We start from the raw sequence: 111,905 nt of genomic DNA, 5'->3' as shown, positions 1-111,905 counted from the left end.
TTGGAAGTATTCCTGAGTTCCAAGTTCTAGATCTGAGCCTTGTATGATTAAAATCTCAATCCCTTGGTCTGCCATTTTGGTGTAACATACCTAATTAGAAGTAGTTGGAGGAGTGATAACTGGAATTTTAATAGACAAAATAAATCTCATTTCTTTTTAGAAGAATAGGCCTGAAACCCAGTCTGGACCTGTCACTTTGGGGAGACTTGTAGCCAGGTAGCCAGTTGCCTAGTTTTATAAAAAGTAAGGTTGCAGTTACTAGCTTCAGCAGACATTGTTTTGAGAATGGGGGCATCCAAGCCTGAGACGACTCAGAAAACTCAAGTGTTTAGCAATACGAGGTCTAATCTGAAAGTACACCCATAACATCACCTAGTTATTTCCCAGGATATCTGAACCATAGCTACTCTATTTTGACTTTTAATTGTAAAATTTTCCTTAATAGCCAAAGCAGATGTCACCATTAATGACGTCAGTGTTTCTCTAGGTATGAGAAGATGCAAGAGTTGGGATTCATAAAATCTTCTCCTGAAAAGATCTAACTATCTGAAGACCTGTTCTGCCAGTTTTTCCCAGACCACAGAGTGCCTCATTCCTGATTTTCACCCTGAACTCCTTTCAGGGGAGCTGAAGTTCAGCTGTTGCAGTGGCCATGATTTAATCTTTGTGGATGTAGATGGCAAGTGTCAGTTTTCAGTTGGCAGAGCCCCTTTTCACTCATAAACTTGACCATGATTCTGTGGGGGGCATTTCATGACCATTTTATCCCATGGTGCTGAGAATGTCCATTCTCAGGTTTGGCAGAGATTTGTTGACAGGCCACTCAGTGTGCTGTTACTGGACTAGGCCATAAAACAGTATCCAAAATTCTCTGGACCACCTGTCTTACTAGCCTCTTGGTCCAAGAAAACATTCCCTCTTGTTGCTTCTTCCAATATCTAGAGTTACAGTGTTACCATCATCGATCTCACATGGAACTAAGTATTATTTTATCAGAGGCCTCAGTCACACATTTGGCAGTGTAAGAAACAGCAATTTTGTAAAACAGATGAAATACAAATAACATAGCCAGCAGCATTAGTAAAGTCATAGTAAGACTTAAGTTAAGAACTTCCATTAGATGTGGCCCAGTATATCCCAGGTCATCTGACTTAGTCTACTCTGTATGAATCTTTATCTTCCAGGGAAATTATATATTGGCACTGTCTAAAAGGCACATCGCCCAGTTATCTGTTGTTAAAAAAACAAAAATTCCACCAAGTAAATCTTAAGTTGTAATTGACTTTGTTCAGTCTTTGTGAATCAGGCAGTATCCCAGCTAGTAAAGAGAAAGGAGCCCGAAGACCTTGTGCAGAATGGATGGTTTTTACAAGTGGGCAAGGAAGCAATTAGCAAATGAAAGGAAAGGATTGTTTAGGCCAGATCACCTTATTTGGGGAAAGGGTGAGGTTGAATCATGCAGATTCCATCTTCTTCCTTTGTAGGGGTTGTGGAGGGTGGGATGGAGAGGGTCCAAATGACAGATTACCTTGTTGGTGCTCATCAGAAAATTCCAGGATGAATGACTGAGACTACATTCCCCAGGGAAAGTAAAAACTGCAATTAGATGAGGTATTAAATCTAAGTTTGTTATCATGGGCTTCAGCATAAATGATGCCATTTTGGGCCTGTGGTTTTCTTTTTAACACTACAAACTCACCTTTGTAACCAAAAAGTACGTACTGTATAGTACAGGGAACTCTGCTCAATATTCTATAATAATCTAAGTGGGAAAAGAATTTTAAAAAGAATAGATATATTTATATGTATAAATGAATCACTTTGTTGTACACCTGAAACTAACACAACATTGTAAATCAATTATAGTCCACTATAATATAAAAGTTAAAAAGTAAATGTTAGAAAAAAATAAAAATAAAGGGCAAGACCTTGATCTTGAAAAGTAAAACAACAGCAGCTTATCCTTTGTGACTTGCCAAAGAGATGTGAAGATCAGAATGGCTGTTATCAAAAAGATAACAAGATGTGGAGAGAAGGAAATCCTCATGCACTATTGGTGGGAATGGAAACTGGTGCAGCTACTATGAAAAGCAATTAAAAATAGAACCACTATTTGATTCAGCTTCTACTCTTGGGTATTTATCCAAAGAAAACAAGAACACTAATTAGAAAAGATGTATGCATTCCTATGTTCATTGCAGCATTAGTTGAAACAACCAGGTTATAGAAGCAACCTAAGTACCCAACAATAGATGAATGAATAAAGATGTAATGTATATATATACATTTAATATTCATATATGAATACTACTCAGCCATGAAAAAGAACAAAATCTTGCCATTTGCGACAACATGGATGAACCTAGAGGTCCATATTACGCTAAGTGAAGCTAGTCAGATGGAGAAAGCAAATGCCGTATGATTTCACTTACATGTGGAATCTAAAATAAATGTAAATGAACAAACATAAAACAGAAACAGAGTTATAGATACAGAGAACAAGTTGGTGGTTCCTAGAGGGGAGGCAGGTAAGAATGGTGGGGGAGAAAGGTAAGGGAGATTAAAAGTACAAGCTTCTAGTTACAAAATAAATGAGTCATAGGTCTGAAATGTACTGTGTGAAAAATATAGTCAATAACTACATAATATCTTTGTATGGTGACACTAGTAAACAGACTTACATCATTTTGAAATGTGGGCTTCTCTGGTGGCTCAGTGGTAAAGAACCCACCTGCAACGCAGGAGACACAGGAGACACAGGTTTGATCCCTGGTTTGGGAAGATCTCCTAGAGGAGGGCATGGCAACTCACTCCAGGATTCTTGCCTGGAGAATCCCATGGATAAAGGAGCCTGGCAGGCTACGGTCCATAGGGTCGCAAAGAGTCAGACGTGACTGAACACGCATGCACACACGCATTTTGAGATGTATAGAAATATTGAGACAGTATGTTGTAGAATAGGAACTAAAGTTGTAGATCAATTATACATCAAAAACAAATAAATGAACTCAACTTATAGAAAAGGGTATCAGATTTGTGACTACCAGAGCAGGGAGGGGAAGTTGAATGAAGGTGGTCAAAAGGTACAAACTTCCAGATTTAAATACTAGGAATGTAATGGACACTGTGATAGATATAATTAACACTGTTATATATATATGAATACTATATATGAAAGTGTCACGCGAGTGTATGCTCCTCGGTTCTTTGTCTCGGCACAACAAAAATTTGGAGTGACGGACATTGAAGCTCCCTCGGCGGGTCACAGCTCTTGGAGGACAGACCATGTTATAGCTCTTAAATAAATCAGTGTTACAGCTCAGTGTTACAGCTCTATTTATTTAGATAATAGCAGGAAAATCCATCTTCGAGGAGTGAGGGCACGTTGATCCAAAGACGCGAAGAGAAGAGCGCCCCATCGCGCGAGGGGGAGAGAGGAGGAGAGAAAGAGAGAGAGAGAGAGAAAGAGAGAGAGAGAGAGAGGGCTTTGGCTCCTCTTTTTATGTTTCTCTGTCCCTGGGCCTGTCTTATGTAAATTGGGCCTAGGCAGGAGCGTTGTTTGTTTTACCTAAGGTTCTCACTCCAGTCCTCGGACCTTCCTTTGTTCTATTTTCGTAGGCTTTCCCCTTCCAGGTGTTTTAGCCACCACCATTTTGGACTCTTTTTCCCTATTCTAACCACCTAACAAAAGTATACTATATATGAAAGTTTTGTTTCTTTTTAAAAAAAATTATCAAAAAAATTTATCTTATTTTGCAAGACAAGGGAGACTAACTTGACTTGGTCACTTCTTGCTTACGCCTCTGGAAATCATAGGCACAACTTAAACTCTTCACCAATATTTTTATGAGGTAACGACTAACCAATTCCCTATCATTTAAGAAAAGTCTAATACTGTAACCAATCACTGTGAAGAATAAGCAGTCACTGCCTCCTCAAGTATTCTTGCCTGGAGAATCCCAGGGATGGGGAAGCCTGGTGGGCTGCCGTCTATGGGGTCGCACAGTCGGACACGACTGAAGCGACTTAGCAGCAGCATCCTCCTCACTAAAGTTGTTATCGTTGAGTTGCTAAGCTGTGACTGACTCTTGAGATCCCATGGACTGTAGCCCTCCAGGCTCCTACGACCATGGGATTTCCCAGGCAAGAACACTGAAGTGGGTTGCTCTTTCCTTCTCCAGGGGATCTTCCCGACTCAGGGATTGAACTTGAGTCTCCTGCATTGCAGGTGGATTCTTTACCAGTAGATCCACAAGGGAAGCCCTAAAGTTTTGTTTCTTTGACTTTGTATTTATGTGAGATGATGGATGTTTACTAAGCTTATTGTCATAGTCATTTCATGAGATAGGTCAAATCATTATGTTGGACACCTTAAATTTATACAGTGCTGTCAATTATACCTCAATAATTACGGAAGAAGAAGAAGAAGAAACAAGAGTTGTGAGGATCACCTGAGATTAAGTTCTTGCATGTGGTTCGTAAACCGAAAAGTGCTATGCAAAAGTCTGGCATGTAACTAAGTCCTTAAGGATAGGGAGGACTTTAACAAAAGTCACTGAGGAAGAAGGGCCTCTGGTCGGGGGAATGAAAAGCAAAGTGGTTTTTGTGTGCTGAGACTAAAGGAAACTGGGCTTTGAAGTCTAGCAAGATGAAAGCAGTCAAGGAAAGCCTATGTTTTTAAGACCATTAAGGAAACAAAGCCTAGGACCCCAAGCTTGAAGGATTAAAACCTTAGGTTTTACACAGATACAGAAGAGCCTGGGGGCACCCTAATACCACAAAACAGTAACGAATGACTTGCACACGTGCTTCTTTCGCTGCCTAGATGGCCTCTATTGAAGGCAGGCAGGGGCATTGTCATCTTTGTTTCCAGGAGCCTGGTAGTTTCTGCTCAAGGGCACTGCGCTCCATTCTCAAGGAACCAGTGAGCGTCCAAGTCTTGGGTCCTCGCTAACCCAAAGGATGGGATAGACTCCGCAGCTGGCTAGCCTTGGAAAGCAGGTTCCATGCACACTGGGGTGCCCTCCCCGTATCCGGTATCAGATGTCCAAACATGTGAGAGCTCACCCCATCCAAGGCAGTGTATGCTAATCCTTACCTTAAGGCAGTGTAGATGCCGGCGGGGGGGCGGGGGGGGGGCGGGCGGAGGAAGGGCTCCGGGGGACCTATTTATGAAGGAAATCAAGAGTTGGTAGGGGACCATGACTACACAGGTGAAAAAACTTCATGGAACTACACAGATGGGCGCGAGTACGCTCTCACACGCAAAAATGAGTGCAAGCCCGAGTGGTTAAATCTGAGGTTTGTCATCTAGTTAATTGCATCGGTCTAGTCCATTGTACTCCGCCGATATTAATTTCCTGGTTTTGATAACGCAATGTAGTTATGTAAGATGCTGAGAGAAGCTGGGTGGGTGATGGGTAAAAGGGACCTTTTTGTACAAATTCTGTCACGTTGGGGGAGAGTTTATAATTATTTCAAAACGAAAAAAACAAACAAAAAAAAACCTAAAAGGACTCTCCCCGCGAGCCCAGCCCGGTCCCGCCCACCCCGAAAATGCCCCACCCCTCAGACTTCTGCGCTCAACCCGGCCTCTCCAGCCGGAATGGGGCGGGGCGGGGAGGGGCGGCGCATGCGCAGACCCGGAACCCGCGCCGCGGCTCCGGGAAGTCACGCTTGCGCAGTCCGGCGCCTTGGCCGCCGCGCCAGCCCGTCTCCGCCGTGGGGTACTGGGCAGCGTTGGCCCCTGCGCTTGCCGTCTTTTCCGGCAGTTGGGGCTCTTCCTGTCGTCTTCACACCCGCAACCGCCCCGCGGCCCCCTCCTTCAGAGTCCCTAACGCGTCCCCTCCCCTCCTCGGGTCGGCTGGCAGCTGCTGCGGGGGTTTCGCCTTTCCTCACGTCGAGACCGCTGGCCCCGCCGGCGTCTGCGGCTGTTCGCCGCCCCCAGCCCTGCCTCTCCCCTCAGCCCCGGGCTCCGGTGAGTGTCTTGCTGCCGTTGTCTTCCGTCCATCCCGGCCTTTCCCCTTCTCTCCTCTTTCCCTAACTCTTTTTTGGGGTTCTCCCTTTCCCGCCGGCGTCCTCTTTCCAGCCCTGCCCTTTCGACCCCTCCTGTCAGTGCTTTCCCTCCCGGCTTCCAGAGGCTCCTGGCCGGTCCTCCGCATGGTTTCCCAGGCTCCGCACCCCGTCCTTTCTCTGTCTTCGCGTGCGGTTGGGGCGGGGTGCCAGGCTCTCTTCTTTCCTTGTCGCCTGCTTTGTCTGCTCGCTGCCACCGCTCATTCCCCTCCAGGATGTCTGTCGGTCGTTACCAATTTTCACGTCCTTTTCTTTTTTTTCCCTGGAGTCTTAAGAATCTGAGAGGTGTTGTCTGAGGCAGTTGTCGAAAGCCACCCTCTCTCCCACCTTGGGGGGCGGCGGTACTTTTGCGTCTGCCCCCTTCCCTATGGTTAGTCTTAGGGTACCGGGCTTCATATAATCCAATTGAAAACCACAGGAAAATGTGGTGGAGCCTTTTTTAAAGAGAGAGTGGAGAAGGAAAGTAAGGACTTGGGGCAGAGTCTGTGCAGAAAGACTTTTAAGTGTGCAGAATGGCAGGTAGTGAGACCAGAGCTCTCACTAGACGAACAGACACAAAGATGATCTTGTTCTTTTTGAAGTGTACGGGGGAAGGCTGGAGTGGAGAGCACTGCGTTTCCTCTCCCTTTCAGCGCACTTTGGCTCCGAGTTAGAGTTAGCCAGGCAGTGGATGTGGTTTCCCTAAGCGTAGAACAACCACCACCTCAATAATAGGCTCCAGTCTCCCCCCAGGCGAGAGATGGCAGCTTCCTCTTAAGGGGATGAGGTCAACTCTATCGCGCTCGGTATAGAAAACCATTCCATGTCCTAACCCCACCCCCGTCATACATACATATTTTCGGCTCCTAATAATGGGCATAAGAAACCAGTTTTTCCTAGCAAATCTTTTATAAGATACTTAACTAAGCGCGTAGTATTGTTCGCGATATGGGGAAGAATATTAAAAGCATTATAGGACAGGGTGCTTGCTTTCCAGTGTCTTACAGTTCCAGGAGGAAAAATTAGATATGTGACTATTAAGGAATAGTCTCAGCTCCAGTGTTGAATTGTCCAAATGAAAGATACTGGGTTGTCAGTCACAAAGACAGAATTGGTGAGGAAAGGGGATATTTACAGAGTTCACAGGGTACCTTTGTAAAGTCAGTCAGTTAACCATGCATAACTCTCTAGACACGACAATTTTCATTTGATCTCCTTTTAATGTTTGCCCAGACTTGTGAAGAACACATTCTTCTGTTACATTTCTTTTTTAACTTTTAAGATTTCTTGCTTACCTATCATTTCTTAATTCTGAGTTGGAGAATGAAACAAATAGGGCAAGGGCCTCCAGTGGCCTGTAGGTCAGGGCAAGAAGGCTTGAGTTGTCAAAAGCTTGAGGGAAAGCCATCTTATGTAAAGTACTTGGTTGACCCAGAAAACCTATAAATTGCTGTAGGGCAATGGTAACTTTTGATGAAAGGTTATTAGAATTATCAATTATGAATTTATGAGCAGAGGAAAAGGATGGGGAGGAGGGTTTGAAGAAAGGCCAAAGGGAAGGACGGTGTAACCTTAGCCATTGCATTAGAGACTGAATGAAGGTTGAAAACCATTCTGTTAGAACATTGTTGGCCTTTTATAGGAGTATCTTTGAGTGTATTTAATCTCCCGTTGATCTTTTAAAAAGTTTAGGAAGTTATGCTAGCAACTTAAATAGGTCAAAATGTTTGTTCTCCAGTTTTTATATACCCATTAATATAAATGTAATTTTGTTCTTTACCTTTGTTGACAACTGAAAATCTTTTTTTTTTTTTCTGAAAATCATTAATTTGCTCAATCTATGTTTACTAACTGCCTGTTATATGGAGGGCATTGTTTTTCTTAGGCTTAAACACTCTCTAGTTGTGTTTTTACGTGGAAATAATTTCATTTGTTAAAATGTGTGTATATATATATATATAGAGAGAGAGACAGACAGAAACATTCTCCGGAAATTTTCAGACAAGGGAGGAGTACTAAGCACTCTCTTGCTTCAGACTTGTTTTTAAATCTGGTTTTAAAATTTCCTCACCAAACTTAGAGAGCATGTGGTTTTCATTGTGGGTGGAGGGGTACAGGCTGACAAATAAGGAACCACACCCAAGCTTCATAAACCAGACAGAGGTTTAAAAAGAATTCTGATATCCTAAAAACATTTGAGTTTGCTTTGATGTTAGGAGAAACTTCCCCATAAAAAATAACATTTTATAGTAAGATTGAGATGAATTCAGTGTCTTGAATTTGTGATTACTGATGATTTTAGCACATCATGAATGACTGACTTTGAAGTAGAGCCTTGATTTTGAATCTCTTCTCTGAAAAAATTATTCTTTATGTGATTCCCCCCCCCCAGTATCTTTTTGTAAAATTGCTTAATTTGAAAAAATTGCCTTTTTTCTTAGTAGTAATGTGTTTACACATATCTTAAAAGGCTACATTTAATTTCCAAAACAATTTTAAAAGTTGCAAAGTATCAAGAGGAGAACCTTAAGAAAACTTTTGAAATTAAAAGACGCTTGCTCCTTGGAAGGAAAGCTATGACAAACTTAGACAGTGTATTAAAAAGCAGAGACATCACTTTGCCAACAAAGGCCTATATAGCAAAGCTATGGTTTTTCTAGTAGTCATGTACTGATGTGAGAGTTGGACCATAAAGAAGGCTGAGTGCCAAAGAACTGATGCTTTTAAATTGTGCTGTTGGAAAAGACTCTTGAGAGTCCCTTGGACAGCAGGGAGATCAAGCCAGTCAATCCTAAAGGAAATCCACCCTGAATATTCATTGGAAGGACTGATGCTGAAGCTCAAATACTTTGGCTACCTGGTGTGAAGAGCCGAGTCATTGGAAAAGACCTTGATGCTGGGTTAGATTGAGGACAGGCGGAGGAGGGGTCGACAGAAGATGAGATGATTGGGTAGCAGCCTCGATTCAATGGGCATGAGTTTGAGCAAACTCTGGGAGATGGTGAAGGCAGGGAAGCCTGGCATGCTGCAGTCTATGGGGTCGCAAAGAGGCAGACACGACTGAGTGACTAAGCAACAACAAAGCTATTTAAACCTCATTGGTATCAGTTTTCAAATATGTAAAACTAGGAACTTAGGGCCTCTTGTTTTTAAGGTATCTTTCATCACTAAAGTTATGACGTAGGTTTTTTCTTTTGTAGTATTGTTTCCATCATAGTTCTTTGTTTTAACTTGTCAACTCAAATAGATAGCAGACATCTGTCGAATACCATAAGCCGTGTCACTTGTCATTTATACTTGTAGATGAAGATTTTAGTCATAGATTTTTTTAAACTATAGAAATTGTAAATTTAAAAGTTCTTGGTAACTTTATGGTAATTGTACACACTCATTGACAAAAACGTGGAAAAGCACAGACAAGAAGATGATCTATTGTATTCTCCCTGCCTAGAGTTAGACCACTAATATTTTTTCCCACTGGTAACATTTTGATATATGTTTCTAATAATTCTTTGCATATACAGTAAACACATAAAAGTGAAATGGTATATGTTCTGTTTTATAACCTATTATTTTCAATTAGATTGGAAATATTTTTCCTGAAAAATGTTTTTTGTTTTATTCTTTAAAGGCTTGCCTGACAAACATTTGAACATATTTTAATTGTCTGCATGTTATTTCATTGTAGGACTTTTCCATGATTTAATCAATTCTATTCTTGATTATTCAAGTTACTTGTAGTTTTTCTTTGTCATTACAATGCTGCATTGAATTCCTTTGTGTGTGAATCCTTGTGGGTCTTTGATTCCTTTAAGGTAGATTCCTGATGGCAAAGAATGGTACTGCCTGTGTTACATGTTCTTAATATATGTGTTTGGTATTGTGGTCTTGTTCCCTTCTTTCTGAAAAATGCAACGCTCTTCCTTAAGGATGTATTCATGTTGCTTTTGACTGCTATATGGTTATTTCTTTATATGTCTCCACAACATTTTACTTCTTGATTTGCTTACTGAATTGCTTCTAGTTTCTCTTGACACAGTTGATGGCATAAGGACCATCTTCTGTAGTGCACATCCTGTTCATGCTCCCTTAAAAGCCTGTGTGGAGTTGGGGGGAGTCCCCTGGCAGTCTGGTGGTTTCAACTCTGTGCTTCCACTGCAGGGGGCACGGGTTCCATTGGCGCAAGAAAAGTTAAAAAGGAACCTGTGTGATAGTTTCTCTAAGGCCTTATACCTAGCCATGGTATTTCTGTGTCAAAAAACATTAATGTATACTTGTTTTCACCAAGTATTCTGTTTGTCTGGGTTTTGTTTAATACTGTTTGTATTCCAGAAAACTTAGGTCAATTTACATTCCTATCAGTAGGGTAGGAGAGTGCAGAACTGGTGGATTCTGTCTCCAAAACTAATACCTCTTTTTTTTTCATTGTTTCTAGCAGCCATGGCAATGACAGGCTCAACACCTTGCTCGTCCATGAGTAGTCACACAAAGGAAAGGGTGACAATGACCAAAGTGACCCTGGAGAATTTTTATAGCAACCTTATTGCTCAACATGAAGAACGAGAAATGAGGTAAAGAATTTTGAGAAAATCGAGTTATGGTTTGGGGATCCTTCTCTTGTTTTATGAATTACATTTGTAATATGACTGAAAGGAGACGAGGAGCAGCAACCATGTTCTAACCAATTCCATTACAGTGGAGTAACAGTGTTGTTGATTTCCAAGGTCCTTGCTATTAACCTACTTATTTCTATTTCTGTTTACTGGTCAAGAACATAAAATTCCATGGTACTATAAGAAGTTAATTGGACCAAAACCTTGGAGTTCATCATTAAGACACTGTGATATAATGGAAAGAGCAGTATTATGGAGCCAGATCTGGCTTTAGAATCCTGCCTTTACCATCTGGTCAATGTATGAGGTTAGAACAGGTTTTTAGTCTTTCTGCACATCAGTTCTATCTGGAAAATGAGGAGAGTACTACTTGCCTTTCAGAATTGCTGTGGGTATTAGATGTAACACATATAAGTACCCACCAAAGTGCCTCACACCTAGTAATCACGTGAACGGTGGTGGTAGTGTTACAGAGTCCAAGCTCATACTGCTCGCTGCACTGACAGACCAGTAAATTGAGAGACGAGTTGTTGGGGCAAGAAATAGTGACTTTATTCTGAAAGTGAGAAAACTGAGAAGATGGTGGACTCATGCCTCTAAAGAACCGTCTTGCCTAAGGCTTTTCTTCCACTAACCGGAGAGGGAGTAAAGTCAGACATTTCCTGGTTCCAGTCAGCTTCCAGAGGGGCTGTTTTAATTTCTTCCTCCCTACAATCATTCACAGGTGGGCCTGGTCATGATTGTTCCTATGAGCTAAACAAAGGTCTTTTAGCTTAATGCTCGTTCCTTGAGAGACAGGGTTATCAGAGATGGGTCATTACGTATAATTTAAGCTTATAGGCAACATCCCTTTAGTGATTAACTTGTAATAGAATATAAAGAGTCTTCCCTATTAGAGTGGCAGGTATTGTTACTGATCTAGTGTGTACTATCCATGTAGTAAGTCATTATTTAAAATTTTTTCCCAGTATTTTATTATGAAAATATTTAGAAGCACAGAAAAGTTGAAAGAATTGTTTTCAATAAATACCCATACAGACATCATATAGATTCTACATTTATCATTTATCACATATTGATCTATTCATCCCTTAATGCATTTATTAATTCATCTTAATCTTTTTGCTTGTACCTCAAAGTATGTTGCAGATGTCTGTTTGTTTTACTTCTGAATATTTCTGCTTGTATAACGAGTTTGAGATATATATTTTTTAAGGGAGTTGCAAGTTTGCATACAATGAAATGCCCACCTTAAGGGTACATTTCGATGAGTTTTGACAAAAACATATACCTTTGTGACTTAAACCTCTCTCAAGACAGAATATTACCGTCACCCTAGAAAGGTCTTTCCTGGAGATTCTTCTTCAACCCCTGGCCACTGCTGTTGTGGTTTTGTTTCTACCATAGATTAATATTGTCTGTTCCATACAAAAGGAACATGTAAATGGATTCATTTGAATAAGGCACATCTTGCACTCAGCCTAATGTTTTAAAAGTTCATCCATTTTGCTGTTGTGTCCATAGTTTGTTCCTTTATATTGCTGAGTACCATTCTGTTTTCTGACTGTACCATAGTTTGCTTATATCTTCTTTTATTGGTAAAAATTTAGACTTTTTAAAGTTTTTGGCTATTTTGAGTAAGTTGCTCCGAACATTTATATGTAGATCTTTTTGCGAACATTTGTTTTCAGTTCTTAAGTAAATATTTAGGAATGGAATAGCAGGCTCTTGGCTCATAAATATGCATTAGTATATGTTTAGTTTTATAAGAAGTTGCTAGACATTTTTCTAAAATATTTCCAATGTGTATGAGAGTTCTAGTTGCTTTATATGTATATATTTTAAACATTGGTATTGTTAGTCTTTTAACCAGCTCTTTTTGTGGATGCTCAGTGGTATTTGATTGTTTTTTTAATTTGCATTTCCTTGATGATTAAATGATGTTCATAATTTTTATTTATATGCCTTTTGGCCATATTTTCCTTTGTGAAGTGTTTGTTCAAATTTTTTGACTATTGAGTTTTGGAGTTTCTTTAGATACTGAGCCTTTGTTGTAGATGTGTTTTGCAAAGTTTCTACCAGTCTGTGGCTTTCCTGTTCATCTAATTTGGCATTTTTTTTTTCTTTTGAGGTTATTGCCTTCTGTGACCTCTAAGAAACCTTTGCCTACTCCGCAGTCATGAAGATAATTCTCTTATGTTTTCTTCTGGAAGTTTTATAGGCTTAGTTTTTAAATTTATGTGATCAATCTTGAATTGATAAGTGTGTGGGGTATGAGGTGGGGTTTAAAATATATTTTCCATATGGATATCCAATTATTTTAGCACTCTTTGTTGCAAAGACTTTATTTTCTCCATTAAATTGCTTTTGAAAATCAAATGTCATATAATTGTAAATCTGTCTGGGCTGTTTGTTCTGTTTCATTTATCTATTTGTCTGTATGCCAGTATCAGATTGCCTTGATTATTGGAGCTTTGTAGTAAGTTTTGAAGTCAGTATAAGCCCTCAACTTGGTGGTGGTTCTTGTTTTTTTCAAGATTACTTTGAATATTCTAGGTTCTTTGAATTTACATATACATTTAAAAATTAGCTTAATCAGTTTCTGCAGAAAAGCCTGATGAAATTATGGTTGTAGTTGTATTGAATCTGTAGATCAGTTTGAGGGAGAGTTGACATCTTTACAATATTGAATCTTTTGATGCATGTCTCTCCATTTTTGTTCGGTCTTTAATTTTTCTTAGCAATATTTTCTAGTTTTAGGGTGGAGGCCTTTCATGTGTTTTGTTTGTCTATTACTAATATTTTGGGATTTTTTTTGATGCTGTTGTAAGTGGATATTTGAAATTTCATTTTCCACTTCTTTGTTGCTAGTATATAGAACTATAACTGAATTTTGCATATTGACCTTAAACCTTGCAACTTGGTAATTTACTTTCATAGTAGCCTTTTTGTAGATTGCTTAAAATTTTCTTTGTTAAGAATCATACCCAGATAGAGGTTTACATCTTCCTTTCCAGTCTGTACACATTTTCATTCTTTTTACCTTTTCACATTGACTAGGATTTCAGGTGCAGTGTGGAATGTAAGTGATGGGAGTAGACATCTTTTGTTCCCGATTTACAGGGGAAAGCACTGTTTCTCTGTTAGTTATGATGTTAAGGTAGGTTTTTCAAAGATGCTGTTCATTGATTGGGAGAGTTTCCTTATGTTCCTATTTGAGAATTTTTATCATGAGTGGGTGTTGAATTTTGTCAAATGCTTTTTCTACATCTTTGAGATGATCATCTTGTGTTTTCTTTATTCTTTCACTGTGGTAAATTACATGGACTGAGTTTTGAATGCTAAACTCACCTTCCATTCCTGAGGTAAAACCCTCTTGGTCAAAATGCATTGTTCTCTATATATTGATGGATTCTGTGTGGTAGGGGATGGATAAGGATTTTGCAATCATTTTTTATAGGAGGGTATAAATCATAATTTACATGGGATATATGATTTGATTTTAAATATGCAGCTCTGTATGCAGAATAGCAAGATACTTTATACGTGGTGGTGGCTAGCTTTGTTCACTGGGACAAAAAAGAGCACGGGGAATTAAAAAATAAATTTGCATGCTCTAGGCATGTGAAACCTGTTGGGGATGGTTATTTTAAAATACAACTGCTCGCTCGCTCTCTTTTTTTTTTTTTTACAACTGCTCTTTTGAAATCAGAGCTTCTGGTGTTGCAGTTACAAAGAAATGTTTATGAGTTCTGATTAACTTGTTTTATTTGATAATAGTTAGTTGGTACTTGTTATCTGTTTTATTTACAGTAATGTGTATATGTTAATCCCAATCTCCCAATTTATCACTTCCCTCCATGTTTCCCCTTTGGTAACTGTAAGTTTGATTTCAAGATCTGTGAATCTATTTTGTTTGTAAATAAGTTCATTTGTATCATTTTTTAATTAGATTCCACATATGTGAAAGTTAGTCAGTCGTGTCTGACTCTTTGTGACCCCATACAGTCCATGGAATTCTCCAGGCTAGAATACTGGAGTGGGGAGCCTTTTCTTTTTCCAGTGGATCTTCCCAACCTAGGGATCGAACCCAGGTCTCCCACATTGCAGATGGATTCTTTACCAGCTGAGCCACAAGAGAAGCAGATTCCACATATAAGTGTTACCATATGATTTGCCTTTCTCTAACTGATTTACATCACTTAGAAAGATAATCTCCAGGTCCATCCATGTTGCTACAAATGGCGTTATTTTCTGCTTTTTAACGGCTGAGTCATATTCCATTGCATATATGTACCACATCTTCTTTATCTGTTCCTCTGTTGATGGAGATTTCAGTTGCTTCCATGTCTTGGCTATTGTAAATACTGCTTCAGTGAACATTCGGGTGCATGTATCTTTTTGAATTATGATTTTCTCCAGGTACAAGCCCAGGAGTGAGATTGCTGGATCATATGGTAGTTCTGTTTTTAGTTTTTTAAGGAAGCTCCATGCTTTTCTCCATAATGGTTGTACCAGTTTACATTCCTACCAACAGTGTAGGAGGGTACTCTTTTCTCCGTAGCCTCTTCAGCATTTTTTGTTTGTAGACTTTTTGATGATGGCCATTTTGACCTGTGTGAGGTGATACCTTATTCTAGTTTTTGCATTTCCTTAGTGCCCTCTTTTTTGGACGTGAGTTGATATTTGGTCTTAAGTTTGTTGATACAGTTTGGTAAGACTGTCTTATTTGGGGTTTTATCACTCTAAGAAAATTAAAAAAGAAAAGCAGTATATAAATAACTTATATAGCTCAACATCAGAAAGTCAAACAATGCGATTGAAAACTGGGCAGAAGAGCTGAGTAGACATTTTCCCAAAGAGGAAACACAGATGGCCAGCAGCCACATGAAAAGATGCTCGACCTCACTAATCATCAGGGAAATGCAAATCAAAACCACCATATCACCTCACGCCTGTCAGAATGGCTATCACCAAAAAGAACACACATGACAATTGTTGGCAAGGATGTAGAGAAAAGAGAACCCTCCTACATGGTCAGTGTGATTGTAAATTGGTGTAGCTACTGAGGAAAACAGTATGGAGGTTTCTTAAGAAACTAAAAATAGTTACCATATGATCCAGCAATTCCATTCCTGGGTTTTTATTAGAAAAAACCAGAGTCACTAGTTCAGGAAGCTGTGTACCCCAATGTTTATAGTAGCATTATTTACAGTTGACAAGATATGGAAGCAACCTAAGTGTCCATCAACAGAGGATTGTGTAAAGAAGATGTGTGATGTATGTATACATACTCACACAATGGAATATTACTAAGCCATAAAAAGAATGAAATTTTTACCATTTCAGCAATGTGGATGGACTTACAGGGTGTTATTGCTAAATGAAGTAAGTTAGATAGAGAAAGACAAATACTGTGTGACATCATTTGTATGTAGAATTTAAAACATACCACAAACCAGTAAATATAACAAAGAAAGAAGCAGACTCACAGATAGAACAAACTAGTGGTTACCAGTAAGGGGGAGGGGTCATAAAGAGGTAGGGGAGTGGGAGGTACAAACTATTAGATGTAAGATAGGCTACAAGGGTGGATTGTACAACATAGGAAATATAGCCAGTATTTTGTGATATTTGTAAATAGATTGTAGCCTTTAAAAACTATGAAAATTTGAAAAATTTAAAGAACAGTGATTGGCAGGAGCTACTACAGTAGTCAGTAAACTTAGATTGGAACTGTCAGAGATAGATTTTTAAGAGTTTTGATGTCATGGGGGCAACATCACAGAACCTTGAAAAATAAGCAGAGTTTTAATGATATGAGACAATTGATGGTTAAGAAACATTTAATTTTGAATATGTGGCTAATATATGATGAGCAGTTTGAAATAAGTATTGGGCTGGTAAATTTGGGGGCTAGTAAAAGAGATCAGGTTGTAATACAAATTTTTGTTTGTATATGTCTTGTCTTTAAAATCTCTAGTTTTTCTCCCACTTACACGCAACTTTTTTTTAATTTTTACTTATATGGTTCTGCCAGGTCTTCCTTGGGCCATGTAGGATCTAGTTCCCTGATCAGGGATCAAACCCAGGTCCCCAGCATTGGGAGTGTGGTATCTTAACCACTGGACCACCAGGGAGGTCCCTATATGCAACTTTGTGCCATTCTGTTTATAGTAGAGCACTGAGTTATATTTGCAACTTTTTATTTATTTATGGCTGCACTGGGTCTCCATTGCTGCATGCGGGCTTTCTCTAGTTGCGGCAAGTGTGGGGCTTCTGACTGTGGTGGCTTCTCTTGTTGTAGAGCTAGGCATGTGGCCTCAGTAGTTGTGGTGCATGGGCTTAGTTGCTCCTCCACATGTAGGATCTTCCCAGACCAGGGATGGAACCTATGTTCCCTGCATTGACAGGTGAATTCTTAACCACTGGACCACCAGGGAAGTCCAACATTGGTTATTTTGAACAAAGGGTTTACTGCAGAGGGAAATGAGATCAAAGCTGAAAGGCAGAAGGAAAAATGAAAATCATTTGGAAATTGTCTCCTGTATAAAAGTAGAATAGGGAACATTGGGCTATTTCATAGAAATAGTACAGTGATCCTACATATTGGTTTAAACAATTAAATTTCCTGAGTCTAGTGTGGCAGAATGCTTATTGAAGCTCCTTATAGATGGCAAACTGAGTACATCGAGTAGTGCAAATCATTATTTTTTAATCTGTCTTTTGCCTTTCCTGGCCTCTGTGTTAAGCTTCTCTATCAATGGCAGTTCTCCTGTTCTCTCGTGTGATCCTGGGTATCCATAAAGAGAGATAGGTGTTAATAATCACCTAGTTGTTCATAGAAAATTAATGGTTTGGATAATTTGTAGCAGTTTGAAATGAAAACTGAGGCAACTGGCATTTTTTTTTACAAAATGATCTGTGTTGTTTCTGTTCTTTATGAATATTATTTTGGTGGATTAATTAAAGCCACAAAAGCCTAATTTATTTTTTTTCTAAAAGCCTAATTTAATAGGCAATAATTTTGTGCTTTTCCCTTTCTTCCCCCTAAATCATATAAGAATTCTTCTACATTTTACCCTCTGAGAACCAGCATCTGCTGCTACTTCTCTTCCATATTCTTACTCAGGTTTTTCTGTTTGCTTTTAGTCTGATCTGATACTGAGTTTTGCAATGTGTGGTTATTATAGTGAGCAAATGCAGTGTTTGATTATTACTAGTGAACAAGTGTCAGTTTTATTTGGGCCCCAGGAATGGGTGAGTCTAGACTTATATATTAAGAAGAGGTGGCAAGAATACACAGAACTATACAAAATAGATCTTCATGACTCAGATAACCACAATGGTGTGATCACTCACCTAGAGTCAGACATCTTGGAATGCGAAGTCAAGTGGGTCTTAGGAAGCATCACTATGAACAAAGCTAGTGGAGGTGATGGAATTCCAGTTGAGCTCTTTCAAGTCCTAGAAGATGGTGCTCTGAAAGTGCTGCACTCAATATGCCAGCAAATCTGGAAAACTCAGCAGTGGCCAGGGGACTGGAAAAGGTCAATTTTCATTCCCATCCCAAAGAAGGGCAATGCCAAAGAATGTTCAGACTACCTCACAATTGCACTCATCTCACATGCTAGCAAAGTAATACTCAAAATTCTCCAAGTCAGGCTTCAACAGTACATGAGCCGTGAACTTCCAGATGTTCAAGCTGGATTTAGAAAAGAAAGAGGAACCAGAGATCAAATTGTCAACATCTGTTGGATGTCACAGAAAAAGCCAGAGAATTCCAGAAAAACATCTGCTTTATTGACTACGCCAGAGCCTTTGACTGTGTAGATCACAACAGACTATGGAAAATTCTGAAAGAGATGAGAATACCAGACCACCTTCCCTGCCTCCTCAGAAATCTGTATGTAGGTCAAGAAGCAACAGTTAGAACCAGACATGAAACAACAGACTGGTTCCAAATTGGGAAAGGAGTACGTCAAGGCTGTGTATTGTCACCCTGCTTATTTAACTTCTGTGCAGAGTACATCATGTGAAATGCCAGGCTAGATGAATCACAAGCTGGAATTAAGATTGCTGGGAGAAATATCAATAACCTCAGATATGCAGATGACACCACCCTTATGGCAGAAAGTCAAGAACTAAAGAGCCTCTTGATGAAAGTGAAAGAGGAGAGTGAAAAAGCTGACTTAAAACCCAACATTCAAAAAACTAAGATCATGGCATCCAGTCCCATCAATCTATGGCAAGTAGATAGAGGAACAATAGAAACAGTGACAGAGTTTATTTTTTTGGGCTCCAAAATCACTGTAGATGGTGACTGCAGCCATGAAATTAAAAGACACTTTCTCCTTGAAGAAAAGCTGTGACCAACCTAGACAGCATATTAAAAAGCAGAGACATTATTTTGCCAACAAAGGTCTGTCTAGTTATAAAGCTACGGTTTTTCTGGTAATCATGTATGAATGTGAGAGTTGGACTGTAAAGAAAGCTGAGCGTTGAAGAATTGGTGCTTTTGAACTGTGGTTTTGGAGAAGACTCTTGAGAGTCCCTTGGACTGCAAGGAGGTCCAGCCAGTCCATCCTAAAGGAAAGCAGTCCTGAATATTCATTGGAAGGACTGATGTTGAAGCTGAAACTCCAATATTTTGGCCACCTGATGCAAAGAACTGATTCATGAAAAGACCCTGACACTGGGAAAGATTGAGGGCAGGAGGAAAAGAGGACAACAGAGGATGAGATGGTTGGATGGCATCACTGACTCGATGGACATGAGTTTGAGTAAACTCCAGGAGTTAGTGATGGACAGGGAAGCCTGGCGTGCTACAGTCCATGAGGTCTTAAAGAGTTGGACACGACTGAGTGACTGAATTGAACTGACTAGATATCAGTCAAACTAATTTGTTGAGATTTTTAAAGATTTGTGTAATATTCATTTTTAGGGTAATTCTGGAGAATTCTAAGTTCTGATCATGGAGATACCCACTGTTTATTTCTATACCATTTTCCTTGGTTTTAAGTGATTCATCTGCAGAAATTGGAAATATTGTCCACTCAACTTGCTTGTATAGTGGACTAGCCTTTCCTCCCATCCCTGTTGCCTTTGAATCAAGCTGTATTGGAGGCGAGTCTAAATTAGGTGTAGTAAGGGGGCTAATTACAAGAAGTAGTCATGAATGTGTGTGTATGTTGACACTTCTTTTTTTTTTTAATTTAGTAAATACATCTTGGGCTTTCCTGGTGGCTCAGAGTATAGAATCTGCCTACAATGACTCGAGTTCAATCCCTGGGTTGGGAAGATCCCTTGGAGAAGGAAATGGCAACCCACTCCTATATTCTTTCCTGGAAAACTTCATGGGCAGAGGCTCCTGGTGGACTACAGTCCATGGGGTCGCAAAGAGTTGGACACAACTAAGCGACTGACATACAACAGACGTCTTAAAAAAGTTGCTGTGTACAAAGCACTATTCTTGGTGGAGAAGGAGGATTCAGATGTGGTCCTTGTCTTCAAAAGAACTTACTGTCTCATGTGGGAAATGGTCTCACATGCTAATAAAGGGAGCTCAAGGAAGCCTTGCTGGATGGGGCTGGGTGTGGCCTCTATGTATGGAAGCGCCTCTCCCCCTCAGGGTCCTGGTTTGAAACTTGAGCTGAGCTGGAGTGACCTCACCAGAGGCTGCGGTGTTAAGCTACCTGGCCCTGCCACCAGAGACGTGCAGTGGAGGGAGCCCGCCTTTGTTCATCACTGTGGACACTTCTAAACACACGCGTAGAAAGACTAATAACAGTGACGCCCCATACAGTCAGCCCTTAGGTTCAGTGATTGTCAAGACTTTGCTAAATTTGTTTCATCTATTCCATTTTATTTTTTCTTGCTATTGTGTTTTAAAGCAAATTTGAAACATCTGTCTTCTGAGTCCTGTCTGCTTCAATATGCATCTCCAAAAGCCTGGCCATTTTCTTGTCATCACAGTGCCAACACGAGTCTGACAAGTCAGTAGCTCTGTGGTGTTGCTTCACAGAGGATGTGATTCACACGCCTTTTGTAAGATGTCACTGTGTTATGCCATTTTTGGTGTCTTCAAGATCTTTGACTTGGTCCCGGTGAATCATTACCATGGATCATTTTGCATGGTAGGTTTTTTCTGGAGTTTTTCTCTAATAAAAGAATCTGAGGGGAATTCCATGGCAGTCCAGTTTTAGGACTCCGAGCTCTCACTGCCTGAGGGCCCAAAAGTTTGATCCCTGGTCGGGGACCTAAGATTTCGTATTTCACAAATTGCACGCAGTGGCCAGAAAAGAAAAGAATCTGGTTGTGTTCAAGATGCTGCTGCTGCTGAATACTTTACTCTCAGGCAGATTATCTACTGAGACCAGTTTAATTACACTTGCAGCGGCAGTGTAGAATACTTTCCAGTTTGAATTTAGATTTAAAATTCAGAGGGAGCCATCTCTATAACACACATTGTGTGATAGCATGTTAGACTGCTGTCACAGTCTGGTGTGATCATTCAGAGAACATATAGTCAGGAAGTATGATGGTGTTTGATACTCAGAGCCCAGAAGTAGCTGACCAGGGTTGAGTTCTTATAGTTCTTACCATGCGTTTACTCTTCTTACTGTTCCCAACTTCAACTATTTAACCAAAAAAATGGAATTAATTTTCACTCCTGAAGTTACCAGTGGTACAGCCTTCTCTCTCTAGTTTGTGTGCACACATAGACGCATATCCCCAGACAATTCTGGGAACTAGGAGAAGAGGAGTGGGCAGACTGGGAGTCATGGAAATGCTTTCTTCTTCCTTCAGAGTTGGAGTGGATCCTTTCACTTCCTGGGAGTTTGGACACAAATTCTTGTTTATCATCCGAGCCTGTGGATTTGTACTGTAATATGATTTCTAATAGTAAATAAATATAATTAAATAAAAATACTCATTTTCACTAAATACTGGTATTGCAGCAAATATTCACTGACTAAAATAAAACTCTTATTGTCCCAGGTTCCTCTCTGTGTGTTCCCTGTCGTGGTTAGTGGCACCATTATCCTCCCACACAAGAAATTCCAGGACTGTTCGCTTGACTCCTTCTGTCAGCTGGTCATCTTTGCAGTGACTCTGGTCACATATTGAGTTTCCAGCCCTAGTTCCATCTTTATTATCCATCTGACTCATGATTACTTTTCTTGTTCCAGAGTCCCTTCCTACTTCTGTTTCCTGTCTCCTTTCTCTTCTGCCTGTTGCTTTTCCTGATAGTCCATCAGCTCATTACTACAGGTTGCCATTCTCAAAGAGAAACCTCATCACACCATTCCGTTGTGCGTAAGTCTCTAGTAGCTCCTAATTGTGTACAGACTGAGTCAACCATCCTTGTGTGGCGTTTGAAGTGCAGGGTGCCTCAACTGGGCTAGACCACATGACGGTGCTTGTGTACCCTATGTGTCTGTTCTTCTCTGCCCTGCTCAGCTGGCCTGTTATCTGGGATGCTGACAGGGATAGAGGAGATTCTAGCCCCTGTGCTTTCATTTATTATGCAGAATAAATAACAGATGTGTGGAACTAGTTATAAGGAAATTTTACTTGTTTCTCTTAGTTTTATCAAATCAGTATAAGAGTATAGGTCAAAAATATTCTTGGATGCAGTTTCTAAGGTATAGCACTCCAAGGATTTAGAATCTCAAGTTTTTTGTTTTTGGGTTTTTTTTCCTTGGTGCTTTTTTGGTATTGTTTTGTTGTTGTTTGTTGTTTTGGCTGGTCCATGTGGCTTTTAAGTTTTATCAGTGCTGCTAATCACCTTTTTCCAACATTCCCCCCACCCCCCCCCACCCCCCTTAAATCTTCAAATTCTGTGTTTACCTTTGTTATTACTGTGCTTGTGGCAGGGAGGAGGAGGAAGATGTGAAAATAAAGGAAGTAGATTTCAGTCTGGGGCAGGGAGAGAAACACCCTGATAGAAGAGGTTATCAGACACCAGCTGTTGGTGGTTTGTTAAGGAGGAACTACCACACACAGAGAGTGAGAACTTTACATTTCGAAATTAGGTTCTTTGTTGTATTAACATCTTAAACAATTTTTGTCAAAATGTAGAACTAACAAAGGATGAGAATCTTTCACTTGCCTTAGTAACTGTAATTTGTTGTTTTAATGAAGCATTTTGAGTTTTACCTGTTTCTATCAGTAAAAAAAAAAATTGTACATAGATTAACAGAAAGTTATCATTCAAATGTGAATTTCATATGTCTTTATTTTTAGACAAAAGAAGTTAGAAAAAGTGATGGAAGAAGAAGGCCTCAAGGATGAAGAGGTAATTAATATTGGAAGAATTTTCCTTGAAACCAAGCCTGACAGATCATGTCTTGTGTAGCAAGTTATTAGCATTGGTGCATGGAGGAAGGGTTTTGACTTGTAACAGGAAATTATGAGGGCGGGTGTGCTTCTGGATTTAGGTACTCATGCAGAGGGAGAAGTTGATCATTAAATACCAGGAAAGGATGGCTTCTAGGCTCTGTAGTAGTAAATTAATTAGCTTTAGAATTCCAAGAAAAGGAAGACATGAAATAAAATTTTAAAAAGCAAATCAGCATTTTTAATTCACTGAAAACGCTCCATAGAAGTGGAACAAATTTCTGAAATTTTTGTCAAGGTGAAATACCTCTCGAATCAGCCTTTTCCCCCCAATGCCCACAGATGTGGCAGAAAATATAATTAATAAGAAACTATGGAAAGAACTGAAATGGCTGTGGAGGTGTTCTCAAAAGGAGGAATGAATCATAGAACCCAGAAAAATGGTGAAAAAAACCCAAGACTTGTAAGAACAATAGGAAGTTAATGCATAGAATGAACCATAATGTGTAAAAATTCCAGAGAGAAATTTAAAAACCATACTTGTATATAAGAAAAAAATAAAAACCATACTTGTATATAAAAAAAGTTAAAGGGAAATGTTGATTGTTTATCCTTCCACTTTAGGAACATTAGAGTAGTGGGCTGTGAAGCAGGTTCATCCTCTGTTCAGGGTGGTTATTGTGTCTGAGAACGGGGAGGCAGGGCTGACCTCCTTAGGGTCCTTCTGCGGTGCTTTCCTGTGTGAACAGATGGTGTTTAGTCTGGCGGGGCCCTGCTTTCTGGGTGGGCTAAACCACAAATAAGACTTGTTGCAGAGTCCCTTCCCACCTCTCTCCCTCTCTGTTTAAACATTAGAAACGACTCCGGAGATCAGCGCATGCTCGGAAGGAAACAGAGTTTCTTCGCTTGAAGAGAACAAGACTTGGACTGGAAGATTTTGAGTCCTTAAAAGTAATAGGCAGAGGAGCCTTTGGTGAGGTAAAAACACCACAGCTACTTATCAAATACAGGAATGCCACAGCACATCGAAGCTTCTAACGTAACGTGAGCTTGTGCTGGCTGATAGAACTGTAGCAGGGCGTGGGTGGGCCCTGTTTTGAGCCCCACGTCTAACCTGCTCTCTGTCCTCTTTTTCTTGCCCTCTCACTGTCCCAGGGATCTGGTTGTTCTTCTCTGTTTTGCTAGAGATGATGTTGATGCTTTAAATATTCATCTAGAGGGAGAGTTGATAGGTAGAAATAAATCAATATTTATTACTTAGTGAGTGCTTCTTTCCTAGAATCATGACTAATATTTTATACATGATGTGGTTAAACCTGAGGGGATAGATAATGTTCCAGTGTCACACATCCATTGGGCAATGGTACCAAAGCAGGGCCTAGGTCTTCCTGATCTCAAAGCTGTTGCTTTTCCCATTACACTGCCTTTCCAAGAGCAAACTTCCAGCATATTTCCACCCTTTATTTCTTCCTGCCGGATTGGTACAGCTCTGAAAAGAGGCCCTGGGAAACAATTTATAGAAATAAGTTAATGTGGGTGGTGGTAGAGAATGAAAGTATTTGCAGCTTTGTCCCAGCTGGTTGTTCAAGTGCGTCCTGCTTGATCACAAGAGCAGTCTGCTGGGAAGGGTTTGAATGAGCCTGTGCAAGATCCTCCCCATTTGTGGAAAACACCCGAAGTGGACGACCTACTGATGCAATAGTTTCACTATCATTGTAAATACAAAAGGAGCAGCACATTATAAAAAACCAGCACCTAGGGGAAATGTGAGTACATATTCAAAGGCACAGGTGAAAGATTAAATTGATCCCTCAGTGTTCAGAATCCCTGTTGGCCTCTTGAGAGAGGAAAAGGTACAGGACCACATCTAAAAGAGCTTTATGTTCACTGAGGGGGGGACATGGGGACGAGGAAAATAAGAATGTTTCAGAGAGAAGAAAGCATACTTGTCTTGGGGGAGGAGGAGGGGATGTGCAGGGACTTGCCGAGTAGTTGTGTTTGGGTTGCAGACCATTTCTTTTTTTTTTTTATTAGTTGGAGGCTAATTACTTCACAACATTTCAGTGGGTTTTGTCATACATTGATATGAATCAGCCATAGATGTATACGTATTCCCCATCCCGATCCCCCCTCCCACCTCCCAGACCATTTCTTTTCATCACAAATTATCTGTTCTCTTTCTCTCAAAAAAAAAAAAAAAAAAAAAGGAAAGTAAAAAAGAGAAAGGAGAGCTGCAGAAAACTCTATTTCCCTAAGTATACATTTTAGTTCTTCCCCCACTTCCAGGCATTTTTTTCCTGTGCCTTAGCTTTTGCTATTGTTTTAGACATTGTCGTAAACATTTCCTTATATTTTTTTGAGCTGACTGGATGACATGTGTCATGGGTTTGATGAGTCCAAAGTGAGGATTTTGAATTAGCTTGATCTGTTCAACTTGGGAGCCAGAGCTGTTCAGAGGTGGAGATATCTGAGGATGTTTCGGCACTGACCTCACTGTGTATAATATATCCATTTTGAAACACTGAAAAGCATTTTCTTCTGCTTTGTTATTGCTTATATAAAAATTGCAGTACTTTTTCAGTTTAAATATGATTTCCTGTTACACATGAAACCATTAGTTTGGCATCATGAACTCTTGGCGTTTCTCTTACAATATTTAGGTGCGGCTTGTTCAGAAGAAAGATACGGGCCATGTGTATGCAATGAAAATACTTCGTAAAGCAGATATGCTTGAAAAAGAGCAGGTAAAGCACAATTGTAGCAGTGATTTTAGTCATCTTAATGAATTTTTGTCTTCTAAAACTGTTCTTATTGCTTAATTGAAGTGTATATTCCTCTTTTAGTTTTCTTTAGCCCTGTCATATAATATTACTTTGCTTTCTCGCACCCCCCCCCGACCCTATAGAAGCAGTTATATATATTTTAGGTACAAATAATACCTAAGACATTATGTGCAGTCTTTTTAAAGTTGAAAATCTACTAGAGAAACGTCTGATATTTGTGTTTTGCAGTTGATCACAAGCTGTCCTTGTCATTAGGAGCTGTTTTTTGAGGTTGTACTTACTATAGTAGCATGTTCCTTACAGAATGTTGAGGAAAGTTGTGTATTATACCTTGGAACTGAGACTTAGGAATTAGACTTTGGAGTTTGATCTAAAATAGGTCTTAATATGCTTCATTCTGTAAATTCACGCAAACCCAGTTTGGATCTTCTGAGTGGCTTGTCACTATGTGAGAGAGGCCATTCTTGTTTGGGAATGAATTTGAAAAAATATAATGAAGGTGGCACAGCAGTGCAGACTCTCATTTAATGATTAAGAATATTTTCTAAAACTTCAAATCTACTTTGCAAATAGATTTATAAGCTGCATTTAGTACTTTATGCAGAATAAGTAAGATTTTAAATATTAGTATATATTAAAAGTGAGAATGCAGATTTTCTATAAATCTGGTTTAATTAGCAAAACAGATTGCAGTGGGCGATGCCTGCAAATATCCTATAAAATACCAGTTATTACAGGAGGGCAGAGAGATGCCCCCTGGAAAGGAGAGCTCCAGATACAAAACCTCAGAGCCAGGATGGAGGCTGGCCCCATACCCAGTCCTTCCAGCCGCCTGAGAGGAGCTATAATCACTGAGGCTTTTCTGCCCTTCATCTAAGTGCTAGCTCAAAATTTGGGATTTTAATTTTCTCTTTAAAGCTTTCTCTTTAAAGCTTTAGACTCCCAGGAATTTTGGTCAGAAGTAGCATATACCCTGGCAGTAGATCTTCAGACATTATATGTTAACACCAACCTTATTCAAAATGCACACCAGCACTATTAATGTATCTAAAAATCAGTGCGATATGGGTATTGACACTGAAGGAGCTTCAGTTAATCTTGGAAAGGAGAATGTGAAGCTGTACTGATTAGTCCATAGTTTGTATGTCCATAGTTTGTATGTCACAAGTAAATTTTATTTTTACAAGATATATTTCCTGTAGTTTTAACTAAGACTCACAATATTTCTTTATCAAATGAATAGTAGAGTAAAATTGTAAAAAGAAGTACATGTCATAACTTCCGCTTATTAATCCTTCATAGAGGTAACAGGTGGTGACAGGATGATCCAAACATACTGTTTAAAGACATTCTCTCAAGTACTGTACCTTCTTCAAAATCAGGTTCTAAAGACTTCCTACGTGAAGATAAAGGAAGTGTCTGTTCGAATTAGGATTTTAAATGAATTAACTTAAATCGTTAGCTCCTCTTGCTGATGGACTCAGCTCCCTAGGTTTGATCTCAGCATGGTCCAGTTAAAGTTTCCGGCCACAGGCTTGACCTGGGGCAGCTGTCCTGAGGAAGCAGGTAGCAGCTTTGTGGGGCAAATCCATCACTTCTGAGTGGGGCTGACAAAGTACAGATTCAGAGTCTGACTTCTTGTAGGTATAGGTGCCCTCTCCAGAGGAAAACTTCTTATTTGCTTTTACAAAACTGAGCAGGAATTACAGCTACCCATTTAGAGTTCCGGTTGTTATTCCTCACAAGATGGAAGTTTCTGCTACCTGGAAAATGAATTTTAGAGGATAAGAGACCAGTGTTTAGCTAGTCTCTTCCCATTTCTCTTCCTGTGCAAAAGGACAGCCTCTGGTTGTGATGCCCGTGTAGGGTTAGGATGGGCCCAAAGACCGACTGTTCTCTGCTCTCCTAGTGCCCTGGCTCACAGCTGGCAGATAATCCCCACTCCCCTCAGTGTTTAAGGAGCAGGGGAAAGGGAATCCAGAGCCCACCCCTCCTGTAAAATCGCCTGACTCCTAGACCTTGAGTTCTTGACTTGCTGTCTCAGCCCCGGGAGAGAAGGGCGGGGTGTGGTCACTGTGCCTACAGCTTGCCCTGTGACAAACCGGGAATGTTGCAGTCACAGTCTGCCCTCTAAGGTGAGTGACAGGCAACAGTGGTCATGCCTGTCCTTTACTGTGTGTCCCTGCAGTAGGCAGAGGCCTTCACAGGAGCCAAGGGAAACAGGCGGGTGAAGTCAGCTCCGTGCAGTCTTTGTGTAGTAACTGACTGGGTCAGAGCCAGCAAGTGGCATGAGTGTTTCCTCAGATCTTTACTGGGCTTCATTCTAATTTTATAGCACCATTCCTTATCACCGTTACCTTCTTCCATTTTTCCCACCCTCATGCCATAAGTAGGGATGTAAAAATGTAAAATTTCTAAAACACTGAAGTTACTTAAAAATTTCCTTGAAAACAGTTTTAGTAGAAACTGAAAACTCAATAGGAGTTTTAGGCCCATAGGAGTGAGCATGGAAAGATGAGGCAGGTTAGGTTGTAAGACAGGAGAGAAGGCTTTGGGGTCTGTGTCCAAATGGAATAGAGAGCGCCTGGCTTTGCTGAAGACATTCCATTAAGACAAGCACGCAGAACATCCTATCAAACAAAACAACAACCAGGGGCCGAGTTTGCCAGTAGAAGTGCCAGTTTGTGAACTTGGTATATCTTCACCTCCAAACATTGTAGGAGGTCCCGGGCTGGAGCGCATGTTAAAATAAAAACCTCTACTCAAGGATCAGCCTGAGTCTTAACAAATTTAGATCTGATTCAACCCAGTCTTGCAACTTAACAGCACTTATACAAGAAGAAAAGGGGTGGGACTTGGTGATATGCAGTGGTGTTTTGATTATTATTGTATATTTAAAGTAGATGAAGTCAACTTGATAGTAATATTTTAATAAAGAAATCCTCCCAAACCTTTGGCAACTTGGTCTCCCTAGCTAAATATTTCAGTAAAAATAGAAAACTGGCAGTGTCATAAATGAGTTGACAACTCTTCTTAGCTGTTCTCATGTTTCAGTTCAGTAAGAACTGAGCACCTCCTGTGTGCACAGCCGTGGCCGAGTACTGTGGCATCACAGTATCGGGGATGGTCAAGCAGGGCACCGTCTTGGCAGATGTCACTGAAGACCTGAGGCAGGATTTGCTTAGAGAGTCTCATCTTGGGGACTTACTTTTATTAAAAAAGAATTATTAGATCAAAAAGATATGCAAAAGAATGGTAATTTTAACTAATCAGAGGTTCACTTTATAGTACTATTAAAGTTTCCATTTGCATTAAAACCATTGAATTTTGCCACTTTCAAGTCTTTCATCACTCAAGTTTTCATTACCGAATACCTTCAAGTCAAATGTTGTCAAATTTTGAGTTCGTAGGTTTGCCTAAGCATAAGCTGTATGTTTTGCATCATCACAATTTAATACTCAACAGTATTTAAATTGTTTAAGCAAATATGCAGTCTGATGAAGCAGAGCAAGGCTTGTCATTAATCCAATGCGTGTACCTCCAGGTTGGCCACATTCGTGCGGAGCGCGACATTCTAGTGGAGGCAGACAGTTTGTGGGTTGTGAAAATGTTCTATAGTTTTCAGGATAAGCTAAACCTCTACCTAATCATGGAGTTCCTGCCTGGAGGTAATTACTTGACGATGAAAGGTCATTTTTCCTTTTTGTTTTGTGGTTTCTCTCTTACATGGATTAACCCTCCTTTCTACTTTTAACCGTGCTCACAAAGTTGCTTTCTGTATCTTTTTAGGTCTGTAAAGGAGGTCAGTAATCTGTCTGTGCTGGGTGCCTTTTTACAGCTTTAGGGCCATAAAAATAACCTTCTCATTCATTCTCATGATTTCAGATGGATATTTCTTTTCTTTTTAAATATATAGAAATATACTAGGAGCTTTGCCTGTCTTTCTGTCCCTGGGAATAAGTCTGTTTACCTAAGTGACAAGATTGATTGAAGCTATTACATTCCTTGCTTCAACTTTTTTTTCCCCCCTGTAAATTATAAAGAGTGAATTTCTCATTACATATATTAGTAGTCACAATCTGTTTCTTATTTCTGAAATTTCACGTTTTTGGTAACTTGACTTGTACATCTTGTAAGACAGCTCCAAAGTAAACCCAGAATAGAACATGCATCTGTTCTGGGGAACACAGTCTGTTTCCCAGTGAGCAGATAAACTGTGAGCACACTGGTAGGGAAAAAAAGAAAGCTTTCTCTTTTTATGCTTTTATACCAAAGCTAGTATAATTGTGGCATAATATTTGATCTGGTGACAACTTTTAGTTATATCTAGGGTCATCAGTACTTTTTATTAACAGTTGATGAAGATTTTAGAAAAGAATCTATATGACAGAATGAGGAGAAACTTTTTAACATTTAGGTGTCAGTTAAATAGGAGTGAGAACCAGCTCAGGAACCAGCCAGCCCCCTGACGTGCATCTCCGCAAGCCTTACCTGCACTGTCTTCCGTAGCTTCCTGTGTCCCCTGGACCCTGCCCTTTGCACTCGGTGGGGTTGGCCTGCACAGCCCAGACCCTCTGGCCTGAGCGCTCTGATCATCTGGGCGCGCTTGTACAGGTGAGGCCACTGGCTGCTCTCCTGGGCCACTGTGCTACGGCCACACAGGTACCTCAGAGCCGGCCCCACTGATGTGCCTCCAGATTGAATCTTTGGCGGCCAGGAGTGATTAGGAAATCATGTTTTTCAAGTTTTGGGGCAAAAAAGGGAGCATCTTAATAAGTGGCTTAATTTTTGCCCAAGGGTAAAATACCCACTTTTCTCCTTCCCTCAAAGTTAGAAATAAGCAGCATGACATGCTATTAAAATCCGAGGTTTCTGTCTCTTTTCCGTTTTCTAACATAGATTGCTTTCTATGCGATGTGAACTGAATCTTTCCTGTTTCTTTTACCTTTAAACTGTATTCATATTTGCTTTGCTTTCATCTGACTGTTGAATTGGATCAGAATCTTTTTTTTCACCATTGTATGTTGATGGTACAGTTTAAGAGCAGAAATACTTAAATTTTGACTTTGCAGAAAACTAAGGAAGTTACTGCTTAACTGCTAAAATACTGACATTGTGTTGTAAAAGTTTGGTATACATTTAAGTACCCACAATAAGCACTGGAGAAAAAACCCCACTGATCTTGGGAGGTGTTCACTATGCACGTTTGGGAGGCAATTATTACACATCCTAGTCTGTAGCATTTTCTTTTCATATTTATAACAGCTTTTGTTGACTAACACTTTGCTTCCTAAATCCTACCTTTTTATATATGTTCTAGTGTTCTGTGAATAGACATTGGAAAGCTTGTTTTCAGCCTCCCCAGATGTTTACGTTTTTGTTTGGGCTTCCCTGATAGCTCAGTTGGTAAAGAATCTGCCTGCATTGCAGGAGACCTCTGTTATATTCCGGGGTCGGGAAGATCTGCTGGAGAAGGGATAGGCTACCCACTCCAATATTTTTGGGCTTCCCTTGTAAAGAATCCACCTGCAATGCAGGAGACCTGGGTTCAACCCCTGGGTTGGGAAGATCCCCTGGAGAAGGGAAAGGCTACCCACTCCAGTTTTCTGGCCTAGGGAATTCAATGGATTGTATAGTCCATGGGATCGCAAAGAGTTGGACACGACTGAGTGACTTTCACTTCACTCAGCCTCTCTAATAATGGCAGTACAGCCATTGTTAGAATGTGGAAATGCCTTAGAGAAGTTTGCAGGTATTTGTGCCAAGTGAAAAGTAAAGTAGCTCTTTCCCCAGTCCAAAAAATTGTCTTAAGCAAATTTATTGATTGATTGGTTTATTATTTTAGTATGAGAGACATTTCCTTTCTCTCTCCAAAGTTAAGTGGAAATCACCGCTCAGGGGTCAGCATCAGTTAGCTTAGTGAAAGTGTTTTGCCATCCGTGGCTGTGAATTTTATCTCTTAAATGTTAGAAACTGCTTACCATTTCTGCTCATGTCGGGCATTTCCGCCCATAGTAGGTCATCTCTGGGATATAGCAGAGACCTATTTAGCACCGCCTTATGGTGGCAGGTAGGGAGGACATATCTGAAAACTGGCTGTTACTCATATTGTTTTGTGTGTTTGTGTGTGTGCGTGTATGTACTTTGTATCTTTTTGTTTCCAGGGGACATGATGACCCTGTTGATGAAAAAAGACACGCTGACAGAAGAGGAGACTCAGTTTTATATAGCAGAAACAGTGTTAGCCATAGACTCTATTCACCAACTTGGATTCATCCACAGAGACATCAAACCAGACAACCTTCTCCTGGACAGCAAGGTACTGTGAGGAGTGCAGGCCGACCAGTGTGTCCTTACTGTCTGAGCAACCTCTGCCTTAACACCTGCATGACCTGTAATCACAGTCGGGGAGCTGTGAGCTCCCTAGGGTATTTTCTTCTTCTTTTTTTTTTTTAAAGGTAAGAAAGGCTTATGAATTCCATAATTTGATTAAATTTTCCTCTTAAAGAACATTTTGAAAAATTATTAAGCATAAAATTGATTTAAGTTATTTTGTAATGAAGCCAAAGATAGTCATCTTCTCAGATGATTAACTACACTAACGCATCCCCTGTTGAGAACCCCTCTGTTGAGGATCCCAGCCCAGAACTAGGAAGTACGGTGACAGCAAGAGTAATCTGTACAAAGCTCAGCTTCCAAACCCTGTGCCCTGGGCTTAAAGCAGAGCCCTGCTCAGCCTCTCTGATGGCCTCTTTGTAGTTATCTTTACATATGCTCGTGAACTGAGTTGCCTGATTCTTAAACTCGCGACAAATCAGAGGAGAATCCCTGTGCTGCTGTGTTGTTGATGCTGCTTGACAAGTTCCTCCACCGTCTGGACCTCACTCATCTGTGAAGTGAATATATTGATTGGGAGATGCTCCAAAGTCCCTTCCAGCTTTAAAATTCTAGATTGTTGTGTTCTGGTACATAGAATTGTTGTCTAGATTGAATTCTTCTTTTAAGTAGGAAAGTAAATTTAATTCATAGGGTATTTTCCTTTCTTACTGTCTTTTGATAACAGTCTTTGGAAAAAATCTGAAGTTTTAGTCTACTTTCTTTGAAAACCTTAATCTTTCTGTTTCGAGAGAGTAGGAGATTTGTCCAGTAATTTTTTCTGGTTAATAGTTTTTTTCTTCATTATAAGAATAACATACATACATAATGGAAAATTTGAATAATACAGAGAGCTATAAAGAAGAAAAATGTAATGTCATTGTTCAAATTATTATTATTATTATTATTATTATTTTTTTTTTTAATGTTTATAGCAGCTTTATTCATAATTACCAAAACCTAGGAGCAACAAAGATGTCCCTCAATAGGTGAATGCATAAACAAATTGTGGTATATCTGGTCAATGGAACATTCAGCAATGGAACATTATTCAGCACTAAAAAGAAATTAACTATTAAGCCATTAAAAGACAGTGAGGAACTTTAAATACATATTACTAAGTGAAAAGAGTCCATCTGAAAAGGCTACATACTGTGTGATTCCACTATATGACGCTTTGGATAAGGCAAAACTCCAGAGACAATAAAAAGATCAGTAATTGCCAGGGTTTGGGAATGGTTGGAAAGGATGAATAGGAAGAGCACAGAGAAATTTTATGACAATGACAGTATAGTATAATTGTTGTTCTTGTTTAGTCTCTACGTTGTGGCTGAATTTTGTGACCCCATCAACTGTAGCCCACCAGGGTCCTCTTTCCATGAGATTTCCTAGGCAAGATTACTGGAGTGGGTTGCCATTTCCTTCTCCATATTATTTTTTATTTAAATAAATAAAGTATTTTTGGCCGTGCTGGCTGTTCGTTCCTGTGCTTGGGCTTTCTCTAGTTGTGGCAAGTGGAGTCTGTTCCCCACTTGGGATGTGTGGGCTCCTCATTGTGGAAGCTTCTCTTCTTGCGGAGCACAGGCTCTCTGCGGATGGACTTCAGCAGTTGCAGCACGCAGGCCTGGTAGTTGTGGCACACAGGCTTAGTTGCCCCGTGACATGTGGAATCTTCCCCGACCAGGGATTGAACTCGTGTCCCCTACATTGGTAGGCAGACTCTTAACCAGTGGACCACCAGGGGAGTCCCAGTAACAGCTGTTTTAGTATAATAGCTTCAGTAGCTTTCTCTTTGTGTCAATTTATGTACAGTTAGCATCCTCAAAGTAAATAGCTTGATATTCTGCTTTTAAAATGGTAACGTGTATGAGATTATTTTTCTGTCCTTAAGTTCATGTATCTTTTAATAAAGTAGTAGCTCTACTTTGTGTTGTCCTGGGTTCAGATGCCTTGGTCCTGCACCCAGTGCCTTAGTGCTGGCCTCATTGTAGGCTAAGTCTGTGTTCAAGGCCAGCAAACATACTGAAGGCCAAGAGCTGGGGACTCAGTCTAGCTGAGGAGGACTGGGGACACCTGTTTGGTGCAGACATGCTGTCTACAATATGCCAGCCCAGACTTGTAGAGGAGGGCTCATTTATGTGTTTAGCCGTATTGGTTGTAAAACTGAAAATGTAGACATTTTGAGTTCTTGCTGTATAAATGAGAAGAGCTACAGAGTTCTCTGAAAATCTAGGTTTGAACAGCATTTGCTCCAGACACTGTTTTTTAAGACTGTTCTGGAGTTGTCTAGGTAAAACATGTAGTTAAAACTGTGAAACACTTCCCTGGCTTGTGGAACAGGTTATTTGCAAATCTGAAAGGGAAATAGCAGGTTAGTAGGCTCAAAGCCATCTTTGGTAGTTTACCTTTTATGCTTAAGCCTGCATGTGTGTATGCACACAGAGCCAAACCTAATGAGATTAAAAAAAAAAAACAACAGCACAGAAAGCTGCTCTTAAGCACAGCTTCTGTAGCCTTGTACCCTGGGATGTTTATATGTTAGGGACCAAAGACCACAGATGGGGAAGTCACTAGGGCTCAGTCCTTGGCCACATCACTTCTGACTGTGTGACCTTGAGCACTATAGAGTTGCTCCCAGCAGCAAGAGTTGCTCCCCTAGTTTTGGTTTTACCTCCTTATCTACCTAAAATTTTGGTAGGTGAACATTTGGTCCTGACTATGGCCATTTGGTTCGTGACAAAAGTTCCTTGAAATTTGGTTCAATCCAAAACATCCATTTTAGACAGAACTAAATACCAAGGACCTTTTGGTGTGGATCAAATGTCCTGCAATGGAAAATCTCACCACCCCTAGAACACCCTCTTCTACCTTAGAGAATCAGGGAAGGAGCCTTACAAGCCTTAATTCTCACCATTTGTGCCAGGAAGATAACATGATTCTCATTTTCCAGATAAGATCAGGGGTTGGAGAGGGGTTAAATAATCCTGGTCTGGAGAGAAAGAGCTTTGACTTCTGGCTTCTTGCTGCCATTTCACCAGCAAGTCGTTTAATGACTCTGAGTCTATGAAAGGTGGCTTAAGAATTACAAATGAGAAAACACATTTAAAGGCATGGTGCCTGGCTCATAGGAGGTGTGAGTTTTCTTTGAAGAGAATGGTGAAGTCAGAGACTTGTGATTGGAATACAGTATGGCAACACTTATCAAGAACTGTACAATGAAGTTGATTCTCTTTGTCTTTGGAATAGTTTACTCCTTGGAATTTATCCCAGTGAAATAATTCAAGTGGAGAAAAAGCTATGTGAATAAAGACTTGCTCAAACAGCCTTTTGTAAAGTCTCTTTTGTAAAGACCATCCTCTGTATCATGCCTGACTAGGGTTGGGAACACGGGCCCTCTCTGGCACGGGGATGCTTATTGTAATCCACATGACTTGAGATTGGATTAAATAGCATTGGGGGGATAGGTAGACAATGATGTACCGAGTCATTTGAATATTATATAGACGTTAAAAAAATCTTTGAAGAAACACAGAATATTGATTGAGGTAGTTTAAGAGGTAAAATTAGATGCTGTGGATACACCCAAAACATATAATATTTGTATAATAGGATTTGGAGTGATCTTTAATTTGTTTGCTGGTATATATTTCTCCTCATAATAAAAGCAGCAGCAGTATCCTTTGGTTGTGGAGCCATAATGGGTAATGCACAGAGCTGGAGAGGATAATGTTCTCTTCCACATCGTGAATGCTCATCTGTTCTTGCCCTTGTTTCCTCTCCATAGGGCCACGTGAAGCTTTCTGACTTTGGCCTTTGCACAGGACTGAAAAAAGCACATAGGACAGAATTTTATAGGAATCTGAACCACAGCCTCCCCAGTGATTTCAGTAAGTGTTAACAGTGATGGTAGCCTTTTTATCCCTGGAAGAGCTATTCCCCCTGGTAACCAGAATATGCAGCATGGAATAGGAGATTATCACAGTTCAAGTCTTTCGAGAATAAAAATACCTTCCCAGGTTTGCCTGTGATTTGTACTATGTGGTGAGAGAAGATGAAGGCCACCAAATGTTTTAAGGCAGATGTCCCAACAAGCATTCTTTGGAGCTCTCCTGAGAAAGTTACAAGGGATGAACAAGGAGCAGGCAAACAAAAGTAGTAGAGGAAAAAATCCTGGGAACAACTCCAGGTTAGATTTTTTTTTTTTTTTTTCCAGGTTAGATTTAACATTGGTGCTGTCATGGCAGAAAGAAGCTTGCGAGTTACTTTCACTCTGTCAGACTGTTGAAAAGTGAAAGTGAGAGGGTTAGTCGCTCAGTCGTGTCCAACTCTCTGTGACCCCATGGACTGTAGCCTACCAGGCTCCTCTGTTCATGGACTTCTCCAGACAAGAATACTGGAGTAGGTTGCCATTCCTTTCTTCAGGGGATCTTCCCAATCCAGAGATCGAACCCAGGTCTCCTGCATTGCAGGCAGATTCTTTACCATCTGAGCCACCAGGGAAGCCCCAAACCATTGAAACTATGTAGTAAAATTACATTTCATCCTTGGGAAGCTATGTCTATAGTATATAATATATACTATACAGAAGTCTCTGATTATGTAGAGTTACTACTCTTGGGGGAAATTTGATAGTAATTTGAAAAGTTGTGCGTGTTTTAGGTCCACTTTGGGACCTTCGCCTCTCTCTGATGAGATTGGATTCCCTGTGATTCTGATTCAATTCCCTGTAATTCTGTTTCAGGCCTGTCCTCCTCTCTGGTCATATTATCTCCAGGGAAGTGCGGCTTACAACTCTCTGTGTGATACTTTGAATTAATGCTTTAGCGCCTCTGACTGGGGCTTACGGATTTGGTGGAAAATGTATCACGTAGAGTTCTTGGTGTGTGGGGAGAAAACCGAGACTTGAAGGTGTCCTGTGGCTTGAACCAGAGCCTAAAAAAGTAGTAAACATTCCTGAACTTTGCTTATTAGAACTTCTTTTCTCTGCTTTTAGCTTTTCAGAACATGAATTCCAAAAGGAAAGCAGAAACCTGGAAAAGAAATAGACGTCAGCTAGTAAGTAATACCTGTGGCTTCTTAAATGCTACAAACCAACTATGAATCAGTTTAGAAATATGCACATAAATTTGCATTTGATAAATGTTTGCAGCTTACCTATTCCTTGTTTTAAATTACCTTAAGAGAAGCCTGTCATATTGGTAGCACCAAAAGTGGTATTTTGAAGGATCGCAGGTATAAAATGAGGTGGTTTTGGTTGTGACATTTTCAGTGGATGACCTCATTCTGACCTTTTACATTGGTGACAACTGCTTTCCTTCCTCTTCTACGTTTTCCCTCTATTTATGGTGGTAAAGGGTTATATTGGAGGTGGAGTTCTCTCAAACTGAAACTAAGTACAAATACCTACCCAGAACTTCAAGGCTGTGGTTCTCAAACTTGTGATTGACTTAGTCAATTCACCTGCCCCACCCTTTCCTATGTTATGGCAGAAAAAAGAACTTGGTGATTAAAAATTGGAGAGAAATTTAAGGGAAATGCTTGCTTTAATAATTCATGTATATACACATAAAATTATGCCCCATAAGCTTAAAAATAAGTAACATTATTGCATTTACCTCAGTAGCATGGTGGAACTTATTTAAATAGTGCAAATTTACCAGTGAAATGTTCTGTCTAGGCAAACTTCTATTCTGATTCATTGGTTCATAAATTGCAATGCACATATCCCAGTGTCTAGTTATCGGGAAATTATTGACCAGATGTAATAGGAATGTATATCCCTACATTCTAGGCTTTGCAAGAAACCCAATAGCAAATTGAAAATAGTAAAGCTAAACTGGCAGTGGGTCATTAGAAAGCAAGAATGGCAAGGATGGAAAACTATGACTAACTTGGAATGATGATCATGTGTGTGTATTTCTAGAAATGGTGGTATTTCTGCTTGTTGGTGTACACAGTTGTAACTTGGCAGGTTGGCCAAATACTGTGTTTTGGCCAGAGTCCTTAGTAAAATACTGAATTAGGGCTCTCTATGGTATTTCTAATAATTCATTTAATAGGTTGCTAGTAAGTACCTGTTAGCCATATGTGAAAGTTGGAAGCCTTAGGATTAAGAAAGAATCAAAGAAAGGCTTGCATTTTTTTGATTCATTTGAGGCGCATTCAAGACCATGTTTTGAATATTATGATTTTTATGTTAAACCTGGGCCCTGGGAAAGGCATTAACCTAAACCAAACACTTTTGGAAATGTAATAAATGAAATTAATCTTTGATATCTTTTCTAACATTAATTTCAGGATACTAAAGTTTGGTATGCCTAATCACATCATAGCCTTCTTAGGAACTCTGATACTCTTTAAATGTTTAAATTTTTTAGGTGGTTGAACACCATTTACATAGGTTGTGAAGGATTAGGGAACATTGGGAACAAATCTTCTCAGATGCTTCTGTTGTCTGTCACAGAGCGGTAGATCTTAGCCTTGGCTGCTCACCAGAATCACCTGGGAAACTTCAGAACATACTGATGTCTGGGTCCCACCCCAGGAGATTGTGATGCAGCTGGTTTGGGGTATATAGTCTGGGTACCTGGTTTTTTAAAGGGGCTCTGGGTGATTCTGCTGTGCAGTCAAAGTTGAGACCGTCTACCTAAGAAACTGTTTCTTAGACAGTAGCTCCTGCAATCCTGGGAGACTGATACTTATCTGTGTTTTGGAAGGTAACAAAAGGTAAGGAATCTTCTATGATTAAAAAAAAATTTTTTTTAAGCAAACTAAGATTTAATCTTTGGCCACTTTTATTTTGGGGGTAATTAATCTTAAATACCTTAAATTATCCTCATACTCTGAGAAGCTTTATGCCCTTTGACATACACCAGGAGAGTCATGTCAAACTTACTAGGAATGCCTTATAGGTTTATAAGGAAGGAGGTTCCACAAGTTCTACATTTGGAGTTAAATGTCCTTTAATAGTTACTATTCTTTAATTTGAATAAACTTAGGTTCTCATGCTCTGGTTAAGGTTCTTGCCTTTTTATCTACAGTGGAAGTGGTCATCCTCATATTACCTCCTTTGATAACTTGAAAATAAAGCTACCTTTAGTCTTCACAAGGTCATTTAACCCTGTGCTTCTGACCTTTTGTAAGTGATCCCATTCTGCTAGTAGAAGGTTAATATAAGTTAATGCTTAGTATAAATTTATTGCTCTAGGGTAAGCCTAACATATGTAATTGTTCACCCAGCCTGTTGCTCTTCAGTCTGTTGGAAATCACAGGAAACAAGTGGAGGCTGCACCTTCATTTCTGGCCGCTGAAATTCCACTCTGATGTTTGTAGTGCCAGCACGGTCCTGGGCGACTGTTAGGCCAGTAACCGGTTAGCACATGGGTGTGAGTGAAAGTCGCTCAGTCGTGTCCAACTCTTTGCGATCCCATGGACCATATAGTCCATGGAATTCTCCAGGCCAGATTACTGGAGTGGGTAGCCTTTCCCTTCTCCAGGGGCTCTTCCCAACCCAGGGATCAAACCCAGGTCTCCCATATTGCAGGCTTATTCTTTACCAACTGAGCCACAAGATATGAGTCAACCTTAATTTATTTATTAAACAGAGGTAAAAGTTGAAGTACATCTATGCGTCTAACCTTTGTCAATTAATTTTTTTAAGTGTAAAATTTACAGAAGTGATTAAGAAAGAAATTAAATTGCTATTTCCCCTAAAATCCTAAATGAAATAGTAAGTTGGAACACATCTGAAATTACTCTTAACAATGAACAAGACTTTTTAGAGCACAGCTGCAACTGACACTGTAAACAACACTCAGACAGCAAGGAGAGAGCACAGATTTGAGGTATTAAGAGCTTGAAGTTGGAGGACACGTCAGCATGGAAAACAGAGGTTGGAAAGGGGGCGGTCCCTGATTGCCTGTACTTAGCAGGTGGGGCAGCAAGCGTGGGCTCCCGAGGAGGGGCTCTGGCTGCCAGGTGAGACTGTTACATCAGTTTGGAACCTGCTGTTGCCTGCATCCTGGAACTCCAGGATTTTTTTTACACCTTAGTATCTTGAAGTTATTTTTTTTGTAGCAAGAGATCTCAGTTTTATAATGGAAATCTTCAGACAAATAGGATTTACTTAACATCCAGCTTTGCTGGAATATATTTAGTCTAAGTTGAAGGGTTTCTATAGTTTCTTAACTTTTATAATTAGAATTAAAATATTAATGCTTCTTGGGGAAAGCCCAATCCATATTTCTAACTTGAAAGATTAAAAAAAGAAGTGGCATTTATGTTATTTAACATGGATATTTGAAAGAAAACAATGTACAGTTATTCATATGGAAAAAATGAATTCCTACCTTACAATATACACAAAAAAATTATAGATGGACAATAAGACTTTACAAATTTTAGAAGAAAACACAGGGCAATATGTGTATGACTTCAGTAAGGAAAAGTTTCTTAAGTAACATCCTGAGAAATATGTTCATGTGCGTACCTACCCTTAGTCAGATGCCCTGGAGAAACTCTTGCACCTCTGAACCAGGAGACATGTATAAGAATGTTTATTGCATTTTCATGATAGCAAAAAACTGGAAATAACCCAGTGTCCATCAGTAGGAAAATGGTTACATTCTGGAATAGAATATTGTTTATAGCAGTGAAAATAATTGAACGACAGCCACATGTGACATTATGGATCAAATTTAAAAATAAACTAGAGGAAAAATCAAGTAGCAAGAAGAAGATTGCATGTAGGATGATACCATTTTTACAAAGGTCAAAACTAAGATCTCATTTTGAGAGACTCGTGGCAAAATTACTTTTTAAAATCAGAGGAATGGAATTCTGTGTCAGTTCAGTGGTTAGGATTCTGAGCTTTCACTGCCAGGCTCAGAGTTTAATCCCTGGTCGGGGAACTAAGATTCCACAAACTGTGAGGCCAAAAAAGGTGGTTGTTGTTTTTTTTGTTTTTTTTTTTAAGTTGAAAAGAATTCCAATGAATCAATGATAAAAGGTGATGCAACTAGAAAAAAAGCTAATAGTCAAAGGATCTAAACAATAGTTCACCAAAAAAAAAGAAAACTGAATGTCTGATTAACAGATGAATATGCACTCAGCCTTACTAGAGATCTTGCAAATGAAAACAGCAAGATCCTATTTCATATTCATCAGATTGGTAAAAATTGAAGAGTCTGGCAAAGCCAAGTGTTGGTGAAAGTGGATCACCAAGAGCTGTCCCCACTGGGCATGTTTAAAGAGGACAACTTGTCCACCTTGGAGGACAACTGAAAGATATCTCATTGAGTTGAAGATGCTCATAATGGAAGACCCAGCAGTACTCCCAGTGCTCAGGAGGTGTTACAAGAATGTTTATTCAGGTATTTATACTTGTTAGAGTGAAACACTGGAAGCAGCATAAATGTCCATTTACAGAAGAATGGATAAAAAACATTGTGACTCTTGTATAATGTCACAGCAGTGTACAGCAGTGAAATGGGTGAAATAAGAGCTACATGAATAAATCTCAGAGTCATAATGTGGAATAAAAAAAGCAAGTTGTAGTATTGTAGAATAATACAGCACAGTATGAAACCCTTTATTAAGAGTTGAAATATACAAGGAGTAATATGTCATTTATGCGAATTTCTATAGATTCATAACACAGCAACTTCACGTTGTTATGACTTCAGTGAAGAGGGAAGGAGTCTCAGTTCAATCGTTTACATAGTTTCTTTTAAAAAGACAAATGACCTGAGAGAAACATATCACAGGTTATTAGCCTTTCTTTAATATAGGTAATGGGTACATGGATGTTGTATTGTCTGTGGTTTTTTTTCTACACGTTTGCAGTGTTTCGTAATGTTTTTTAAAACCCCACACAGCTGTGGCTTTTAACTTTACAAGTTGTATAACTTGACAGCACTTAGATCTGAGCTTTCCCCACTGGTAAGCCCTCAAACGCTGAGCACAGGAAGGCTGTGATTGCGCTTCACCTGGTAGTGCAGTCCTGGTGTGAGAGTAGATTGCTTGAATTTAGAAAATGACCACCTAAGAACTATTACATACATGTTTCAGTTTGGTAAGTAGACATTTGTAAACCTTTGACCAATAGTTTATAACTTTACCTTTAATTTTCAAACAGGGGTCTACCACCTGACTAGTTCTGAGGCCTTAGGCAACGTCGTTTTGGGCGTCAGAGTTTTATCTTCAGAGTCCTCTTTGCTGAGTTTTGTCATAGGCTCATAAGCAAAAAGTATCAGAGCCTGGCACACACTGGGTCCTCAGTCTGTTTCGGTACTGTTATACCTGACAGATGCCTTTGACCTCTGCCTTTAGTGAATGGCCTCTCACTTCACTGACAAGGCTTTATTTCCATTTTGGAAGGGCTGTTACTTAGTCCTGCTTATTTAGTCTGTGGGTAGCTCTAGGTGGTCTCAAAGCCTCTGGTCTCTAGGACAGAACTCTGGGCGTCCGCCTTCCTGCCAGGCCTCTCTGACATGTGGTGCGTGTTTCAGGCCTTCTCCACAGTAGGCACTCCTGACTACATTGCTCCTGAGGTGTTCATGCAGACCGGGTACAACAAGCTCTGTGATTGGTGGTCGCTGGGGGTGATCATGTATGAAATGCTCATTGGTAAGTCGCGCGCTTTCAGGGAACTTTTTCTGTGGGGTCAGGAAAGAGCCCTGCGCTGATAAGACTGTTTCAGTTGGGGTACTAAGTGAGCACTTCTCCCCCCTTGTCTTCCACTGAGAAGTTTCCTAGGTAGAAAACTCTGGGTCATCAAATGAATCCCACTGTATTCGGGCTCATGGGCACCCTGTCATGGCTTTGCTGATCATTTATCGTGGTTTTCTTTGACTTTTCCATCCTCTCCATCTGGCAGCTCTTTCATTCACTGACATTTATTAAACACCCACTGCACTCAGAGAGCCTTCACTGCGCAGTGTTAGAAGCTCTCTTACTTGCTGTCCCCCTTCTCTCTCAAAGCCTTCAAAGCATGGACCCCTCTGACCTCTCTCCCTCTTGCTTGGTGTATGTGTATTTAGGGGACGTGTCCGTGGGGCTGCCATATGCCTGGGCCCTAGGAGAGCCCTGTCAGTGGTGGCCTAGAGCGAGTCCGTGTGAATGATGGTGTGGCAGCGTCTGGCTGTTGTCTTCGGAACATGGGATGGTTGCCTGTGGAGGGGGATGTGATCTGTGTGGGGGGCAGGTGGAGTAACACGCTGTGACTGCCCTCTCCCCTGCAGTTCTCAGGGGTGGGGTCACTTTTCCCAAATAAGGATGTTCCTAGAAGGGGTCGTTTCTTAGTGTCACATCCTTTCTTTTCCCTCTTGGGGCACAGGGAGCCCTGTGTCTACAGCTCGGCTTCTGTCCTCCTTCCTCTTGAGCCTAGCTGGCTCCCTCATGGTATCAGAAGCACAACTTCACTTTGGATTTGGGGGGAAATGAACAATTGGTTTAGTTGTTTTCTGGGATGAGTGGGAATCCTGTCCATGTCACGTAGGAAAGGACACATAGGATCATTAAAATTCTATTAGAATCAAATTAAGTGGAATAATCTCACTCAGATTCAGAGTTCTGGGATGTGAAAGCTCCGAAGTTCCCTTTTCATTACAGGCTACCCACCTTTCTGTTCTGAGACCCCTCAAGAGACATATAAGAAGGTGATGAACTGGAAAGAAACTTTGACTTTTCCTCCAGAAGTTCCTATTTCTGAGAAAGCCAAGGATCTCATTTTGAGGTATCAGAGAACATTTCCCCTGTCCCCCACCTAGGCCTTTTGAGATGAATGAATCCATTTTTTTTTTTTTTTTAGAAATTTCATCATTTCCTAGGTCTGCCTGCCCTCTGCTTCCTCCCATTTCTTTTTTTAAAAAAGGGGGAGGTTATTCCTTTCTTTTTCTGAGGAGACTACTTGAGGTGTGCTGAAAGGCCTCTCTTTTCCAGATTCTGCTGTGAATGGGAACATAGAATTGGAGCCCCTGGAGTTGAGGAAATCAAAAATAATTCTTTTTTTGAAGGTGTTGACTGGGAACATATCAGGTATATCCATATAAAAGCTTTCAGGATAATTTGAGTCTATAGTTTGCTTAATACTAATTTAGAAGCCATTACTGGCATGCCAAATATGGGAAGAGAACTTCTCAGGAATTCAGGGTCTTGTCCTGATTTTTGCTCCCGCTGAGGACTGGGAGTCGGGACTCCGTGTCGGCCGTGTGCCGCGGGGTCGTTCCAAAGTGAAACAACTGAGCATCGTGTTCCACTTGCTTTTTACCTCGGACACACCAGTCTCTAGTGTTGGGGGCCACCAGCCGGACAGTCTGTACCCACAGGTGGAGGCTGTTATTGGGGGGTAGAGAAGGAGGAAAGGAGTGGAGGGTCGGGAGGAAGAGGAGCATGAAATTGTCGTGGGGGGTGGGTCATAGAGCGCTGCCAATGTACTGCCCACACCGCCATAGCCAGCATTCCCTGGTTGCTAAACAGAAGATGAAGTTGTATCTGTTTCATAATTGTCCCTAATTTGCATGCTTGTGATTTTTAACCTTTGCCTTTTAGCCCGTCTACTTGGTGGCACTTCTGGTAGAAAAGGGCAGAGCCCTGCACGAAGGGATGTGTAGAGGTTGGGTTTCCCTTTTCAGCAGACAGGGCAGGCTGTCAGGAGTATGCTAACTTTGAATTTTAATTTCACTTTATTTTTCTTGTCTTTCTTCCTAGCTATGGATAACTGTTATATTTTTTCATCACAATTTTGTTTGGATTTAGTCAGCTAGTGTGGTTGTCAGTGGTCATAGCTTTTCAAAGGAAATAAAGGCTGCCTGTCAGTGGACAGTGTTTCCCTGCCAGTCAGATCAGGGGTCTTTCCCAGACTTGTTAGTTGTGACCCATATGATTACTAACCATAGTAATTTTTGGCATCTGTTCTTGGCAGAGAGAGACCTGCTGCAATATCTATTGAAATCAAAAGCATTGATGATACCTCAAACTTCGATGAGTTTCCAGAATCTGATATTCTTAAGCCAACAGGTAATACTACCACCACCTCAGGCTGCCTTCCTTATCAGTGTATTTTTCCCCCCAAATTTGGGTGTGATGTTTACAGATCACACTTGATCTTAGCCAAAAGGCCGAGAAGCAATGATGTTTACAAATCTGAGTAGAGAACTTAAGTTCTTCAGACTGTCTGTAAGTATTTTTCCAGTGTTAATGCTGGGCAGCAAGTGAGACCTTGCCAAATGGAAAGTGAATACAAACGCCCACGTTTAGACGGCTCAACCACAAAGATTTGCTCTCTCTATTAAATCAAAGGTTAGGTAACCTGAAATGACAGAAATGGGAAAATAAAACTTTAAAAATATTGTGAAAAATATGAGGTTCAAGGAACATAGGCAAGCAAATGTAGAAAATCTGCAGAATGTTCTCCCGAATGTCACATCTTCAGTACTGAGTAGTCAGTCCATCAGGGTAAGGCCGTGAATCAACTCTCACATCTGTTTCTTTCCCAGTGGCAACAAGTAATCACCCTGAGACAGACTACAAGAACAAAGACTGGGTCTTCATCAATTACACCTACAAGCGCTTTGAGGGCCTGACTGCCCGGGGGGCGATACCTTCCTACATGAAAGCAGCAAAATAGTGTTCTTTGAAAAGGGATCCTAAATTGAGCAGAGTTCTTTGTACAACATCATGGTTTTCTTCTCACCTACTTTTGAAAGAGTTTCCAGGAAGCTTATGGAACCCACCAGCGTGGTGAACATGGTGATAGTAAGTGGATTCTCTTCCATAACACATCTGATGACTGGTAGAACAAAGACAACCGTTTCTACTGTGTTGGCCATGAACGGCTGTCCTGCTTCTTTAGAAGCATCATGAGCCAATCTGATGTTTTAAAAAACCTCAAATTTTCCTAAGTTCATCAGAACGAAGGGGGAAAAACAGCCATCATCTAACTTGAGACTGTAACATAAACTTATTATCACCCAGTTCTGGGTTTCTGTGACATGCTTCCTGTCAAGCCCACCAAGTGTTTTTTTTCTTTACGGCTAAAAGTTCATAGTACTAAAGGAAATAAAGCAATAAAGAGCGTCAGCAGCCAGCATTCTGGCTGAAGGAAATGATCCACCATTCTGAATGGATGGTTATGGTGGTTTCTCCCCGGACCTCAGCCTCTGGCAAATGGCTTTTTATAGCCTTCAATCATGGTGCACTTTATTTATGGTACTAGGATAAAGACTTTCAATCCATTTTGATTTATTTGCTCCTGCCCATCTAAAATACTCCTGCTGCTTTTCTGAGTGTTGATGGAGGAGGCCAGCTTGATCCATCATTGCTCTTAGAAGGCCAAAGGCTGCTGGGCATCACCAAGGAGTCGCAGATCATGTGGAAAATTTTCACCTTCTCTTCACGACTGTATCAGAAAATCCCTTTGGATATTGCCATGGCCCAGCAATACCCACAAGTGCTGCCAACAGGACCTCAGCTCCTTCCTGGGAACACATCAGGGGCAGCCTGGGCAGAAGCAGGCGGCCTGGAACCCTCTTGGCGAAGGTGCTGCTCCTGTTCTGTCTCCAGGACCTCCTTGCAAGCTGTGAGGGAACCAGCCCAGTAACAGTGCAGGGCCAGCCTGCAGATGCTTGTACAGTTCACTCCTCAGTCTCTGGTGTGACCGTATTTGTATTCAGTGTTTCTCCTCTTCCAACTTTAAGGAACCATTTTGCCTTGGAATCATGATTACAAATTTTTCCTTTGCAGATGCCTTCCTGGGGGATGGCCCTCTCCACCCTAAAGGGTCACCTGCAGGCCTGGGCTGACCAGGCCTCTTTGCTGGGGTGGTCTCTGAAGAGAGACCCTCTGAATTTTAGCACAAAGTGCCTTTTCTTTCACAGCTGCCACCACCTTTAGAGAACTTTTGCTGCATCGGAAAAATGTGGAGGCTCCATATTAATGCATTATTGCTTTAAAAAATTTTGATGACTCTTAAAGCATCGTTTGCACCTATGTGGTAACTCTGCATATTGCAGAGTGTCGTGGCCAAGTCACAACTGGGAGACTGCTTCTTGCCAGTCTTGAGGTTGTAAACATCAGCTATGAAAGGAAAGTATGTTCTAGCTTAGCCATTCAGGAAAAAAAAAAAAAAAAAGGAATATCAAAGTGACAGTAGTAAGTGAAACTGCTTTAGAGGAAGGAAAAAGAATTTTAGGGAAATATTAACTCTGGATGAAGATCATGTGTTTGCCCCTTATTCTTTCATTCATGGTTTGCTGGTGAAGAGGAAGTGAGAGTCTTTTGTGTAACTATGTAGTTTCTTTGGATTACCAAATAGTTGGGGTCTTGACCTCCATGTGTTTTGCAAGAGTGTGTGGTAAGCATGGGTAATGAGAATAGGGGGGTGATAGTCTGTATGTTGGAAACTGGCATGGAATGATTTTTCTTGGGCGGGGGGGCAGGGGACGCCCACATTTTAACTTCTAAACTTCTGAATAAACTGTGTGAAAACAGCTGTATAAATTTGTGTGTGTTAAAGCAAACGTGGCTTGTAATACCGAGAGGCAGAGTGCGGGCGGCTTCTAACCCCTTTGTCTGCAAAGCATTGGAACAGTGAACATCTTTAGGCGGAATGCTTTACTGCCTCAGGGAAGATGGGAGCCTGCCCTTCTGAACTGGAGCTCATGTGAAGAGACGTCTGCCGGCCCCAGCCTCTGCTCCTTGCACCTGGCGGTGGGCACTCCTGCAGTTCAGTGCAGTAAGGCCGAGGGGAGACCCGCTGACCAAAGGACCCTCTGTACAGCTGTTTGTAGCTCAGCCCCGTTTTTCCCACAAGCTCCCAAGATGGACACCTCAGCTCCTGGGGTCCACCAGAGCAGGGCTCTGCTCGGGACCTGTAAGTGAGGAGTCTTCTCTGGGTCCAGGAAAGGAGCCGCGGGCAAAGAGCAAGCAGGGTGGGATCCGCGGGCATCTGTTTAAATGCAGCTTAAACAGAATGTGTTGTCTTCCCATGGCTCAGGAGTTTCAAGAAATATCGGGAACCATTGTTTCTGGGTTCTGTCTCTTAGGGGGAGTTAGAAAATAATAGACCTTAACTGTACCACGTACTAAAGTGAAACCGAATACTGATGTCATTCAGTCTCCTTGATTCAGGAGTACAGCAGAATTTTCTTCAGTGCCTATTTAAGAATTACTTTCAAAAGTAAGAGGCAAATTCCTTTGGGATTAATAGGCACTGAATAGCAGATGGCTGATTTTAGTGCTCATCTATATAACGTAAGAATCCTCTGCCACTGATTGCTAATACTCTTTCTCTGAATCATTTCCTTGGAAAATGTATTTCTTGGATCACCTTCTGTTACTCTCTTCTCGGCCTTTGTGTGTCACCCAAATGGTGTTTTTAAGTGAATGCAAAAAGGATTCAGTGAATGGTATTTTCCTTTCCTAGTCAGCAACATTTCCCTGGAATCGTCTACCAAAGCCAACACTGACACGCTCTACAATGCTTTTCAGGCATATTTTCAGAGATAAACATCTTGCCCACGTTAATACTTAAGCATCCATAAAATAAGAGAGCTCAGTCCCAGGCACACAGGGGAGCAATAGGGAGCCCACGATGGTTCTGAACCACAGATCAGTGTGAGGAAAGAGTTCCCAGCCAGCAAGTTGGCTTAAGAGAATTGTGGCATCAACTGTAAAGTTACTACATTAGTGTTGCTGTAACAGTACCGTTAAGCCAACCCTGAGTTCCTGGGAAGGTTGAGGACACTTTCAGAGATGTTTATAAGTAGCAGTGATTTAGCAGAGGGGAAAGTGCAGGCCGGGATTTGGGAGGCTGGTAGGTATGCTCCCCTGCAGTGACAGAGGCATGGAGCTACGAATAAGTATTCCTTTCTAAAGAACACTTCTCAGTGTTACTGCATTTCCCTCTTGCTTTGGTTTCTTCCAGTTGTATGAAATGTGTTAGTATTAATTATCCCATGTGCAAAACATGCTACTAATTTTTAAAATCATTCCTGTGGTCACTGGTGTCCTAACTGCCTTAGGCACTGGTTTCTCTTCAGCCCCCATCTACCTGACCACTCTGCGGCCCTTTCACTGCTGGGAAACAACTGCTTCACCTCTTTGACTTACGTTTGTAGTTCTACTTCTGTCTAAGTGCTGGGGTTCCTCAGAACAGTGCCTTTGCCTTCTTTTCACTCCTGTGACTTCCTCCATACTGTGGCTTCAACTGCCACTTTTGTGACGAGATCTTCAAAATGACCATCCTGCCCAGAATATCTCCCCAGAACTCTAGATCCCACATAACAAGTGCCTATCAGAAACTACCACCTGGAAGGCCTCTTACAAGCACAAACTGTTTAGGGAGCTTTTCTTGCTTCCACCGGCGTCTTTCTAGCTCATTCTTCCTGCTGTCCACGCCAGAAATTTCTTACACAACTCCCATCAGTGAACATGTATAATTCTTGAACGTGATCATCCATCCTGCCAGACTTCACCATTCCTTGCTGAATCCTTTGTTGTGGTCTCTTAGCTGGCCTCTCTGTTCCTATTCCTTCCCCTTTCAAGTCTGTTGTTCTCCCTGCTGCCAAAGAAATTCTTTTAAATTTCAGATCTGGTCATGTCATTGTCCTGCATAAAACCCACTGTTGTTCACTCACTCTTTGTTGTCCAACTCTTTGCGACCCCACGGACATCAGCATGCCAGGCTCCCTGTCCATCACCAACTCCAGAGCTTACTCAAACTCAGGTCCGTCCAGTCAGTGATGCCATCCAACTATCTCATCCTCTGTCATCCCCTTCTCCTCCTGCCTTCAATCTTTCCCAGCATCAGGGTCTTTTCCAATGAGTTGGCTCTTCGCATCAGGTGACCAAAGTATTGGAGCTTCAGCTTCAGCCCTTCCAGTATTCAGGATCCAGTATTCAGAATATTCAGGATTGATTCCTTTTAGAATTGACTGGTTTGATCTTGCAGTCCAAGGGGACTGTCAAGAGTCTTCTCCAACACCACAGTTCAAAACCACTAATTCTTCAGTGCTCAGCCTTCTTTATGGTCCACCTCTCACATCCATACATGACTACTGGAAAAACCATACAGACCTTTGTTGGCAAAGTAATGTCTCTGCTTTTTAATATGCTGTCTAGGTTTGTCGTAGCTTTTCTTCCCAGGAGCATCTTTTAATTTCATGACTGCAGTCACCATCTGCAGTGATTTTGGAGCCCAAGAAAATAAAGTCTGTCACTGATTCCATTGTTTCCCCATCTATTTTCCATGAAGTGGTGAGACCAGACACCATGATCTTAGGTTTTTGAATGTTGAGTTTTAAGCCAGCTTTTTCACTTCTCTTTCACCTTCATCAAAGAAGGCTCTTTAGTTCCTCTTCACTTTCTTCCTTAAGGGTGGTGTCATCTGCATATCTGAGGTTATTGATAAAACCCTTCAGGCTTCCAAATAGCTTATGCAGTGAGACCAAACACCTTGTCTGAGGTACAGGGGTCCTTCCTTACTCTGGCCTCATTTCTGCATGCTCCCGTCCTTTTCCCTCATGACAGTAGGCAACTATTTCACCTTCACATCTTTGATTACACAGTTGAGCTGGTCTGGAATTCTTCCCTTTAGATTCATGGATCCAAAACCACTATGTTTGTCTTTCACAGTTTGGTTCACATGTCATGTATAGAATCCTCTCCTGAACTCTCCTCTAATCCTCATAGTAAGAACTGGGTACTCTACCCTTTTGGGATTCCCAAGTGACCTCAACTATTTATGGATCCGTCTTCTCCATGCAATTATAAAAGCCCTCTGAAGGGAGGAACTGTGTCCTAGGCAGTGTGTCCCCATGATTAAGCAGTGTTTGCCCTTGAACATACTCAACAGGCCATGTCTTCAGAGCATGTTCTGAACCTCTGTGCTGCTAAGGGCAGGCCTGTCAGGGAGGCCAGCTTGCTTAGCACCCTTTAAGTCATCACTATCACCAATAAGCTCCCAGGCGAAGTGAGCGGGAGTCCAGGAGGCACCTGAGTGGAAGAGGCCGAGACAGAGCCGAGGAGGAGCAAGGTGCCCACAGCAGTGCTTTCCAGGGACCCAGCTTCTTACCTGCCTTTCACTCCTGCCGTGTTTCCTCACTTGCTCTAAACCAAAATTAGAGCAGAGATATGAGCTATTTGGCTTTGTGGGGTCCTACTTAGTTGGATTTGAGGGTTCAAGTGGTCTTGAATGCAAGTTAACCAGACACTTGAGAAGGCAGACTGTTAGGGCTCTGGAACCTACGAATTACAAGGAACCGCAGGTGGCGAAGCAGGCATGGGCTGCAGGTGAGCTCCCAGCTGCGGCAGGAAAGGAAGAGACCCTCCGGGACAGCCTGTGTGCTGCTACCGTCAGCTCCAAACCCAGTCTCTGCTAAAAACAGCAACAACAAAAACATGGACACAAACGATAACATTTTATTATAGAAAAAGCATCCCAAATATAAGGATTTCGTAAACACTGGTAGGTGAACAAGTGCAACTTTAAACGTAAATACAAAGTAAAGAGGCAAAACCTAGGAGCATTTTGCCTTAAAGAGGAAATGTCATGTTCTCCTGCAGAGGGTATCCCACCAGAGCACGAACGCGGCTCCATCTCCCACAAAGGCCTCAGGTCTGCTTGCTGAACTATGCCCAGTTTAACAATTTCAAAATGATGGCAAGAAGTGGCACTGAGTAAATCACCAAGACTGACTCAACTTTCTATTGACTATTACTCAGTAAAGGCTCCCATCACACTCTGGCTGTGCTTCCTCAGAGGAGGACCAGCTGGAACACTGTCCATCCTTCCTGGGCTTATTCCACAGACCTGCATACGTTAGGTTACCACACAGAATTTAGTTCAAAACAGCATTGGCTACTGCATATTGTGCAATAAATTAAGCTACTTTCTAGCGCCCTTACCCTTTTTTCTGTCATTCTTTTAATACCTTTTCTCCACTTTGGAGAAACCATTAAGTCATCTCAGACACATTTTAACAGTCTCCAAGCCTGCATCCAGTTCCTTAATGGCAACTGTTTCCTAATCAGCTATATATGACCCGATGCACACACAGACTCAGATCCTAAACCTCAATTCAGGTTTATCTGCTTGCTGACACAGATACCTCTGAATAAGACAGTCTGGGCAAAACCATTTTCTTATGAAAATGTTTCTGTACAAACAGTCTGGCTTTCTTATTTAGGCACTTAGGAAAAAAACACCAAACCTGAGTGCTACCTTTTTCATGAGAAACACCTCTTGCCCAGCTGGCCAGTAGCTGACTCCTGACGGAAGTGACTGTAACCCAGCTCTTGGCCCTGCGAGAACTGTGAGGTCCTGCCACTGTGGAATGTCCTGACCCTGGGGACAGCAGCTGTGGCTGAGAGAAGCCACCAAATCAGAGCAATGCTTCACTCCTGGCCGGAGGGGAGGGCCGCCGAAGATACCCTCTCCACCAGAGGGAGCCTGCAGGCCCAGCTTGCCCCCCAGCCACCACCCCCTGGTGACACCTCCACGCACTTCCAGCTAGCTCACACCCGAAGCGCTGGGTCCAAAAGCACGTCAACCCAATTCTGGGGGAAAAAGACCTAGTTTTTAAAAGCCTGAGGAAATTAAATTATTTACACAGAGCAGAGTATTAAGTACAAGCCATACTTTCATACTTAGCCTTTAACCTAAGCAAGGACTAATTGTGTTAGCTAAGCCATGTTTACCCCTAAATGTTAATATGTAATCTATAAAACAGAAATTACACATAGTTACTACAGACTACACAAAAGTTTAACTCCAGTTTCCTTTGTGATGGCATGGAAGTCAATTGTAAAGGAAGCACCATTAAACAATCTGGGCTGGTCAACTCATGCGTGTAAATGTAGTCCCAGGAAGGTCAAAGCCAAGCCTGACCTCACACGTGAGCCAGTTCTTTTCATAGAATTAAACCTACCTTCTGGGCTACAAAATAACACTAACCCTCAACAGCAACCCTGGCCATCAGCCATACAAACGGATGCCAGTGTTCATCAGAGTGACTCTGTAGCTGGGGGATGGCTCAGTTTAACCCCTTGCTACTAATTTTTCTGAATAACAACAGAGCATTGATGTGTGGTCACATGCACAGAACACACGCCTTAAGAACACTCTTGTTCATCAAGCCTGGAAAGAGTAGCTGTCAGCACACTCCTGACTTTACCTTTGGAGGACTGTGACTAGGGCAGTCATAAAATGGCACTGAGTAGCTTCCCTACTAGCATCTTATGGAAATATGAGACAGTATCATATGGAATTTAAAAAAACCAGGCCTGTTCTTAAAGAACTTGAAGGAAGCTGTATCCCTTCTTAAATGCTCAGGCTCGGTGACTGGAAGGCCAACCTCTACCACAAAATGGGAGAAAGTCTCAAGATGTGTCTGGCTGTAAACTCTGAATCGAGCTCTACAGTTCACAGCCACGGGGACATCAGTACAGAGAGTGACCACGCTCTGTTAACACAGAGCCGACAGCATTCAGATCACTAAGCTGGATTCCCTTCTACCCATTCTTCCTTTGGGGTTGACACTGGTATGGTTTTCCTACCTAGTGTGTGAGCAACTGACAGGCTGTTTAAAAAACCAAAATACCTCAATACCTAAAATATTCCATGGTATGAAATGAACATACAACGAAAAATCCTACACTGGGACAAAGCCTAACCAGGTGATGTTTCCCCACTCAGATTCACCCCTAATCCTCCTTCCCAAGCTCTTACTAGTCTTTCTGTTGAGAAACTGAGCACTTTTGGAAACTTACTGCTCACATCTTAAAAGCCTGTTAAGTCATATCTGAGGTCTCCGAGACACACCCACAGCAACATGCTAGCCTAGGGTGAAGGCTACAGCTTCACACCAGATTCCGAGCCAGGAGCATCAAAGTGGTCTGATCTGGAGAGCTTCTTCAACTTGGGTTGTGAATTTCATTCCAATAATAATCTGTTTAAGCTCAGAAACCTTGCAGCTAATGTTTCATAAACACTGTTACGCATTATCCTTCCTGTCAAAGAATCTGTGAGGTTTTAGATTGTTCACTGCTATAATGAAAAACAAAACTGAACTGAAGTTCTTAAGAATTTCCTTTTGAACATCTTGCGTAAGAGCCTATTTCTTCCCAGATGCAGCCTGGGCACAGATGCCACCAGGATGGTATCTTCACTAACCTCTAATGGGCATCCCATCAGTGTTTGTTTGTAGAAGGTATAGATTGTCTCCTTTTAAGTTTGGTCCCTTGCTGCTAAGTAATTCGCCTGGTATTAAACAAAACAACAACCAAGAACAGAGTGTGAAGGACGAGAACTGCTTTGCCAAATATGAGGCAACAGGAGTCCTGACTTCCTTTTTTGCTTCCGCAGTTATGCAGACTTGGTGAACAGCACCAGACCCCAAATTTTCAAGTTTCCAGGGCTGCTGCAAAGCTGGTAGTTTAATTACCAGCAAATGCTTTTTCATCCTCTGCTGGAGGCACAGGCTTACTGAAAAGGATACAGATTAATTATGGGAGAAGAGGAAAGGATGGGGGAGAAGCATGTCTCCTACTCAGTGAGACAAACAGGGGAGTACTGGCTGGGCATCCCACACAGAGACAAGGCCTGCAGAGGGACAGACCCACAGCCGGCCCTAATCCTGAAAGTCATTAGAAGCCATCTGAGAAAGTGGGGCATTCAGCCGGTCAAGTTCATCCACTTGCGGTGGATGGTGCATTAAGATTTCTTGGTCCTCCAAGACATCTTCTCCAGCAGCTACTAGATTTGTGAGGGATTTGCTTCTAACACACTGGAAATCCACGTGGCGACTCTTTCCTTCTTCTTTTTCCCATGACATCTGGATAAAGGGGCGCTGCACATAATTATAGATTACTTCAGACCGGCCGCCAGGTCTCCTCTTAATTTTTTCTTTACAGGTAGGATAACCTGAAACAGGGGGAAAAAAGGCCATCATAACCACAGAAAATTGCTCACTCGAGTTCCCATACTTCCTTCTTTCTAACCACATCAGTTTCCTCCCAAGTCTCAAGACCATGTGAAAACCACAGGGAGGAGACCATATTCCCCAGCCCCAGCTGCCCAGGTTAAGTAGGTCTTGTCCCTGAAAGGGAAATAACAAAAACTATATTCTTTCTAATGGAAGGGGGAGAAGCCTCTTACTAATTTCAGAAGTCTCTTTTATTGGCTTCAACACTACAGAACAAAAATCCTACTGTGGCATGGCTACTATGGCCCTCTCATTCTATGGCCTAGAGGGCATCCTGTATGAATAGGTAAGGAAATGTGAAATGTTTAAGCCTAAAGGAAAAACTGGGATGCTGCCTACAGTATCTAAAAGGCTGTCACATGGAAATGGGAGAAATCTTATTCAACTTCGCAGACTGGGACTAGAAGGAAGACGGAAGAGGGAGGAGGTAATCTACTAACTGTGGAAGAATGTTCTCATGGTAGGACAGTATGATGGGCTACTCTGCGAAATGGAGTGACCCCTCTCCCTCTGTCCCTATAGTTATCAAAGAGATAAAGGAGGATGTAGTAGAAAGAGGTTTAATAGATGGATCTCAAAAATCTCTTCCAACTTTAAGTTCCAACCTAAGTCAGACACAGTGACAGGTTCTGAGGGCAACACTGAGACAGCTACAGCAGCAAAACAAGTGTCAAAGACCCACGGAGGGGAGACCAGAATGGCTTCCGCACTCTCTCAAGTCAGTCTCCAATACGCTTCCATGGAGATCACAGGTTGGGAGTCACTGTTCAAATCACTTAAAGCAGGTCTGTCAATACACCCAGACATTCCTCAGAGGTATGCAGTAGAATAAAACGAGTCTCTAAGTTAGTTTTCAGAAGGACCCTTTCAGATCCCAGAAAGGTCCTCACCAGGACTGCTGACTAAACATGACCCTCCCACGTGGTGAGCCCACGAGCCCCGCATTTCCCTCGTGTCCTTCACCCTGACTGCTCTGTATCTTGAGGCAGTCAACTGGAACTTATTCCTACAGCTGCTTTAAAGCATTTTCAACTGGAAATGAAAAGAAAACGTACGGGCAAAACAAAAACAGGGTAGGAATGTGGTTTCCATGTGCGTCTATTCTCTAGGCCCTCAAAAACCAGGTTTTAATGACATAAGATAGCCACATATCCGACTATATCCACAAGCCATGCAAGCTGGATACTGACGGGGTTGTTCTTTACCTTCAATTCCAATGCGAATGTTTTTCAAGCCCCGTTCCTTTAACACTGTTTTAGCAACATCCCGATTCTCAATGTATTTGAAAAATCTGTAGAGCTTAGAGCTATAAAGAACTGGAAAAGAAAAAATAAGTCTGGAGTTAGTCATGGAGTGAATACCTCTGTAAGAGAAAGGAGATGAGCTAACAGATTCAGACTAATGAATGACCTGAGCCCTGATGCCAAAAAATTCATATGGATCACAGAGTAAATGTTAAAGAATAAATCAACCATAAGAAACCATGTTAAGAAATTTTTATAGTCTCAGGGTAGGGAAGGCTTTCTGGATATGACATAAAACCTAGAAGTCATAAAGGAAAAACTAAAAAATCTCTGCTTACCCAAAACCAAACAAAGCTAAGAAGACAACGAACTGAGAAAAATATCTGCCACTCTTATTACAAAGGGCTAATTTCCTTGATATCTATAAAGAGAGTAGTCACAAAGAGAGCTTTTACAAACCACTAAGTAAAAGACTAACAATCCAACTTTGTAATGGGCAAAAGGCACGATTACAGTTAACAGAAAAGGAAATTAACATGGCTTTTAAAAAGATGTTCAGTCTCATTCATGGACTAAGAAATGCAAATTAAAACTCCAGCAAGATGCCGTCTTTCACGTACCAGAGTGGCAAATATAAAATTTCAGTAAAACTGTGTCTTGGTGAAAAATGGAAAATAAACTCATCATATTGTTTTGTGAGCTATAAACTGGCTCAACCTTTAGAGAAGATAATTTGGCAAATTTTATTAAAATCATAAAACCACAAAGGTTTTGACACAGAAATTCTATTTCTAGGAATATTATTCTACAGAGATATACATGTGTGAAAAGTCTTTCTTTAAAAATAATTCACTGGAGCATCAGTCATAATTTATAGCTTAAATGGTCAACAAAAGGGCTGGTTAAATCAATTATGGCAACCATACAATGGAATACTATACAGTCATTAAAGAGATGGTAGAAGCTTTTTAATATAAGACATGATATAGAATAGCCTCTACAATATGGTATCTTTTGGGGAAAAAAACATGTACATAATTGCTTATGTATGTGCACTGAATAAATCTGGAAGGATATAAAAGAAACTGAAGAGGAAAACTACGTGGATGAGGCAGGGTGGGAAGAAAACTTCTCAATGTATATCCTTTTGTATTTTCTGAATTTTGAATCACTACCAATTCAAAAGGATTTAAAAATGGAACAAGTGGAGAAAGGAATGACAGCACCACTTAACGTGTGGCCTCGGTGTGACCCAGCAGGGACACCAGGGGCAGGCGTGGGAAGCACAGGCACGCTCACACACTCCCCAGCACGGAAGACCTGCGTCACCAGACTGACCATCCAGGTGAGTGTGCTGACCACCAGCTCCCCAGTGACAGCCCACTGGTTCTAAGATCTAGCTCCGACTCTGGGCAGCACGTTTCTTGCTGAAAACATCGACATCATGCAGGGGGCTCCTACTTTGAGAATATTCCTCTCCCATGGGTGGGGGGTGGTCTTCGTCCCAGTCCACAGAATCCTCATCCGTCAGCACGACAATGTGGCATTCTCTCTCCCCTTTCTTGGCACAGCCCACCATGATGGGCAGGATCAGCTCTTCGAGGTAGTGATCAAACTGCTTGTGAGCACCATCATTAGACAGTTCATGCAGTAAAGCACCTGGGAGACAAAATGCAAGTGAACATCCTCTCTGCTCAAATGCAGGTATTACTGGAGTGAAAAGATTATGAGGTAAACGGCTATTATCATTGGTAAGGTCCAGAAAAGTGGCTCATTTCAAGGCAGAGAATGTTTTCTGCTCTGAGGTGATAATTAAGCTTTATCATGAATTTGTTACGTGCTTTACACATTCTACCAATATCCTGTTTAATAAACCCTGAGCATTCTGAACAGTTGAGGTTTTTTCAACATGCAATGTCAGAACATAAGCACTAATTCTATAAGAGATAGAACCATCATTTGGGCATGACTCTTTATAGCACCTCTTCTGAAGATGCTCTGGACTACAATTTAGAGTACCACAGGAGAGGAATAATCTAAGGTTTGGAGACACCAAAGGACTTTCTCTAAGTGGGTACTAGACTCAATGGAGAAACCACACATCCAGAGAACGTCATGGAATATGAAGGAAAATGTATCATGAATTTTAAAGAATTTTAAAATCATTTTACAAAGCTTAGATAATGATAAGAGCATTCAGACAATCAGTTTCTCCATCTTTTCATTTGTTAAGTGAGATTATCACCCATCTTTCAAGGGTTAATTGTGAAAATTAATGCAAGTTCACATCTATAAAGCACTTAACAAACACTAAGTTAATGATAAACTGTAAGAAGTACCAGCCAATTTATGTCCTGTGACTATCAGTGAACCTTCCCTCACATCTGAGGATGAGCATCCTTATTTGTTAAAGAGTTGAGATACCAAGGTCCCAGGAGAAGAAGCAATTAGCTTGGTGACTCACGGGGTCAAGTTAGCCTTAGAACCCATTCATGTTCTTGTGTTTACTTCCTCACAGTTTTGAAGCAAGAGAGGGAATAGTTAGCACCATGTCTCTTTTCTGCAGATGATCTCCAACCCACACTTGAAATGCTTTCTGTTTAGTAATAAAAATGTCAATTCTAAGCAAATTCAAAGTTTAGCTGCTCAAATGCAGTTGGCAGCTCCTCCTGTACTCACTCAGATCTTGACATCGGATAGTGTTGAAGTCAAAGTTAATGCAGAGGTAATCACACGTATCTCTAAGGTCTGGGATAGAGATGCCATCAGGACAACTGATGATACCAGTTTTGTAATAATCCTATAAAGAGAAAAAAGAGGAAATGTAGTCAAAGAACAAGATGAAAGCGTCCCTCTTCAACCCTGACTCATTCACTCCTGGTTCAGGTACAGTGCTGGGTTCCTAGAGCTACCACCAAGTTGGTGATTCATGAGACAGTAAAGTGGCTCCCGGCCATCTTGACATGTTTAATCACAACTTGATACCTGACTGAGCTCACACAAGCAAGAAGGACTTAAGGATTACAGGAAGAGAAAACAAAGCAGGAAAGGCAATAACTAGAAACGACAAACCCTGAAGTCAGAGCACAGTCTGACGGAACTCTGAAGGCTTCTGACTACACACGCCCCCAGGGAAGGGGATGGAACAAGAGGTCGCTACACACCAGCACCGTCCGGAATACAGTCGCACTGATTCCTTCTGCAATCTCATACTCGCCCTTCTCGTTGGGACGTGTGAAGTTGTACTCTCTTCCTGGTCCAAACATCCTGAAAGATACCCAGGCAACGGTGTTACCCTCTCCAGCAGGATTCTCCACAGATGAAACTTCTCCCTTCTTCACCTTATCCTGGAAGACTCCATTCCTCTCTTACAATGTAACTTTAAAACCGAGCACCAGGACTCAACCCCTGTAAGACACACTTAAGTCTTAGGAAACTCCCTTCAGACAGAGAAAGGAGGCAGCAGTTGCTTTTAGTGTTTGACTGCAACGAGGAACAAAGCGGCCTCCACAGGTCACCGGCAGTGAGCTTCTGACACACAGCGGCACCCGTGGAGCTGGCGCCTGGAAAGTCTCCGGGGCACTGGGCTCCCGGGTGACAGTGTCTCCTGCCCCGAGGCTTCCTGGTCCTCCTCCTCACCCACCAGCACGCACCCATCCAGCACGCCAGCCTCGACGTTTCTGAGTTTTGCTTTTCAACATCTAATCTGATGGACGAATCTGTATTAGTACGTGCAGACGTTAGTGCTTTCCCTTTCCTGGTACATTTTAACAGCCGAGCTCTGGAAAAAACACCCTTCTTCAATCCAAGGAGTAACTCATGATGGGAATTTCAGGTCAAGCCGAAAAGGAGAGGAAGAACTGGATCATCAACAGTTTGACATGTTTCAGAGAGGCAGGCCTGCTCTGGGCTGACTTCAGAGGCCATGGAGGCACGGGGAGGAAACCCTGCTTTTATACTCGTCTGTCCCATCCCTCCTCCCTCTCTCAGATCCCTTCCAGAAAAACTGGCCCCATGACTCCTCCTGCCCCTGCTGCGTGTCTGCGCAGGAGCCGTGGAAGGAGAAGCCAGCACAGAGGACAGGGCGGGCGGGCAGGCGGGCGGGCTCGTCAGTCCGCCCATGCGGACTCACTGCCTTTCCCTTCCTTAACCTGTTGGGAAGCCCTGCTGTCCGGTTGTTCAAAACTGTTATGCTCCACCCTGAATTGGCTGCTTTCCAAGGTCTGAAAAAAAGTCACATGCTCTCCAAATCTCTAAACTGTACATAAAAAATCCATCTGATAAAAGTAGTCTTCAAAGAATGCTGACTTTTTTCTCGAATGTTTTGGGTGAAGTGTAGCTGAGACAGCAATGAATCAAAATAGTGAACAACATGCCATAAATATAACCCCACCTCAGAGCCATTCATCCAGGAGTGGCATGAATCTCCATTAATCATTCTGTTTCTCAGCTTGCCCCCTGTGACTAGTGGCCCACATCTGATGCTCAGTGGCCAGGGATATGAATCCTTTATGTAGCCACAGGACAGAACAAACCCAAGAAACTCTCAGAACTCATGACCTCGGCTGACTCACTGATGAGCCACCTAGATAAAGGCATCTATTACCCAGAAAACGCTTCCCTTTCTTTTCTTGAGCACTACTTTTGGAGGCAGCCTACTTCAGACAGACAGCCTACCCTAAGGAGCACCTTTTTTGGGGGACCTGGGGAGCAGTGGTGGTGGAGATACCAAGACTGAAGACATGAAGTCAAGTCTGATAAAACAGGGCCAATTTAGAAAATGTTTTAATGTTCTAGCTTAATCTTCAGTTCAGATCAGTCGCTCTGTCGTGTCTGACTCTTTGCGACCCCATGAATCGCAGCATGCCAGGCCTCCCTATCCATCATAAGCTCCTAGAGTTTACTCAAACTCATGCCCATCAAGTCGGTGAAGACATCCAGCCATCTCATCCTCTGTCGTCCCCTTCTCCTCCTGCCCCCAATCCCTCCCAGCTTCAGGGTCTTTTCCAATGAGTCAACTCTTCTCATGAGGTGGCCAAAGTATTGGAGTTTCAGCTTCAGCATCAGTCCTTCCAATGAACAGCCAGGACTGATCTCCTTCAGGATGGACTGGTTGGATCTCCTTGCAGTCCAAGGGACTCTCAAGAGTCTTCTCCAACACCACAGTTCAAAAGCATCAATTTTTCGGCGCTCAGCTTTCTTTACAGTCCAACTCTCACATCCATACATGACCACTGGAAAAACCATAGCCTTGACCAGACGGACCTTTGTTGGCAAAGTAATGTCTCTGCTTAATCTTAAGTCATATGTTTAAGAAATATATAGGTTTGGCTCCAGTTAAAACTGGCTGGTTCATCATGAATTTGTATATATGTAAGTAGACACATATTTGAATAGCTAGATTTCACTTAGCCTAAAATTCAGCAAATGGTGTGGTCCATTCTGATTTCTAATTCAGTTAAAATCAGTTCAAAGTCTGGAGAGAGGTTAAATCTTTAGATAAGATCCACTATTAAGTACTAGATGAAAAGCCAAATGTTTGTGTGCGTATACACTCAAATTATTTCACTCTTATCCCAGTCTGCTCTACACGTTAAGGTGTGTACAGCTGGCTAGAAGGAGAGCTCCTCACTCCCAGCCCAGGCTCTAAGAGTACTTCTGGGATGGTAATCCTCCTCAACAGATGCTTTCCTTTTCTTAAACTCGGGTCATAAAAAGCTGGAGGCAGGAGATGCTGAGGGGAGAATAAGACTACATTCTGAATGAAGCAGCACAGAGAATGGAACATGAAGAAGGGAGAGAGCCATCATCACACAAAACAGTCAGCTACAAAGGTCCAGTTTCAGAAAACTTGATTAGTGAGGGAGGTCTTAGAAATTGATGCCACCTGGACCTTCTGCACTCCCCTTTGTGGGGGCTCATTTCTCTATATTGGCTTTGTAAATGAAAGTACCTACCCCCCAAAATCACCAACACATGTAAGGTTTTTATGCTGTTTCACAAAAGTATCAAGGTAGAAAAGTAAGCAATTCAGTGTTTTCATTCTCACATCTAATGCAAAGCAAACAGCAGGTATTTCTATTCATAGAGAACAGAGTGAATTTGGAAGGAAATTATCATCAATTACCTGCCCAACATGGTATCCGGATGAGCAGTGAAAATTTGTGGGTTGACAACAAAACGTGTGCCGTCTACAAGAAGTGTCACTTTCTCTGGTGCCTGAGAGTGAACATTACAGCCAAAGCCCACAGTGCTATTTCCAAATCGCTCTGGAGCAATGAAGGGTTCATGGTTCCGTTTATTCCCACTTTGGAAGCAAGAGCCTTTGACATCTTCGGGAAGTGACATCATGTGAGGGAACAGAAGATTTGCTGGCTGAGAGGCAGAGTCAAGTGGAAGGTCTAAAAGATCACAGGATACAAACAAACCAAAATAACTTGACAGCCAGCAAAAAGCCAGGGGAGAAAAGTAAACCTTGTCCTTTTAAAACAACAAGAACAAAAAACATTAAACAAAAAAATCCCCAAACTTTAGGTATCCAAAGACAAAAACTCTTGTCTAGAGCACTTAAAGAAAAAACAAACTAGAGACTCACAATGGATGCCCATCAGCTTTTTCTTCTGTGTTGTGTGTGTTTCTGTGTGCTGGGGAGAGGGCAATGAAGGCAGTAATGCCCACCCTCTAAAAATGTAACTATTAGGGAATTCCCTGGAGGTCCAGTGGTTAGGACTCGCTCCTTCCACTGCTGGGGGCCCAAGTTTGATCCCCGGTTGGGGAAGGAAGATCTTGCAAGCCATGGGGCATGGCCAAAAAATAAAATCATTGAACACTGGAAAAAGAATTTCTGTGGGAAGCAAGCAACCCTCTGCCATATTTTTAAACCTCAGCTCGTCTTGTTTCAGAGGCACTTTATTTTCATTTTCACTTCTATCTCTAAATACCACCCATATTTCCTGCATTTTATTTAAGAAACTTGATAACTTCATTAGCCAACACTATTAGTTTCCAACATTCTTAAAAACATTTCTAAGTTTTATTTTCCAAAAAGGATAGTGATAGTCTCTAACTGCCCCACTTTTCCTAGAAATTCATTGAAAAATGCATTTTTCATTATGCATAGGGGAATCCTAACATTACCAACACCATTTTATGAACAGACAGATCTTGCTCTCAATGGAAAAGTTCCAATGCAAATGGTCTTGGATTAGAATTCATTCATGGAATCAAAGTTTTTGTTCTAGTGTCACCAAAGAGCCATTTCCTTAAAGAATTTGACTTTTCTAAACCTGATTCATTATCTGTAAAGTGGAAATAACGTTCACTCCATCTACCTCACAGGATTGGTTTGACTATCAACTGAAATAAAGTATGCAACAGCACTTAAAAATGTATAATACCACATCATGCAAACAGGCTGAAAACTAGATATCTGAAATCTGGCTGTATATAGAAGACGATAAAGAGAAAATATTTTATTTTTTTTTTAAGAAAATATTTTCAAAAGGATTACCAGAAGATTCTTTAAAAAATTTTTTTGGCGACACCATGCAGCATTTGAGATCTTAGTTTCCTGACCAGGTATTGAACCCACAGTCCCTGCAGTGGGGGTGTGGAGTTTTAACCACTGGATGGCTGGGGAAGTCCCAGAAAATTCTTTTAAATAGGGAGCTCTCCTAGTATATTTTATGTTAATGAAAAATAATGTGTTTTTTTAATGAAAAATTTCAAATATATCAAAACCTAGAGTTAATACAGTATGTATACATCACTTGGATTTGGCTAGTTAACATTTTCCTAAATTTTCTTCAATCTTTTTTAGAAAGAAATGTTATGTTATAGGTAGAATTTAATGTCTCACTCCCACTTCACGTCTTGTAAATTTGTTTACAATAATTCATGAACAGGGTTACTGCCTCTGAGAAATTAGTTTTATTTCAGGCACTGAAGATAACCAAATAAACTATTAGCTAGAGTATACTTGATTTTTCCCCATTTGCTTCTAGAGAAAAGGAAACCAAAATTTAGACCAAAAACCTGTTTAGGGTTCATATCCTATAGCCTCTGGTAAATTTTCAATGTGGCCCTCTGTTTGGATACCAAGAGCTAAGTTTCTACACAATCCTTGGGTAAGCTTGTAGCAAGAAAAACTTTAATCACCAAGACAGGCTTTCAACACTGTAAGTGCTGTTTTTAAAAATGAAACTAGGTACCTAATTTAACTCAGTTCTGCAAAACACTGATTTTCCCCCAGCAAAGAGGCAATTAAATTGGACTGATTCCTGAAGGATGCTTCAGGTTCCGTCCTACTTAACTGGGTGAGCAGGAGGAGATTCGCTGCATAAATTCTCTGTAACGGGCACTCTAGGGTGGCAGGTACACGCTGCTTTTCTGTCAGCAAAGGCTGGCCAGAAAGACACAGGTTTAACTCCGAGGCCCCCACCTCTTAGCAGTGTGAACCTGAGCAAGTTACTAATAACCTTTCAAGCCTCAGCTTCCCCATCTGTAAAAAGATTAATCTAAGCAGGGATCAGCAAACTTTCTGTGAAGAGCTAAAAAGTAATTCTGTTTGGCTTTGTGGGTCAGACTCTGCCACAACGCAGGAAAGTAGCCATAGATAGATAGCATGTAAACAAATGGGGACGATGGCTGTGTCTCAAATTTTATTTATAAAATAGGCAGTGGTTCAGAGTTGGTCAGTTTGCCACCCTTGATCTAAAAAAAATAAACTTTTACCACAGTGAGTGCTCAATAAACGGTAACTGCTATTATTATTGTTGCTACTGTTTTTATTAAAAGTTAAAAAGAACCTAACAACTTATCAAGAGCCCTGACATCCATGAACTCACTAGTCTTCTAGTCTTGCGAGGTGAGGAGAATATTAACATCCTTGTCTAGATTAAGAAAGCAGGGCTCAGAAAGAGTAAGGCGCTCATTCATGGTTACAGCTAGAATGTGAATCTCCAAACCCGAAACTATTTTTCTTATACTATTATCACCAAGTTAGATGTACTAAACTGATTAAGTAAATGGGCATTTTAAAGCAACTATATTCCAATTTAAAAAAGGACTTCTCTGGCTGTCCGGGGGTTATGACTCCGTGCTTCCAATCCAGGGGACACAGGTTCCATCCCTCGTTAGGGAACTAAGATTCCATGTGCCACACGGCACAGCCAAATAAATAAATTTTTTTTTAAAGTGGAGATTTTTTGGTAATAGCTTTATATAATTGTGATATGTAAGCTAAGCCAATTAACTGGATATATTATTTAGAGTAAGAACATTTATGCCTTCTGGGAGAACAGGTGCTCAGGTGTCAGAAAGCCCTCCAGACAAAATCAGGGAAGCTAACCATCATACCATCATTCCTGGGACCTAGAGGATAAGTAAGATTTTGAAGACCAGAAGAAGCTGGACTATTTGCTTCTTTTTCTTGAGCTGCAGCTGAAGCTTCATCCATCAGGCAGCTGGCCTCCTGCCGCAATAACCTGTCGCTCTCAGTGCCGCGGTGAACATTCATCCTTGGACTGTGTGTGTATCCCGAACTGTCTGCTTGGTCAAAGAGAAATCCTAGAAGACAGGAATATGCATGATTTAGAACTAGAGAACTCTCAGCCAGTTCTTATTCTTGTTTTGAGAAGAAATGACATCTTAAACATTTCTGACATCTTAAACATTATACTGAGAGGAACTGGGCTGACTTAAGTTATCTTTACCAAATCACTAAGAATACTGATAAACTTGTTACTAGGGAATAATTTTCTGCATATTAACTGGTGGCAAAATAACTTGGTGGTGTTTATACCACAGATTCACGTAAGGGACAGAGTTCAATTTGTCAATTAAAGAAAACTAGCCCATATGTCTCAAAAACTTAAGACATACATTCCTGCAACAGTTAAGCACTAGGAAATGAGAATCACAACTATAATGGTAGTATGACAGTTGAAACCGGAAGTCATGGGCACTAAAAATAATTTTTTTGAAATAATAAATTTACGTATGGTGCTCAAGTTCTCCTTTATAAGTTCTCTCTTTCATTTTCTGTACCTTATGCTTGACCCCTATCTCAATTACACCAAGATGTCACTGGTTATGAGACTAACTCTCCCGAGCAGTGCACAACCGTCGTGAACACCACCTCCTGAGGGGATGCCGTGTGCCACGCACTCGCGGCTTAGGCAGAATGGCTGCCTCACACCTCTCTTCTAGGTCATCACTCTGCCCTGCAGCCTTTACATTCTCTGGGGCTGCCCAACTGCTGAAAACATTCCGGAAATTCACCCTACTCAGCACTTTCACAGTTTATACTATACTAGGTTCCACCAGGTATTCTAGTAGAAGAAACATATTACTAGCAACTTTTATGCATATGGATTGCATGAAAACAATACAGGAGGAAGAAGTTATGTTTTAGGAAGAAGTTTTGTCACTAGGATCAGGAACATGTTTTAATAATACTCTGAATTTCCTGACATGCAAGCATGTAGAGGTGCCAATAAACACTTAAAATGTGCACTCAATTTTGAATAACTTCATAATCTATATTAGTACATTTTTGAGCAAAAAGTTGATTGATCATTTAGTCCTGTTTTAACTTGCACGAAATATCAATATAATAATGAGCCCTTTTTAAAAAAGGAGCCAATACAGATGCCTGAAAGCAAATAATTTTAAAGAGACACTTTCACAGTTGATGAAATCTTAAAATTCTCAGACAAAAGCTCTTACAACGTAAGGCACACTGAGGAGATAAAGTGAACGTTCTGTTGGAAAACCTGACATACGGCTACAGCTTTTTCCAGATTACCCTTTCTTAAAGAAAAACGTATTTATGTATTTACACAAAAAATGTGGCCCCTTAAAATTGATCCCTAGCAACTGGTAAAGTCAAATAGAATCACCACTGCCTTCAAGTTTGACTCAGAGATGTCAAAATGAAAATCAAGTCTAGAGAATAGGATAAAGAAGATCCATGAAAGTGGAAAAAGCATTCGTAATGCCGGAAGGACCAAAGGGCGGTCTGCTTCTGTCAGCTTAACTGGTTTTGAACCATGTTCCACCCTGTCTACTTGTGCTCCTTAACTCTTCATTAGCTGCTCCAGAACCAAGTTCAAACTTCTTTCTGTTGCTCTCCAAAGTATCTCTTGGAACAGAACAACTTTGAATAAGCTGATTTCTTGAGAATTTGCACAGACTAGACCATTAAATAAGTTACTTAATTTATTCCGTACAATGTGTGAAAAAGTTTCATTATAATAGACTATAATGAAAATATTTTCTTCCCAGTCTGTAAATACCAGGGCTCAAAATTCAGTTTAACTTACAACAATGAATTAATAAACAGAAAGATATGCTTGAAAATTATCAGGGACAGATATCTCCAATGAGGAAAAAGAAAGTAACTTGCTAAGCACTCAACAAGCATTTTATTTGTATTTCAGTTCAGTTCAGTTGCGTCTGACTCTTTGTGACCCCATGAACCGCAGCACGCCAGGCCTCCCTGTCCATCACCAACTGCCGGAATCTACCCAAACCCATGTTCATTGAGTCAGTGATGCCATCCAACCATCTCATCCTCTGCTGTCCCCTTCTCCTCCTGCTCTCAATCTTTCCCAGCATCAGGGTCTTTTCAAATGAGTCAGCTCTTCGCATGAGGTGGCCAAAGTACTGGAGTTTCAGGTTTAACATCAGTCCCTCCAATGAACACCCAGGACTGATCTCCTTTAGGATGGACTGGTTGGGTCTCCTTGTAATCCAAGGGACTCTCAAGAGTCTTCTCCAAAAAAAAAAAAAAAGAGTCTTCTCCAACACCACAGTTCAAAAGCATCAATTCTTCTGCGCTCAGCTTTCTTTATAGTCCAACTCTCACATCCATACATGATCACTGGAAAAACCATAGCCTTGACTAGATGGACCTTTGTTGGCAAAGTAATGTCTCTGCTTTTTAATATGCAGTCTAGGTTGGTCATAACTTTCCTTCCAAGGAGTAAGCATCTTTAGTTAATTTTTATTATAAATAAAACATGAAAATTTTCCCTCTTAAAAAAATTCAAGCCTTATACAGGTATACTATAAAAGCATATCATTTGTAAAAAACATACAAACTATACATTCTCACTCTATAATATGCTTTTTGAAATTAACATTCTAAAAATCCATCCATGTTAGAGACACGTCTACCTAGTTCACTCTTTTTAACTGTTGTGTAATATTCTATGATTCTGCGCTCCTATCCATGAATTAAGTTGTTTCTAACCATTGCAATGTTTCAATAAATAGGATCAGAGTGTACCATGGAATTCCAAGAGAGGACCTAATTTGCAGCTTCCCCAAAAGAATTTGGCCTAGAAACATTTTTTCCCCCAAGAAACCATCTCAGGATTAATGCTAAATGGTACATACTTTAAGAAACCACCATCATTTCTCAAAGTCCCTTATAAACTAATTCTTCTATAATCCTAGAATGATAGAAGAAAACTGTTGATCTATGAAACCTAAGAAGCAAACTGACAGACACTGAATTCTTCAACAAATAACGGGGCAATGAGTTTCAACATTATGGTTGATGGATGGATGGTTCCAGGATGGATGTTTCATTCAACTTTGAATGTGTATTTTTATTGCCTACCATGGCTCATTTCTGTAACCATCCCCCAAATGCATCTTGGTCCTCAGAACAGATCTAAGAAAAAAAGAAAAGAAAGAAAGAAATAAGCAAAGCACTTGAACAATACAGTTCTCCATTGCTACAAAACTATTTGTGGCCAACACAGATCTAAACTTCATAGCACTGTACAACGACAAGAACCAAAGGACCATGACGCACCCCTGGCACACCTCACAGAAACTGAGGAGACTGCTTCAGAAAAGAACCAGGAGTTAGAGATATATAAATAATGGAACTCTGACTGTATACCTATGAAACAAAACAAACATCCAGCAAGCCAGCTCAAGCATCACTTCCACACAGTATGTGAAAGCATTTTTTAAACACTCTAAAGAGCTACACAAATATATATATTTTATTATTTATCTATTTCATAGGTCTCCTGTGAAGGCCCCTATTTTGTTAAGTGTTGCTCTAGCTGACCCAGAACAGCAAAACCTTTATTATAATCTCCCCACCTTGGAAAATTTGCGTACAATCTTTGACGGTGGAATGTTCTCCATATAGTCTTTGCACATAAAAAAATGACATGTTGGTTTCTCCCTAAAACACAGTCATCTCAAGTATTAATCCATAATAAGTATGTATTGTCTTCTTTTTACTTGCAATTCCCTCTAATCAATTATTTATGACGAAAACAAATTATGGAAATGTGATTTGTGTAACTGAGTTCAGATCTTGCAACTGAACTATTCAGATTTTGAACATGTAGTTGGAATGCCTATGGGGCCAAATTTCACATGGATATATCTCAAAAGCATAATGCTTTCAGACTGCTAATGATACAAGGGCTGCTAATGATACAGACTGCTAATCATCTTTTACAAAGTAGGATCCTTTTATACTTCAGGACCATGCCTCCTCCCTGTGTAAAAGCTGGATGGTAAAGATGAGGCAAGATGCCACAGAATTTGGTAAACGAACCAATCCACCCTTCATCTATACTCCACACTTAAATTCAGAAAGTAATTACCTCTTTGCCAAACCTTCATTCCAGACTGACAAATTCTAGTCCTTTCAGTCTGCTCTTATGTGAAAACCACTACATTTGCTTAACTATGTTAACTGCTTATCATTGACTTTGTTCTAGTTCCATTATGCTTTTTTCTTACTTCACAGTAAGAAGAACTCTGCTAATGTGTTCTATTAAAGGGGAATAGGTTTTCCAGTCTTGCTTCACATATGCTCTCTGGTGATGATACCCAGGATCCCTGGGAATAGGTTAAAAAGGGGTGAAGGCGAGAGGAGAGACAATAGAAGTGATAGAGACGATCTAAAATGTCCACATGATCTCCTTCTAGGATGTTACTGATGGCTAAGAGCCTGCCATCTTCAAGATGGACTCTGGGTAGATATATATTTAACCCAACTCCACTGAAGATTTTCTGTTCACTTCCTCTGCATGTGTATTCTTAATGTTCAAATCTCAGAAGAAATTCTGTTTTCTGGTTTTTCTTTTTCTAGATTATTTCTAAAAATATTGATACCACTCCAGTATTAATAAGCCCATATAAAATCTATCCGTATGATTTCTAAATCCTATAGTTTCCCTACAGTATGTTCCCAAACCCATAATAATTTAACAAAGAAAAGAGACCTTTGTTGCTAAGTTATTTCCACTGGGTTCTCCCTTCCCTCATACTTGCTGTCTTCATCAAAGAAGTCTAGCAGACTGCTGAGATGAACACTTCTTAGAGACCTCTTGCTACACTGCTCCCCAAATATGATTCTCTATCATGGCTCCACTTCTTACAGCTGTTGCCCTGGGCAGGCTTCTAGGTCTATGTCTCAATTTCCTCACTTGTAGGAGAGGATGATAACCATTAACCACACAGGGCTGATACAAGAAATGAGGCAATTTCTTATAGTGCTTAGTACAATGCATGGCACATAGTACTCAATAAAGTTGACTATCGTTATTCCCAAGCCACAGAATCTGCAAAGAAACTTTCAGAAATCTAATCTTATTTGAAACTGAAACAACCCTCGAAAAAGACAGTAATTATCTTCACTTCACTGCTGGAAAAAAACAACAGGCTTTGGAAAAGTTAGCAGCTTTGCCTAAATCACAACTGCAGCTAAGAAGCAGGGATAGATTCCAAATCTAGGTCTTCTGATTCCCATATTCTTTTCATCTAATCATACTGCTTCCCCCAAATCATCCTGCCTTTCAGCCAGTAATGATTCCAGAAGTTTTTCCTTCTATTGCTTGTCAGAAATTAAAGAGAAAATCAGTAGTTTCCAGGGTCACTGTTGGCTGTAGTTCTTATCAAATAGGAGTTATAGTCATAATGCAAGAATCCTGTGATATAAAGATTATATTTTTCCATAAATAAAATAGCATCAGTGTTTTACTGCTTATAAAAGCAATCTATGCTCAATAAAAAAAGTCAATATAGAAAGATATAAATACTTTAAAAATCAAAGCTGTGGTAAAATACATGCACATATATCTTTGGGCACATATTCCATTATATCCTTAGAATAAACTCCTAGAAATAAAATTGCTATGGAAAAAGGTAAATAAGTTTTGATGTATACTGCCAGACTGTTCTTTATAAACATAGCAATTTATCCTCCGTCTGGCAGCATGGAACATCCATTCTCCAGAACTCTGGCTAACAGTATATCAATCTTCCTCATCTTTGCTAGTTAGAGTGAAATATGATAGCTCATTTTAGCATGGTCATTTAAAAGTCATTCATTCTTTTTAAAATTTTTAATTGGAAGATAACTGCTTTACAATATTGTGCTGGCTTCTGCCATACATCAACATAAATCAGCCAGAGGTATACATATATCCCCTCCCTCTTGAACTTCCCTCCCACCTCCCACCCCATCCCACCCCTCTAGGTTATCACAAAGCAAAAAGAATTCAATTTCATCAACACTTGGAAATTTTCACCTTGAAGAGCCTTAAAAGATTTCAGTAGGCAGGGGGAAAAAATCCCATGCTGGGTAAACACTGGGTAATAGTGATTTATTCATGTCAAGTTTGTCAGGCTTGACGAGAATCACTGGATGTTTCCATGGCTTGCTCTCATCTCCCTGGAAGTATAAATGACAAGGTGTAATGACAAGACCACCCACTTGATTGAGGCAAAGCAGTCTCTGGCTTTGGTGTTATTACTATTGATAATTAAGCCTCACCACCAAGAAAATGTTCTTTAAGCGTCAGTGTTTTCATCCATAAAAATGGAATGATACCAGCCACTATAAAGCTAGATAATCCTTTCTCAATTAAGATGTATGGGGGAAAAAAACATGAAGTGCTATACAAAAGCAAGAGACACATTTGTTATATGAATCTCCCTTATACAACTGCTTAGTTACCCTTTTTTGGGCTCTTTAAGCACATCACACCCATCCTCCACTTTTGAATATACTTTTTATGTTCTACTGTATAGTTCTACTGATTTCAGCTACATTTCTCTTTCTGATTCAGCAAAATGACACATGGTACTGCTTTTGGGGCTTCCCCAGTGGCTCAGCAGAAAAGAATCCCCCTGTAATGCAGGAGATGTGGGTTTGATCCCCAGGTTGGGAAGATCCCCTAGGGAAGAAAATGGCAACCCATTCTAGTATTCTTGCCTGGGAAATCCCATGGACATGGGAGGAGCCTGGCAGTCTATAGCCCATGGAGTCGCAAGAGTTGGACATGACAGAGATTAAACAACTACTACTTTTAGAATTCTCTGAATTATTTTTTGCCTCAGTTGCCTAACTTGCCTTTTGAACCTGACCTTTTGTGTCTTTCCACTTTCCCCTCAGGAATTTGTTATTGTTTAGTTGCTAAATCCTGTCCAACCCTTTGTGACCCCATGGACTATAGCCCACCAGGCTCCTCTGTCCATGGGATTTCCCAGGCAAGAATACTGGATTGGGTTGCCATTTCCTTCTCCAGGGGACCTCCTTGACCCAGGGACTGAACTGTTGTCTCGTACCATTGGCAGGCAGATTCTTTACCGCTGAGCTAGCAGGGAAGCCCAGTTAGTATAGATCTAACAAAATCCAAATGGCTAACCAACTAACTGCCTTAATATATTCTGAAGAGTCCGTTTTTTTCCCACACTGATTTGAGATGGCACTTTAATCAAATACTAACATAATTTATGCTTGGTCTGGTTTTTAAACTCTCTTACACTGATTAATCTTATTTGTCAATACAATGTCTAATTTAACAATCTTGACATCATTTCTCTATGTCATTTACCTAGAATTTCTAGAATGGTTTAAAGTTGTCAACAGGGAAATTTTTTCTTTAATCTTTAAAATTATATCTTAACCACCCATTTTTTTCCTGCAGTGACTGCTAGTTTAGAATTATGAAGTTTCATAAAGCATTAAATTTAATGGAGATGGCAGTTGCACACATACCGGTTTATTACTCATAATGTAGCCTTGTTTGCTGTCTTACTATATGGACGTAAAAATTTGCTTTACCTAAAAATATTACTGCCATAGTTCATTCCAATGAAATATTTTTTAAATGTATGGATAATTAGATGTATTAATACTAGAGCATTTTTGCTATTTTTAAGAGTGTTTAATCAAGTTTTTAATTCAAAGTGAAAATGTTTATTTCAGCTATTTTAATATACATAAATACATTATATACTTTAAAGATGGGTTAGGTTAATATTGCAGCTATACTAGAATACTTTTCTGTGCAAGATTTTGCTTTTCTTGAATACTGGTCAAGGTTCATACACCTCCTTTTTTTTTTTTTGGTATCATCAGACTTTATTTTTTTTCATTTATTTTTATTAGTTGGAGGCTAATTACAATATTGTAGTGGTTTTTGCCATACATTGACATGAATCAGCCATGGATTTACATGTGTTTCCCATCCCGATCCCCCCTCCCACCTCCCTCTCTACCCGATTCCTCTGGGTCTTCCCAGTGCACCAGCCCTGAGCACTTGTCTCATGCATCCAACCTGGGCTGGTGATCTGTTTCACCCTTGATAGTACACTTGTTTCAATGCTGTTCTCTCTGAACATCCCACCCTCGCCTTCTCCCACAGAGTCCCAAAGTCTGTTCTGTACATCTGTGTCTCTTTTTCTGTTTTGCATATTGGGTTATCATTACCATCTTTTAAAATTCCATATATATGCGTTAGTATACTGTATTGGTCTTTATCTTTCTGGCTTACTTCACTCTGTATAATGGGCTCCAGTTTCATCCACCTCATTAGAACTGATTCAAATGAATTCTTTTTAATGGCTGAGTAATATTCCATGGTGTATATGTACCACAGCTTCCTTATCCATTCGTCTGCTGATGGGCATCTAGGTTGCTTCCATGTCCTGGCTATTATAAACAGTGCTGCGATGAACACTGGGGTGCACGTGTCTCTTTCAGATCTAGTTTCCTCAGTGTGTATGCCCAGGAGTGGGATTGCTGGGTCATATGGCAGTTCTATTTCCAGTTTTTTAAGGAATCTCCACACTGTTCTCCATAGGGCTGTACTAGTTTGCATTCCCACCAACAGTGTAAGAGGGTTCCCTTTTCTCCACACCCTCTCCAGCATTTATTGCTTATAGACTTTTGGATAGCAGCCATCCTGACTGGCATGTAATGGTACCTCGTTGTGGTTTTGATTTGCATTTCTCTGATAATGAGTGATGTTGAGCATCTTTTCATGTGTTTGTTAGCCATCTGTATGTCTTCTTTGGAGAAATGTCTGTTTCGTTCTTTGGCCCATTTTTTGATTGGGTCATTTATTTTTCTGGAATTGAGCTGCAGGAGCTGCTTGTATATTTTTGAGATAAATCCTTTTGTCTGTTGCTTCGTTTGCTATTATTTTCTCCCATTCTGAGGGCTGTCTTTTCACCTTTTTATAGTTTCCTTTGTTGTGCAAAAGCTTTTAAGTTTAATTAGGTCCCATTTGTGTATTACCTGCCTTTTTAATATACTCTTCCTGTGGGTCTAAGCAACTGTATAATTAATCCTTGGTAAAGATCAATTCCCTTCCCCTAACTCCTTTCTCTGTTTTTTTTCCTTCTCAAAGAACTAATGCTATGAAATGTTCTCCCATTTCCCATACCATTTCCTCACTAAGTCTCAAATTAAGGTAAGCTACATTTAGTCACAAGCTATCCTGCTTCCCATATTTACCAGCAAGTGCTTTGGAACCCACACCGCCTGGTTTGGCTCTTGATTCCACCACGTACTAGCTGTGTGAATCTAGGGACACGACAGATGTTTCTGAGAATCAATTTTCTCATCTATACATCAATATCTACTTGGAAGTCCTGTTTTAGGGATTATGGATACTTCAGCTAAAGCAATCTATGGCTTGTATAAACACTAAAAACAAAAATGTTAGCCATTATTACTTTTTATATACTCAAACCAGCTTCAAGCCTATAAAAATCTTCAAAGACCTTATTTTTTAAATCTCTGTTTCTTCTTTCTTGCATTAACACCGAACCTCAACCTTCATTCATTATCTCAATTCCAATACCAAAACCTCTAATTATCCAATTAAAAAAAATCATCTTAGCATTAAAAAAAAAAAAAGGCACACATTTAGAGTTATAAGATAAGTACTGGAGATGTACAACATGATACAGATAATTAACACTGCTTTCTTTACCTTACCTATGAAGGTCGTTAAGGGAGTAAATCCTAAGAGTTCTTATCACAAGGGAAAAAACTCTTTTTTTCTATTTTTGTAATGTTTCTATATGAGATTTATGTTCTCTAAACCTACTGTCATCGTATCATTATGTATGTAAGTCAAATTATGTTTTACATATTACATATACAGTGCCATGTGTCAATCATATCAATAAATGTAGAAGGGAAAAAACTGTATCTCTGGGTATCTGTATTTTTATAGAGATCAAGTACTAGAGTCCTTATATTCGCAGAGGTAATAAAACTCAACTATGATATCACTGTTAACTCTTAATTCCAAACATTTGCTGGTAACAATCATGTCATTTCTATAACCAAACCTGTAGTTTTAGAATTAAAAACTATACATCTTTCTAATGGACTTCTGTACTGACTAAGCACTTTTATCAGCTAGGTTTCTTCTTTTTTTAAATCTCAAAACCATGGAGAAGTTTCTGGTAGTCTCTTCAGATTATCAGCGGATTAGTCCCAACATATGTGTTATAGTCAGCATATATTTACCAAACCCCACTGTGTGGAAGGCACACCGCACTGTGCGCCAGCACTGAGCAACACAAACGACTGAGCCACGTTCTCAAGGGCTGGCCCTAGGCTCCCACAGAGTAGGTGGGGCTATGTGAAAAAGACAAGCAACTCTAGGTAATAAATACAGAACAGGGGGTTCAAACCAGTGGTTCCAGATTCTCGGGCCTAGTCTTACAACGGGTCTGGAATTTGTAATTAAAAATTAAAAAGTCAACTTCTTAGGCAGCTCTTATGTGGCACTCAGGTTTGGGGATTATAAAATTAACACAAAAGTTGGAGAGCAAATCACCTCTAGACAGTGTGGTTGGGAAAAGGAAGTCTTCATATGAGATAAAATCTGAGCTGGGCTCTGAAGCAAAGATTTTCTCCTCAACTTTTTGTTTTGAAACTTTTCAAATCTACAGCAAATTGAAAAAATCATTATAACCAGTAAAATCTTATATATCCTTCAGATTTACCAATGATCATCTGCTCCCCTACCACACAAGTTTTTCTCAATCACTTAAAATTTAACAACACTTAACCCAAGTTACTTTAGCAAGCACGTTCTAAGAATGAGAACATTCTCTTAAAAAAACACACAGCAGCATTGCTCTCACATCTAAGAAAATGAATATTTGTATAATACTAATATATAATCAATAATCAAATTTACTCAATTGGCCTACTATTTTCCTGCATAATCTTTTTTGGGATCCATAATTCAATCTAGGCGCATTCCTTATATTTGGCTGTTCTTAATCTTTCATATTCTGCACCCTGCTGTCCCTACCCACACAATTTGGGGGACTGTTGTTTTACATGAAATTGACTTTTTTTTAAAAGTCAGAGAAGGGAACTCTCCTACACTGTTGGTGGGAATATAAATTAGCACAGCCAACTATGAAAAACAGTATGGAGGCTCCTTCAACTAAAAATAGAGTTATCATATGACCTAGCAATCCCACTCCTGAGCACATATCCAGAAAAGACAAAAACACTAATTCAAAAACATACACGCACCCCAATGTTCACAGCAGCACTATGTACAATAGCAAAGACACGAAAACAACCCAAGGGCCCATCAACAGACGACTGGTTTAAGGAAATATGATATATAGATACAGACACACACACACACACACACACACAGAATACTACTCAGCCATAAAAAAGAATGAAATATAACCATCTGCAGCAACATAGAGGATAGACCTAGAGAATTTCATACCAAGTCAGAGAAAGACAATGATGATACCACTTACATGTGGAATCTGAAAAATAATACAAATGAACCTATATACAAAACAGAAATAGACTGCCAGACATGGAAAACAAACTTTGGTTATCGAAGCGGAAAGAGGAGGGGTGACAAATTAGGAGAACGGGATTAACAAATACAAACTACTATACATAAAATAGATAAGCAACAAGGATTCACTATCTAACACATACAAAAACATTCAATAATCACATAGGAAAATAATCTGAAAAAATACATAACTGAATCACTTTGCTGTGCACTAATAAAATATTATAAATCAACTATACTTCAATAAAAATAAAAATTATTTTAAATTAAAAAGTCTAGGTTAGTTCTAACATCCATCTCATTGTTTCCATGTGATGAGGTACAAGTTAAATTTTCTTTAAACAAGAATACAGTTGTGTCCTTCAAACTGCCATCACATCAGAGGCACCTAATGCCAGGCTACCCCACTACAGGGAATGTCTGATTATGTGGTTAAAGCGGTGACAACAGGTCTTTCTGTTGTAAAGAGAGATCTGATATCCTATCTCCCAATAACTTTTCACCCAGTGGTTTCAGCATCTATTGATGATTCTTGCCCGAACCAATTTTAATATTTGGGACTACAAAATGATGACTTTCTAATTTTATCATTCTTCCTACATTTACTGTCTAGCATTCTTCTGTTAAGTAGAACTACTACTTCACTCTCCCTTTATCTTTCTTTTTAAGTATAATTATGAACTCAAAGATTTATTTTAATCTAATGTATTAAAATGACCTATTACCATCTTTCTTTCTTTTTTTTTTTTAACTTCTCCAACTATGGGTTCAAATTATCCCAGGTATGGCTAGTGGGATTCCCTTCAAGCCTTCATCTGTCATTTAAACACAATTCTACTGGTTTTTTGAGGCTACTTCCTATATAAGTTTTCTAAGCTCATCTTTCACCATCTCTGACCCTGACTTACAATCAGCCAATTCTCCAGAAGCCTTTCTTCTTTTTAGTGGACAAAAGCATTTATAAATCAAGATCTGATCACCAGGTGTCTTATCTATTGGGGTGTCACAGTCTACTGAAATGGTTTAGAAGCAAACCTGAAGATTTTTTAAAACACAAACTGATATTTTCACCTCAAATTTGACATTATGGTTTTTCTTTACTTATTTTATCTTAGTACTATATCTTTTCTCTCACAATGAAAATCTTGGTTCATAATTCAGTTTTAAAACTATAATATTAATGTTACTAACATTTAAACCCACTAAGTTTAAGTGTCTTTTGGGGGCTAATTTTTTTTGTCCTTGAATTACATTTCACTAGGGATGTATAGTCAGCATACTATGTTTATTTTTAGGTATATTATTTTATTCTGTATGTCCTGTAATCTAGGTTCATTTTTGTTTTTTAATCATTCAATCATAGCTTATTTTTCATTATTTTAATTTTTGATCATGTAAAACATTTACATGGTTCAAAAGTTAGTGTTACAAAAAAGGAATGCTCAAAGATGTCTCTCCCTTCCCCTCCATTATTTTCCTATCTATTCCCTACACATAACTAGTTTTATTAATTTGTTTATCCTTTGTGTTTCTCTTTATAGATAATGTGTGTACATACATATAAATTTTTAATTCTTCTGTTTCTCACACAAAAGATAGAATACCATATCCAGTTCTGTACTTTGCTATTTTTCTTTATAATATATCTCAAATTCACCCCATAGGAGTGATTAGAAATCTTCCTCATTCTTTTAATTTTAATACTCAACTCTTAGATGTTAATAAAACTAAAGTTCTACCTATTAAAGAAAAGAAAGGGCATAAAACAGGGTGAATGATGTATAACAGGTAGAAAAGTAACAGTGAAAAGGCACTTTATTAGTATAAGAAAGGAGTGGAGGGGTAGACCAGCCAGGTTAGAGTGAAGGATTAATACAAAAGGGTGGGAGAAAACAAGAGTAACCATCACACCAAAGAACTCCAGGGAACCCCATGCACGCCATCATTTAAGGAGCTATACAACACACAACTTAGATGGCTGTATAGAACAGCCCTAGGAGAACACAGGTTGAAAAACAAGTTGCAGATAATTTACAGAGGCCTTGAATTATAAAGTAAAATAGAGTTAAGGGCTTTGTCCTGTAGGTGAAGTTTATACATAGAGAAGTTTCATATTCAACATGTTACTTTAAAATAAATATAACCACAGATGGACAAGTAGAGTAAGAGGTTACTGGAACTGTCTAGTCGTGAAAGGAGCTCAGTGGGTTGACAGCAAGAAGGGTAGTACCTAGGAGATGTAGGAGAGAAAGGCAAAGCGCCTCTGATTCCGCAGCCTCTCCTTCATTTTCGTGTATGAATTGCTAGCAGAGGCCAGGCTAGCAGATTGGGAGACAAAAGCACAAGGACAGTAGTGACAAGATTATAACTGCCTAGATATATTTCCCTGTCTTCTCTACTTGAAATTCCTAACTTACTGCTCTTATAAACTTTCTGTCAATAAACTTAGGTCTAAAAACAGCTTTTGTGCCAGAAGAGACTATATTACATTTACCTGAATTTAAATTAAGACTTAAAGACCTTACATTCAATTTGTAACTGACTAAAGGCCTTTAACCTTTTAACATGTTCTTTTTTTGTTTTAGTACTTCAATTGCCTACCAAGCCAATCTTAAAGTACTCAAAAAACCTTCGTAAATCCTTAAACTTAGATTCATTAATTTATCTGAAGTTTTTAAATACTGCAACCCCTTTCAAGATGCAAAGTTTTCTTACATCCTTAAATAACCAAATCTAAACCCAATTACTCAAGAACACATTTTACATTAGAATCACTAATTAATCAGTTGAGATTCAATATGCCAAATTACCACAGTCCATCTTAAGTCTAACCTTTGTTGATTTTAACATATATCATTTGCTACATGTTATTCTAAGTACTTTATAAATGTCATTGAAATTAATACTAACAAAAACAACAAAAACCCTCTATGAAGTAGCTGCTATTATTATTCTCATTTACAGATGAGGAAACTGAGGAATAAAAAAGTTAAGAAAAGTTCTCACAGTCACACAGCTAATAAATAGTACAGCTAGGCTTCAAACACAGGCTTCTGGCTTCACAGTCAAACGCATGGTACCCTTAAGCTGTGTTATCTCTGCCTATCGGAGATTTACTTCTGATTTACAGTCTTGAGTTCCTGAGTTCAATTTAAGACCTTACTTAATTCTGCTATAACTCAACTTTATTATCTAAAAACAGAGTAGATCAAATTCTGTAATTTCCACACAGGGTGCTTCTATCTTTTGATGGATTCAACTAGTTATGCTCATTCTAATGACAACTTTAAGCTAGGAACAATCCAAGGTATGTAACAGGAAGAGACACTGAAGTTAAGATTACTTAATGGCAAACTTCCAGGAAATTTCCAAGAGCTATAATATTAGCAGTAATGTCTTAAAACAGTACAAGGGAGTACAATTTTTAAAATTTTAAATGTATTATTCAATATAGTAGGCCATTTGATAAGAAAGGCTGAGTTCTTGTATAGCAAGATCTGAAGGTCTTAGAGGACAGATCTATGAAGTAATAGAACAAATGTTGAAAATTCTGGAGACAATCCACAGTCACTGTGTCAGAAAATGATTCAAGGACCAGTATTAATCAGTGTTGAAAGTTTTCACTGACATAGCAAAAATGAGGGCAATGGAGATAATGTAACACATGCACACAAACATACAAACACAATTATTACCCTAATTCTAAGACAACTGACATTGACTAAGACATCAATCTAATAACAGTGATTCAAGAAAGTACTATCATATTAATACATACATGATTTTAAGACATGGCCCGATTTAAAAAATATTAAAATGTGAACTAAAGAATTGTGGCAGATGTTAGTTTAATGCTTTCTTGGTACCTAAACTAAGTTTTACTTCATTTTTTATATTAAATGTCTTTTCTTTTATAAAATAATGGTGACAAAAAATGATAGGTGTTTTGTTTTTAAATGCTGGTCACCTGATGATGGGCTAATTTTACCCCCATGACAATAAATGTCAAAAAAAACCTGGGGTCCAAATCACCTTCCATCTAGGACTACAAAAACACTATTAGTTCAGTCCAGTCTAGCTAAAAATATTCCAAAATAAAGAATCTCTTGCTTATTATTAGCTCACCCTATTGTTGGCCACTAATGCTTGGGGGGAAAAATTTTTTTTTCCCTTTGTGCCAAGCTGAAGTCTGCCTTCCTCCCTGCTCCCACCGTGACTTCCATGCACTGGTAAGCCCTATCGCCTAGAATAATGCATCCATCAGAATGGGATGGGTGAAACCAAAAAAGGAAAAAAAAAAAAACACAAAAAACCCACATCCGTTTGAAGGCATCAGACAACTAGCAAGAGAGCCAAGACTGTGGAGGAGCTGTGATGGTCAGTTTTATATGGCAACCCACAGGCTACAGTCCTAGTTATTCAGTCAAACACTAATTTAGCTGTTACTGTATTTAATCATTTTAGGTTAAATAAAGAAGATTATCCTAGATAATGTGGGTGAGCCTGACCCAACCAATTCCAAGGCTTTAAGAGCAGAACTGAGGTTCTCTGAGGAAGAAAAAATTTGACTGGAATGCTGCTTCAACTCCTGCCCAGAGTCCCAAGCCTGCCCTTCCTGATGTCCTAGTCCGATCTCCACATGGCATATACTAACACCCTTCAACAGATAGCTTACTATATATGTGCCTGTATTTATATACAAATAGATGATATGGATTATTTTGATGGTATATAAATAATACATAGAACCATAATACACAATTAAAACCATCCTTTAAAGAAAAATTCCAGGACCAAGTGGCTTGACTAGCAAATTCTTCCACATCTTTAAAGGAAGAAATTATATCAATCTTATCAATATAAACTGTTCCAGAGAACAGGAAAAGAGGGCATACATCCCAATTCATTTTCTGAGGCCAGCATGTAACACTGGCTCAAAACTTCACTAGGCCATTACCAAAAAGCATGATGGACCACTTTTTCTCATAAGCACAAAAATCCTATACAAATTATTTTTTTTTAAAAATCACCCCCCCCCCAAAAATCAAACCCAGATACGTAAAAAAGGATAATACATTATTACAAAGGTCGGCTTAACATTCTAAAAATTAATTCATCACATGAAAAGACTAAAAAATGTTTTATAATAACTAAAATAGCATGAAATAGTATTGACAAACTAGATTTCAAAAAGGCAAGTTGAAACAATTTAGTCATAGAAAAAGATTTAAAATATTAATATTCTTCCTTAACTACAGGCTTATTGTATGAGATTTTTAAAAAACTGTTTTATTGAATATGCCAAAGTCTCTAAAATGAATGTGTTAACTACTTTTAAAATGAGAAAAAAAAAAAAAAAGGAAAACATACCTCTAAAAACAGGGAACTCTTCAAGAAAATGGTGGAGTTTTTAAAAAAAAATCTTAGAATACTTTAAATTTTTTAAAGTTTAAGAAGAAAGTGACATATCACTACTTAAGAGATCTTGAGTGCTCGCTTCGGCAGCACATATACTAAAATTGGAACGATACAGAGAAGATTAGCATGGCCCCTGCGCAAGGATGACACGCAAATTCGTGAAGCGTTCCATATTTTTTAGACATACAGATGGCTAACAAACACATGAAAAGGTGCTCAACATCACTCATTATTAGAGAAATGCAAATCAAAACCACAATGAGGTACCATTACACACCAGTCAGGATGGCTGCTATCCAAAAGTCTACAAGCAATAAATGCTGGAGAGGCTGTGGAGAAAAGGGAACCCTCTTACACTGTTGGTGGGAATGCAAACTAGTACAGCCACTATGGAAAACAGTGTGGAGACTCCTTAAAAAACTGGAAATAGAACTGCCATATGACCCAGCAATACCACTTCTGGGCATACACACTGAGGAAACTAGATCTGAAAGAGACACATGCACCCCAATGTTCATCGCAGCACTGTTTATAATAGCCAGGACATGGAAGCAACCTAGATGCCCATCAGCAGATGAATGGATAAGGAAGCTGTGGTACATATACACCATGGAATTTTACTCAGCCGTCAAAAAGAATTCATTTGAACCAGTCCTAATGAGATGGATGAAACTGGAGCCCCTTATACAGAGTGAAGTAAGCCAGAAAGATAAAGAACATTACAGCATACTAACACATATATATGGAATTTAGAAAGATGGTAACGATAACCCTATATGCAAAACAGAAAAAGAGACACAGAAATACAGAACAGACTTTTGAACTCTGTGGGAGAAGGTGAGGGTGGGATGTTTCAAAAGAACAGCATGTATACTATCTATGGTGAAACAGATCACCAGCCCAGGTGGGATGCATGAGACAAGTGCTCCGGCCTGGTGCACTGGGAAGACCCAGAGGAATCGGGTGGAGAGGGAGATGGGAGGGGGGATCGGGATGGGGAATAAGTGTAAATCTATGGCTGATTCATATCAATGTATGACAAAACCCACTGAAATGTTGTGAAGCAATTAGCCTCCAACTAATAAAAAAATTTAAAAAAAAAAAAAAAAGAGATCTTGACATTTTCCCCCATCTAGATTCAAGAGGAAATATTAGGAATACCAGACAAATTAGGAATTTAGGTTAAATACATGAAACAGTTTCTCAAGCAGATTAAGCAATAGGATAACAGAATAATCTTGACAGCTTTAAATTCAACACAAGGACTTAATGTGGAGGCATGATGTGCTTCCTAGGGTACTCAACAGCAAGTTCTAAGGAACAGGTGGAAGGTAGGACAGGTGAGTAGGCACAGGATAAAGGATGATGTTCAAGTCCCAAGGCAGAGGACGCTCAACAATAAGGACAACAGAACGTTCAGATGGTGTTAGTTGCTCAGTCGTGTCCAACTCTCTGTGACCCCATGGACCGTAGCCCACCAGGTTCTCCTGGAATTCTCCATGGAATTCTCCAGGCTAGAGTGGGTTGCCATTCCCTTCTCCAGGGGATCTCCCCTACCCACGGATCAAACCCAGGTCTCCTGCACTGCAGGCAGAGTCTTTACCGACTGAGCCACCAGGGACAGATTACCTGGCATTTAAATTACCTAGCATTTAATTCCCTAAACAGACTGTTATGAGCTAAATTAAATCGTGTTTCCCTAAAAATCTGCATGTTGAAGTCTGTTACCCTAAATCCTCCTTTAAAGAGGTGGTGGCTCTTTGAAAGAGTGGACACGACTGAGCGACTAACACTTTTCAAGATTAAATGAAGTCACTGAAGTGAAGTTTCTCAGTCGTGTCCAACTCTTTGCAACCCCATGGACTGCAGCCTCCCAGGCTCCTCCGTCCACGGGGTTTTCCAGGCAAGAATACTGGAGTGGGTTGCCATTTCCTTCTCCAGGGGATCTTCCCGACTCAGGGATTGAACCCAGGTCTCAAGCATTACAGGCAGACACTTTACCCTCTAAGCCACCAGGGAAGCCCTGATGAAGTCATTAGTGGGCCCTAATCCAATACAACTGGTGTCCTTTTAAGCAGAGATGAGGACGAGAGAGGCACAGAGGGCAGACAGACCATGTGAAGACACAGGGAGAAAGCAGCCACCTACAAGCGAAGGAGCAAGTCCTAAGAAGAAACCAACCTCACCAACACCTTGAACTTGGGCTTCCAGCCTCCAGAAATTCTACTGTTTAAGCCACAGTTTGTGGTACTTTGTAATGACAGTCCCAGCAAACTAATACCGGAGAAGGCAATGGCACCCCACTCCAGTACTCTTGCCTGGAAAATCCCATGGATGGAGAAGCCTGGTAGGCTGTGGTCCATGGGGTTGCTAAGAGTCGGACACGACTGAGCAACTTCGCTTTCACTTTTCACTTTCATGCACTGGAGAAGGAAGTGGCAACCCACTCCAGTGTTCTTGTCTGGAGAGTCCCAGGGACGGGGGAGCCTGGTCTATGGGGTCGCACAGAGTCGGAGACGACTAAAGTGACTTAGCAGAAGCAGCAGCAGACTAATACACAGATATAACTGCAGAAATTAAAATGTTATCCTTTCCCACCAAAAGAGATTTAAGGCAAATACACTAAAGGAATCTTACACATGGTTTTAAGGTATATACTGTGGCCTTCCTATAGAAGTATAGATCATTGGTTGTTTTATTCTGAGAGTTGAACTTTCTCTAGTAACCTTAACCAGATCATGTCACAGATCTTTCTACTACAACCCAGGGCTTTCCAAAATTTTAGTAAGCCCTGCCTCCCCCATGTTACAGTAAGAAAAGAGATAAAGTTTAATTTATATCTACACTATAAAAGCCTTAACATTTCAACACTCAAAAGGACAATCTAAATCTAAAGAAAATATCAACAGTATCTTATTTTTAAAAAACCAATTAACAGTCAGCATCTCCTGAGAACTCACAACAGTCAGGTGCAGAACAAAGCATTTTACATGAATTAACTCAATCCTAATAACCCTCTGAGGTAGCTACTATTACCACCTCTATTTCAGAGAAAGAAACTGATGAATATCCAAGCTAGTAAATGAAAGAGCTAGGATTTAAACTCAGGAAAAACTGGCTCCAAAGCCCACATTCTTAACCACTGCCCAGCGAAGAATAAGGAGGGCACTACTGAGCATAAATATTAATTGATGGAGTCAAAGTTTGAACGCTGGCTCAGCCACTTACAAGGTTTATGACTTTGGGCAAACTCAAGGCTATGGTTTTTCCAGTGGTCATGTATGGATGTGAGAGTTGGACTATAAAGAAAGCTGAGCACCGAAGAATTCATGCTTTTGAACTATGGTGTTGGAGAAGACTCTTGAGAGTCCCTTGGACTGCAAGGAGATCCAGCCAGTCCATCCTAAAGGAGATCAGTCCTGGGTGTTCATTGGAAGGACTGATGCTGAAGCTGAAACTCCAATACTTTGGCCACCTCATGAGAAGAGTTGACTCATTGGAAAAGACCCTAATGCTGGGAGGGATTGGGGGCAGGAGGAGAAGGGGGTGACAGAGGATGAGATGGCTAGATGGCATCACTGACTTGATGGACATGAGTTTGGATAAACTCCGGGAGTTGGTGATGGACAGGGAGGCCTGGCGTGCTGCGGTTCATGGGGTCGCAAAGAATCGGACATGACTGAGCGACTGAACTGAACTGAAGTTCTTTATGTCTTAGATTCGTTGGCTATAAAATGGAGGTAATTAAAAAAAAAAAAAAAAAATGGAGGTAATTAAATGAGAAATGTAGACACGTTGAGCGAAGTGTCTGGTACAAAACAATGTCTAATTAATCGGGTACATAACAATGTCTACTAATCAATCCGGTACACAACAGTGTCTACTAATTAATAAGTCCTTATTATTTCTTTTTTTGGCCACACCCAAGTGAGAGCTGAATCTTAAGTTTCCCCACCAGGGATGAAACCCTCACTCCCTGCTGGGGAAGTGAAGAGTCTTAACCACTGGACTGCCAGGAAAGTTCCAAATCCTTACTATTTCTAATTCTACTTTCATGACTATACAAGAACAATCCAAAAACGTCTACTTTGGGGACTCTAAGAAAAAATAGCACGGGGTTCTCTTCTTTCAGCTATACTTCTTTTGTTCCTACCATTCCAGAAATGCATATACTATTCTAATAATCTCATTTCTCCTAAGAGGTATACGGAATCAGATTAGCAGTTAGATCAGTCTTACTTTCTGTCTCCAACAGAGATACCTCATAATTTGAGTAAGGACAACAGTATAGTTACATGGCAAGTTCAAAAAATTCTGGACTTTGCTCAAACATCCAACATTTAATAAAAATTCAATGTACTTATCTTAACCTTTACTGAATTTAAAAAAATACCAACTTCACAACATTTCTTACAAGATAACTCTTTGCTCATTATTTCAAGCTTCAGAATTCCTTATTTTAGTATTCCCACTCTTCCTGATTTATGTGGTTAGAACACACTCTTCTTCCATCTCCATTTTTCCAAATACTGCTTTTGTATTCATGTTAAAGTCTCAGTTTTCTTCATCTACTTATAACTGAATTTTTCTAAACCTTTTCCATTTTTGAAGCATTTGTCTTGAGATGATTTAGTGGGAAGAACACTGGGCTAGGAGCCAGGGGTCCTCACTCTGCCATCTCATCTCTTAGATTCCTCATCTTAAAAGGCAAGAGGACTGCACCATATAAATTTTTAATAGGTTCCCTTATATCTCTAAGCCTCATAGTTCCATGACTCTGGGTCTTCCCACTAGAAATCATTCAGCATTACAACAATTTCCCTACACTTTTTACTGCAGTTAGCCAAGGAGGGTTAGGCATGTACAGATTCAAGGGCAGAGGAAGACGCGATAATCAGGAAGCCCAGGGTTATAGAAGGAAAGACAACAGTATTTTGTGAATCAACAGAAATAGGTTAGTATGAAAAGTGAGACACTAAGAAGAAACCAAAGACAAAAAAAATGTCAGAAAACAACATAGCCTAACTCTAACCTCATCACTATACATCTATTAATATTTGAAGGGCTAAGAAACAGAAAAAGCTTTTGGCAGCAGAGGTTATCCAGCCTTCATATTTGCCTCAAGGGAGCAACGCAACTCTGTGACATCTTTGTAATGGTGTTGCTAAAATGGCCTACTACAAAATAGGCATTACTGGGGTATCTGATGACTGAATTAATGTTCAGATGAACTGAAAGCCCTCGTAAATGCTACTGGTACTGCTACATAACAGGAAATCTGAGTTCAAGGCCATGGGAATTACACAGCATTAGCTGTCCTGGTTCTAAAGGGAAGAAGACTGAAATTAGTTGGGAGGGGGGAGATTTAGCCTAATGGCATTTCTAATGAGCTGATGATACTGGAAGCAGGCCCCCGAAAGATAAAAGGACAGATTAACAGACACAGACTACCTCCAAGGCAGGCTTCCAATGTGGGGCTAATGGTAAAGAACCTACCTGCCAATGCAGGAGACATCAGAGAGGCAGGTTCGATCCCTGGGTTGGGAAGATCCCCTGGAAGGCACAGCAACCCATTCCAGTATTCTTGCTGGAGAATCCCATGAACAAAAGGAGCCTGGCGGGTTATGGCCCATCGGGTCACAGAGTTGGACATGACTGAAGCAACTTAGCACACAGAACGCATCTCTAAGGCATTAGAATATGTATTTCCTACGCCAATGTCCTGGTAGCTCAGACGGTAAAGAATCCGCCTGAAATTCGGGAGACCTGGGTTTGATCCCTGGGTTGGAAAGATCCCCTTGAGAAGAAAGAGCTACCCACTTCAGTATTCTGGCCTGGAGAATTCCATGGACTATATAGTCCATGGGGTCGCAAAGAGTCAGACACAACTGAATGACTTTCACTCACTCACCCTGATGGCAGAGTCCAAGAAAGCACTCTTTAGTTTCCTTCTAAAGACTCAGAACTTCTTGGCTTATCACTGGTTAGGGGGCAAAGGAGAATAAAAATCAACGAAAGGATAAGGAAGTTGGCCAGTTCTAAAAATTATCAGGCCAGTCTATTTTGCTGTTTCGCTAAGTGTGGTCCCTGGATCATCAATAACAGACCAAGAAAGCGGGTGCTGGCTTAACATGCAGACTCAGGACCCATCACTGATTTCCAGAATCAAATTTCTGAGAGTAGTACAAATAAAAACCACATGAGTTATCACTGCACACCTCTCAGAATGGCTATCATCAAAAAGAACACAAACAAATGTTGGCAAGGATGTGGAGAAAAGAGAATCTTCTTACACTATCGGTCAGAATGTAAATTGGTGCACCCACTATGGAAAACAGTGTGGAAGTTTCTCAAAAATGAAAATCAGATCTACTATGTGACCCAGCAATTCCACTCCTGGCTATACATCTGAAAAAAACAACAAAATCACTAATTGGAAAAGATACATGTACCCTAATGTTCATAGCAGCATAATTTACAATTGCTAAGATATGGAAGGAGCCTAAATGTCAATCAACAGATGAGTGGATAAAGAAGTAGGAAATATATGCCATGGACTAATACTCAACTAAAAATGAAAAACAAAATTTTGCCATTTGCAACAACATGAATGGACTCGGAGGGCTTTATGCTAAGTGAAAAGTCTGACAGAGAAAGATAAATACTGTATGGTATCACTGATATGTGGAATGTAAACAAAAAATACAACCAATATATAACAAAAAAGAAGCCAACTCACAGATATAGAGAAAAAACTAGTGATCATAGGGTAGCAGTGGGAAGTACAAACTACCAGGTGAAAGACAGGTTCGAGGATGTACAGTACAACACAGGAAATCTAGCCAATATTTTGTAATAACTGCAAGTGGAAAGTAATCTTTAAAATTATATAAACAATTTTAATATATACAAAAAACAGGTAGATGGGTATTTACATTTTCAAGGCGCAAATTCATGTTTAACAACCGTCCCAGACTTTGCAGGGAGGGTGAGAATAAGTTGAGGATGAAGTTCTTTTGACTGGATTCATCAAATTCAGCTGCGATAACAACACTGTTTGGAGACCATTAAAAACTTAATTTCTCAGGTAACAGCTGCTGCTAGTTGTTTAACAGCTAACAGGGGGACAATTAAAGGGCCTGAAAAATGCATTTTCATAACCCGGTTTAACAGTTCGTTGCCGCCTGTTTATCTTGTTAGTTTGTTCAATGGTTTCTCGTTTAAAAATAAATCGGGATCAATCCCGGAATTTTCAGAAAGAAGCACAAACTCCAAAAGAGAAGAGATTTTTTGAAAAGTGCAGAACTAATCAAACTGAAGACACTCAACGCCATAAAAAGTAAGGTTTTATTTAAAAGAAAATTACCAGTTCAGTCTCCCCCAGCTCTTCAGCACCGATGAAAGCTGGTAATTTGTGGGTGGCAGAGAAGGAAGACTTTGAAGAAGGGGTGCAAAGAGCGACAAGTCCGACCCAACTACCTAATTTTTAGTGAATTCAATGAATTGACAGAAAAAAACAAAACAAAACAAAACCACGTAGGCAAGTGTTTTATCAATAAACACTCCCGGGCTCTCATTATTTCTCCTCCTTTGGGATAAAAACACCAAAGGCCTGCAAGAAAGTCAAGTTATACTTCAGCTGTCCCCCGACTGTGTAGACGTCTGTCCACGCAAAGCGACTGCCCCCCCACCCCCCCGCCCCTTCCCCGGATTACTAGGTTTTACCCTCAGCACGGAAACCGGCGCCTGGAACCCGTTTGCCAACGTTTTTCCTAGAGATGACTGCAGCGCCGCGGCCTTTCGATGGGGTTACGACCCGGAGGGCTGCCGCCCGAGCGCCGTCCTGAGGAGCGGGTCCCCTTACCCCCCGACACAAAGACACCTCCCGGGGCCCGGCCCGCCGCTGCCGCACTCGCCCCGCCGGTTCTTCGCGTCGGACCACTTACCTGACGCTCCCGCCGCGCTCCAGAGCCCGGGGCCCGAATCCGCCCGGGAGGCGCGCGCGCTCACGGCGCCGCCAGCAGCAGCCGCGGGGACCGGCCGTGCCGCAGGGCGCGCACCCCGCACCCCCCTGCCCCGGCCCGCGCGGCCACGCGGCTGAGTCACCCGGCGCTTCACGTTAAGAGTCCCCCTCGCCGCGCAGGGCACGCCGGGAAGGCCGGGCTCCGGCCCGCCCCCTGGGCCGCAGGCCACCCGGTGTCCCCTTTCCTTCCTGACACGCCCCACGGCGCCAGGGAGGGCGCTCCCCCACTTGCACAGCCACGAGAGGTCAATTTCTGAGCTGCGGATGCCCTGTTTCAATTATTGAAAGTCTGAAACGGATAAGTTAGTAGTTACCTGAATTGCGAAATAAGCGCGCGCAGCCCCGGGACAGCCAACGAGTGAGTGTGTGAAAGTCGCTCAGTCGTGTCCGACTCTTTCTTGGGACTATACAGTCCCTGGGATTCTCCGGTCCTGGATACTAGAGTGGGCAGCCGGTCCCTTCCCCAGAGGACCTTCCCAAACCCGGGGATCGAACCCAGGACAGCCAATACTTTTAGAAAATTGTGGAGCCCGGATTTTTACATCCATCTAGAAGGAGAAGTTTATAAGAATATGGAGTTCCTTAAACACGTTTTGCTTGTAAATCCCTATACTGGATATGCATTCTGACCGAAAGGAGGGTGAAAAGCTCCACGTTTTTCTCAAATCTTGAGTTTAATAAAACTACATACTATGGCAAACAAAGCTGAATTACAAATTTTTAATCACCCTGAAGCAAATTATTGGAAAATTGTGTTATGAGTAAAATACTTCAACACTCAAAAAATCTATGTATACCCCATGACCTATAAAGCATATAAAAGGACAGAAATAGCGTCAGTCCTTTCTGTCGTGCTTTCTACTTAGTGCATGCTGTGTGCTAAGTCGCTTGGGTCATGTCCGATTCTGCGACCCCATGGACTATACAGCCCGCCAGGATCCTCTGACCGTGGGATTATGCAGGCAAGAATACTGTAGTGGGTTCCCATGCTCTACACTTTTAAAAGTTAATAGAAGTTATTATGCAAAGTATTGTTTTAAAATTGTTTTAAAAACCAATTAATAATAGCACGATTTCTTAAATTTTGAGTGCACTTTTTTGTTACTTAAGAGTCTAAGAACTAGTTTAGGATTAGAGTTGCAATGGAAGGAATAAGAGAAAATATCTCATTCCAGTAGCTTGCAGTGGTTGCTGGATACCTGTATACCAAAACTGCCTCATTAAGGGCAACGACTTTAAAAAATTGAAGCTATAGTTTGTTCATTATAATTTTATCTTAGAGGTGTAGAGAGGATCATTACCTAATTCTCTTCTTTCACTTCACTTATAATGACTGTAAAGCATCCAGCATTGTGTTTGACATTCAAAAAACGAAGATTGTGGCATCCAGTTCCACCACTTCAGGGCAAATAGAAGGGGGAAATGTTGAAGCAGTGACAGATTTTATTTTCTTGGGCTCCAAAATCACTGCGGAGGGTGAGTGCAGCCATGAAATTAAAAGATGTTTGCTCCTTGGAAGGAAAGCTATGACAAACCTAGACAGCATGTTAAAAAGCAGAGACTATACTTTGCCAACAAAGGTCGGTCTAGTCAAAGCTACGGTTTTTCCAGTAGTCATATACAGATGTGAGAGTTAGACCATAAAGAAAGCTGAACACCAAAGATGCTTTTGAATTGTGGTGTTGGAGAAGATTCTTGAGAATCCCTTGGACAGCAAGGAGATCAAACCAGTCAATCCTAAAGGAAGTCAACCCTGAAAATTCATTGGAAGGACTGATGCTGAAGCTGAAGCTCCAATACTTTGGCCACCTGAAGCGAAGAGCCGACTCATTGGAAAAGACCTTGATGCTGGGAGTGATTGAAGGCAAAAGGAGAAGAGGGTGGCAGAGAATGAGGTGGTTAGATAGCATCACCAACTCAGTGGACATGAATTTGAGCGAACTCTAGGAGATAGTGAAGGATAGAGGAGCCTGGCATGCTGCAGTCCCCTGGCATGGGGTCGCAAAGAGTTGGGCACGACTTAGCAACTGAACAACTGTGTTTGAATCAGGATGGGCTAGGTTATAGTACTGCACTAGTCACCTGTAGGTCAGGTGACTCTATAGGGCAGCTCACCTCCACGTGGTGGCTCAGCATTTCCAGCTGCTTCCGTCTCTGGCTCTGCCAACCCAACATGAGGCTCCACATCAGAGACGGCAGAAGAGCTAGACTGGAGGATCCTGCAGAGGCTTTTCTTTGCCTCCTCCGGATATGGGCCTTTCATTGCCGAGGACCTTTCATTGGCCTGAGCTAGTCACATGGCCAAACCTGACTGACTCCAAGAAGGCTGGGAGATACAACTTCCTGTGTGCTGGGGAAAAGGAATAAGAAAAAAAGATTTAGTAAACACAGCATTGTCTCTCTGACAATGTTCAATTGTAAAGATAAATATAAACCAATTTAAAAGTGTTACAGGATCCAGGCTTTACAACCAGAGTAACATAGAGAATTGTTCAAACTAAAGCCTGTATTTCCACTTCTATAAAGTACAGTGTTATGTCTGTTGACTTAAAAAAAAAATCACAACCTAAAAGTTGAGGGTTATATTTTACTTGGTGAGAAGTTTTAGGACTTGAAACCCAGGAGACAGCAAGTATCTCAAGTAACCCTGAGATGTGAGGGTTACTGCTGGTCGAGGAGGTGAGGGAGAGGAGCCAGGTTATACAGTGTTTGCAACAAAGGGCAGGCAGTCTGAACATCAAATGATTATTGTTAATTAAAGAAAACCAAATATTCCAAATTAAGGAATTTAGCACTTTTCTATGTATGGGAAGACGCAAGAGTCTGGGCTTACTGAAATCATTCCTTTTATATGAACCTCAGCATCTGGGGCTAGTATCCAAGGTTTACACACATTGAGCTTCCTTTTCTCAGGGCTCATTGTGGGAAGTGGCCATTGTGTGATGGCTGCTAGACAGCAGGTATTCTCCTTCCTGAGTGTCCTCCAAGCTCACTGGCTTACATTGGAGGGCTGCAATTGCTGATTACTGTGACATCCTTATTTACTGATATGGCAGGAAATATTTCACTTCTCATGTCCTTTGAGTGAAAAGAAAGAACTTTTCTGATGTTCATGTAAGGCAGTTCCTGAAACAAATTCTCCCTTTCTGGAAAGGTTTCTCTCAGCAAATTTGTAATATATTATAAAAATCTGGCCCCAGCGTTGGAGAATTAGGCTAACTATTGTGTACTTTAGGAGTTAAGAGTAAATTATTCTATTTTTGCTTCTAATTTCATATACTGTTAATGAGTGTCCATGGGGTCACAAAGAGTCAGACATGACTGAGCGAGTAAACAACAACAAAAACAAGTTTCATATAATGAATAGCAAATCAGATCTGATATTTTGGGGGTAAGACATTAAGGAGATGGAGTATGAAAACCGTATGGTCACAGAAAGCTGATTTTTATCAATTTATTTCTAATTTAATGAATCTCCAAAACCTGAATCTCTCAGATGTGTTTGTATCTGGAGCTGAAACCTTTCTAAGGTCAAATTGGCAGACCAGAAATTTTCTTTTTTTTTTTTTAAGACCAGAAATTTTTGATTGTCACAATGGCCAGTTCAAAAGGCAATACAGTTTATTTGATTGTGTTATTTAAGTTCCTTAAATATAACATCTACTACCAGTAAATATTACAAAGCACTTTCCACAGTATTTCTCATGACAACTTATCAAAAGCCTTGTGTGAAAGAAAAGTCAAAATGAAGCTGAGAGAGCTCTCTAAAATGGAGCCAGGAGGCCACTGAGGAAATGTGACTTATGCATGCTCGGTCTGGATGGAATCTGACCTTTTGATCTGATGAAGTAATCCAGAACATTTGCCAGAAACTGCTGACAGTCTATCTACTTATTGGACTCTCATCCTAAAAAACTCATGATTCCTTAAAGACAAATATTTTCTGACTTGCATTGGAGTTAATCACCATTTTTCGCCAGACAACTTTTAACAACCTCATGACTTTTTGTGTTTATAAGCCTCTGACTCTTTTTCTTACCAGGAACACTCGTTTAGGGTTACCCAAATCTATGTCTCCAGTTACAGGTCTTAAGACCTAAGTAAATTTTCTTATTTGTAGCCGCCTGCATAATTTTTTGGTTGACACCTGGGAGATAGATTTTACTACTCAAATTCACAAACAAGGAAAACAAGATAAAAACACGTAAAGTATCTAAGGTCATTTAACTACTTAGTGGTTCTGGTGGGCTGAAAACTCAGACCAGCTGACCCCAAGGTTCTTGCTTGACATTCCTTGAGTGAGTGGCAGCTCCACCTGCTTCTAGGTGAACTCCTGAGCACTTCTAGACGGTACCCTAAATGGCTTCAACTGTTAAAACCAAATAAATTAAGGTTGACTCTATCTTAGAATGAAAATATTTTAAAGTAATAGCTATTATCAACTAATCATATAAGAAACTAATTATCCTTTCTACATACTACATTGTATGTAGTAAACATAAAAACAACCCCCCAAATGCCAAGATTTTTTAACTCATTCAAAAGAATTACATTTGCAAAAACAATTTCTTTAAATGCTTTAGGTTGTATAATCTCTAGATCTGCAGCCATATCAAATGAGACTTTATGAAAGAATAATCACTTTCATTTGGGAGTCCAAAATTGTGCTCAAATATAGATGTAAATGACTATTTAATTTCTGACTTTTTAGAGGGGGACAGAACCCTGCATATTGACCCAAAGTAGATTCACAAGAATCTTTTTTACTTCACTTTCATCTGTTCACCTTCATTAACAATCTCTTCATGAAAGTCACAAAGGCTTAGGACCAGCAGGAAACAGATTGGACCTTAAGTACATAATCAACCAGAGAAGCAAGAATTTTAAGTTCTTGGTGACTAGAATTTGCTACTATATCTTTATTAATGTACATATGCTTTACATACAACTTCAGTATGCCATTTAGTCTCATTTATAGGACTATGTTTCATCTGCAAATTCAACAAACACATAGCCATAGTCCAAAGGTATCGGACCCCAAGAGAATTACAAAGATGACAACCGCAAGGTCTTTCCTCTAAGGGAACTTTAAAAAGTTAAGTTTGGATATTTGGGTAACCAAATAGGAGATAAAGGTAAGTGAATCTACATCAGACTATTCCACTATGAAGTAAAAAATGATAGAATATCCTAATTTTACAGTCCTCTGTGAATTAATAGATATAGGCATTATGCATCAATAGGTCCTAAGATTATAAAAAGAGAATTAGATATTATATGCCTCCTGAGGGAAGACCACCCCACCACCTAAAATGCTGCTAGAGGGATGGAACCTAAAGTGGGTCTAGACTTGAGATATAGTTGCCAATTTATAGGAAATAGAGAACAGAGGGACATGTTGAACTGCACCATGAATCACACAATCTGTGAAGTCCTGACTGCAGAGGACTCTACAGGTCAAAAGTCCTCTTTTCTTCAAGAAAAAACTTGTAAAGTTAAAAAAAAAAAAAAAACAAGACTTACAAGTTCAGTTTTTTCAAAAATGCGTGTATGTATGTGGGGGGAAACCTGTACTGTCTAGGCGAGAACATTTGGGTGGTCAAACCATTTTTAGAAAGGAAGTAAAGTGGTTACTGTAATGGTTACTTGTTCGTTGTTGGTGAAACGGTTGTGATTGGGAAGCGATAGACAGAAGGGACTCCTAAGGGTAGGTATTGAAGTTCTGTTTCTTGACTCAATGGCGATTACAAGGGTGTTTGCCTTAGAATTACTGATTAAGGCAAACATTGTCTTTGTCTTGTCTTTGGTTTCTGTGTTTTATTTTATGATAAAAAATTTTTTTAAAGAAAAACTGTAACTAGAGGCCAATCCTACCCAAGAGCAGAAATAATATTTTCTTCACAATGAGCTATTTGCAAATGTATCCACTTGGTATCCTGGGAAAATATTAAGGTTAAATTACTTTAAAAAGAAAAATGCTTTTTAGAAAACTTTTGATATTCCATGTTGAATTACAACTTGGGAATTTTATTTAGATACTGTCTGTTTTTAGAAGGTAATGGACAAGTAGGTAGGAGTGTATTTTGAACGTTAAAGGGGTAAAATGGAATGAGGAAACATAAAGAGACTAGAACAATTTCTTGATGCTTAATGGTTAAATTCCAATAAAGGTCAGGGGAGTATCTATTAACATTTCCCATTGAGATTTTGTTGAGGGCAAGAATTCCCTCCCTTTCCTATCCTACATGGGAAGATAATTTCATCTCAGAATTCTATGACTTTTTAAAAGTACAGAGAATAGAATGCTCAGCTTGAGAGTCAAGAATCAAATAAAACTCTTAAACAGAAGTACTGTGGGGAGTCAGACTGAAGAGTCAAAAAATGTAGGTATATGTTATCCCAGGCTTCAGCAGAGGCTGTGTGTAAACCATTGATATGTTTATCTCTCATTACCCTTTTTACCAGTTTACAGACTCTGACCTTCCAATCCCACCCACCAGTTCTGACCACTGTCCTTGTTTACCAACAAACAAGTCTCATTCTCGAGCTCAATACTGAGAATGCTGGGAAGTTTTTTTTTTTTTAACCTTATATGGGTTTTAAATAAACTGCATTTTGAAAAGAAAACAAAAAGGCAAGTCCCCAAATATACATTCTTCGAGCTAGGATTTGAACCAGTGACATTTAGGCTCACAAAATAGATTCTAGCCACCCACTGAGCCACCACATAAAACCTTGAGCTTCTTTTCCTTTGCTCAGATCATACTTTCTCCTTTCCCCAAACATTCAGTAAATGAAAAAAGGACAAAATTTATTTACCAAAGCATGCATCCTGGTCCCTTTGCTGTCTGAGAAACTTTATAATGAAAAACAAACACATAACTATTTAGTATGTTTAGCTAAGAGGGAGAAATCCCAAGGGAATAGAAGGGGAGCAGAAAGAAGGAAATGTGGAGGCAATATCAGACTAAAAAGGAAAAAGAAGGAAGAGAGAAATATAGGAAGAAAAAGAGCTGCGGAGAAGGAAAAGAGAGAATGACAAAGAGGTAGGGAAGGAAAAGGAGGAATCAGAGAGGCAGAGAGAAACTGGGAGTGGGAGAGGGAGGAAGCTGGTCTTAGAAGGGAAGGAAAGACAAAGAACAAAGAATTGCAGCAGAAGCCAGGAGAGGTGAGTTGAGTTCCTTTTTTCATTCTACAAATATTTATTGCCTATCCACTGTGTGCAAGGCATTCTGATATAGTCATTTCTTGGGAGAAACAAATATGAATTACTCTCTTGCACAAAGAGTTCATTATTTCATTTCTTTAGTACTTCCCGCCCCCCCCCCCCGCCCCCCGCCAAGAATAAAAGTAATTTATGCTTCTTCAGAAGATTTGGATGGCAAAGGTGTGAAAGGACGAGCAGAAACACACCAGGCCTCTCCCGGCCTAGGAACTAATCCACTGTCAGTCCTGTTTCCGTCTCATGAAGTCATGGAAGAGATGTAGGATGCAGGGTAAAGAAACAAGACCAATAATCACATACATCTAATTTTATATCATATAATAGGTAAAACTTTATAAGTACAGCAAATTTAAATTTATACAATTTATACAATCACTTCTCCTCAACACTTTTTTGTTTTTGTTGTTTGGCTGCACCATGCAGTTTGCAGGATCTTAGTTCTCTGACCAGGGATCGAACTTGTGCCCTATACAGTGGAAGTGCAGAGTCCTAACCACTGGACCACCAGGGAATTCTCTAGAACACTTTTTTTTTCATATTCAGATAAAACTTTATTATTCTGACTTTGAAATAATTATGACAGTACTCAGCAAGGTCCCAGGAAGTTCAAGTTACAAGGCTCCCTTCCCAAAGTTACTAAATAAATCACTCACACGGAACATCCATCCTTTTTCCAATACAAAATAAACGCCTATGTAATTGTTAGGCTCTGACAAATGCTTTAAAAAGCCTCTAATTCATAATTCATTTCTATTCAATAACCATTCATTGAGCCTCTAAACACTATATGCCAAATGATGATTGTGACAATGTCTCTATTCTGAAGAAAGCTGCACACACAAAAATGTTCTGCTCAACATGAACATCTCAGGAGATGTTAAAGATGATTCTATCCTAGAGTCAAATAAGTTTAGTGTAATGTAGTATAATTTCCATTTTCAGACCCCAAATTTAATTTGGCATATTAAGGGCCAAAGTAAGTCCTATAATAAAGAAGCCCAGCTTTGCACATACTTAACTAGCAATTAATAAGCAAAACTACCTTCCAATGAACACCAAGCCCCTTCCTCATCTCTTGCTTTTCTAACTACTTTGACCTCCACAACGAATGTATTTGACTGCATCAGAACACTTTTTTTTTTTTTAGAACACTTTTTTATAGCAGTTTTTTTTTTTTTTTTTTTTCCTTTTTAAAACCAGGATCCAAAGATCACACACAGTGTCTGGTTGTTTCCCTTCTTTAGCATCTTCTAATCTAGGGCAATGCTCCACATCTGCCCACCATTTTATCTCCCATAATACCAGTTTTTAAAAAGAGATCAGCCAGTTAGCTTGCAGAATGTTCTCATGACTCTTTCAGACTCCTAACAATTTCCAAGGCCATTCTACTTTGAGGATTTCTTTGTCTCTTTCAGTACATGATTTTTTACTGAATTTTAATTATTTAAGCTATTTGTAATTTCCAGCTGCTCTTAGATTATTTCTTCTTCTAGCATCCTGTTCTTGTTTCATGGATGTAATGCTTTTCTGATGATACTATGATTTTTTTTTTTGAAGTATTTTTATGCTCCTCGCTTCCTCTCTGTTTCTTGCGATTCCTTTCTCTCCTGATTCTTACGTACTGGAGATTTTAAATTATTTTATGGTGAAGTTAATTAATCTTCAACATAAATCCAGGATTTATAGACTTCCCTGTAGCTCAAACGGTAAAGAATCTGCCTGAGATGCAGGAGACCAGGGTTCAATCCCTGGGTTGGGAAGTTCCTCTGGAGAAGGAATGGCAATCCACTCCAGTATTCTTGCCTGGAGAATTCCATGGACAGAGAAGCCTGGCGGGCTACAGTCCATGGGGTTGCAAAGAGTTGGACCTGATTGAGCGACTGACACACACACACATCCAGTATCTGGGAACTGTGGCCCACTTATATTTTCAGAGAAATGGCCCCAGAGCTGATTGGGGGCCACTAGTGTGTATGTGTGTCTCGTCGATTGAAGGGATTCACTATAGGCTGTTCCTCTGGGTCCCTTAAATGTCAGTGTCTGTGGTTCTTTTTTTCTGGCATGGTTGTTTTCTCCTGAGAAGCACCGTTTATTTTCTGCTAGAGATTAGAACGTGGCTGTGATGTTCTTTATGAGAATAAGAAGAGATCTGGTGTCTCATTTTCAAATTCAGACTCAGCTCCTCTCTTTTCATTATGATGTCTCACTCCCACTCTGATCTATGCCTGGTTCTGTGCCCCACATTAGAACTCCTTTGGTTTACTTATACCAGAGGTGACATTTCTTGTTTCACATGATGGTAAAAGTAGTAGTCTGATTATATCAGGTGGAGTCAGGACCTGGGGATCTGATCGCTTTCTTAAACATATTTTAAAATAAATCTCTCTTTCCAGTGCTACAGTCCTTCCATCTCCACTCCTCTAACTTCTTCCTGCGTTTTACCTGCTTCCAATTCTGGAGTCTTTTCAGGGTTCCTCCTGGTGATGTGCCTTGCTTCTCCGTGGTTTCTCCTTCTTCACCACTGAGATTTGACCTTCCTTGGGTCTTCTAAGTCCTTTGCCACCCTCCATCCATTTTCCATTTTCATGTGGTGTAGTTTGGGGTGATTATCAGCTCTAAATAAAGATGAAATTTGTGGGGTTTTTTTTGCCCTCCTTTTTATTTTTGAGAGAAGTGGTATGGGGAAGGTCTCAACTACCTTGAATTGAAAACTCTTCACTTCTTATTTTTAGTTCTTCAAATACCTTGAATTCTTTACCGCTGCTGGGCTTTTACATTTGGTGTTCCAGCTCTCCGAGATATTCTTTTTCTCTCCCTCATCTTCCCTCCTGGCCAATTCCAAGTCATCTTTTAGGTCCCAGTTAAACATCATTCATATATGAACCCTTCCTGGCCATCCAGACTAGGTTAAGTACAGTCCCTGTGGTAGATTTACATAACACCTGGCATGACTCTGATTAATGTACATGCCTAACTCCTCTGCTAACCTCCACAAGGGAAGGGACCATTTCTGTCTTGTTGACTGCTAGTGTCTAGTGTAATGCTTAGCATTCAGTAGGGGATCAGTATGTTTTTCTTACTGTTGATAACATATATTGCTCATTATAAAGATTTGTAGCTTAATTGACAGTTGCTGCTACCAATAAGTAGCTATTTTTAATTCAACAATCCTCATTATTATAATTGTCTGGATATTAATATGAAAACACCATAATATGGACTCTTGTGTTTATTGTACAATGAATACTTTTTAAATTATCATGTGGGCTTCCCTGGTGGATCAGATGGTAAAGAATCTGCCTGCAGTGTGTGATACCTGGGTTTGATCCCTGGGTTGGGAAGATTCTCTGGAGAAGGGAATGGTGACCTACTCCAGTATTTTTGCCTGGAGAATTCCATGGACAGAGGAGCCTGGCGAGCTACAGTCCATGGATCGAAAAGAGTCAGACACAACTGAGTGGCTAACACACACAAATCATGTACTGGCAGTAATATAATATGCCCTCAAATCAACATACTATATAGGTTTTCTCTTCCTCCTGTTTCAAATGACCACCAGATAGGATGGCCTAAAACAACATAAATTTATTATTTCATGGTTTTGGAGGTAGAAAATCTAAAATGGGTTGGCAAGGCTGCATTCCTTCTGGAGGCTCTAGGTGGGAATCAGTTTTCTTGCCTTTTTCAGCCTCTAGAGGCTGCCTGCATTCCTTCGCATATCACTCTGACCTCTGCGTCCACTGTTACATCTCCTTCTCTGACTCGCTTGCCTCCCTCTTATAAAGACCCATATGATTAGTTCAGGTTCACATAACCCAAAATAATTTCTGCTTTTCAATAGCCTTAACCACATCTGCAAAGTCCATTTTGCTGTATAAAGGATAATGTTCACTGGTTCTCGGAATTAAGATGTGGACATCTTCGGGGGGACCATTTTTCAGCCTACCACACATAGACAACAAAATATGAACCCACAGATGAATTAGTTGCTGCAGGAAATGATAAAAACTTGACTCACATATGTTTAAAACATTAAATTAGATCAACCTCCAAAGTAGATAAACAATTTAAATGAAAAATATCATTACTATGCCTTGAAATAAGAAGATACCTAATGCAAACCAATGATTATTAAATAGACAACATATATCAGCTCAACAATTACTTAGACTTCCATATACCTCCCATGATTATGCTTTTGAGAATCCTTGAATTTCCTCAAGTTTTCAGGTAGTCACAGCATTTTGTAAAGGCAATTATACTGTTAGTATAGTTGTTACTAACAAGAGTTTAGTGTTTTTCTTAGATATATTTAAAAATAAATTTTAGATGAAAAATATAGCTGGTGCTCTGTATTCACCGGTTCTGCATCCTTGGAGCTCAGTTGGTAAAGAATCTGCTGCAGTGCAGGAGACCTGGGTTCAATTCTTGGGTCAGGAAAATTTCCTGGAGAAGGAAATGGCACCCACTCCAGTATGCTTACCTGGAGAATCCCATGGACAGAGGAGCCTGGCAGACTACAGTCCATGGGGTCATAAGAGTCGGACACGACTTAGCAACTAAACCATCACCACCACCAGATAGAAAATATTCAGAAAAGATAATTCCAGAAAGTTTCAAAAGGAAAAAAACTTGGAATTTGTTGTGGGCCAGCAACTATTTACATAGCATTTACATTATATTTACAACTATTTACATGGCATTTACATTGTATTATGTATTATAAGTAGTCTAGAGATGGAGGCCTAGCAACCTACTCCAGTATTCTTGCCTGGAGAATTCCAGGGACAGAGGAGCCTGGTGGGCTACACTCCATGGTGCTGCAAAGAGTCAGACACAACTGAGGGACTAACACTTCATTTCAGAGATAATTTAAAGTATATGGGAGGATGTGCATAGGTTATATGCAAATACTATGTCATGTTATATAAGGTACTTGGACATCTGTGGATGTAATATCCAAAGGGGATCCTAGAATCAATCCTCCATGGAAACCAAAAGATGGCTGTATAATTAGCACTGATTATGTTTCAATAAATATCTCATAACATCCTACAGAATTACTTGGGAATAATTATAATAAAAACCTATTTGGGGAAAATGAAGTCTAATATGCTCAATTATTTAACAGGCCATAATTAGATACTTTATTCTCAATTATCTAGCAATGTCATGTGAACAACCAGTACAAAAATGACGGTTTCACAATGAGCTGGTGGGTAACGCTGTCAGCTGGCTCTTTCAGACAAGACTCTCACCCTGAAACTATATCTTGATTGTCAGTTTTGCCCATTTAGTAATTTAATAATTGTACCCAGGTCTGATCTGGCTCTGAGGCATTAGCTGGAGAGGATGTCCTTTTCCCAGTGTAAAGTTAACTTGAGAAATCAAATAAGGTTAGAAGATTGCCTGATGAGAATAGTTAAAATGTCAGACAGCCTAAGGCATCAAAAATGACCAGGCACACACTACACTTCATCCCACAGCTCCCACACCCCAAACATGGCCCAAATTACAATAATCAAAATTTGTAATAGCATCCTACACTGGAAAATGTCATACATTTGAATAACAATGAGATCAGAATTTTACCTGATGGCATTGTTGTATGGCAGAAACAAACACAACATTGTAAAGCAATTATCCTCTAATTTAAAAAAATGAGAATTTTACCTGATGATATCCCCCAACTTAGTTTTTCTAGCTGAGATTGCTGCTTACTGTCGTTCTCTCAATGCCATTTCTTTTCAGTTCTTGCTTCTTCCTCTAAAGCTGCAATACAGCTTTATCATATTTATCGTCCAATACAGTAGCCACTGACCAAATGTAGCTACTGAGCCCCCAAAGTGTGACTAATTTGAACTGAGATGCGCTGTAAAATATATACCAGGTTTTGAAGACTTACCCTAATGAGAATATAAAATATTTCATTAATAAGTTTTATATTGACTACCTGTGGAAATGATAACACTGAAATTTACTTAGGGATACATTTGGTTAAATAAAACATATCATTAAAATTCATTTTATTCAGGATGGGGAACACATGTAAATCCATGGCTCATTCATGTCAATGTATGGCAAAAACCACTACAATATTGTAAAGTAATTAGCCTCCAACTAATAAAAATAATTGGGAAAAAAATAAACTCATTTAAAAAAAAAAGATTTCCAGTAAGACATAGTTATCCCATTTTAAACTAATATTAGGAAATGGATTTTGATGATTTTTAAATGTGTTTTACTAATTACTAAATTATAGGCATAGCAAATATTGATAATAGCTAAATGTACAGTAATTAAAATAGCATATTCCTTAAAGCAAATCAGCTAATTTCACTTGGTTTTCAATTAAAAAAAAATAGATACACCTAAAAAAATAAAATAAAATTCATTTTACCTATTCCCTTTCACTTAATGTTACATATGTGTTTCACATATTTTTATTGGACAGTACTGACCCAATGCTTCAGAAGGCCTCCTCTGCTACCTTTAGTTGCTTTTTATGGTTTGACCTCTCAGTCATTCTTTTATTTTCTGTTAACTGCTTAGATTTAGAAGGTAAAATAGCAAGTCAAACTCTGTGGCCAACCTTTAAAATAAGATAAGTAAGTACACTGATAGACAATGAAAATCATCAATTCTTCAACTTACTGGATTGGTGCTTTACTGCTGCTGCTGCTAAGTCGCATCAGTCGTGTCCGACTCTGTGCGACCCCATAGACGGCAGCCCACCAGGCTCCCCCATCCCTGGGATTCTCCAGGCAAGAGTACTGGAGTGGGGTGCCATTGCCTTCTCCGATTGGTGCTTTAATATTAGAAGAAAAGGGAGGGGTGTGCACAGAATAGCCTTCATTGGCATCTGCAGAGATGGACTGTGTGTATATGGAGTATTAAAGAGGGAATACAAGAGCCATTCTGGGGAGGAAACACACACACACACACATACACACACACACACACACACACACACACTGGGGAGGAAATACACACACACACACACACTGGGGAGGAAATACACACACACACACACACACACTGGGGAGGAAATACACACACACACATACACACACACACATACACACACACACACACACACACTGGGGAGGAAATACACACACACACACACACACACACCCTGAAGTAGGATGAAGAATATATTCCATCTCTAGTCTTCCCCATCTGTCTAGATTTTTTAAATCTATTTTTCTTTTGGCTATACTATTAATACTTTGTCTCTCTTCTCTGTGTACCAATTTAAGACTGTTCCCTAGATGGAATGTAACTATTAAGATGAAGAGAAACTGCTGGGAGATGAGGATACAGGGTGATGTATCAGATCTAAAGACCAAACAACATAGATGTTTACTTCAGTTGAAAAAGAACTTACAGATCACCCTGTTCCATCTTCCACCCAAATGCAAAACCTTTTTATATATGGAATAAAGCCTGTTTGTGTTAAAATATCAGTATTCATTTATCATACCAAATATATACTGAGAAATGGGAGAAATCCTCTGAAAATATTTTTAACAGGAAAAAAACATGAAGAAGAAAAAACATGATGCCATTGTTTATGAACCTAAAGAACTTCTGAATCCCTCTCCCAATGTAACAAATTGTTGCAAATCACTGTGGGTGAAATACAGTTTTCAGAATGCTTACATGACCCAACTTGTCAGCTCCCGGCCAGTTTCAGCCATGTCAAGGAACCCAGGTAAGATATTATTTGTATTAAACTAAGTTAAATATTCTATTTAGCTTGTATTTTTCCTGGTATTGAAGATATAAAATTGGGCACTGGAGTATTTAAATATTAAGAAGTAGTGTAAATCTATTCATCGAAGTTCTTACATAGTAAAAATCTAAAACTGACTTTGCTTCATGGTATAAATCTCCTACTTTCTATAAGCCCTGAATCACTGATGTGACAACTAATTAAGATGACCCCAAATTCACTAAAACAGATCAAATTCATCTTTTAATAAAAATATACCTTTAAGTTTGACCCGAAAATGTCTGCATTGTCAAGGTAAGGAAAATTCAGTGTAGGTTCCTTCTTGATATTGTCAATATAGGAAAGAACATGAGGGAAAGATAAACTTGAAATTTTGCTTTTCAAAAATGTATGATTCCTAAATGTCCCAAAATGTTGGAAAATTAAAGTGCTGTGTTTTGAAAAGCATTAAAGAATGTTGGAGTTAAATGCATGTGGTTTTAGACTTTTAGATTAAAAACATGCTAGACACCTGAAAGGATTTAATCTCAAACTATTTTCCACTTTAAAAGAATTACATGCCACTAAGAAAGTGGAAATTTCAAGCATCCTGATGAGACTCTGGCCACCACATCAAATATGGTATCCATTTTCTAAAAAGAACTCAATTGACCAAAATTTTGAATTTTCATCTGGACAGGTGTCAACAATGATATCTCCAAACCTGAGACTGTGTCACCTATGATTACCTTATAGAACATATATTTCGTTTTTCTAAGTTGAGATATAACTCGTACCATAAAGTTCAAACTTTTAAAACACACAATTCAGTGAAAGAAAGAAAGTGAAGTCGCTCAGTCGTGTGCGACTCTTTGCGACCCCATGGACTGTAGCCTACCAGAATTCTCCGTCCATGGGATTTTCCAGGCAAGAGTACTGGAGTGGGTTGCCATTTCCTTCTCCAGGGAATCTTCCCCACCCGGGGATCAAACCCGGGTCTCCTGCATTGTTGGCAGACGCTTTACTGAGCCACAATTCAGTAGCTTTTAGTATATTCACAAAGTTGTGCACTATTTTAGAACTTGTATTTTACTGCAAACCTTTTCCAATGTTTTCACACTCACTATATCACTTAATCCTCACCGATCCTTATGAAACTGAGGTGCACTGTGGGCGGTTGCCACATTTACCCCAAAAGTTTTCCTAATTAGTTTCACCTCAAAAAAAGCAGAAGCAGAGTGAGGAATTACTAATGCTACTACGTTTGAGTTAGAGTGACAGCCAATAGAGTTCTCGTTTTATTACGTATGTAAAATCTTATTTGTGTCTGGCATTTTTGTCTGGTGCGCCAACAGTGCGTGCAACGGCCGCCGGTTACCGCTCAGTCAGAGGCGGTAGCCGCCACAAGCCACGCCCCACCCCCACTCCCATTTCCTTCCCTCACAGGCTGAGCAAGAAGGAGCGCGTTTCTCTCCTTTTATCGCTGAAGGAATGGTGCTGAGCAGACTGAAGGGGGCAGTGTGAGAGACACTGAGTTATTATGACGTTGAGAACGCTAAAGCGTTCTCAGGGTCACTGGAGGGGTGGTGTACTCCGGATACGTGGCCTCCCTCCCTCTCAATCGGGTTTGAAGCAGACAGCGAACAAGGAGAGCCATCCCCCGCGCCAGAGACCGCCTCTGGGCACAGCGCGCCGTGTGCACTTCCCATTGGTCACAGCCGCTCACGTGACCTCTACTGCCAGCCCCGCCCTAAGGGTTTTTCCGGCCGCCAACCGGGTACCGGCCCCGCGTCTGAGAACAGCTGAGCGCGCAGGTCATCCAGATGTGGGAGGTCGCGTGGAGGACCCTGGGAAGCTCTCCTGCTGGGATCCTGATTGGATGGATGGACGGATTTCAGAGATAGATTAGATAGGTTAGATACATGTCCGACTCTTTGCGACCCCATGGACTGTAGCCCACCAGGCTCCTTTGTCCATGGGATTCTCCAGGCAAGAATACTGGAGTGGGTTGCCATTTTCTTCTCCAGGGAATCTTCCCGACCCAGGCACTTTAACCTCTGAGCCACCAGAGAAGCCCAAGTTAGATACAGGGAACTCTTAATGAAGAAGCTGATTGAGAAGATCCCTTTCTCCTCTTAGTGCTTTTGTCCCAGCCTGTAACACAGACTGAAAATGAAAATCACAAGCCATTGTTGGCTGGAAAGTGACTGGTTGAAGCCCAAACTTATCTCTGTTACTTTGGGGGCATCTACACTAGCCATTATGAAGAACTAAAGAGCCTCTTGATGAAAGTGAAAGAGGAGAGTGAAAAAGCTGGCTTAAAACTCAGTATTCAAAAAACTGAGATCATGGCATCTGGCCCCATTACTACATGGGATAGATAGGGAAACAATGGAAACAGTGACAGACTATTTACTTGGGCTCCAAAATCACTGCAGATGGTGACTGCAGCCATGAAAGTAAAAGATGCTTGCTCCTTGGAAGAAAAACTATGACCAACCTAGATAGCATATCAAAAAGCAGAAACATTATTTTGCTGACAAAGGTCTGTCTAGTCAAAGCTACCATTTTCCAGTAGTCATGTATGGATGTGAGAGTTGGACTATAAAGAAAGCTGAGCACTGAAGATTTGATGCTTTTGAACTGTTGGTGTTGGAGAAGACTCTTGAGAGTCCCTTGGATTGCAAGGAGATCAAACCAGTCAATCCTAAAGGAAATCAGTCCTGAATATTCACTGGAAGGACTGAAGCTGAAGCTCCAATACTTTGGCCACCTGATGTGAAGAACTGATTCATTGGAAAAGACCCTGATGCTGGGAAAGATTGAAGGTGGGAGAAGGGGACGACAGAGGATGTGATGGTTGGATGGCATCACCGACTCGATGGACATGAGTTTGAACAAGCTCTGGGAGTTGGTGATGGACAAGGAAGCCTGGCCATGCCACAGTCCATGGGGTCACAAAGAGTCGGACACGACTGAGAAACTGAACTCAACACTAGCCATATGAACATATCTGTTTGGTGCTGGCGGGGAGGAACCCATAGTATTTGTATGGAGAATGTGTGTGTGTGTGTGCACACGCATACACCTGCACTTAGTCATGTTCAACTCTTTGCGACCCTGACTATAGCCCACCATGCTCCTCTGTCCATTGGATTTTTCCAGGCAATAATACTGGAATAGGTTGCTATTTCCTCCTCTAGGGGATCTTCCCGGCCCAGGGATTGAACCTGCATCTCTTGGGTCTCCTGCATTGTCAGGAGGATTCTTTATCACTAGCACCACCTGGGAAGCCCATGTAGAACTAAAAGACATTTAGAAAAATTGAGGAGGTGGGTAGGATTTGGAGAAGTCTGGAGCAACCGTCCTGATATGTCGTTTAAGATAAACTAGACACTCTTGGGAAAACAAAAATGATTAAAAGTGGAAAGAGGCCCTGCCCACCTCTAAAAATGTAATAAGTATTGATAGGAAAAGTGTGTGCGTTCAGTCATGTCCAACTCTTTGTGACCCGTGGACTACAGCTTGCCAGGCTTCTCTGTTCATGGGGTTTTCCAGGCAAGAATACTGGAGTGGGTTGCCATTTCCTTCTCTATTGATAGGAAAGGGCAGAATTATATACACACACACACAGAAAAATTTCCTGGAAGTCCAACAGGACTCTGCACTTCCCATTGCAAGAAGCCCAGGTTCAATCCCTGATCGGAGAACGGAGATATCACAAGGTGTGGGGTGTGGCTGAAAAAGAATCTGTCAGCAATGAAAGAGACCCAGGTTCAACCCCTGGGTCAGGAAGATTCTCCCGAGAAGGGAATGGCAACCCACTTCAGTATTCTTGCCTGGAGAATACCATGGACAGAAGAGCCTGGTGATATAAATCCATGGGGTCACAAAGAGTCGGACACAACTGAGCAACTAACACAGAGACACTCATAGATATATAAGTAGCGTAAATGGGATATATTAATTGTAGAAGTCAGAAGAGGGTCCAGTTTTCAGCTTCTTTCTGCTTTATATATATATATATATATATGTATATATATACATATATATATATATAATTATCTCTCTAGTTGTGGTGCATGGGCTTCCGGTCGCAGGGGCTGCTTCCTGTTGCCAAGCATGGGCTCCAGGGCACAAGGGCTCCGTAGTTGTGGTGCATGGGCTTAGTTGCACCATGGCATGTGGGATCTTAGTTCCCAGACCAAGGATCAACCCTCGACCCCTGCACTGGCAGACAGATTCTTAACCGCTGGACCACCAAGAAAGTCCCTTGGATGCTTTTTGCTTTTTTTTTTTTTTTTTGATGCTCCTAAGGCTCACCATCTCTCTTTCCTCCTCTAGATGGACACATTGACTTTTGTTTGTTTGTTTGTTTTTTGACATTTTTTATTCATTAAAAAAAAATACTAGGGCCAACTATATTTTAGGCACTGCGTTACATACTCGGGCGACAATGGTGAACAAAAACTGTAACAGCCCCTTCCTCCCTGGCACAGATGGTCAGGTAAAGAAGGCAGACAGCAGTCAATCACATATACCAATGTTAAATGTAATGTGATAGGGTGCTAAGAGGTCCAGATGCTATAATGGGGCTTTGACCTAGGAGGGAGGTTAGAGAAGGCTTCCCTGGAGCTGTAACCCTGGACTGAGACCTGAGGGGGTTAAGGACGGTGCAAGTTGCAGGCAGAGGCAATGGATTGTGCAAGGGAGAGCTAGTAGCCTCTCCCCTTCCCATGACTGCTCATCTCACCCATTTCCACTAAAGACACACTGATCTTGCCTCTAAGTTCTCAAAAAACACTTTTTTCTTTTAATTCCAAATTCTTAGGGAGTTAACGGTAACCCATAATTACTGACAGACAATGTGTATCCAATAGGTAAGTATGCTGATACACACATCTAATATGCAGTATCATCTCTCTTATTTTGGACTTCCCAGATGGCACTAGTGGTAAAGAACACACCTGCCAATGCAGGAGACTCAAGAGGCGTGGGTTTGATCCCTGGGTCGGGAAGATTCCCTGGAGGAGGAAATGGCAACCCACTCCAGTATCCACACCTGGAAAATCCCGTGGACAGAGGAACCTGGCAGGTTATAGTCCATGGGGTCAAAAAGAGTTGGACATCACTGAGCACACACGCATTTGCCACACCGCAAGTGTTTCACCAGTAATTGTTCAGACATGCACGAAATACAAATAGTTGTTATGCTGAGTTCCAGAATACAAAACACACTTCTTGCTTTGAGCACAATCTTCTGTTGTGTCTTATCTCTAGGTCCTTCCTTCTCTGCCCCTTTGTCTACCCAGCTGGAATACCCAAGGCTTGTTAGCATTCTTATAGTTCCATTTCTCCCAGCGTCCATTACTGAAACTTACCCAACTTGTATTCTGTCTTCATACTGCAGATGCTAGATTTTGTACTTCCCAGGTGACAGTCAGTTAAAATGATAGTTGCAAATCATCATGCTTTTGATTGGCACAGGTAGGGCTGGTCCTAAATCCATTCTGAGGTTGATGATACTCATTTGGAAGGTCTCCCCACTCAGTTGCCCTTTCTTCTCTCCACTTGTTACGTTACAAAGGTAAAAGGTTCTGCAAATACTCTTCACATTCTCTTAAGGCTCTGGGGTTCAGGAGTGGTCACGGCCACCAATAAAGTCTGTAGGTACCGAAGTGATTTTTCCCTGAGAATAGTCATCTCCAAGTAATGAAATAGGGGATTAAAGCTGTGACTGCTTAAATCAGGCTGAGTGCCAACAAAAAAAAGTTGATCAGTTGGTCTAAGAAAGAAATGGAAATTTTTTTTCTAGCCAAACTGAAGATTATAACCCTGGAATAGCCTCTCAGAAAACTCTGTTCTGTCCATTAAAGGTCAAAGCACAGTTGTGTACATTTTTTAGACAGTATGCTGTACATTAAATGATGGATTGTTGACAGTTTACATAATCCAGATCTACAAGTAGTGAGTCATGGAAGTGAAAGTCGCTCAGTGAGTCCGA

General features: G+C 40.3%; 3 protein-coding genes and 1 non-coding gene across 8 annotated transcripts in view; 3 read left to right on the top strand and 1 right to left on the bottom strand.

The window, feature by feature from the left end:
• The first annotated feature begins 5,650 nt into the window (after positions 1-5,650).
• STK38 (serine/threonine kinase 38) lies at positions 5,651-47,652 on the top strand. 2 transcript variants are annotated; one of them, XM_043907307.1, is made up of 14 exons: positions 5,651-5,977; positions 10,490-10,622; positions 22,914-22,965; positions 23,862-23,984; positions 25,667-25,750; positions 29,334-29,457; positions 31,954-32,108; positions 35,949-36,051; positions 37,158-37,219; positions 42,673-42,790; positions 43,775-43,898; positions 44,105-44,200; positions 45,087-45,181; positions 45,661-47,652. In XM_043907307.1, exons 2-14 carry the CDS (start codon positions 10,492-10,494, stop codon positions 45,789-45,791), a joined length of 1,398 nt encoding a protein of 465 aa, XP_043763242.1. In that variant the 5' UTR covers positions 5,651-5,977; positions 10,490-10,491; the 3' UTR covers positions 45,792-47,652. The 2 variants fall into 2 exon arrangements, with proteins under 2 accessions (XP_043763242.1, XP_043763243.1); XM_043907308.1 differs by having other exon boundaries at positions 10,487-10,622.
• A 3,911-nt stretch (positions 47,653-51,563) lies between these two features.
• Positions 51,564-91,046, bottom strand: KCTD20 (potassium channel tetramerization domain containing 20). 4 transcript variants are annotated; one of them, XM_043907304.1, is made up of 10 exons: positions 90,883-91,046; positions 71,963-72,105; positions 69,019-69,072; positions 65,748-65,957; positions 62,518-62,791; positions 59,555-59,657; positions 59,070-59,190; positions 57,852-58,049; positions 56,352-56,462; positions 51,564-55,085 (listed from the first exon to the last, which is right to left on the bottom strand). In XM_043907304.1, exons 3-10 carry the CDS (start codon positions 69,038-69,040, stop codon positions 54,793-54,795), a joined length of 1,332 nt encoding a protein of 443 aa, XP_043763239.1. In that variant the 5' UTR covers positions 69,041-69,072; positions 71,963-72,105; positions 90,883-91,046; the 3' UTR covers positions 51,564-54,792. The 4 variants fall into 4 exon arrangements, with proteins under 4 accessions (XP_043763239.1, XP_043763237.1, XP_043763240.1 ...); XM_043907302.1 differs by lacking the exon at positions 71,963-72,105; XM_043907305.1 differs by lacking the exons at positions 71,963-72,105; positions 90,883-91,046 and adding an exon at positions 90,662-90,686.
• Positions 83,008-83,114, top strand: LOC122697934. The gene has a single exon (XR_006342255.1). It is a non-coding gene; the product is annotated as a U6 spliceosomal RNA (small nuclear RNA).
• A 14,683-nt stretch (positions 91,047-105,729) lies between the features above and the next one.
• PXT1 (peroxisomal testis enriched protein 1) overlaps positions 105,730-111,905 on the top strand; it is a 17,002-nt gene continuing 10,826 nt past the window's right edge. The window contains exon 1 of the mRNA XM_043908704.1: positions 105,730-105,901. Within this exon, the coding sequence (XP_043764639.1) occupies positions 105,730-105,901 (172 nt within the window). The remainder of the gene's footprint in view (positions 105,902-111,905) is intronic.

Source organism: Cervus elaphus, chromosome 7 (assembly GCF_910594005.1).
Source record: "Cervus elaphus chromosome 7, mCerEla1.1, whole genome shotgun sequence".
NCBI lineage: Eukaryota > Metazoa > Chordata > Mammalia > Artiodactyla > Cervidae > Cervus > Cervus elaphus.
Note: the sequence above shows the minus strand (reverse complement) of the source record. Positions and strands in the feature narration are given on the sequence as shown.

Excerpts from the sequence above, each read along its gene's own strand:
- KCTD20 (XM_043907304.1), bottom strand. The coding sequence starts at position 69,040 with ATGGTTACAGAAATGAGCCATG. Across the intron at positions 62,792-65,747 it reads TCTAGGTCCCAGGAATGATG|ACCTTCCACTTGACTCTGCC; the intron begins GTATGATGGTTA and ends GTGATCTTTTAG. Across the intron at positions 55,086-56,351 it reads CATTCGCATTGGAATTGAAG|GTTATCCTACCTGTAAAGAA; the intron begins GTAAAGAACAAC and ends CCCCTGTTTCAG.
- STK38 (XM_043907307.1), top strand. The coding sequence starts at position 10,492 with ATGGCAATGACAGGCTCAACACCTTGCTCGTCCATGAGTAGTCACACA. Across the intron at positions 32,109-35,948 it reads ACCTTCTCCTGGACAGCAAG|GGCCACGTGAAGCTTTCTGA; the intron begins GTACTGTGAGGA and ends TCCTCTCCATAG. Across the intron at positions 36,052-37,157 it reads CAGCCTCCCCAGTGATTTCA|CTTTTCAGAACATGAATTCC; the intron begins GTAAGTGTTAAC and ends CTCTGCTTTTAG.